Here is a 144,179-nt window from a genome sequence, read left to right as displayed (position 1 = left end):
TGAGGATTTTCATGCAAAGACAAGAACAGAACCATGTCCCAACCCTATATGCTTTCCTTACCACTATATGGTTGTCACCATTGTGGATGAGCTGTCACTTCTCTTTTTCAAGAGGTTTCTATTTTTCAAACAGAAACTTTATTAATTTTGATGGTATCCATAATTTTTCTTCTCCTGTGGAAACAAGAGCAAGACCCCTTCCCCAATGCAGCACATCTCCTGCTTCTATTGTGAGGCCAACACATCCTTGAAATAAACTGGTTGATGTAATTCAGAAGACTTTTCTATTATCCAGTGTCTCTCTGTTGCTGTTGTTCCTTTCTCATTAGTTTTAAGAAAGGTTAATAAAGCATTATGTAATCTAATTCTGGGGGCATTTTCTATCCTTTCTTTTTGTTTAACATATCATTTATTGTAGTAGGAGGACACAGGGCTCCTTTGTTCTGTCCTGGCCACCGGGCTAGCTTACGCCTGAAATACTTACACAGGAACTGTATTCATTTAAACACTGCCTAGCCATTAGCTCTAGCCTCTTATTGGCTAACTCTCACATCCTGATTTAACCCATTTCTAATAATCTGTATTTCACCACTAGGTTGTGGCTTAAAGGGAAAGATTCAGCGTGTCTCAATTTATTTTTTATAATTAATTCAGAGGCCTTTTCCACATAAGTTTTTATTTTTTTTTACTTGGTTTATGCAGTAAAGAGATCCATTCTAAGATAATATTATCCCTCTGCATTAAAATTCCTGTAGGACGCTGGGCGATGGTGGCGCACACCTTTAATCCCAGCACTCGGGAGGCAGAGGCAGGTGGATCTCTGTGAGTTCGAGACCAGCCTGGTCTGCAGAGCTAGTTCCAGGACAGGCTCCAAAGCCACAGAGAAACCCTGTCTCGAAAACAAACAAACAAACAAACAAACAAAAATTCCTGTAGGAGAAATTCTGGAGGACAATATGACTAGAATTCAACTAAGATTTTGATTCACCTTATCCACATGTGCCTCCTGTAATTTCTCCTTAACAACTATCAATTCCTCTTCTGCTTCAGCTGTTAATTCTCTAGGACTATTCAAGTCTTTATCACCACCTAAGGTTTTGTTTAAATGAATTATGAGATCAGGTGTTATCCCAATAGCTGGTTGTAGACTGGAAATGTCTCCTAACAATCTTTGAAAGTTATTAAGAGTCCCCAACTGGTCTTTCCTAATTTGTGCCTTTTGTGTTCTAATTTCTGCAAACATATTTTATATCCTAGGTAATTGCCAGAATCTCCTCTCTGTATTTATTCAGGAGTAATTTGTAATCTCTATTTTGGCAAAACTTTCTTTACTTCTTCAAACATTCTTTCTAAAGTATCTATGATTGAATCAGATAGAAAATGTCATTCATGTAATGGTAAATTATAGATTTAGGAAATTGCTTACATATTATTTCCAATGGCTGAATTACAAAGTTATGGCACAGAGTGGGGCTATTGAGCATTCCTTATAGGAAGAATGTCCATTGATATCTCCTTGTAGGCTGAGAATTATTATAAGTAGGCACTGTGATGGCAAATTTTTCTCTATCCTTTTCTTTTAAAGGTATAATGAAGAAACAATCTTTCAAATCATTATCTATAAGAGGCCATTATTTTGGTAATAGAGAAGGCAGAGGAATTGCAGATTGTAGAGGACCCATAGGTTGAATTACTTTATTTACAGCTCTTACATCTGTCACCATTCTTCATTGATGAAATTTCTTTGGTACAACAAATATAGAAAAATTCCAAGAGCTGCTTGATTCTTCAATATGGTGAGTATCTAATTGCTTTTGTACCAGCTGTTCTAAAGTCTGCAACTTATCTTCAGCAAGAGGTCACTGTTTAACCCATATAGGCTCCTCAATTAACATTTAAAGGTAGGGCTGTTAGTACTTCTAAAGGCTTGTTAGTTACTTTATGTTCTTGTACAACCAGAATGGCTGGTGACCTTTGTGAATAGTACCTTATAATATCCTTCTCAGAATTATGAGTTCCTGGGACTTCAGGAATGTTAATCTGGGTATTCCATTGCTGTAACAGGTCATGACCACATACATTTACTGCAATATTAGGCACATATGTCCTTAGCTTCCCTCTTTGACATTTTGGCACAATACAGTCAACTCACCTCATCTCGTGCTTTGTTTAACTTGAGAAATGATTCCAATTCCTAGTAATTGAACATCTGCTTCTTGAAGAGGCCAATTTTGATGCCAAGATTCTGGAGTAATGATACTCACATTCACACCTGTGTCTATCAAACCAACAATTACAATGCCATTCATATGCACAATTATCTTTGGTCTTTGATCATTTATAGAAGTCTGCCAGAATATACATTTCCTATTTGCTATTGGAATTTTTTACTTATCCTCCATGTTTATCCCATCATCTAGAACAGTATGGTCTTTTATAGAAGGCCTTTGATTTTTTAAATTTTCCTGGGGAGACATGTCCTCCACAGTGACTAGGAATGCCTGGGACACTTTTGGCTTGTGGGTCTGTGAGAGGCCCCTCAAGGAGTTTCCCAATGGTATTAGGTTGCCTTGTCTGGTTTTTGTTGATCTGCATTCATTGGTCCAATGTCAGCCTTTGCCACACATTCTACATATACCTGAAGGTCGAGTCCTCCTATTCTTGCCATTCCCTGAGGTGATATTATTCCTAGGAATTCCTTGTCTACAATCCCTTCTCAGATGTCCTATTCTAACACAATTAAAACATTTGGCATTTTGATGCCTCCTCATCCTGTTGGAAATTGCTTCTCCTACCCAAAATTCAGTATTATAGTCAAATGTCTCAATGTTCATTGTATTCAGGACTCATTCATCCATAGGTGCTGACCTAACCCTTAAAGTCCCAAGTAACATTTTGCATTCTAAGATGGCATTTTCAAAATCCAGAAATTCAATAAGTACTCATCTAACATCTGAGTCTGTTACTTCTACTTGTAAAACCTTAGTTAATCTTAGTAAAAAAAAAAGTCACCAAAGGGTTCTCTCTGGCCCTGTTTAGCCGTGGTATATGATTCAATTTATTTTCCTAGTTATTGGATCCTGTCCCAAACATTTAAAGCTGTTTTGTGGCATAGGAACAAGATTTGTTCATTGTAAAGAGATTGAACCTGTGGGTCGGCAGAATGGCCTTTACCAAGAATATGATCTTGGGAAGTCTTGAGGCCTTTTGCTTTTCCTTATTGTTTCAATTTTTTTTGTTTTGTTTTTGTCGAGACAGGGTTTCTCTGTGGTTTTGGAGCCTGTCCTGGAACTAGCTCTGTAGACCAGGCTGGTCTCGAAGTCACAGAGATTCGCCTGCCTCTGCCTCCCGAGTGCTGGGATTAAAGGCGTGCGCCACCATCGCCCGGCTTTGTTTCAATTTTTTTCCTCTTCTCTGAAATAACATCTAAACATCAATGCTGGCCCATCATCCAGAACTGCTGAAACTAACTGAATCCAGTCATGTGACATTTCTTTGATTCTAGAAGGCCATGTCTTTATTATCTCCCTAACAAATGTGGAATTCAAGCCCTAAGTTACAACAGCTTGCTTAATTTCTTTTAGATCATTCATTCCTATAGGTATCCATCTACCTTCTTTGGATCCATTTTGGGCCTTTAGAACTTGATGCTTTGTTGGAGTAGATTACACATTAGTAAGCTAAAACCCTGGGTAAGTCATATCTGACAGCTATTGGTGATGTTGAATCCTGTCCTTGTGCCTTCTTTTCCTGTTTATCAGCTCCAGTAATTGCCTCAGTTATTTCAAATCTTTTTACTATTGTCTCTTATAAAGCCTGAATCTCCTCTCCTGTATATATTTCTAGTGATTTCATTGAGACACCTAGTCTCTGGTCCTCATTCTGCACATGTGATTTCAAGGTCTGAAGTTCTTCCTTTTAAGATAACAACATTTCATCCTTGGACATTACTTGAATAGAGTGCAGACTGCCATCCTGGAGAGGTACTCTATCTACTAACTTATCATAAATTTTTAACAAATTTTGATTGTCAAAGTCAACAGTATGAATTCTTTCAGATAACTTCTTACTACTCTTCTTGAATCTTATGGATTCAATTTTGTCTGTTAAATTATGTTATCCTTTTTAATAATATTATTTTTTTCGGTAACTTTTGATTTTCAATGGTATTAATCCTGTCAGATATCTGTTCATTATTAATCTGTAAAGACTGTATAATTCCTAAAGGTGCCATATTCTTCCTTAATGATAGAATATGAAGAAAAAAACTGAGTCCCAATACCCAGTAAATTGAAGTATCACCATAACCATATAAGCCTCATATAATACAATAAATAGTATTAGCAAGAAAGTTACTAAAAGTTGCAATATTAATGAAGTCTTCCATATTAATTGATTTATTAATTACCTGTTATAAGATCTGTTAATTTTTTTAGGTATAATAATCGTTATTGTTCAGCAGATATTACGGTTGCACAGTCACAGTGATGACAGGAACTGTCTTGATTCACTTTAGTTTCCCACCTTGGTACTGGTTAAATACTGAAAAATATGCTTTGATTCCAAATTAAAAGCAATTAAATCAATTCCATACACCGAGCAAGAAACCCAGAACTCACAGGCAGGGAGCAGAAACCAGAAGCTGCACAAGTCACTATGTGGCATGGAGCTGAAATCCACATGGGTGCAAGATGAGGAAGGATGCTTAGAAGAAATCCCACACTAGGTCAGAATTGAGATATAGGATTTATTTATTTAGGGGTAGACTCATAAATCAGAATCCTCTGCTGGAATGGAGATCAGAAACCGAATCCCACAGCCAGAAAAGAGAACAGACACATGCTCTACATTGGCATAAGTAGTATAAGAGGCCACACCCCAGTAGACAGATAACTACTTGCTGTAAGACTTGACTTCCTGCATCAGATATATTATTTGTGTTTTAATAATTAAAACTTGCCTGAAGGTCAGTGCAAAGCAGACGTACTAGTCAGTCATAGAGGCCAGGCAGTGGTTGCACAAACCTTTAATTCCAGAAGCCATACTAGTTATCCATGGAGGCTGGGTAGTGGTGGCCTTTAATTCCAGAACTAGAGAGAAATATAACATGGGAGGCTACAAGTCTCACACTCAGCATCATTCTAAAGATTTGTAGAGGCAGTATTGCCATTTTTGTTTGAGGTAGAGATAAGAGCCAGTGGCAGTTTGCTTTGTTTTTCTGATCTTCAGGTTGAACCCCAATATCTGTCTCTGGGTTTTTATTATTTGTACTACATCTGGGACATTTTGAATAGTGCTACTAATCTCATTCACTAAACTTGAGCCTGCATGACTTAGGCACTTCCTCACATCCCATAGTCATTCTTAAAACATTAGATAGGATACTATGCATCAATATATGAATTTGGGTGGACACAAATATTCAAAATTAAGCTTCTTTGCCATGAAGGATACTATACTGGCTCATCTTATATCTAATTCCCTCCACCTTTATCCATGTCAATACAAAATATGAGAAAAATACCAAATAAACAACTTCTATACAGACATTCAGAGTGCTTCTCAGATATATTATGGATAGTTGCCATCTTCAGTTCAAATACCATACAAAGAAATTTCAAATACCTTAGCATTTAACATTACAAATTATGTCATGATAGATACAAACTCCTCTGTTCTTTCAAAGAATTAGTTATCAGTGAGAATGCCCTGTCCTTTACTTCTTCATCTTTGCTGTTAGAATGCAATTGTCATGCTCTAATCCTATCTAAAACTGATTCATTTTTCCTAAGTCAGCTATCAAATTCAAATAGAAACCACATTTTTAACAGGCCTTCACTGAAGTCTATTTTTTATATATGTATATATGCTTTTTGAGATTATAATTACATTAGTTTCCCCCTTCCCTTTCCTACCTCAAATCTCTCCCACAAACCTCCCTTGGTCTCATTCAAATCTGTGTCTTTCTTTCTTTGATTTTTTTACACACATATACATATAACAAGAATGTGTGTTCCTAAACATATAAATACAATATGATCAGTCTATGTAATGTTACTTATAAATATACATTTTAAAGGACTGGTCATTTGGTACTGGATAAGCAATTGGTTGGCTCATCTTTGAAGAAAACTATTTCTTGCACTCTTAGCATCATTAGTTACCTATAATTCTGTGTTTATCATTGAGGCCTTATGAGCCATAGAGAAGAGTCTAAAAATGTCACTTTACTAAATCATCATGATCCCTAACTACATTAATATTTATGCTTATACCAACAGATACATGTAGTTCTCTTTTCTCATCCAAAAATTTTTCTGTGCAACAAAGATCATTGCAGGAAACTACAACTTATAAAAATGAAGTGTTGCCTGTTATTTCTTAGTGTAGCAGTGTTTGCAAGAAGCTTTAATTTATCTTCTGTGCCAGTAAAACTGGGATGATATTAATACCACTTTATTTTCAACTCATGAGAATTGAAAAATAATGATCTCTCTAATGTATTATTACAGTGATAGACACACATTGAGACTTAACTGCTGTCATGGTTTCTGTCCTGCCCAGTTCCTGCAGTCGTTAAGTCCCCCAAAAAATACACAGAGGTCTACATTAGTTATAAACTGATTGGCCCATTAGTTCAGGCTTCTTATTAACTCTTATAACTTATATTAGCCCATTATTCTTGCCTATGTTAGCCACGTGGCTCAGTACCTCATTCAGCAAACCAGTCACATCTTGCTTCTTTTGTGGCTGGGTCACAACTGTAGACTAGGACCTCCTTCTTCACTGAATTCTCCTGTTCTTATCACCCTGCCTCTACTTCCTGCCTGGTTGTCCCACCTATACTTCCTGCCTGGCTACTGGCCAATCAGCGTTTTATTAAAATATAATTTAAAGAACAAAGACCATTGTCCCACACCACTCAACAAACTCCAATTTCCACCATTGCTGTAGCCACTATTTCTTATGTTTGTATCCTATGCCTTAAGCAGACTAAAGCCAGCTAAAATAATAGAAGTTCTTTATGAACAACACTCAATATAATGAACCACAAATACTAACCAGCCTTCAAAAGCAAGTTATGTGATGTTTTAAGGGTATACTATAGCAAAGAAAGACACATATGAGTAACAGGAAACTGCACATTAGATGAGAAGCTGAGTTAGAAATTAAAACTGTCTTCTAATTCAATAATTCATGAATGTCATATGTTTTAATAATAGGTTCTAAATAAAGGAAAGGTAATAAAAGCCATGTTGTAATGAGAAACAGGAGACTTGAATTCTTGTTTTTTTTAATTATTAAAATAGTTTCTTCTCTCATATCCTGACCAGTCACATCCTGTCCAGTTTCCCCTACTTCCTCTCCTCCAAGCTCCTCCCCCACTTCCCCTCACTCCCAGGTTCACTCACCCTGTTTCCCTTCGGAAAAGAGCAGGCCTCCAAAAGATGGCAACTAGACAGGAAAGAACAAGATACATTAAGACAAGGCTAATGCCCTCATGTGGAGGCTTGACAAGGCTAACCAACAGGAGGAATAGAGCCCCAAGAACATACAAAAGAATCAGAGATATACTAGCTCCCACTGTTAGGAATCCCACAATAATACCAAGTTATAAACTATAGCATATGCATATATGCAAAGGACCTGGTATAGATCCATGCAGTCTCTGTGCTTACTACTTCAGGTTCTGTGAGTTCATATGAGCCCTGGTTTTGTTGATTGGCTGGGCCATACATTCTTGATATAGCACCTCTCTCAAAGAAAGTTATGTGTGTTATCAAAAGATAAGCTTATTGCCTGTAAATAAGAAAAAATTGGATTGCTAGAGATTAACACTGTAGTCCATGTGTTATTGTTGACTTGGAAAGTATACTTCCTCTTCTTATTCTATATACAGGGTCATGTAAAGACATATGTGGATTTATTGGCTGCCCTAAATTTTACTTCATGTGGTATAAAACTATGCAAAAGATATATATATATATGTGTGTGTGTATATATATATATATATATATATATATATATATATATATATATATATATATATATATATATATATATAAGTGCATGTTGGGAAAGTGTAGTGATGGAGTGAGCAGGCCTCCTTTTCATCCCACCCATCTCCCACATGGCTAGCTTAGCCCCAGAAACAATAACACACAAATTGTATTCATTTAAACACTGCTTGGCCCATTAGTTTCAGCCTCTTATTGGCTAATTCTCACATCTTGCTTAACCCATTTCTAATAATCTGTGTAGCACCACAAAGTGGTGGCTTATTGGGAAAGATTCAGCATGTCTGACCTGGTGACTGTCTCCATTGTGTCTGATGAACTATGCTTTCTTTCTCCCAGCATTCTGTTCTGTCTACTCCACCTATCTAAATTCTGCCCTATCAAAAAGCCAAGACAGTTTCTATATTAACCAATGAGAGTAACATATAGACAGATGACATTCCTCCATCATTTCCCCTTATTATGTTTAAACAAAAAAGAGAGGCTTAAACTTTAACATACTAAAATCACATATAACAAAACAGTTAACAAGGAAGAATTACAGTTACATTATTTATATCTACTTTAACTTTTATCATAACTAAGGAAAACTATAACTATCTATTTATTCTTCAACTCAATCAAAGACTCCAAAAGGATATAATATTACCTAAGCAAACAAGAAATAAGCAACTTCCAAACTCTAGAAATGACAGCGACATCTTGCTACCTGGAATGTCACCCAAAGTTCTTCTGTATCATTGGGGCATTCATCTTCGGCCTTCAGGCCCATAGTATCCAGCAGACATTTCCATGAAGCAGGAAATTCCAAAGACAGTTTAGTCACTATCTGCTGTGTACTGCAGAAAGTCTCTCTGGTTCTTTCATGAGTCAGGAACCCCAAAGAATCATCTCACCTTTAGGCAAGTTCAGCAGTCCTCTCTCTAAGGGTTCTCTGTGTCCAGTTTATGCAACAGTCCAGGCAAGAGCAGTTTCTTGCCCAAATGGCTAACCAACTCCATAGGAACCTCTTCAATGCCCATCTTCCACTTGAAATAGCTGGTGCTGCCATGAGCAGACATGTCTCATTGTCATGAAAAGCCCTAAGTTATTAAAACATTTAAAATGCCATATTCTGTAGTCTTTGAAAGATATGAAGAATGCCTATTTAATTGAAATATATCTCTACATATCTAGAAAATCTAACTAACCTGACTACAAGCTTGACTATTATTGATGATTATCCATTAACAACCTATATTTCCTAATTATGCATTATATATTTAAATGAACTACACAATCACAATATCTTAATCAAGATCAGAAATACATATACATTTAACAAAATTGACCTTAAAATCCATACCAATACAAATTATTCGTATCTATATCATATCCCCCTTTAAATGTAAAAGAACATTTATAAACAATATTTGGGAATATGGGCACAGTTTTTTTCTCTCCAAACTGCTTCTTGCTGAATGGGAGATCTGTTTATCAGATCTTTCATGGTGTAACCTGTGTGCTAGATTCATCTCAGTCAGCAGTTGAGTAAAGTAATTTTTGAAGGTGTTCACAGTAACCTTCAGGAGGGCGTGGCTTGTTTTTACTCTATTACTTTTTAATATTTATTTTATTATCTTTACTCTTTTAATGTATGACTATCTGGACTCTGTCTCTTTAAAGATTTTGTTTTGTTTTTTTATTAACCATTTACTTCTTTTTATAACTTTCTATACTCTTTATCTTCCCTCTCCCAAGCCTACATACATTTTTTTTTAAAACACACTATCTCATTTAGAGGTCCTTTATATCTGAATCTGTCCTATTATGTATCTGGAATTTTTCTGGCCAGGACTACTTCTCAAAATGATAAGCGCTTTTTAAAAACTTAAACTGCAGCAGTACTAGGGTACATAAGATACTTCCTGCTTGCCCCACCCAGTCCAGCATGGTGGAGCAGCTCACACCTCCAAGAGCCATGCACACCACCCCACTTACAGGCACATAGACAGTCTATGTTGCCATCAAGCAAGCCACATGCTGCTCACAAACTCTATCCAAATGCTCGGTCTCCTGAAAGAGCCAGAGATTGAGCTGATAGCATGGCCCAGAAAGCTGGCATTTCAAAATGGCGTGGCTTTTTTTCTGCTATTACTGAGTCAGGAAAACCTCCCTTAAAGGACCTGTGGCATGCTGCCAGCAAACAGCAAAATGTTGTATTAAACTCTGTATTTTTGTGTCTAGAATTCCTTTTCAAGTTTTCTTCGGTTTTTAAGTGGATTTAGTTGGCCACATTGGGCTCTAATTGTAGTATGGAGCCATTTGTTGGTTCCTGGCCACTTAGGCCTGAAATAATCACACAGAAACTGTATTAATTAAATCACTGCTTAGCCCATTATCTCTAGCTTCTTATTAGCTAACTCTTAAATCTTAATTTAACCCATTTCCATTAATCTGTGTATCTCCACGTGGCTGTGGCTTATTGGCTAAAGTCTGTCTTTTGTGGGAGCTACATGGCTTCTCTCTGACTCTGCTCCTTTCTCCAAGCATTACATTTTATTTTCTCTGCCTAGTTCTGTTCTACCCTATCAGGACAAGCCAGTTTCTTTATTCATTAAAAAATAAAAGCAACACATAGACAGAAGGACCTCCCATACCAGATATTTATCAGGCTAAGTCATAGATTCTGGAATCAGCCATTAGGAAATTCCAACAACAGTTAATTCTATATAACTGTGAACCCATTTGTAAATTTAAGAACATAATTCCTACACTATAGGAATACTAAAAGTAATAACATAATGTGTCTAGCTCGGTGTCTGGAAAATTGCAAATATTTAATACATGTAATGATCTGCATCTCCAACTAGGTACAAAAATTCTTTTTAACTTATGGACCGTTTTTTTACTGTTTTTGAAAATAATGCTTTCATGTTACAACAATATTGACCTTTTAGAGTGATTCTAAGATTTTTTTTAAAAATTTTTTTAGACACGTATAAATTAGCCTGTGGTTTATTGTTAAATAATGAGAAGCTGAGGCCATTTCAACCATTGAAAGAGCTCACCAGTGCTTTAATTTCTACTGCTTTCAGAAACCACAAACAATCTTTTTCTGTGGGAGAAGAAAAATATGTCACTCAATCTGGTAATTTTGTTGCTTGTTTACATTGATTTCAATGTGAATTATTTCAATTTTCAAAAAAATCCAGCTATTCACATGTAACATCACAGGACTGAACAGAGTGTAGGCTGGGACTAACTACAGTTTTGTATCTGCAGCCAGAAAAATGATTGAGGCTTATTTTTGACTCTTGTGTTCTGTTTATAATAGCACCATTTTCTCCTTAATTGTCCCAACAAATACACACTCTTTTAAGACAGCTGTAGTTCCTATAAAATCCACTGGAATAAAAGACATGCTCAGGTAACCAATTTATTATTTTAGAAAAGCATTGGTAGCTCTGACAAAATAATTATACAGAGAGTTATACTGTTAAAAATTCACTGATAGACTTCGTGCACAGATAAATAACATCAGAAAGGAGAACAGTGCTAATGGTTTTATTCTATCAATTCATTTGATGGATGCCTGAATTATGCATAAAACTTGATGTTATGTGACACACAGATCAATAAAAGCATGAAAATGAAGAAAGATTTGAGATCTAGTTCTCTTTAGATCTCTGTCTCAAAAATTACCACAAACACATACTACTTATTAATTAACAATTTCTTATTCTGATATTCTATGACATCTAACATAAGCCCTTGTCTAACATTTTTAGACAGACTGAACTAGATGCTTACACTTTTTTTTACAGCCTGTTTTTTCATCCTGCCTTACGTTCTAACTAATGCTGTTCTCTCTTGCTGATTGTTGAAATTCAATTCATCTTCTAAATCTCAGTCTCCAAGGTAAATGATTTATAGATGCTGATTTCCTCTCAAAACACTGGAAAGAAATGTACTTTTTCCTTTAATTCCTTGTGTGAACACTTTTGAAGACTTCATCTACTTATCTTTATATTTTTGGCTTAAGTATTCTAGCATTTCATCTAGTTGTGGGTCATAACTCTCTAAATTTTACTCCTCACAGTAATTAACAGTTCTCTATGTAAAGTAGAGCTTCTTAAATATTACAATAAATATTTAAATGCCTTTTACAATTTTTAATATTCTTTTAATTGTTTAGAAACTTACCAATAGACAATCCTCAAAAATGTTTACATAAATGGCTAATGACCAACGAAAGTGATTAAATATAAGTAATCATTGTGGAAAGGTAAACCAAAGCAACCATGAAACAAAGCTTGATACTCAAGAGTATAGCTTTTATTAAAATGAAATTAATTGCTGGGAATAATGTGGAAAAATTAATGCAGAATATGAAAACTATATGGTAGTCACTTACGAAGTTAAAATAAAATTATCACATGTTCAAATAATTCCATTCCTAAGCATATACACAAAAAATAGAAGTAAAAGTCTTAGACATTTTAACACCAATGTTTAAAGTATCACTATTCAAAATAGTTAAAAAGTATTGTAAAATCTTATTTGTTCATCATTATGAATAACCAGAATATGACTTGTAAAAATACTGAAGTATTATTTATCCTGAAAAAGAAAGAAAGAAATTCTACAATGGCACAATGACTCGGTTGGTAAAGGGACAAAGGCACATGCCGCCAAGCCTGATGTCCTGAATTAAATATACAGGATCCAAGTGGTGGAAGGGGAGAATCGACCCCACAGGTTGTTCTCTGATCTTCACATATAGACTATGTAAAGCATGTGCACACACATATACCACACACACACACACACACACACACACACACACACACACACACAAATTTTGAAAGAACTTCCGAATAAATATATGAACCATAAAAACATCATGCTAAATGAAAGAAAAGCAGGCAGGTGAGAACAAATAAATGTCTTAATTTATTTAGATGAAGTTATGCAAATGAACACATTTAAAAAGAGAAAATTCGATGTTAACACATTTGAATTCAAGAGAAAAAGTAAAAATTTCCCAGTTGTTTGGTACAGAATTACTGCTTGGAAAAACAACAAAAACAAATGAATGGATAAAAATGCTATATTTTATATTACATTATATATATATATTTACATAATAGATTTTTTGAAACTATAATTCATTAGGAGAACTAACATTTAGAGCAGTATAAACATGATTAGCCACATATGTGCAAGAAACGAGAGAATTCTACTTTCTTCATTTCATCCTGCTAGAGAAGTATAAAAGAAGGAATAACTCCAACACAAAATATTGATGATCTGTATTGTGTAATACACAAAAAGTACTCTTGATATAGTGTTTAGTATATGCTAAGTGGTCTCTGTTAAGTGTTCAACGATGCATAAGCCTAGATTATCCCAATTTTATCTTCTTGTCAAGGTGCAAAGTACAGCCATGGTAAGGGGCTTTAAGTGCTGGAATCCAGGAGTAGCACATGATGGAAATAGGAAGTTTAAGGCTTAAAACAATTGGTGGAGAGGATAGATAAAGTAAGAATAAACTGTCATGACATTAATGTTTGCATGTAGTAACTGAGTTAGTATTTAGCAGATTATTCTAATCACTGATACTAGCCAACCTAAGAGGATTAGATAGCTAAATAAAGATGGCAGAGGATATAAAATGGCTACCAATATCGAACAGAATAACAAATTATAAATGGGCTATATCACCATTTTTCTTCATTTTGTTATGGCTGCTAAATCAACATTTACAACTACCTGCCTTTTTTCAAAACTATGTAAATGCTAAGAAAATTATTTCCTGTTCCTCATGGATAATTTGATTTTCAAATTTTTACTTTTTATGAAACATAATAAACACAAAAAGTCAATTAACAATAGTTTTAAAATAGCAAAAAGATAAAATAAGCCCAACTAGCTCAAAATAAAATGTTGTACAAATAACAAAAACCCAGAATCAGAAATTGGGGTTCAACCCGAAAACCAGAAAAGCAAAACATCCAAGCCACTAGAGAAGTATTACCTCTACCAAGGCTAGACAACCACAAACTAAAACAGCCAGCCTCTCTCTCCTCTCATTTTATGTTCCCTCAAGTGCTGGGATTAAGGGTGGATGACTCCCTCATACTGGGATTAAAGTTGTGGGCCACCACCATCTGGATTTATTTCTGCACTGATCTTGTGTATCCTAGGGTGGTCTTGAACTCACAGAGATCCATCTGCCTCTTTCTCCCAAATCCTGGAAGTAAAACAGTGTGTCACCATTGCCTGACTGACCTCTAGTGACTTTAGCTTTGCCTCTGGTCTTCAGGCAAGATTTATTTATCAAAATGCAAATAATATACCACTACAATAAAATAAAATTCTTAGCACATAGCTATTTAGGAAATGAAAGAAAAATCTGTTTGGAACATTAAATATGCTCCAAAATCACATTGAGATGAATCAAATTCATTAGTAAGTGAACTCATGGCGGCTAACATTGCGTTCACACATTTTATTTCCTGACAATTCATATAAAGCCAGAGGCAAAATTTTAAAATTTATGCAACAATGGAGATCATGCAGAGCCAGCATAACTGACTAAAAATGAATTAAACTTTTTAATTTTAAAAGCAAGTAAAGTTCTAAATATTTCACTTAAAAATGAAAAATTTCCCCTCATTTAAGGAAATTAATAATATTCTATTAGAAAAGTAATAGCATAAAATAACAGAAACACTGTAAAGTTACTTTCAGATACTTAAAAGCATGAGAGAGAGAGAGAGAGAGAGAGAGAGAGAGAGAGAGAGAGAGAGAGCTGAGCTTTTCTTGTTCTCTAAAATAAAGCTAAGCTTGGTCCCCTCCATGATTCATGATTCCCATAGGGCCTCTATTATATTGTTTGACACACCTGATCTTTTTCAATATATTATTTTACTAATATTTAATCCCCACTCCTCTCTTAATTCCTTCCAGAACTGCTTCAACTTCCCATACCTTGAATTGTCAAGTCCTATTTTTAAATAGTACATTGAGTTCAATTTGCCATACCCTATTCTATTGAACTCTTGTGTTTGTCTCACTATACTAATATACTTCACTTCATGGTCAATACTGTATTGTATCCTTAGTGTTTATGGGAACTCTGAAAAATCATAGGTCATCCAAAATATCAAATATACAGTCTTTATGATATTCTTATGACTCATTGAGATACACATGTTTCTTGCTCATTCTGGAGCATCTTCTGTTAAAAAAAAATCTGTCGATGATTCTGAATTATGAAACAAGACCATGCTGAAGAAATAGGCAGATATTTTACTTGACTTCAGTGTCCTTTGCAACTGAATGATTAGCATACATGTATTAGGCAGAGACGCTGCTCAATAGCAGAAAAGCAAATGAATATAAACCAAGTATAAAGTGTGATAAAATGTAAACTTCATTAGGCAAGCATGAGTAGATCTGCATGCACAGAGAAAACAGTCTGGTATGGGTTACACATGAAACCCAGCTATCATCAAAAAATCTTAGTGGCTAAAAAAAATCTTAGTGGCTAAGGTAAGAAGAAATTTAAAGAACAGTGAGAGCAACTTACTAAAAGCTAACACATACTGAATGCCTTTTCCTACTCTGTCATATTTCAATCTCAATAAGCCTATAATATCAATATATTTAAAATAAATAGCATATGGGACCAAGAATGTAGATGGTAGTCCTAAGGACATTCAACATGTTAAAGAAACTCTATAATATTAGCTTGGGCACTCTGCCTCCAGAATATGAAAGGCTGACCAATATAATTTGAAAAATCTATAATGCACTCAGAATTTTGAGTATATAATTATACAAGATAACTATTCCTAACCTTCTATAATGGCAAATCAGGCCGCCTAGCCTAGGAGAATTGTCCTAATGATTTTGGAGGGATTAAGTCAACAGCCTCATGAACATGCTTTAATCATGGTGTTTTCTTGGTATCACACTTCTTGGATCCACATTTGTTGCAAAAGCTAGAGGAATTCAAGTGGACTAAATATTAAACTTTCCATAAGTCCCTACCATGTCTCAGTATGCTGGCAATATACATGTATTTGATGAATCAGGATGGGTGTGGATGTTTAATTGTCATAATTCATAATTAAGGAAAGAAAGGTGCAATGTGCTAAAACATTGTGAGTGCATTTATCTCTGTGCCTTTTGCACTTTAATAAAACATTACAAACATCTTATTGCCATGATTTTCATTAAATATGTTTACAATTTCAGCAAATGTGAGAGCCCCTTATAAGACTGTCCTAATTTCTCATCTCACAATGTAAGATGAGTGGAGCCTTACCTCTGGAAGTTGTCATCATATCTTAACTAGAAATTTCTTCAAGAAATTTGTATTTTCTTTATGGTTTCATAACTTTCTACATACAATTATTTCCTATTAGTGTTTTGACTTATCTTTTCAAAAGTTTAAAAATGTCATGTGTTGAAAACATTTGTGTAATTTCTTTCCTTAATTATGAATTATGACAAATAAACATCCACACTCATCCTGATTCATCAAATACATGTATATTGCCAGCATACTGGACTGCATTTCAAAACTGGGTAATGCTATGAGGCTCGAGTATGTGTCTATGCTTTGCAGTAATACAAGCAGGGACAAACGGTACTTATCTAGAAGTGTATACTTTTACCCCATCATAACCCACTATGATAACAATGTAGAAAATAATAAAGTAAGAATTAGAATGTATGCCTCAGTGCAAAGATGATGTGGGAGTGTCATATATCAATCTGTTGATTTCATTGGCTAAGCAATAAAGGAACTGCCTCGGCCCATTTCATTGGTTAGAAGATAGGTGGGAGGAGTAGACAGAACAGAATGCCGGGAGGAAGAGGAAGTGAGGTCAGACTCCACAGCTCTCCTCTCCGGAGCAGATGCAAGAGAGACGCCATGCTACCTGCTCCAGGGAAGACGTACGTGATGAAGCTCCGATCCAGGATGGACTTAGGCTAGAATCTTCCCGGTAAGACCGGTGCTCACAGATTGTTAGAGATGGGTTGATTGGAACATCAGAATTAGCCAGTAAGGGCCAGAGCTAAGGGCCAAGCAGTGATGAAAAGAATACAGTGTCTGTGTAATTATTTCGGGGCATAAGCTAGCCGAGCCGGGCAGGCGGCTGGGGTTTTGGGGACATAGCCCCGCCGCAGCTCCTTATTACTACAAATGGCGCCCACGTGATGGACTAAACCCACTTAAAAAAACCTGAGAAGGCTTAAAAATAAGGGAGAGAGAATTTAACACAGATTTTTGCTGTTTGTTGGTGGCGTGCTGTAGAGAGATTTCCTGATTCAGCAACAGCAGCAAAAAAAAAAAAAATAGCTGTGTTATCTTAAAGCGCTGCTTCCTGGGGCTGTGCCGCCAGTGCAAACTCTGGCTTTATGTTTGTGTTCCCGCTTGGGATCGGAAGGAGAGTGCTCTGAGACCCTGACGATTATTCAGAGCTCCCCGCCTGCTCCTGGGAAGAAGGCAGAATCAGGCTTAGGCAGACCGAAGAGCATGGCGGATTCCTGCCGCCATACAGAGTGTTTTCAGACTGCACAGTGCTCTGCGTGTCAGATTTGGATGTAACTTGGATGAAAAGAATTTCTGTGCTGTGTGCTCAGTCTCAGAATTAAAGTGCTGAGTGCCGCTCCTACCTGGCGGCCCCAGAGCTAGCACAAAATTGTATGTCCTCCATTTTGAAATTTTCCTGACTCCGCTTCAGCTGCAAATCCCTGCAGCTCATTAAGAGGTTCTGCCACGAAACAATTAAACGGTGGTGACGAAAAGCTGAACGCATGCTTTTCGGTTTTCAGCCGTAGCAGGAAAAAAGCTGTGCCATTTAAAAATGCCGGCTTTCTGGGCCATCCTGCCAGGGCAAACTCTGACTGTTTGAGGCAGGAGGGCCGGCTACTGAGAGAGGACTTGAGTGTTGTCTGTTGTAGCTCACTGGCTGGCAGGGACCTTGCAGCCAGTACCTCAACCAGGAGGCTGGAAAGCTGAGGAATGGGCTACATCTAGCCTTCAAAGCCACACCTTTAGTCCTAGTGAGATTGCTTGGTAAATTAAAGACTCTTGTGGTCAGAAAAAGAGAGATATACAGTAAAGAGAGCATCAAAGACAAAGAAAAATTTTAAATGATTTACTGTGTGTTAAAAATATATGCAAGCTGAAAGTTAAAGTTCTTAAAGCAAAAAACAAAAAAAGGAAGAGAGTTGTTGTGTGTCTTAGTACACACCTTTAATCCCAACACTTGGGAGGCAGAGGGAGATAGACCTCTGTGACTTCAAGGTGTGGTAGCACACGCCTTTAATCCCAGTGCCTAAAAGGCAGAGACAAACAGATCTCTGTGAGTTCAAGGTGTAGTAGCAAACACCTTTAATCCCAATGCCTGGGAGGCAGAGACAGGCGGATCTCTGAGAGTTCAAAGACAGCCTGGTCTACAGATGTACGCTCAAAAAGCAAAAAGTTAACCTAGGAATGTCACATCTTAGATTCTTAAGCGCCTAGTGATTTAAAGGCGCAAATCAAAAGTGCTCCTAGATAGTAAAAAATTGTAGATTCACAATAGGACAGATTCAGACCGCTAAACGAGTCACACTGTTGGATGAATGTACGTAGGCTTGGGAGAGAGAAGGAAAAGAATATAGAGAATAAAGTTAATGCTTAAAAAAAAAGGTAAAGTCTTTAAAGAGACAGAGTACAGATAGTTATAGATATAAATAAAAATAAGCCGCGTAAAGATGGAAAATTCACAGAGAGTCTGGATTATGTACATTGTGTTTTCTTTAAAATTTTTGACTGTGAAGGAGCTAAGTACAGAGAGACATTTCATTACATGGGCTGCCAAGCTAAACCAGAATGGATATAAGGGTATTACGATTTCAGAATTTGGGTCTAAGGATATGATGCTTTGGAGAGAGTCTTCTTTTGTTTTCACAGAGGATGAGACTCTATGGATTTCTTCTATTCCGATTTGGTATGATGGACCACGTCCTCCTGAAGGGTTGCTGTGAACATCTTCAGAAAATTGCTTTGCTCAACTGCCAACTGAGATAAACCTGGCACACAGGTTACACCCTAAATAATCTGATTAACGACGCCCCCATTCAGCAGGAAGCAGTTTGGAGAGAAAAAACTGCGCCCATGTTCCCAAATATAGTTTATAAATGTTCTTTTACATTTAAAGGGGGAAATGATATAGGTATGAATAATTTGCATTGGTATGGATTTTAAGGTCAATTTTGTTATATGTATAAATGTTTCTGATGTAACTTTTACTTGATAACTGTTATATGTAATTTTGCTATGTTAAGGTTAAAGCCTTCGTTTTTTTTTTTTTGTTTAAACAGAAAAAGGGGAAGTGATGTGGGAGTGTCATATATCAATCTGTTGATTTCATTGGCTAAGCAATAAAGGAACTGCCTCGGCCCATTTCATTGGTTAGAAGATAGGTGGGAGGAGTAGACAGAACAGAATGCTGGGAGGAAGAGGAAGTGAGGTCAGACTCCACAGCTCTCCTCTCCGGAGCAGATGCAAGAGAGACGCCATGCTACCTGCTCCAGGGAAGACGCACGTGATGAAGCTCCGACCCAGGATGGACTTAGGCTAGAATCTTCCCGGTAAGACCGGTGCTCACAGATTGTTAGAGATGGGTTGATTGGAACATCAGAATTAGCCAGTAAGGGCCAGAGCTAAGGGCCAAGCAGTGATGAAAAGAATACAGTGTCTGTGTAATTATTTCGGGGCATAAGCTAGCCGAGCCGGGCAGGCGGCTGGGGTTTTGGGGACATAGCCCCGCCGCCGCTCCTTATTACTACACAAAGTTGATTCCTACAGTAGGGAAACACAAATATTTTTTTTCTGAAAACTGGTAAATAAGTGTTTATTCCCTAATACTGCTTTTGTGCTTCTTTTGCTCTTTCTTGGAAACATAACTAGCAGCATGCTGCTCCATCATTTAACTAAGAATGACTTCCCTAAAGAGTTAGAGTTAGAAATAATCATTTAAAAAGAGAGATCAAAAACACTAGGATATATTTGGGGTGAGGTGTGGCTTTTAATGACAGAGTGAGAGGGTAATGTGGCATACACCTTTATAAGACTGTTTTATTTGTGTTCCATTCCCCAAGTGCTAAGCATTGTTGTAACACAAAAGGGGCCTGCTTGTTGGGGTTTCTGTCCTGCCCGGTACCCCACAGCCAGCAAGCCCCAAAGAAAATCACACAGAGATCTCTATAAGTTATAAAACTGATTGGCCCATTAGCTCGGGCTACTTATTAGCTCTTGTAGCTTATATTAACCCATTATTCTGATCTATTTTTGTCACATGGCTCGATACCTTTTTCAGCTGGCAGGTCACATCCTGCTTCCTTTGTGGTCTGCGCAGTACTGGGAGGAATCAATTTCCCCCTTCCCAGAATTTTCCTGTTCTCACTGCATCATTTCTGCTTCCTGTCTGGTTTTCCGGCAATGCTTCCTGCCTGGCCAATCAGCATTTATTTAAAATATGATTGACAGAATACAGACAGTTCTCCTGCCCCACACTGTTCAAATGTATTAATGAAATTAACTGATTTCTTGAAAGAAATACTTATTATTAAATATTTAGGTTCAAGCTCATAGTTTTATCCTTTGAAGGCAAGAACTCATTTGAACCACAAGGTACTAGTAGGCTGCATTCTCCTAAGTGATCAGAGACTACTTCAAATTGATAGTGAGAGCAAACAGAGCAGCCAGACAATGGATGATGTGCAGGTTGCACTAAAGACCTTGCACTTCATCCCCAAGGCAATGAGGAGTTTCCATTATCAGAGAAATATAAGATGCTGTTTGTACAGTGAAAGTTTGTGTTATGACTGAGCTGGGATTTCAGGATTTAGACATTTTATTCTTTGATGAAATGCAACAAAATTACCTTCTAGCTGTGTCTACATACTGAAAAGTAAAAGGAGAATTTAGAATTGTTTAGTGTTGGTCACATTTAAGTCTTGCCTAGATTTAGTTCAATGAATTAAAGGCCAGCTGAAATTGTGTGACAATTGTCTTAGTAATTCATAAATAAACAGCTGTGGCTTTCTGAATTTCACACTTCCTTTCTTTTACCTTATACTCATGTATTTCATGTTACCAATGGAAAATTTCAACCATATTTAGTCATGAAAAAAAAAACCTACCATTTCCTGAAGGCCTCTTTTGTAGTTGTCATTATGCAATTGACTCTACACCTGACTTTCCCAATTCTTACATCTTGACAGGTTTTATTATCCTGCAGTTGAGAGAACTGTATTTCAAAGATTTTGCAGATCTTTCTGATGTTTTTCAGCTAGAAAGTCATTGATCTGGGTCAACATTTGGTCACAGTTTGTATTTAACCATTATTGTCAATCTCCCTATCTCTTGTATTGCACCCAGTTTGTCTGCATGTGCTCCTTCTCATTCCTGGACCTTTTTATTTCCCATTTTTTTCTGTTGGAGAGCTTTTCTGATTCTTCTAGTTTAATCTTTTAGGGGTTATCTCAGATGTCGCTTCCTTTAGGGTATCTTCTCCAAATTGTTTCCAACAAGTGTCACTTCTTTGAAAATGAACCATTAGAACAGGCAGTGAATCTGTAAAGAAATGAGATAAAGTTTTCATGACTGCCTGCATCAGAATCACTTGGTCCTGTCTGTGTGCATGAATGTAATGAAAGATATGGTACTTGTTCAAATTCACTCTCTTGGATCCCATTCTGGACATGCAGAATCATGTTCAGTCTTAAGTCACTGAAATGTGAAAGTACCCAGATCATAACAAGAATAACAACATTTGAAAATTTTAGAAAGTATTAACTCTATGTAGTCTCCCAAGTAGCAAGTTCTTGGGTATACAGGCATTATACCTTGGAGGATTTTAACAAAGTCTGTGAAATAAAATTAATATTACCTACAGGAAAATAAGGGTAGATTAAAGATATTGAAACTTCTAAGATCAATCTCAAGAAATTTTCTTTTGAAGAAACTTATTAAAATGAAATCCAAATGAATCTAAAATGAATACAAGATAATTTAAATTAAGTCTGCCAAATATACTCGCTTTTAGTGTGCTATTTTCCCTCCTAAAGTATAAGCTCTTTAGAGATGACACTTGTTTTTGTCGTTGTTTTTATTTCTCAATTCCATACTCTAATCCAGGTCAAGTATATAGTTGGGAATAAAAAGCTATACACTTTTAGTGTATAGCTATTACATTTTAATTAAAAAGAAAAACAATTAAAGACTGTATCACCAAAACAACGATTAAAATATTTAATAGGACAAAAGTTCACCAAGGAGCTTCATTTACAGCCAAGATTCAGTGGTAAGTACACTTAACTTTAGTTCAGCCCCTAAAGTTAGTCTTCCTTAGTTCACTAGGGAGTGGCAGAGTAACATATCTGCAAAGAACTGCAATACAGTGAACTATTTATTGAGAGCACCAGGGATAAGATATCAAACTGATGGTGCAAGGACTGAAGGAAATGTGATTTTTTTCTACTCTTCATTAGAGAGGTCTGCATGGAGGAAGAGACAAACATAAATTTAGAGGATCCTGTATCTTTGAGGTAGGGAAATAAATGTTTCTGTTGTTACATAATGTGAGTTATATTCAATTAAAAATGAAATAAAATAGCAATTGGAATTTGTCCTTAAAACCCATAGGCAGATATTCTGATATTGAAATCCTATAATAAAATGTCAATGATGTATTAAAACTATCAACAATGAAAACTAAGAAATAAGTATAATACATCAATTTAATTTAATGACAATAAAACTAGAACAAATCAGAGTTCTAGGGTCCACTTTTTAGCACTCTTTGAACAATTTTGTATTTGAGAACAAATACCAATACAATTTCAAAAATTTAGGAAGGACAGCATGTAAATATTATATTGTACTTTTTTTTTTATTTAAAGACTTGGCTACTTCACTTGTTATAGTTTTCCTTTTCAGAGTGTAAATTTTTGTCTGGAAGTTCCTTTGTTTTATTGTTTCTGCCACATATGCATTTGAAAACTGAGGTGCTGAATACCAATTCACAGATTCTTCTTATGTTTACATTTTTTAATTCCCCAGATAGAATTTAATTTCTTTTTGATGACTACCCAGACTTTTTTAAATAAGGCAGAATTTAAGTTGCACAGATTTAGCCCTCACTTTGGGGCATCTTAAAGTCTTCTGATATCAAATGCTTTGCACAAATTACCCACAGGTCTAATGCTTTCCACTTTTCTTTTGTTAATGAAATGTTTGCACAGCTGCTACAGTGTGTACAGGAAGATTAAAACCTGCTGTCACTTTGTTAAGAGAAACCTGGGGCAGATTTAACACATTTGGTGTGAGGACCAGGTAAAGCCGAAATTGTCCATTAGTTTACAGAAGCTTTGACCTGGGAACTGAAATCAGACAGGAATGTGCTTTAACCTTGAAATAAATTAACCTGTGTGCCTGTCAACTCCTTAAGATGTGTGCTCCAGTCACCTGTAACAGATCTATGAACTCCTACGTGAAATGGTTACTTTTTGTGTGTGTTGGTTTAAGATACAGTGGAATAATTCAGCAGTTAACCAGATGAAAGGCAAATGTAATTCCTCCTTGTTTTATTGAACTTAAGAAAAAATAAAATAAAAGCAATACGCTGCCAGCATAAATCAGAGGAGCAATTTTATGAACTAAGCCCTGGGTCTGAAGCAAAGTGGAAGAAAATGATACAGGGATGTCCAGTTAGAGCAAGAACTCATTTACAAGTTCTTTGTTTCTGTGTCTTGCAAAAGAAACTAAGAATGAATTTGAGGTACTTGTCACTCACATGAAGGCTAATGAGAGGTCTGGCTGTAAGTCTTCACACCTTCTTAACTTATAATTTTAAGAGGTCTGAGGGTGTGGAGAAAGCAACGGGCACAGCAGCCTTGAAGGATTTTTGACTCTTTGTACTTGAGTGGGCCTTTTACTGAGGAGGCACAGCATGCTTTGCAGAAGCCCACAGGACAACAGAGAAGCCCAGAAAGTTGAATGATTTAACTAGGGGTTGGCCACCTAGCTTTGAAGCTGTCAAGAATGGAGAGAAGGAGCCCTCTTTGTCCTAAACAGCAGGATAAGTTTCCCTCAACAAAGCATATTTAACTGATAGACGAGAGGAGGCAATCTGATCAAAGGAAGAACCAATGAAAATAAACAAGCAAAAGAAAAATCCAATGGGTTAATATAAGTAGTTTCTTCATTTTAAAAGGACTGCTGGTTTGTTTTTTTTTTCAGCACCCATGCAGGGACAAAGATACACTCCTTGCAAAACTGGATATTGCTGGCATCCTTCTACATGGGGACTTCCTAGACATGGCTCTCCTGTCTGCAGTTCCCTTTGATTGCTATTTGTTTCAGAAGACATAGAGAGTGGGTTTTATCATTAGCAATCAAATCTTTAGACACAGTGGTGTCTGCCAATGAAGATGATAACTGCCCTGTATTTTGACAGTTTCTGAAAGGGGAACTATTTCTCTAGAGAAAAAGCACTAATTGATCAAGCCAAGCTTCCTCCCTTGTAAGAATATCATTGTTTGATGACAGTATGCTGTAAGGTGAAGGGCAGTTGGCTTTCAGAAGTCACTGGTGAAATTCTACTGGCAGACAAGTAAGCAGACAACAGATGGACGCTGCCAGAATGTCATGCCTTTCTCTCTCACTCCTCCCTCACACCTGCTGCCAAAATCTGCTACATTTTTCTCTGCACAGTCTGGCTGATAGCTCTACCTTCCTCTCCCTTACATAGCTCTTCTCTGGCTGCTCAGCAGGCTACTACCACATTCTCCTCACAGCCCTTCCTAGTCGCATGGTCCAGTCCTACTTCACAACGACAATCTTTGGGGTACCTGATAAAGTCTGATTTTCATGTCTTAGGTTTAGACCTCTCACTTTTGATCACTCCTCAGACAGAAAGTACACCATCTTTCTATGACCTAGATACTACAGATATCACAAAATAAAGATCATGTGTTATTCGTTATGAAGAAAAAACTGAAAAATCACCATTTCACACACACTGAGAGCCAGAATCTCAGAGGCAAAGCAGGGGGTCTGAAATCTAGCTAATGCCACTTATTGGCTCTATTATCTTGAGCTGTGCTTTAAGTACTTTGTGTATAAAATAATCATTGTACTAACCTTGTAAGATTTTTTTGAAATATCAAATAGATAAATGGTGTTTAAAATGAATAAAACAGTGGCTAACAAGTGATAAATATTATATAAGGCTAAATAAAATAACTATATAGTCATTGACATAAATATGATTGCAAATACAGCAGCTGTTCACATACATGATAAGAATAGTAGTTAAAAAGGAAATGTAAAATAGCCATCATTATCTAATATATAATCATCTTTATAATAAGTGATATAAATGTTATCATTATGAACTGTATTATTAGGCAGAAATTGGTTGTAGACTATCTTTCTCTGAACACTGACATGTTTTCAAACATCATTCTGCTATTGATCCTTTGAGATGTATTGAAATACATAAGAACCAACCACAGATGAGTGTAAAAATAAATGAAACCAATCCCTACCCTGAAGCATTTCACTCTTAGAAAGAGTATGTCAATTTTCTTGTATCTTTTGAGACTTGCTTTGTGACCAAGTCTATGGTTAATTTTGGAGAAAGCTCTGTGAGTTGCTGAGAATAAGGTATATTCTTTTGAGTTTGGGTGAAATATTCTACAGATGTCTCTTGGGTCCATTTAAGTTGTGATGTCTGCTAGCTCCAAAATTTTTATGTTTAGTTTTTGTCTGAATGATCTGTCCATTGCTGAGAGTAGGCTATTGAAGTTTCCTATAATTAAAATGTGAGGACTGATGTATGGTTTAAGTTTCAGTAATTGGTCTTTTACTGTGTGGGTGCCCTTGTATTTGAAACATAGAGGTTCAGAATTGACATAACATCTTTGTAGATTTTTCCTTTGATGAGTATGAAATATCCTTCTCCATTTCTTTTTAATTTTGGTTTCAAATCTATTTTGTTAGATATTAGGATAGCTACTCCAGTTTTCTTCTTAGGTCCATTTGCTTGGGATATCTTTCTTTTGTTTGTTTTGGTTTTTGTTTTTCGAGACAAGGTTTCTTGGTGTCACTTCAGTGCCTATCCTGGAACTAGCTCTTGTAGACCAGGCTGGCCTCGAACTCACAGAGATCGGCCTGTCTCTGCCTCCTGAGTGCTGAGATTAAAATTGTGCACCACCGCCCAATGAAAAGATATCTTTTTCCAACCTTTTAGCCTGAGATAATGTTTATTCTTAATTTTGAGGTTTGTTTTTTGGATGTACCAGAAAAATAGATCCTGTTTTCCCATCCATTCTGTCAGTCTTTCTTTCTTTCTTTCTTTTTTTTTTTAGAGAACTTAGTACATGGATATTGAAAGATCTAGGCGACCAATGATTATTAATTACTGGTTTTGTTGTTGACGGTAATGGTGGTCGTGGCAATGATGATGTGTGTTTGTGTTTTGGTTTTGCTGTTGTGAGATTATTTATTTCCTGTGTTTTATTGGCATAATGACACTTGCTCAAGTATGTTCATAGTGGAATTATTTATAATAGCCAGAAACTGGAAACAACCTAGATGTCCCTCCACCAAAGAATGGATAAAGAATATATAATACTTTTATACAATAGAGTATTACTCAGCTGTTAAAAAATGACATTGTACAATTTACAGGCAAACTGAAGGAACTAGAACATCATCCTTTGGGATGACCCAGACCCAGACTCAGTAAAACAATCATGGTATATATTCAATTATAAGTGGATATTAGCTGTTAAGTTAGCACCCAACGTGATAGACTAAATCCACTTAAAAACCTTAAAAACCACAGGGCAGGGAACCCTGACTGCTCTTTGGACTGGAGAGGGAGGGGGAGAAAAGTGGGGGGAAGAGGAGAGGGGTGGGAGGAGGGGGAGAAGAATGGGAGGAGGGGGAGGGAAATGGGAGGCTTGGAGGAGGTGGAAATTTGTTTTTTTTTCTTTCTTTTCTTTATTCTCCTTTTATCAATAAAAAAAAAAAAGAAAAAACAAACAAAAAAAAACCCTTAAAAACCTAAAAGGGCTTAAAAAGGAGAGAGAGGCAGAGTTTAACACAGCTTTTTGCTGTTTGCTGGTGGTGAGGCAGAGAAAATTTCCTGACTCAGCAGCCATACCAAAAAAAGCCGCATGGTTTTAAAACGCAGCTTCTGGGCCCTGCCGCCAGTGCAAACTCCATCTATGGAGCATTTGTGGGCCTGCAAGTTTGTGTGCCCACTCAAGGTCGGGAACAAAGTACCTGAGACCATGCCTGTGGCTTGGCGCTCCCTGCCTGGGCAGGCAGCAAAGTCAGGTCTACTAGGCTTGGGCAGGTGGGAGAGCATGGCAGATTCCTGCCACCATACACAGAGATGTTTCCAGGCTCTGTGTGGCAGATTTGGCTGTAAATCAGACAGAAAGAGTTTATGTGCCACATGTTTAGTCTTAGAGTTAAAGTGCTGAGTCTGGCTCCTACCTGGCAGCCCCAGAGTGAGCAGAAATGGTATGTCCATCATTTTGAAATTGGAGAGAGGTGGAGCCAACATCCAAAGCAGCTACAACCAAGCTGCTTAACATTTTTAAAAGCTCTTCAAGTCAGTAGAGAATTAAAGACAATGTAATAGGACAGATTCAGACATAAAAGACCTCTAAATGGGTCATAGTGTTAGATAAAGTCATAGGCTTGGGAGAGAGAAGAAAAAGAGTATAGAAAGTCATAAAATGAAGTTAATGCTTTAAAAAAGGTTAAGTCTTTAAAGAGACAGAGTACAGATAATCATAGTTTAAAGGAAGAAAAAAATAAGCCACGAAAAAATGGAAAATTCACAGAGAGTCTGGATTGTGTGTATTATTGTGTTTTCTTTGAATTCTTTGACTGTGAAGGATATAAGTACAGAGAGATGTTTCATTGTATGGGCTGCTAAGCTAAACCAGCATGGATATTATAAAGGTATTATGACTTCAGAATTTGGGTCTAAAGATATGATGCTTTGGAAAAGAGGTTCTTCTTTTGTTTTTAAGGAAGATGAGACCCTGTGGATTGCTTCTAGACCAATATGGTATGATAGACCACACCCTCCTGAAAGGTTGCTGTAAACACCCTCAAAAATTACGTCATTCTGCTGCCGACTGAGATGAACCTAGCACACAAGATACATCATAAAAGACCCGATTAACGGTGCCCCCATACAGCACGAAGCAGTTTGGAGAAAAATAACTACTTCCATATTCTCAAATATTGTTTAAAATATTCTTTTACATTTAAAGGGGGATATAATATAGATATGAATAATTTACATTCATATAAATTTTGCTTTGTTGATATAAATTTAAGGTCAATTTTGTTATATGTATATGTATTTCTGCTCTTGAATAAGGTATTGTGATTGTGTAGTTCATTTAAAAATGTAATGTATAATTAGGAAATATAGATTGTTAATGGATGGTCATTGATAATAGTCAAGTTTGTAGTTATGTTAGGTAGATTTTCTAGATATATAGAGATATATTTCAGTTACATAGGCATTCTTCATATCTTTCAAAGAATACAGAATATGGCATTTTAAATGTTTTAATAACTTAGGGCTTTTCATGACAATGAGACATGTCTGCTCATGGCAGCACCAGATATTTCAAGTGGAAGATGGGCATTGAAGAGGTTCCTATGGAGTTGGTTAGCCATTTGGGCAAGAAACTGCTCTTGCCTGAACCGGTGCATAAACTGGACATAAAGAACCCTTGGAGGAAGGACCGCTAAACTTGCCTAAAGGTGAGATGATCCTTCAGGGTTCCTGTTTCATAAAAGAGTCTGCGAGACATTCTGCAGGACACAGAAGAAAGTGACTGAACTGTCTTTAAAATTTCCTGCTTCATGGAAATGTCTGCTGGATACTATAGGCCTGAAGGCCGAAGATGAATGTCCCAATGATACAGAAGAACTTTGGGTGACTGTCCAGGAAGCAAGATGTCTCTGTCATTTCTAGAGTTTTGGAAGTTGCTTATTTTCTGTTTACTTAGGTAATATATCCTTCTGGAGTCTTTGATGGAGTTGAAGAATAGATAGATATACAGTTTTTCTTAGTTATGATAAAAGATAAAGTAGATATAAATATTGTTACTGTAAATCTTCCTTCATAACTGTTTTGTTATATGTAATTTTACTGTGTTAAAGTGAAAGCCTTTCTTTTTTGTTTAAACAGAAAAAAAGGGAAATCGTGTAGGAGGTTCTTTTGTTTATGTGTTGCTTCCATTGGTTGAATAAAGAGACTGCCTCGGCCTTTTGATAGGGCAGACTTAGGTAGGCAGAGTAGACAGAACTGGATGGTGGGAATAAGAAGAGACAGGCAGATGCCATGAATCTGAGACCTGAGATGGTCGTAGGTTAGAATCTCTCCCAGTAAGCCACAACCTCGTGATGACATACAGATTATTAGAGATGGGTTTAATCAAGATGTGAGAGTTAGCCAATAAGAGGCTAGAAATAATGGGCCAGACATTAATTTAATTAATACAATGTCTGTATGGTTATTTCGGGTGTTAAGCTAGCCAGGTATCAGAACACAGCCCATCGTCCCTACAATAGTTAAGCAAATGATAATCGTGCTATAATCCACAAAGCCAGAGGTTAGGAAACAAGGAGTGCTCAAAGCAGGGGGAGGGGGACTCATGGATCTCACAGGGAAGGGGAAATAGAATAGATTTTGCAGTAGACTGGAAGCAGGTGGGAATGGGAGTAGAAGGAATTAATTGGGGAACGGAATGAAGGGAGAGAGTGTGTGGATATATGAGTGGAATTGATGGGGCATTTGTGGGGATGATGTGGCAACATAGTGCATTATAAATTTCCAGGATTCTATGAGGTCAACCCTATGAAGGACTCCTATTAATGGAGAATTTGGAATGTGAACCATTCTTTGTAAACAGGGACACCATCCCAGCCACAGAACCTTTGGCCTACAATCTATCCCTTCTGCATGATGTACTAGGGCAATGGAGATAGAGAACTTGTAGGAGTGGCCAACCAATGACTTGTCTTAATTTGAGGCCCACACCAGGAGAGGACACCCATGCCTGATGCTTTTTGGATGATCAGGAACCAGAGGTTGAATAGCCCAGAGACCTTTGATAGGAAAATAAGCAAATAAATAAAACTGATTCCTAATGATGTTCTTAAATACTCATAGATCATTGGTGTCTAGCCCAACTGTCATCTGAAAGCCTTCTGCCAGCAGCTGATGAGGAGTCTAGGACATAAGAAAAATATGATCTACAGACATCAACTAAGGAGGGCTCATAAGGATTCACAAAGATTGAAGCAACAGTCAGGAGCCTGCAAGGGCCTGCACTAATTCCTCTGGATATATCTTATGGTTGTTAGATTTGTGGGTTTTTTGTTTTACTTTTTAACTTTTTATTGATTCTTTGTGAATTTCACATCATGTACCCCCCACACTCATCTCCTGGTCCCACTCATCACCTGATCCATCGACATCTGCCCTCAGCCCTTGCAACCTAACCCCCAAAACAAAACAAAACAAAATCAAATCTTTCCATGGAAGCTGCAGTGTGGAAGTTACATTATGTCATATAATATACAGTTTGCCAACATAGCTTTACCAGCAAACATTCACTGCAGTGAATCGTTAGACTGGTTCGAGGCCTCTGCTTCTGCTGCACTATCAATACTGAATCCTCACCCAGAGCTTCTCTCCTCCTCTCTGTTATCCTGCTGTTGCCCTGTGTCATGGAAATCCCACAGCTTGTGTTCTGCAGTACCAGCCCCTTCATACACTTCAGCAGCTCACAGATGGGGAAGATTTTGGGTTGCAGCAACTCAAAGACGAGGATCTAAGCTTGGATGGTAGCTGAGTTGGTCAGCCCACCTGTTCCCCTTCAACTTCACCACCAGAACCAGCTCTCTGCCCTACCCAGGTGAGAGATGGGACTAGCTTTCCTCTCTGTGGCAGCTGGCAAGGAATAGGACAGGATTTTCTGGTGGGTCCCCTACCATCCGGGCTAGTTTTTCCTCATCCAGGACAACAGGGCCAACTCCCTAGCACTGGCCTGGAGAGGGGCAGGGACAGTTCACCCAAGTGCTGCAGCCACTAAGAAGCAGGACCATCTTTCCCACACCCACTCTACCATGCTACCGGAGCAGGACAAGTCTAACAAGTGCTGCAGCTGTGAGTGGCAGGACCAGCTCCCCTGCAACCATTTCATTAAGACTGGATATCTGTTTTGTGAATATCTTAATGGTGGGAGTAAGGGTATCTCTGACACTTTCATCTTCTCTTGGGACCCTTTTCCTCCTACTAGATTGCCTCATCCAGCCTTGATATGAGGGTTTGTGCCTAGTTTTAGTTTGAGCCATGTGTTCAGTGGATATCCTTGGGAGGCTTGTACTTTTTTGAAGGGAAATTGTAACAAAATGGAGGTATGTGGGAAGAACTGGGAGGAGTATAGAAAGGAAAATTTCAGTAGAGGTATATTAAAAACAAAAAACAAACAAAATAAGAAAAAAGGAAAGAAAGAGAGAGAAAGAAAGATAGAAAGAAAGTCCTTAGATCAGAAGGATACAGTATGCTCTATGTGATATAGATAATTTTCATATATATTTGTTATATAAATATATATATACCTTTAATATGTGTATACTTCTAAATATACATTCAAATTTACATATAATTCTTTACTACATCTCATATATCTTTGCACACACACATACATTTATTTATCTAATATATCTTTTTTAAAATATTTATTTATTTATTATGTATACAATGTTCTGTCTGTAAGCCTACAGGCCAGAAGAGGGCGCCAGACCTCATTAGAGATGGTTGTGAGCCACCATGTGGTTGCTGGGAATTGAACTCAGGACCTTTGGAAGAGCAGGCAATGCTCTTAACCACTGAGCCATCTCTCCAGCCCAGATCTAATATATCTTTGGTTTATTCATTTTCTTAATTTGCTTTGTCCTTGAATCCCTTTTTCCTGTCAGAATCCTACACTTCCACTAAGACCAGAGGTATTATCTCTGCTATCTCTGGTCTTCAAGTACTAAGGGGACTTTCTAGTTTGCTATATTACTTGAGAGTATGTCCTTGGATCAACAAATGGAGACCATTACAGACGACCACAACTGGGCAAAATACAGAGAACAATAGATCTTGTGATACCCAGCTCCAGTAAATAAATCTGGACCATAGCTACTTCATCTATGGATCAAGGAACATCCTTGAAGATGAGGATAAATGAGTGTAAAAGCCAGAATATTGGGATATCTGTTGTGAAAGTCTCTCAGTGGAATAAATTTATAATGGCAGGAGATATGACTCAGTGGTTAACAACAATGGCTGCTCTTTCAGAGGACCTGGCCTCAAATCCCAGCACCATGGAAGTTTATAACAATCAGTAACTCCAGTTCCAATGTTCTGACATGCTATTCTGCAGGGAACCAGACATGTGTTTGATATACAGACATACATGAATAGAAAATGTCCAAACCTACAAGATAAAATAATGAATAAAAAATGTACAAAAGCAAGACCAGAACAATGACAATATCATCATGCTAACACGGAATGGGAAAAAACAATTTCACAAGGTCCTATCCATAAACAGAGTGCAGCAAGTATATAATCACAAAATCAAGGATAAATAAAACAATACACAAGGCATAGAAGCAAAAATAATATAAATAATAAGATTTAAAATTAAAATAGTAAATATGTGTGTATTAAACTCAGTATTTTGAAAATAGGGGATCTGTGAGTCCAAGTCTGGTCTACAATGTGAGTTTCAGAATAGCCAGGGCTGTTACACAGACAAAACCTGTCTCCGAAAAACAAACTAACCAGAAAATAGGACTATTCGATTGTGTATGTATGTGTTTTAATAATAATTCTGCTGAATTTTATTGAAAAACATAGTTTCATGCCAGTAAGACATTGTATGATTGAAACTTCTGGGAGACAATAAGAAAATAATGAATTTTACAATCAAATACTTAGGGAGAAACCATAGTTCAATTTTTAATTTTTATGAAGAATTAAAACAGCCCAAGCAATAATGTATTGCTAATCCTTTCTTAATTTACTAATATTTTCAAAATAAATTAACAATTCTAGAAAAAAATGAAACTTTTGTCATTTCCCACAACTATGCTGTAAGACATTAACCTACTTCTTGATTAACTCAAACCAGCTATAAAAGGAATATACTTGGTACAAATAATGTGAAAGCAAAGACTTAAAAAAAGAGAAAGAAACATATACAGTATAGATGTTTGGGGAATGGTAGCACACACATAATCCCATCACTCAGAAGTCTAAGGCAGGTGAATGACAAGTTCAAGGCCAGTTTGAGCTATATAGAGAGAGTCTATTTTAGAAAACAAAAACATAAAGGGAAAGAAGGAGAGAGGGAAGAAAAGAGGGAGGAACACTAAACAAATAAAAGGTTGACTTGATTATTAAGCAAAAATCTAGTGTCTTGGATTTTGTTACACAACATATATAAAGTGTATAGGGATCTCTACAGCCTTCACAAGCCTGAAGAGATGACCGACTGGATGCGAGAAAGCAGTCCTGTTCAATTTAACTAAGTAACCAGTCTTGGTTCAAACTTCTGGAGCCTGACCCTGGGTAGGTTTTTTTTCCTTTTTTTTAAATTATTAAAAACAAATACCAACCCAAATTCTTACTCTCTCCCTTATTTCCACTCCCTCCACACACCCTCCCACCCCTCCCGCTCCAGTCCTAAAAGAGAGCAAAGCATCCTGCCCTGTGAAAAGTCCAAGGTCCTCCCCACTACATCTAGGTAGATTCAATAACATACCTATTTATCTTATTATATCTTTATTATCCTTTTATTATTTTCTAAGTAGATTCTACAATTTTATCCTATCATATCTATATCCTTCTTTTTTCTTTTCAAAACAAGAACCCTGATTCTAATCTCCTTTGTTTAGCTTTTTTTCCTCACCACTATCCATATCAACTTGTAACCAATACTCTAAACAAAGACAAACATACATAATCCATTTTTAAGGACAATGTGAGTATAGTTTCCCAGGCTACTTCCTGATAATTGGAAGCATTGATAATCTTCTGGGGACCCAAGCAAAAAGTAGGATTATAGACAAGACTGACTGGAGTATTCTGTGAGGCTGGATCTTCTCAGCCCACAGTCATGAAGCTGTTCTGAATATAGAACTCAGAGGAAACTGAAGCAGAGTTGTTCTGAAACATCGGATCATCTGGGTTATCTGTTCACATTGCAGATTTTTCAGTATGTCTTCCTTGATTAAACCTTATTTTTATTAACCCAGAAAGAATCCACAGCCTCTCATTTCCTGTGGAAATAAAAGCAAAACCACTTTTCCAGAGTAACATATACTATGACTTAAATTTTGAAGTCAAAGCATTTTCAATTTGTATATATTAGATTAATCCAGCAGCATTTATAATCAAAAGTCTTTTAGCAACTGTTGTTCCTTCCTTAGCAGTCAAATAATTCAAAAACGACACAAACCATACAGTATACAGAATATGTGTGTCTTTTCCATCTTTATGTTTCTTTTTATTTTAACTTTATTTCTTTTAGTTTTTATTTTTATTTTTGAGATAGGGTTTCTCTGTGTATCTCTATAAGTCCTGGAATGCACTTTGTAGATCAGGCTGCCCTTGAACTCACAGAGATCAGCCTTCCTCTTCCTCCCCAGTGCTGGGATTAAAGGCGTGTGTCACCACAGTTTACTACTCTATTTCTTTTTTCTTAAAGGAATTTCTCTATCCCTTTTCTCTCCTAAGCCTACGTATATTTTTAAACACTGGAAACCACATAGATTTTTTTTTTGGTCTGGCTCTGTCTTTACTCTGTATTTTTATCTTTTTCTGACTACATTAGTTTGTAATTTGCTAAGCAGTATTGCTAGGATTAAAGTTGTGGCTTTGGCAGTTGACTCCACACCATTACTTAGCTTTTTGAGAGTCTAGCTTTATGGTGGAGGTTCTGGTGGCAGCCACATTTATTGCCAAAACTCTATGGAGTTTCTAGGTCCATGCCACCACCAAGAATCCGGATGCCAGTTGCTTATAAACACCATTTAAGTGTTTGGTGTCAGAAGCTCTTAAAGGAGCTGCGAGTTTTTTGCCACTAGCACTGAGTCAGGAAGCCTCTTAAAGGAGCCGCACCTCTGCTCATCTCCAGCAAACAGAGCCTACTGGTGAAAAGATGATAACCACGAAGCTGCGCTAAACTCTGTTATAGTCTCTCTAAAAAAACTTTTTTTTCAAAGTGGTTGCACAAGTTTGCATTCCCACCAGCAATGGATGAGGGTAACCCTTCCTCCACAACCTCTCCAGCAAAGGCTATCCTTGGTGTTTTTGATTTTAGCCATTCTGACAGGTGTAAGATGATATCTCAAAGTTGTTTTGATTTGCATTTCCCTGATCGCTAAGGAGATTGAGCATGACCTTAAGTGTCTTTTGGCTATTTGCACTTCTTCTGTTGAGAATTCTTCGTTCAGTTCAGTGCCCCATTTTTTTAATTGGGTTATTCAGCATTTTAAAGTCTAGTTTCTTGAGTTCTTTATATATTTTGGGGATCAGACCTTTGTCTGTTGCGGGGTTGGTGAAGATCTTCTCCCAGTCAGTAGGTTGCCTTTTTGTCTTAGTGACAGTGTCCTTTGCTTTACAGAAGCTTCTCAGTTTCAGGATGTCCCATTTATTCAATGTTGCCCTTAATGTCTGTGCCTCTGGGGTTATACATAGGAAGCGATCTCTTGTGCCCATATGTTGGAGGGTACTTCCCACTTTCTCTTCTATCAGGTTCAGTGTGTTCAGATGATATTGAGGTCTTTGATCCATTTAGACTTGAGTTTTGTGCATAGTGATAGATACGGGTCTATTTTCATTCTTCTACAGGTTGACGTCCAGTTGTGCCAGCACCATTTGTTGAAGATGCTCTCTTTCTTCCATCAGTGTGGCAATTCCTCAGGAAATTCGGGATCAAACTACCCCTGGACCCAGCAATACCACTCTTGGGAATATACCCAAGAGATGCCCTATCATATGACAAAAGCATTTGTTCAACTATGTTCATAGCAGCATTATTTGTAATAGCCAGAAACTGGAAACAACCTAGATGTCCTTCAATGGAAGAATGGATGAAGAAAATGTGGAATATATACACATTAGAGTACTATTCTGTGGTAAAAAAACAATGACATTTTGAATTTTGCATGCAAATGGATGGAAATATAAAACACTATCCTGAGTGAGGTAACCCAGACCCAAAAAGATGAACATGGGATGTACTCGCTCATAATTGGATTCTAGCCATAAATAAAGGTCACTGAGTCTGTAATTTGTGATCCTAAAGAAGTTAAATAAGAAGGTGAACCCAAAGAGAAACATATAGTTATCCTCCGGGCTATGGGAAGTAGACAAGATAGCAGGGCAAAAAACTGGGATCTTGGGGGTGGGACGGGATGGGGGTAAATGGAGAGGGGGAGAGAAAAGTGAGAAGGGGAGGATGAGGGAACTTGGGGAAATTGGATGATTGGGGTATAGGAGGGTTGGATAGGGGAGCAGGGAAGCACATATCTTAGTTAAGGGAGCCACCTTAGGGTTGGCAAGAGTCTCGAACCTAGGGTGGCTCCCAGGTGCCCCGGGCGATGTCCCCAGTTAGTTCCTTGGGCAACTGAGGATAGGGAACCTGAAATGACCCTATCCTATAGCCATACTGATGAATATCTTGCATATCACCATAGAACCTTCATCTGGCGATGGATGGAAATAGAGAAAGAGACCCACACTGGAGCACCAGACTTGAGCTTCCAAGGTCCCAATGAGGAGCAGAAGGAGGGAGAACATCAGCAAGGAAGTCAGGACCACGAGGGGTGCACCCATCCACTGAGACAGTGGGGCTGATCTATTGGGAGCTCACCAAGGCCAGATGGTCTGTGACTGAAAAAGCATGGGATAAAACCGGACTCTCTGAACATGGCGGACAATGAGGGCTGATGAGAAGCCAAGGACAATGGCACGGGGTTTTGATCCTACTTCATGTTCTGGCTTTGTGGGAGCCCAATCAGTTTGTATGTTCACCTTCCTAGACCTGGATGGAGGGAGGAGGACCTTGGATTTTCCATGGGGCAGGGAACCCTGACTGCTCTTTGGACTGGAGAGGGAGGAGGAGAAAAGTGGGGGGAGGAGGGAGGGGCGGGAGGAGGGGGAGGGTAATGGGAGGCTGGGAGGAGGCGGAAATTTTTTTTCTTTTCAATAAATTTTTTTTTAAATTTTTATTTTTTTTTTTAAAAAAAGCCTTCTCAGGCCTCATGTGGAAATTCTTGCCAAACGTTGGGCACCAGAAGTTTTTGTCCCGCCTGACCCCACAGCTGTTCAGTCCCAAAGAAACACACAGGTGTTTATATTAATTATAAACCGTTTGGCCTATTAGTTCAGACTTATTATTAACTAGGTCCCTACAACTTAAATTAACCCATAATTCTCATCTATGTTTAGCCACACGGTTTGGTAACTTTTCTCAGTAAGGATTGTGATCTTGCTTACTCTGCATCTGGCTGGTGACCTAGTCTGGTCACCCTGCCTATACTTCCTCCCTGGCTACAGGCCAATCAGCATTTTATTAAACCAATACTAGTTGCAAATCTTTACAGTGTACAAGAGCATTATCTTGTAGAGAAGTCAGGTTCAATTTCAACAGCATCACTGTTCACAACCGTCTGTAACTATAGTACAAGGAGATCTGACACTCTCTTCTGTGGGCACAAGGCACACAAGTGTTATATATATATGTATGTATGTATGTATACACATGAATGAGTAATTTGCCTGCCCATATATATAATATATGGGAAGGCAAATCACTCATATATTACAAAAATTAAAGAAAAAGCATGTTTTAATAAAAAGAATGTGTGGTGATGTTTTGTTTGTGCTTTAACAAATAAAGCTTGACTGAAGATCACAGTGCAGAGCTAGCCACAGTCGTTAGCCAGGCAGTGGTGGCACACATCTTTCTTTAATCCCAGCACGTGGGAGACAGAGGCAGATGAATCTCTGTAGATTCTAGGCCACCATGGGCTACATGAGACTGAATGAGTCTGAAAGACAGAGGCACGCATTGATGGCTCATACCTTTAATAAGTCCAGCACTAGGGAGTCAGAAACAGGAAGGGGTATGCCTGGAAAGAGAACGGAATATAAGGCTGGAGGAGAAATGAGCTCAGAATTCTGTCTGGAGTTTTGTAGAGTTGACAATCAGTCTGAGAACTTTTAGAGACAGGATACCTCATTTGGTATGATGATTTCATAGAGGTTACAACTAGTGGCTGGCTGTTCTGCTTTTCTGACCATTCAGCTTTCACTCACTAATATTTGATTCTGATATTTTAATATTAAGACCAATTAGAATTCATGATACCAGAATGGGCAAACACCTTTACCATAATACACTAATTATCTATTGTCACATACTTAGGCTGCTATAGTGAAATACCACAGATCAGTGGTTTAATATCAGAAATTTATTTTCTTAAGGTTCTTGATACCAAAATCATAGACTGTGACCCTAGCAGACTTAGTTCTCCCTTTTTTTTTTACAGGACTGAATTCTCTCTGTGTCCTCACATTGATTGAGAAAGAGGGTATGTGTTCTTTTCCCCTCCTATAAACACATCATTTCTATATGTGCATTTCTCAGTCCTTATAATGGCTTTTAACATTAGCTATATTTAAAAAGTTGGTGTTCCCTGGTTATGAGAGCACTGTAGTTTCAGCATATGAAATCCCCCTCTGGGAGGAGTGCAATTGTGTATATATATATATATATATATATATATATATATATATATATATATATATCTTGTTGCAGTTCACCATTCCTTTTCTGAATATCAAGAAACCTTGGTATAAAAATGTATAGAGATTCAATGCAGAATCTACCATTTCAGCAGGTTACACAAAAAAGTCACATGTGCCACAGGAAGACCAAGCTCTGGCCAGTGTTCCCTACATTTTAGAATCTGCTTTTACTTTTGGTGTTTAATTATGATATCTTCTTTTCTCAAATTTCTCTAATTTCACCTGACATTCTAAAAGTTCATCCTGCTCATCAGGAATTTATTACTTACCTCCAAATTACCATTATTTGACCAATTAAAGTGTTTTCTCCTCCAATGTTTTTGCACCTTTGCTTTGCTTTTATATATATTCTCCTTATTGCAAGACATTTTCCTTTTCTCCGAGTAATATTCTCTTTTTCTTGTCCAGTCTGTAGTACCTCCTAAAAGAGGAAAATAGAGTTCTTTTATCCAAATTGTAACTACAGAGCTTGGGCCTTTACCCTCAGCTCACTTTTCTAAAGCCTGATAGGGCTGTGAATGTCACACCGTTTTCCAAAGTTCACACCTGAGAGGCTAATTGATTAGATGCCTCCTGAATGAAGTCTAAATTCAAGGTGAATGTCAGCAATGACTAGAGCTAGAAATAGGAGATGTTTATAGACTCAGCATACAAAGCATTATGTAAAATAAAAGTATTATAAAATTTCAGCAGATTTTTATAGTTCTGAATTTGCTTTCCAAAAATACACTTACATGTAATTTTATTAAACACTAAGTGACACACTGAGTATTATTTATAGATAGGTAGGTAGTACTCAGAAAATAAGATAGAAATTTATATTCATGATAAAATAGGGGTACAAATAAGAACATAATTATATGATTTTATCTCCAGTACTTATAACTATAGTTTGCATATTTGTAGATTAAAAATACAAATTTTAATTTAACACAGATTAGTTCAACAAAAATATGCTGTGTACATGACTTTTAAGTATTGTAGGATTTAGAAGAGATAAATTGTCTTTAGATTTCTGATCATAAAATTCTTTTCTTTCATTGGGGATAGACGGACATATTCTTTGAAGTCACAGTTTGGGGAAAGATCATACAGGAAAGATAAAGTACATTGCCTAATCCACAAATAAACATTGCTAAGTGAAATATAATAAATGCTGGACTTTCAAGAATATGCAATGTCTGTAGCAACTACTTTGCTCTGCTATTGCCACATAAAAAATACCATAGCTAGGGACTGAGAAGGTAGCTTAACTGACAAAATGCTTGCTGTGCAAGCATGAGGACTTCTGTTTTATCCCAAGAACCCATATTTTAAAAGCTGCTCCTTATTGGCATCCCAGTTCTGCAGAGGCAGAGGCAGGCTGCCTGCTGGTGCTTACTGGCCAGCCAGCCTAACCCATAGGACACTCTTCAAGTTCCTGAAATTGGTACAGGAGCTTTGAGGAAAACGTCAGACAACCCCAGTTTATGAAAAACAAAAACAAAAACCGAGAGATTGAAAAGCCTGAATAGACTCAGCAGGGGTTGCCACTGTTGCATTTGGGTGAGAAAATCCCTAGACTGGGAAATTTGACATATAGTTGATGCCTAGAAATTCAGCTTCATTTACCTAAGGTACACTTTATCCTTTCCACCCAGAAGATTTTTTTAAATACTTTGTCACTTTTATATATTACTTTTTTTTTACTATTATTTTTTAACATTGTATGTTCTCATCATGATTCACTGCCTTTGACAGGCCCAAAGCAGTAGAATCGATTAGTCATGAACTATAGTCTGAAAAACTGTAATTGAGAATGAAGATTTTGAATCCTGGGTAGGTGGATCACTCTGTAAAAATACAAAAGCATGAAGACCTAAGTTTAGATCACCAGAAAACAGGTTAAAAAGACAGACATGGTTGATGTGGTATGTCCTTCTGTATATGAATTGCTTTTATTGGTTGATGAATAAAATTGTTTCAGCAAATGGCTTAACAGAGCAAAGTCAGGCAGGAAATCTGAACAGAGATCTATAGAGATAGTAGGTGAAGTTACGAAACGCCATGTAGCTGCCAAAGGAGACAGATGCTGGATCCTTACCAGTAATCCAGAGTTTGGTACCGATACATAGATTAATAGAAATGAGTTAATTTAGTAAGTAAGAACTAGCTAGAAATATGCCTTACTCTTTGGTTGAACAGTGTTGAAATTAATATAGTTTCTGTGTGATTATTCGAACCAGGGCAACTGGGAAATGAAAGAACAGACTGCTTTTACAAAACATGGTGGCATGTGCCTGTAACTCCAATTTTGGAGGAGGGCAGAAACAGGTGGATCCCTGAAGCCCATTGGCCATCCAGTTTAGCCTAATCAGTATGAAAATCTACCTCAAAAAGCAAAGACAGACAATAATTTAGACAAGACATCTGTTTTAAACCCCACTCTGCCATGTGCAAACATATGTATCATATCTGCATATATGTGTGTACAATACGCATGCAGTGACAAAGGCATACACAATGAATGTTTTCTCTTGATAATTTATTACCTTCAGTATTTAGTTGCAGTGGTAAAAAAAACAAATGCAACAAAATTTATATACATTGAAATGCATACAGTCCTCAACAATCTTATTGCCAGCTCACTTTATATCAAAATTCCATAAACTCTACCTAAATATGTGATACTTTTGTTTGCTTCAGTAACTTTGGGTTATTAGCATTCCTAAAATATCCTTCCGCTCCCAGGGCTAGCTCAAGTGTCATTTTTCCCTTTGTTGATCTCTTATATCGCTTGTGGGGCTAATTGCTCCCTTGTTTTGTTCCTACATATATTTCACTTTTATAATACTTGTCATATAAAATTACAGTTGCTTTTTAAAGTGTCCACCCATCACAAAATGAATGAACTGCTCAAAGCAGATAATATGTCTTACTCATCTCAGAAGGAAGAACAATAACAGCTCGATAAAAGCTGCTGACTGAATTTTGAACAGTTCTGCATAAATGTTTTAAATAGATGATCAGTATTAAAGAGCAATGAAGACCTTTAGCACGGAGCTAAATGAATACCTTTCCTGTACACCCACACAAGGTTACATTCTTCAACTAAACTGTGTAGTTATCATCAACATAATTAAATTGGCAAAAAAATAAGTTTTACAAAAAGTAAATTCTATGATGCTGATCAAGGATTAGGAAGAATAGGCATGAAGAAGAGTGATATCACTATGAATTTAAAAGAGATAACTTGGTTCAAACTGTTCCTCATTTGTAAGGGGGAGGGCGACTTAGATGACAAGACTTCTCAGAACCTTCTTAATCACAATTGATTTGATCATATGACTTTCCACATAGACAAGAAGACACTTACTTCCATAACCCTGGGTTTTTAATTTTATAATTATGAGATGGCTAGCTGGAAACAACTTGATTGTGAAGCCCTTGTGCAGCATTTGATTATGCAGTTGCCTGTCTGGGCTGCCTCCCAGGACCCACCAAGACAGCAAATGGGATGAGTAAGTTTCAGTGAATTCATTTCTAGCATGCTTCAATATCAGATAGCCTGGCAGACTGCTGCTTCTTGAGGAGCTGGGACCATGTCAAAATGGACATCAGATTTCAAATGCAAATCCAAAGAATGGGTTTGAAAAAATAAAGTGTAAGAGCAGCAGTCTGGCTTACAGACAGCAGAAAAGTCTTGTCCATACATTTGACCCATTATAAATAAATGTACTTTTAAACTTTTATTGCATCATCAAGCTAAATTGCTAATTACTTGCATACTTAATGGTATAGAGCAAGGTCAAGTACATTTTCATATCAAAGTACCACCTGAGTTGTATTTAATCAAGTTATTAAGAACTAAATAAGGGTCAATGAGACAGCTCAACTGTAAAAGTGCTTACGGTGCAAGGCTTATGACATGAATTTGATCCCCAGAGTCCATGCAGAAATGCTATATGGGGTGTGTGCAATCCTAGCCTCAGCACTCCTAGGCCAGATGGGAGGCAGAGACAGGGGAAATCACCTGGCAGCCTGACTGTACAGTACAGCAACAGAAATAACAAGAGACCTTGCCTCAAAACACAAGGAGGAAAGACAGAAATGACTTCTGAAAATTGTCCTTTGATCTGTTCATGCATGCTTTGAAATGTGCATGCACACCACCCCTGAACAAATAAATAATTCTTCAAAAAAAAAAGAACAGAATCATAGAAGTCTACCTTGGGGAGAAGTACAGAGGTCATACGCATTTAATAGATATGAAAATTGAAATCTGGAAAAGTTTACTTGCTTCAGCATACTTCTTTCTAGTATGTAAATGTGTCATATACTGCATAAGGTTTTGTAAACAGGTTCAAGAAGTTGCAGATTTTCAAATTATATGTAATAATCTAAAGAATCACATGAATGTTCATCTGTCAACACCTTGCAAACAAGCTTAAATGTGTGTCAATAATTTCTGGCTGCCCACAGACTATCATGTATGCTTCTTAGCACAGGGGCAAGCCTGAATTGTCACCCTTAAACCTCTGTATACCATTCATGTCTACTCCTACCTGAACTAAATATGACACCAAAATAACTCACTATCTCATTTTTAGAAGTATTTTTTTTATTTATTTTTAATTTGTGTTTGTCTGTGTGGGAGTATGTCATGTGAATGCAGGAGCCTGAAGAGCACAGAGAAGGCATTAGATTCTCTGGAACCAGAACTATGGACAGTTCTGTCCTGTCTAACCTCAGTGCTAAAAATGAAATCTGGGTTCTCTGTTAGAGCAGTAAATACTCTTAAATACTGAGACATTTAACCAGCCCCATCCTTTGTTGTTTCTCATAATTGTAATTTTATTTTTTTTGTTGATGAAAAGAAAGCCAACAAAACAAAACTCAATCTCTCCATACTATTTTATTTTGTCATATAAAATGAAATGTAAATAAATATTAATAGTATTAATCTATCGCAGAGCAAAATCAGTTAACATTTTATCATGACTTCAAAAGTTATTTTCTTTATTATTATTATTTTATTACTTAAAAAATACCAATCCAGGGTGGTGGTGGCACACGCCTTTAATCCCAGCACTCAGGAGGCAGAGGCAGGCGGATCTCTGTGAGTTCGAGACCACCCTGGTCTACAGAGCTAGTTCCAGGACAGGCTCCAAAGCCACAGAGAAACCCTGTCTCAAAGAAAAAAAAACAAAAAAAACAAACAAACAAACAAAAAATACCAATCCAAATTCCCACTTCCTCCCCACATCCTCCCACCCCTCCCCCTCCAATCATAAGAGACTACAAGGTACCCTGCCCTGTGGCAAGTTCAAGCCCCCACCCCCACTACATTTAGGTTGAGCAAGGTATACATCCAAAGAGAATAGGATCACCAAAAGCCAGTATATGCAGTAGAGACAAATCCCAGTGCCACTGTTAGTGACCCCTCAGTCTGCCCCAAATGTCAACCACATTCAGAGGGACTAGTTTGATCCCATTCTCGTTCACTCCCAGTCCAGTTGTAGTTGGTGAGCTCCCATTAGCTCAGACAAACTGTCTCAGTGGGTGAACCCCTCATGGTCTTGACCTCCTTGCTCATATTCTCACTCCTTTCATTCTTCAACAGGATCTTGGGAGATCAGTCCAGTCCTACATTGTGGGTCTCTGTTTACATTTGTTGTTGGATGAGGGTTCTAAGGTGATATTTAAGATAATCATCAGTCTGACTACAGGCCAAGGTCAGTTCAGGCACCCTCTGCTCTATTGCTTAGGGTCTTAGCTGGGGTCATCCTTGAGGATTCCTGGGAATTTTTTTAGGGCCAGGTTTCTTGCTAACCACATAATGGCTCTCTCAATCAAGATATCTCTTTCCTTGCTCTCATATATGTCCTTCCTCCATCTCGACTATCCTATTCTTCAAATGGCCAAAAGATACTTAAGGACAAGTTCAACTTCCTGAGCTATCAGGGAAATGCAAATCAAAACAATTTTGAGATACCATCTTATACTTTACAGAATGGCTAAAATCAAAAATACCAGTGATAGCTTATGCTGAAGAGGATGTGGAGTAACGGGAACACTCATCCATTGCTGGTGGGAATGCAAACTTGTACAACCACTTTGGACATCAGTATGGTGGTTTCTCAGAAAATTGGGAATCAACCTACCTCAGGATCCAGCAATACCACTCTTGGGAATATACCCAAAAGATGCTCAATCATACTACAAAAGCATTTGTTCAACTATGTTCATAGCAGCAGTATTTGTAATAGCCAGAACCTGGAAACAACCTAGATGCCCCTGAACTGAAGAATGGATAAAGGAAGTGTGGCACATTTACATATTAGAGTACTACTCAGCGGTTAAAACAATGACATCTTGAATTTTGCATGCAAATGGATGGAATTAGAAAACATTATCCTGAGTGATGTAACTCAGACCCCAAAAATGAATACGGTATGTACTCACTCATAAGTGGATACTAACCAAAAACAAAAGACATTAAGCCTATAGTTCATGATCCTAGAGAAGCTAAGTAATAAGGTAACCCCAAAGAAAAACATATATAGACCCACATAGGAATTGGAAACAGACAAGATCGCCTGACAAAATTAGGAGCATGGAGGGGGTAGAAGAAAGGAGAGAAGGGTAGGGTTGAGGAGAACTTGAGGGAATGAAATAGTCAATTTTCTTTTTGTACTAGTATTCATTATATGAATGCTGCCTTTAATGAAAGTTTTGGTTAATCCTTAATTTACTTCGTATATCCAGCTAATTAATGCCACCTGCTTGAAAAGAGTTTCTGGAAAATTCATTTGAGATCCAATCTTTGCTTGCTCTCATTTGTAACACTCTGAAAAATCTTGGCCTAACCATTCCTTTCAGGTAGAGGTCATATTCTCATACGTATCTCCATTTGATTACAAGTTTGAGAACACTTTAACTGCTAATAGGGAATTTGGCATAAAGTAAATGCTTTCTAAAGAATAACTGTTTTTAAAATTCAGCATGTATTTGGGTAAGACTTCACAAAATCTTTCTGTTAAAGAAAATTAGGCAAAAATATAAATCAAGCACCATAGATTTATGCTATCTTTTGATTCTGTGTGTTATCTAACAAAGCACAATTAATAAAATCCCAAAGAGAGAGAGAGAAATTACAGTTCAACCTGCAAGTCAGAAAAGAAAAACATCCACTGGCTTTTACCTCTACCTCAGTCAGAAATGACAACCCTGCCTCCAGGAATCTCAGAATGAGACTAAGCCAGAGAGCTATCTCCTCCAGTAATATTCCTCTCTAGGGCTGGGATTAAAGGCGTACATCAATACTTCACTAGGATTAAAGGCATGTGTTACCCAGTATCTATGGTAAGCCACTGTGGCTACTGGAATTAAAGGTGTATGTCACCACTGTCTGGTCTGTAAGGCTGACCAGTGGGGTCATTTTACTCTCTGATCTTCAAACTTTATTTATTAAAATACAAATGAAATATCACTACAATCTATGTCATGTTGGAAAATCTAATTTTTCTTCATGTACTCTATCATTTCTAAAATTTCCTCTATTCCAGTTACTACTTGAAATATAGTATAAAACCCCATGTATCAATGTATATGCTCTCATTTAGGACATTTAGAATGAAATAAATTTACTCTTGTTAAGTTCTTCCATCATTGTGGGGGTAAGAAGACATCCTCTGTGGCTAGAGAGATGTCTCAGTTTGTAAGTTCTTATATTGTAATCATGGCAACATGAATCCAGATACGTGGTACCCACATGAAAAGCCAGGCGCAGTAGTAGTAGTATGCATCTCTAATTGCAGTGCTGGAGAGATGAGGACAGGTATCTCCCTGGATCTCAGTGGCCAACTAGCTTAGTTGAATCTATGAGTTCAGATTGTAGTGAAAGACTCTTCTAATGGGGGAAGAAAGTGATTGATGGAGCACTCTAAATTGATTAATCATATTATGTGTACCTGCATGCATATATGCACACACTTATATATAAACACATATAGCACACACACATACACTGAGAGAAAGACAGAGAAAGAGCCAGAGAGAGAAGAGGAGGGGAGGAGAGGGGAGGGGAGGGAAGAGGAGAGGACAATCATCTCATAAAAGCATCATAAGATAAACACAATGTAAAGAATCAGAAACCAAAATCTCCAAAGGTGAGCAATGACACCCCTTTCATTTGTAAGCATAGACTATATCAAACACACCACACCCCTAGTAAAAAAAAATTCAATCAAGTGTTTCATTTTCATTTGACAAATTAAATGAATTCCATTGCTATCTGACAGCTTATTTGGAAATACCTTTAATATGCTTATTTTAATCACTCAGCAGAGAAAGTATATTAAAATTTATTTCTCTCATTAACATAAATATGAACTTAAATATTTGAGAATATATGGGTGAGGTTATAGTCAGAGCTTAAGCATGGACCAAAAGTTGGATAACAGTACACTCCTTAACTGTGTTGTGATATGTGTTCAACTATGGTGATTCTTTGGTGACAACTATTTGGAAAAATATTTCATAATGATGGAAAATATTAATTTTCCAGGTTACTACCAATAACTAATGAATGTTGAGAGAAGGAGAAGTCCTTATCCCCAGGGAAAAGCGCATCAATGGGTTGTCTAATGTCAAGTGGTCAGCCCTGAAAATATGTATGCATGTGGCACTGATCAGACCGGGCAAGTAATACTTATGAAAATATATGTATATGCATAAACATAGGTGATTGAAACAACAGTTGGTGAATGAAAAGGCCATAAATTTTTGAGGGGCATATAGGATGGTTTGGAAAGAGGAAAGGGAATGAGAAATGAAGTAATTATATTATAATCTCAAAAGAAAAGGAAAAATAATAATAGAGGTATAGATCATAATTTAATTCACTTACTAATTGAGTAATCCTTACAAGCCATATGTGAATAAGATTGATTAAGTTTTTGCTCTTATGGTTTGTTGTCTAGCAATAAGAGAAGAGTAATACTAGATAAGTAAATAAAATGTTGCAACTTCTAGCAATTTATATGTATTATATAATACATATGTAAAGTAAGTTAAATAATAATGAGTAGTATGGAGGAAATTAAGTAAAGGAACAGGATAGTGAATGATCTTGTGGGATTGACTTGAGATTTGCTGGAGAGACAATATACAATTTCAAGCAAGGGTGATACAATGTGAGCCATGTGACAAAATTTAGAATACAGTGAGTCTTTCAAGGCAGAGGAACCAACAAGTGAATAATTTATTTAATAAGAAAGACCATAAATGTGTGTGACAGCTGTGTAGCTTGATCTACTTTGAGACTCATAGTGGTTGGAGCAAGGCCTATCTATCCCTAACACTTTGCCTGGTTTTCAGAAACCTCTTCCTCATACTGAGGCACCTTGCCCAGGCTTAAAACAAGGGGAGGAGCTTAATTTTGTTGCAACTTGACTAGCCATATATTGTTGATATCTATGGGAGACCTGACCATTTCTGAATGGAAAAAGAGGAGTGGATTGGGGGTGGAGCAGAGGAGAGGTTGTGGGAAGAAATAGGAGGATAAGAGACAGCAGAAGCTAAGGTTGGGATGTAAAATAAATAAATAAATTTGATTAAGAATGAAAATGATAATAAATGAAAAAGATTATGGACTTCTCGAAGGACATGAAGAAGGCTAATGAGGCAGGTACTGCGTAAAAAAAAGAAAAGATTATACAAAGAAGGCTGAGGGAGAGATTTATGTATCAGATCATACAATATCATACAGGTCCTGGTAAATTTATATACCACTAATTTCAGAGAGAATGGAAGTCAATTAAAGTCCTAAATATAGAAACAGAATGATCTTATTTCCACTGTAGGAATTAGTGCTATCTCCCCTATGGAGATATTTAATTTTATAATATCTGGTGGAATTACCTTAACAACATATCAAAAGGACTTTAGTACATCTAGGAAAGATGGGAACAAAATGAGTGAAGTACCGAGTACCTTAAGAATACACACATAAGTCTTCCTAGAAACCTATTATCTATCTTCTATATATGTCATCCATCTATCATCTGTCTATCTCTCTACCTATCATTTATATTAGAAGGGAGAATTAGGAAAAGAGAAATCAGGAAAGAGAGGGAAAGGAAGGAGTAATTTTTAATGAAGACTCTTTTGTGAAATAAGGCAAATCAATAATGCATTCCATCCATTCACTCTTACACATCCATGGCAAGAATCAGCAACTCATTGCATATACACAAGTATTCAAGAACCCGATGTCTCTATTTATAAAACCAGCTTACCTCGCTTTATTCCATAGCATGTTCATAATCGCAAATCCAAAGAAAGTCATAGAAAATAAAATATAAATATAATTTTGTATATACATGTCAACCTACACTTACATTAAAACACATAGGCACCTGTAAGAAACCTCAAGCTCCCTGTCTCCTCTGTCACTTAGTGAAGCATAATCAAATCCAATTTGTATTTAAAGTTTAATGTTTTGTAATAGACATTTGTTAATCAAGTTATATGTTTTCAAGATTTGCATTGAAATGTGTTTGAATTAACTGAGTTTCTGGGATTTCTCTTAAATTTTATACATGAATAAAGTAAGTCACTCTCTTATCTCCCTACAATGCTGCCCTCCCACCATAAGAAACTATAAAATGAGGTGCTCCCTGAATAAGTGTTTTTTGAAGATAATTGGTGACTTTGACAAGATTATATGCAGGGGCGAGAGACAGGCAAAATGCTGAATAAACGTGCATTCAAGATTATATTAAAATGTACCCATAGAATTTCAGTCTGTGGAGGTGAGTGAGAAATTTACATGGAGAGAATAATGATTTAGACTGTGAAAGTCCTTATAGGGAAGCACCAGAATGAGAACTGAGGGGAAAAACATGGCCCAATGCCTTTATTGTGTTTTCCAGGAGTAAGGAAACAGTTTACTGTTGGGTAGCTTTAATAACATTACTAAGTTCTGGGATACAGAAATTTTCTTAGTTGTCTAGTATCTGCTATAGGGTGATTTAAAATGGACAATGTGGGCTTGCTGTATGAGAGTTATATAATGAAGATGATAGATTCAAGGTTAAAGTATTTGTCATAAGAGTTTAATTTTTGTAAGTTTTTGATTCACATACTAAGGTGAATTTCTTTATAATGTTTTCATACACACACACAACATATATATATATATATATATATATATATATATATATATATATATATATATATATATATATATATACTTTGTATTTATTTACCTGTCACTTCCTTCCTCCTTTCCTCCCATCTTCCTCCCCTTGCTTGGTGGTCCCCTTCTGACGAATGGTCCTCTCTTGTGTTCTCATGGCCACATGAATTTCAGTATAACCTTTTTTCCTGCATCTTTATCCCTTTTGTTGTCTTTTCCTATGACATAGAACCCTTCCTACCTTTATGTCATATATGCGTGTCCACATACAAAATTTTAGAAAATGCAATATATAGTATGGTTTTCTTAGACCCATAAAATTGAATGATGGGAAAGAAATATAAACAACCTTGGCCATTATCTTAACTTTGTAATCAACAGGTGCAAAATACAGAATCTAAGAAAATACAGAATAATGATGTGCACATTGGAGAGAAACTTTCAAAGGTGAAAATAGCTCTAAGTCTTTGTTTAGACACTTCTTGTTCAGTCTGGTTGGGTTTATTTTGAGACTGTATTTAAATAGCCAATATATTTTTTACAAGCTTACTGTTAAAATACATAAATAACCACTGAATCAATCGAGATTTTGGGTGAAATGTTCAATATAATGTTTTCTCATAAGGCAAATATAAATAAAAATGTGTCCTTGAATTGAAGACAGAAATCAAATAACCGTGAGATAAAGTATTACTTGCTGTTGACATTTTGTATCACTTAATTTACCCTTAGAAATGCGAAATAGTCTTTTCTCTCTTATTTAGCATGGCTTCCCTGCTTTTACTCTAAAAGATGGTTGCAATTTCTCAGTGTAATGTAGTAGTTTGTCCAAAAAGATGAGAGAAGGTACAAGTCACTGCGCTTTCGAAAATGTTTCTCAGAATAACTGAAATTAAGGGATGTAAAACATTTTGTGTTTATAGTCATAACAGCCCCAACTACTAGAAATTCTATGAGACATAGTAATTTGTAACTCTACAGTTAATGGAGTTCGTTGGTAATTATATCTATAAAAACATAGTGTGTTGCCAGACAGTGGTGGCACATGCCTTGTATCCCAACACTTAGGAGGCAGAGACAAGCAGATCTCTGTGAGTTTGAGGTCAGCCTAGGTGAGTTCCAGGACAGGCTCAAAAAGAAAAAAAAATGTTAAAAATAGACGAGATCAAAGGTAATGTGCATGCTATTGTTTTCTGCAAACATTTTGATCTTCATCTGTGTCCTGGAGGTTCCAGCAGTAATGGTGGCCAGCATAACTGATCCAATCTCTAGTTTAATGTTTTTTTTTCATTTATAATATATAGAAAGTGGGTACACAGTGTCCAAGTAGATAAGATAAACATGTTCACCATGAATCCCTATCACCATCAGTTGACTTTAGAGTTCTGAATGTATATAATAGAAGGTATTTTTTTATCTTAATCATGTATTCCAGCCAATATAGAATGTGATAACAAAACCAGAGGTCAGATAGATTATAAACAAGTGGGATTTGTTTCTCAGATTCCTGGTGTTTGGTCAAATTGTCAACAGATTCAGTCTCTGGAGAGGCTCATTTAATCAAAGGCTGTTCTCATATGCTGAGAGGAGTAAACGTGTAACCTCAGGCCTCTTCTATAAAGGTATTAATCACCACTTAATAGTCTCATCTCTAAATACTATAACTTAAGATTGTGAAGGATACTTACATCAAATAATTTAAGATTAATTCTTGTCCTTAATACACCAGCTGATGAAAGAGACACAGGGAACACTCATGCTGGGATATAATATGACTAAAGAGTCCAGAAATGATTGAATTTTTTTATTTTCCTTAGGTTTATCTGGAAGCTACTACATCAACATTCTCATGAACTATATAACATGAATAATATGTCTTCAAAGGTCAGTCTTGTAAAGAGATGAATAATTACTGCATCCATTCATTTATAAATAATAAAAACTATCCATGGTGTTAATTGTGGAGAAATGTTTTCAAATACCAGCCTGAAGCACACACTTACCAAGGTCAATAGTTAGCACTTGGTACTATGAAAAAAAGCAAATAGATTATTAAGTATAGAAGAAATATTCAGACATATTAAACAATGAGTAATCTACACACCTACAAATAGTTTCAGTTCTCAGTCTAGCAAAGCACATGCTATTGCACAAGTTCTTTTTGTCAGTCAAGAATCTATTGCCAAATCCTTGCTGATAACTGAATTGAATATGCATTTGCTACAGACTGAATATGAATTGTAACACTATAAGAATCATTATATGTGGTGCTATTTGAGGATACTGAAGAAGCCTTAGAAGATAGTGTATAGTTAGACAAATGATGTCACTGAGAATGTCCTTTGTGGGTGTTTCTGTCCTAGGCCACTGATTCTTCTCTTTATGTGTTGCTTATATTGGCTAATGAAAAAAGAAACTGCCTTGGCCTGATAGGGCAGAGCTTAGGTAGGCGGAGAAAATGGAACTGAATTCTGGTAGGAAGAAAGCAGAGTGAGAGACACCATGGATTCTCCGCCTGAGACAGACACTGGTTAAAATATTTCCCAGTGCTGCCACGTGGCTATATACAGATTAATAGAAAGGGGTTAAATCAAGATGTGAGAGCTAGCCAATAAGAGGGTAAAGCAAATGGGCCAAGCAGTATTTTAATTAATACAATTTCTGTGTGGTTATTTCGGGGCTAAGCTAGTCGGGCAGCCAGGATGAACAAGCAGCTTCTCCCTACAACAGGCCACTCTCTGCCTATTCTCTTTGTATCCTATCTTTCATAGCCTGAGTAGCCTCTGTCATATACTCATGGCACCATGATGTTCTAGACTCACTACAGACTCAAAATTGCAAAAACCCAAGCACTACTTGTTGAAACTTTCAAAAACATGACTAAGACAAATATTTCTTCCCTTAAGGTTTAATACAAGGTATTTGTCCAATTGATAAAAGGTCAAACATATGCACCCTTCCCATGATAATCTATTTCAAAATTCATATGATATGAACACGCATGATTTGAACATAATTGTTTAATTTATTATCCTTATGAGAAAACTAAATAAACTGAACAAACTGTCTTATATATTTTGTAGTCAAATAAAGACAATGATATTTCTGTTATATTGGGATTTTTTTTCCTTTTTGTCTTTGTTTTATTTTGCTTTGTGGCAAGGCTGGCTTTGTACTCACTATGTATGCCAAGTTGGCTTTGAATTTATGGCAATCTTCCTGGCTCAGCCTCAGGATTGTTATGATTACAATCATGAGCCAATTCACAGTGTCTAGTCTGAAAATCATACTTCAGAGTAAGTTTAACTTGTACTCAATCTGCAAACAAAAGAAGACAATATATGCTAATGAAAAGCATGAGCAAAACATAAAAGAAAAACTGTAGCTTAGTGTACACACCTAACTTTATATTAGGTGGTAAAGAGGCACAGAGAAGGAAAGTGACTTGTCCAAAGTCACCCAGTAAGTTAGCACAAAGGAAAATAAAACCTCAAGCATCTGTTCACTAGCCCATGTACATCTCAGTTGTCCCTCATTTATTCTGGAAAATAGATATTTATGAGCACTCACTTTGAGCAGTTGTTTTAAACAATAACTTTATATATTAATATTTAAATTTAATGATGTCATTGGCAGAAGAAATTCAGATTCTGGGAGCTTTTCTGTAACATAGTAATAATACTGGGGAAAAATAAAAATAAAAACAAAACATGGAGGATGAAGAATGGGAGTTGGTAACATAGCTCAAAAAGCTTCTGTGATCATCTATATATAAAACAATAATGGACAAAAAATTACAATGTGAATGGAAAGCAAGAAAAATTTAAAATAAAGTTGACAGGCTTTAGCGATGACTTGCAAGTTTTTGAAAAGACTTGTAAGGAAAAAGGCATTGACACAAATAACAAATAAATATGAGACAAATAACCTTCAAAGATGCCATTGAGCTTGTTTAGTGTTGGACATCTACTGTAGGGCATGCAGGACTCCACTCCCTTAAGAGGATTAATGGATTTGTATACCCATTAAGATTTTCCTGGAGAAGACTAATTTTTATTTGTGAGCCATTATCAATTGGAGATAGCTTCTGGGTTAGAGATGGGGCTTGTGCCCACTTTTCTCAGCACTGGGATCCTTTATGTCACAGACTTGGTAGACCTTGGGCATGCTGCCACAGTTTCTGTGAGATCACTTGTACAACAACCCTGATGTGTGTAGTCCTTGTTTCCTTGGTGTCCTCCAGATAGACTCACTCTTACAATCTTCTACTTGAGCCCGAAGGGTAGGGATTAGATGAAGACATCCCATTTAGAACTGAAATTTCTAAGGTCTCTTATTCACTTTACATTGTTGTGCTGTGGACCTCTGTATTTGTTCTCATCTACTGTTTCCTTTTTTAAAACCCATTGAGTTTGCTTAGTGTTAACAGTTAATACATGGGTACAGGACCATATTTTGGAGCATGGGCAGAGTATCAGGGACCACATTCAAAGAAAACTGTTTCTTCCCCTCCCAGCAGCCATCAGTTAAGAGTAGTTCCTCAGCTAGAGATGAGACTACTTGGGCTCCTCCTGCATCCATGGTGGAGTTTTGGCTGGTTTGGTGTTATGCTGATATTGTGCTTGAAGTCATACAGACAATGAATTATATTTTTTTATTGATCTGGGCCACTTCTTGGAATCTGCAGTCCATATTAAGGGTGAATCTTTCTTTCCCATTCATTGCCTTATAGTTCAGTCGTCTCTAAAAATGCCACCCTTAGTTACAAATACAGGCATTTTTCACTAGTTCAGGACACCTCTTACTCTTATTCAGTCAAACTTTCAACCAATGCCAGCACCATGGAGATTATCTTTTGTATTTGACATTCAATACATGTTTAAGGGAAATAAGGAAAGATAATGGGATCTATAAATAGAGAACACTATTTTGAATGGTTCATCCAAAAAGTAAAAAGGACCAGTATAGTGGCATTTCATTTGTAGTTTAGTAAATAAAACTTGCCTGAGGATCAGAAAAGCAAAACAGTCACATTGGCCAGCCTAACAGACCAGACAGCAATGACACACACCTTTAATCCCAGTAGTCATACTAGTTTGCCGTAGAAACTTGGTAGTAGTGGTACATGTCCTTAATCCCAGGAACAGAAAGGCTTATAAAATGGGAGAAAATAGCTCTGAGTCTCAGTATAATTCTGAGATTTCTGGAGGCAGGATCACCATTTTAGACTAAGGTAGAAGTAGGAGCCAATAGCTGTTTTGCTTTTCTGATCTTCAAGTTGAACCCCAATATCTTTCTCTGAATTTTTATTAATCTTGCTTTAGACCAGTCTTTAAAAGAATATCTCTTCCCTATGCTGTGTGGGATAGTGAAACAATCGACACTATAACAGCTATTATATGAGTGCCATTTTCTAAAATATCTGTCCTTCCCATGTCTCATTGTCAGCAGCTATTATGCCCTTTAAATATAGTTAGTCCAAATTGAAATCTTTTATAGGCACAAGGACTATGATAGATTAAAAATAAAATATGAATATATATATAGCATATCACCTCATTTTACTATTTATTTATTATATTTATAATATGATAGCATGCAGGATAGATTGGCTTAAATAAAATATATTTTATAGACCCTACATATTACTTTTATATTTTGTAATGTGGCAATTAGAAACATTAAAATCGAACTTTATATTGTATACAGCTGTCCTATTCTATACAACTGAGAATGTTACTCATAGCTGAATCTCCAATAGTATGCACACTGCCTGGCATACAACATGGACACTGTTAAACACTACATTGTTAAATGGAGGCTATCTACACCTTAAAAGTGTGCATTGGAGAGATAGCTTAGTGGTTAAAAGCATTGGCTGCTCTTCCAGAGAACCTGAATTCAGTTCCCAGAACCCACATGGTAGTTCACAGTCCACTGTAAGACTAATTACAGGACATCCAAAACTCTCTTCTGGCCTCGAAGGATAGCCACACACACTGATCATGCATGCAGGTATATATTCATATACACAACGTAAAATAAATAAATTTAAAACAATACATCCAAAATGAACAAATCAAAGCTTATTTTTACTGTATTCTCTATGTGATCAGAACATTTAATATTTGTAAAACCTTGCATGTGACTAAACACAAATTCAGACATCTTTGGAATAACTTCATATCATTCCTTGTGTATACAGATATGGCAACAACTTTTGTGAATTATATTATTTTCAGCACGAGATGCATAGTAAGAACTGACTAAGAATCTCTCAAATTCAAGTATTTGTTTTTGTCTATTTGCATTTTGCTGAGCGTTGCCACTTAGTTTTATTGTTTTTAAAAATAACTGTTGAAAAATAGCAAAACTGAGGCTGTAGAAATGGTTTAGTGGTTAACAGCACTGCTTGATTATTCAGATGGCCAAGTCAGTTCCAAGCAAGCACATGGCAGATCCCTGGCATCTGTACCTTCATTTTCAAGAGATTTCATAGCTTCTTCTGACGTCCACAGGTGCCAGACATGCTTGTGGTATACAGACATATATGCAGGTAAAATGCCTAAACACTTAAAACAAAAATAAATACTTTTAAAAATCACTAAAATCATTGTGATTCTGAACATACACTTTTTGTTCTTAGAGTTTTTTTCCTAAAATATGTATGTTTCTATGTTACTCATAGTTATCTCTTGCCAAGGTTTTGGGTTTTTTTCATTTTATTGTTTTACTTCCCAGTTACGTAAATTAGCTCAAGGGTAAAAGATGAAATGGGTTCAATAATGGCGATACAATGCTAAATTCTTCCCACAACCTTTCTTGCAGGTAAGTAAGAGCTTGGTGGAAAATAAATAGACTTGATGATCAATACGGAGGTTTCAGGGTTTCCTAATTTCTCATTCTCTTCCTAAAACGTGAAAGAGCTACAGTTTGATTTTCACCTTTGACATATAATAATTTAAACATCAAAGAGGGTTTCAGTAACGGATTTCACAATTTTGAAGAAAGAAAGGTTTCCCATGGCATTGCTGGCAACAGATAAAAGCACTGAATCAAAATAACCCAAATCAACTTCAAGTCCAATGATTTTAAAGATTTCATTCATATCAACATATTTCTTCAGAAAACAATGATTCAATTTATTTGCACAGTTTACAAGGAAGAATCCCATAACCTATTTTTAAATATTTTCCAAAATTTAAACAATGGTAAAAGCCATATCTACTTTTTCACTGGATCACTGTGCCAAACTGATCTTTGGAAAAAAAAGAGTTAACTCTGTTCTCACCCACTGTGTTCAACTGTCAAGTGGAGACCCTATCAAGTATTTTATTGATTACCTAATTTCAGGGTAGAGACACATTCTTTCTCTTTATAACACCTATACACACAAGATGCACATACATACTACTAGTGTATCTCCATAACACACAGAGGATCTCAAAGAGCACAACTGAATAGAGTTTGAAGTAGGCATTAATTGTTGTCAGAAGTACCATCATCACTGTGAATACTTTGATTGCAGCCAATTTTACTTTCACTGAGATTACTGCAAATGACTCCTAAATAGAGTTCTTGCTTCAGTGCTTGCTTTTCAATAGTGGATTCTTCCTCAGAGTAGAAGTCAAAGTTCCCTGTCTCAACAGTTATTAGTTGCTTATAAATCTTTGCCTAAGGTTGAGATACCATAAGATTTCTCCCTACCATATTAACATGTCTATTGGTGTAGTCATTGTTCCAGTCTTGTTTATACTGCCATGTTGTTCAGGTATCATGTTTGTATCTTCCCTATCATTTCCAAAACATGCAACCTCACATCAGAATTTCTGATCCTATGGCTTTTACAGTCTTTCTGCTCCCTCTTCCAAGAAATTCCCTCTGCCTTAGATATAGGAGTTGTGTTATAGATGTACCCATTAAGGTTAAGCAACACATAGTCTCTTGATTGCTGCATTTTGACCAGTTGTGTGATATGGGATGTCCTTTTGTATATGTGTTGCTTTCATTGGTTAATGAATAAAGAAACTTATTTGGCCTGTGATAGGGCAGAGTAGAGCTAGGAAGGAAAACTAAACTTAATGCTAGGAGAAAGAAGGCAGAGTCAGTGAGAAGCCATGTAGCCCTGTGAGAGACAGACGCTGGATGGAACTTTGTCCTGTAAGCCACAGCCACATGGTGATATGCAGATTAGTAGAAATGGGTTAATAATAAGCCAGAAATACACTTAAGCTACTTGTCAAACATTATTGCAAATAATATAGCTTCTGTGTGATTATTTCAGGTCTAAGCAGACAGGAACAAACAAGCAGTCTCCCCCAACAGTTGTGGTTTGCTGGAATGGTCTCAGACTTATAAAATAGAGAAGGTATTCACCAAATATTTGTTTAATACCTGAATCCAGAATGAATGAATGAATGAATGAATGCTATTTAAAGACTCAGTTTAATGTATTATATTATTTTTAAAACACAATAAAAATGAAGATGAAAAATAGCAATAGCAGAACAAATGGCATTTAGAAAAACTCAGAGACAGGATCAAGCTTGAAGATATCTTATCTATAAAGTTCTTCTCTCAATTAATATAAGACATATTGAGAACCAGAAATCAAGATAAAATCATGGGTTAAAAAAAAAGAGAGCTGATAATCTGAGTGATAAGAAGCTATAAAAGGAAGTTACTATACAAAATACTGAAGAGGAGGCCATGAGATGCTAGATACTGAGTAAATTATTGCAAACAGTTTAGTTATTCTGAGACAAGGGGCCAGAGAGAATATCTGGATATTTTGGGGATTATGTTTCGATGGACAAACTATTGGCAAATAGGCATCCAAAATCCAATTTTTCTCATGAGATCTAAGTGAATAAACATTTATAAGCGAGTAAGTATCATAAGAATTCAATTCTTAGGCTGTTCTTTATGTATTTAAGAATGCACACACACAAAAAATGGTTAAAGGAAAAGAGGCTATGAAATAGAAAGAATGTGTGTGAGGTACATGAGAGGGTTTGGAGAGAGAGAGGGAAAAGGGGAAGAGGAAAATTATGTAATCATGCTATAATTTCAAAAATAAAAATATAAGAATAAAATAAAAGTATTTTTGTTTATTAAAAATAGATTATTTTCTCATATAATAAATTTGGATACAGTTTTCCTTCCCTCTACTCCTCTCAGTTCCTACCCACCTCCTATCTCGTCAGGATACATTCTTTCTATCTCTCTTTAGAAAAAAAATCAGACTTCTGAGAGGTGACTATATATCTTAGAAGTGGCTGTACAAATTTGCACTCTTACCTCTTGACAATGATTTCTGTCCCTTCCTGTACCACAGCCATTCAGCCCCAAAGAAACACACAGAGGTCTACGTTAATTATAAAATGGTTGGCCTATTAGTTCAGACTGCTTATTAACTCTTATATCCTAAATTAGCTCATAATTCTTCTCTGTGTTCATCACATGGCTTGATACCTTTTAACAGTGGGGCCTTTTCATCTTGCTTCCTCTGTGTCTCCCTACCTTTGTGATGACTGTAGACTCAGACTTTCATCTTCCTAGAATTCTCCTGTTCTGGTTGTCCCACCTATACTTCCTGCCTGATTGCCCTGCCTATACGTCTTGCTTGTCTGCTGAATGATCAACATTTTATTAAATCAGTACAGGAGACAAATCTTTACAGGGTACAAGACCATTGTCACACAGCACTTTCCAGCAATGGAAGACTCTTGCCTTTGTTCTGCATCATTACCAGATGTGGGATTCCCCTATGTATGCTGTGAACATCATTGGTTAATAAAGAAACTGCTTTGGGCTTATAGCAGAGTTATAGGGAAAAAGAGCTAGCAGGGAAAACTAAACAGAATGCTCGGAGAAAGAAGGTGGAGTCAAGAAGAAACTATGTAGCCCCACCAGAGACGGATGCTGGAATTTTAACCGGTAAGCGACAGCCACGTGGCAATATACAGATTAATAGAAATGGGTTACATTAATATGTAAGAGTTAGCCAATAAGAAGCTAGAGCTAATGGGCCACACAGTGATTTAAATAATACAGTTTCTGTGTGGTTATTTATGGGCTAAATAACCAGGAACTAACTAGCGGCCTACTACTACTACACATGAGCTGTCATTTGTTATTGATCTTAGCCATTCTGACAGATATAAGATAGATTCTCAAAGAAGTTTGGATTTTCATTTCTCTAATGACTAATGATGTTGAACATTTCTTTAAGTGTTTCTCAGACTTTTAATATAGAAGGAGTGGCGGGCTGCATTCCCAGTTCCTGGCCACCGCAAGGCTAGCTTTACACCCAAAATAATAACACACAAATTGTATTCTTTTAAACATTGTGTGGCCCATTAGTTCTAGTCTCTTATTGGCTAACTCTCACATCTTGATTAACCCACTTCTAATAATGTGTGTAGTACCACGAGGTGGTGGCTTACTGGGAAGGATCTTAATCTGCGTCCATCTTGGAGAGGAGAACTATAGTGTCTGCCTGAATCTGCTTCTTTCTCCCAGCATTCTGTTCTGTCTACTCTTCCCTATCTATGCTGTTGTCCTAGCAAAGGCCAAGGCAGTTTCTTGATTAACCAGTGAAAGTAACACATAGATAGAAGACCCACCTACATCAATTTGAGATTCCTCTTTGAGAACTCCCTGTTTAGACCTATATCCCATTTTTAAATGGATATTTTTGTTTTGATATAAAGTTTCTTGAGTTTTTTTAATATATATTTTGGATATTAGTCCTTTGTCAGATGTGGATTTGGTAAAAATCCTTTCCCAAAATGTTGGCTGCCACTTTGTCCAAATGACAGTGTCCTTTTCCTTATAAAAGCTTTCTAATTTCAGGAGGTCCCATTTATTAATTGTTGATTTTAATTCTTGCACTTACAGTTTTCTGTTTAGAAAGTTGTCTCCTGTGCCAATGAGTTCAAGGCTATTCCCCATTTTCTTTTCTGTAAGGTTCAGTGTATCCAGCTTTATGTTGAGGTTATTGATCCATTTGTACTTAAGTTTTATGCAGTGTGATGAATGTGGATCTATTTTTACTCTTCTACATGCAGACATCCAGTTGTGCCAGCACCATTTTGTTAAAGATGCTGTCTTTTTTTCCCCAGGGTATATTTCTGGCTTCTTTATCAAAAATCAGGTGTCTGTAGATGTGTAGATTTGTTTCTGAATTTCCAATTGACGTCTGCTGATCATCATGTCTGTTGTTATGCCAGTATCATGTTGCTCTTATTACTGTCTCTCTGCAGTGTGGATTGAAATCAGGTGGCAAGACCTCTATCAACTCTTTTTTTTTCAGGATTGTTTACCTATCCTTCTTTTTTCTTTTCTCCAGAAGATTCTGAGCGTTGTTTTTTTTTTTTTTTTGAGATTTGTGAAGAATTGTGTTTAAATTTTTATAGGGATTGCATGAAATCTGTAGATTGTTTTCTTTACTATGATAATGATGCCTATCCAAGAGCATGGGAGATCCATTCATCTTCTGATATCTTCTTCAATTTCTTTCTTCAAATGCTTGAAGTTTTATCATATAGATCTTTCACTTGCTTAGGTTAGAGTTATCCCAATATATTTTATATTACTTAAGGCTATTGTGACAGTTGTTTATCTGATTTCTTTCACAATCTGTCATTTGTATATAGGAGGGCTACTGAATTTCGTGAGTTAAATTTGTATTTAAATTCAACTGTTTTGTTGAATGTGTTTATCAGCTGTGGGAGTTCCCTGGTGGAAAATTTAGGGTCACTTATGAATACTATCAGATAATCTGCAAATAAAGATAACTTGATATCTTCCTTTTCAATTTGTATCCCCTTGGTCTATTTCTGTTGTTTTATTGATCTATCTAAAAGCTAAAATATTAAGCGTAGAAAAATATGTTTATTCTTGCTACCTGGTATATTGGAAAGCCAGAGAATATTCATTGTCTTTATGAACTTAGTTTATCTTGAGTAGGTTTAATTTTTTGCTAGAATTAAAAAGCCACAAAAACATGTTCGTAGAATTAGTAATATTTCCATGTTCTGTGCTTCTGCTACAGTGGTGCATAGATTATGCATGATAATCTCAGAAGTGACTGTCCCATAACCACTGTCTATATGCTCAGGTGTGGGGACCCAAAGAAGTGGTGCAACTCCACCTTGACTGAAGGTAAGAGAGCTTAACCAAACTCTTGTTCTTTCAAAGTTATTGACAAGAAATATGGCTTAAGGAGTGGCTACAAACAAGATATCCTGACCTAGAGTGTGGCTACTTGGTGTTTTGAATATTAAGATGGCTCATAGAGGTGGATCCATTCCACCTTGACCAAAGATCAGAGAATTCAAGACTGTTCCTGCTCCTTGGTTTGACCCAGGGAGTGAGTGCCTACAGGATAGTCAGTCTAAGGTGTATTTGCTACATGTCCTGCCTAAAACAGCAGAATGTTTAACTCAGGAAATAGTGGCTTGATGCCTTAATTATTAAAATAAGTTATTTTTCTGTTTTTTTTTTCTTTTTGTCATGTTAAAGCAGTCTTTGCTTTCTTCCCCTCTTTTAAGATTGGGGTATATAAGCATATGGAAAATAAACACGGGAGTATTCAGTGTTCAGTATTTAGTGGAGTGCCCTGTAGGTTCTATCCTATGTCTCTGTATTTCTTTCATATTTTTGTTCCTACCTAATTTTTCTAACCCACAAGCCCCTACTCTAAAACACATGAACCCCTTCGAGGCTAGACCCTGATACTCAGGTCTCACTCATTTAGTGGATAAGAATTCTATATAGTTTGTGAAACAGAAGTAAAACAATCTAATCTTAAGAACTGTCTTGCAGAAGAAAGGGAAGAGGAGTTATATGACCCATGGGAGTCATGATGGTGGAACCCACAGAGACAGATGACCTGAGCTCAGAAGATCTCATTTATTCTGTACCAACAATTAGGAAGCCTACGTGGGATACACCAGACCTAGGCCCTCTACATGTGTGTGACAATGCTGTAGCTTGGTCTCTAAGTAAGATTTCTAATAGTAGGAGTGTAATGAGCCCACTCCCTCCCCCATCTGCTGAGGCAGGCAGGTCTTCCTGTTTGCAGCCTTAGTCTCTCTCTCTTTTCGAGGTCCCTCTTGGAGAGGCAGCCTTGATCTCCTCTCTCTCTCTCTCTCTCTCTCTCTCTCTCTCTCTCTCTCTCTCTCTGCCTCTCTGTTTTCCCCTTCTCCCTTCCCTACTATAACTACTAAATAAATACCCAATCTCACTCTGCATGGCATGCCTATCCATCTATCTCTCACCTGCCACCACCACATGACTCACCGCTGGGGACCAGCCACCTTTGTAGATCTACGGCGTGGTCTCATGGGCAGTCCCTGCCTGGGACTGGCTGCTTTCAAGGCCCCCATCCTGCCACCACATGGCTTGCTGCCTGCCACCACTTGGGGACCTGCAGCGTTTCTGATTCCTGTCGCTGTCAGGTATCCTGAAGCAATTTTTATTAAACCATTACAAGGAGTAGGACTTTTCCTTGTTAGGCACTTAGCTGGCTTTTGGGAACCTGTTCCCCACGCTGAATTACCTGGCCCCACCTTAACTTAAGATGAGGAACTGGGTCCTGCCCCAACTTAATGTGCCATGCTTTGTGCAAGCCCTTGGGTGGCCTGCCCCTTTCTGAATGGAGATGAAAAAGAAGCAGATGGGGAGTTGGATATATGGGAAAGGGAAGGAGACAGGAGAGGAGAAAGGAGGTAAAACTGGTTGGCATGTAAAATAAATGAAAACAATGCTATTTAAATTAAAAAATTAAAAAGTGAAGTCTAGAACCCCAAATAAAGTGAGCACTTTATTGTAAAGAAAAAACATACAAAAGAATTGACTTTCTATCCTAAAAAGAAAAAAATACATTCTTGATACCAGTTCTCCATCTCCTGTATCTCATATTTCAATTATCTTCTTGAAATAATTATATGAAAAATATCCACAATATTATTTGTAAATGAAATAGTTAAATACACTATGTAATTCCTAAGTACGCAATGGTAGTAAAAGCATATGCAGTATACTTATTCCTAAAAAATGCTGCTTGAAATGTCCAATCATCATCTTTTATTTTTTCATTGAATGTGTTTTTTAAGAAAAATATCTTCCTTGAAATATATGTATGCTTATAGAGAAAAGTAATTATGGGACATGGCTCAGATTAGGTTTCTTAATTTCTTCATCCTGTTAACATATGGTTCCTTTGCTGTTTTCTTTTCTTTTTATTGCAAATAAATTCCTCTCTCATACAATCTATCCTAACCACAGTTTCCCCTCCTGCCATTCCTCCTAGTTCCCCTGACTTTCCCTCTTCCTCAAGAAACACCAATATGTATAAAGTTGGGTATGTAGGTAAGGATGTAGGGAGGTTCTGAGAGGAGTTGAGGGAGGAAAAATAGTATAAAATATATTATATGAAAAAATTAAATAAACAAAACAGTAAATAGTTTTAATACATTTTATCAATTAAATTTGTTCTTTGAAAATTGCATACATATGTATATGATGCATGTTAATGATCCTCACATCTGGCTGTCTCTTAGTTCTCTCATATCTCTATCAAACTCCTAAACTCTACAAATCGTGTGTGTGTGTGTGTGTATGATCCACTGAATTTAACTGTAATTGTGTTCATGCCTGTAACTTTGGAATTGTCAATAGGAGCATGGTAGGTTTACCTGTGAGCACACAACTAAAGGCAGTGACAGTCCTTACTCCAGAATTCATCAGTAGACAATAGTCTATCAGGAAGAATAAGGGCTTTGTATATGGAAAATTTCTCAGCATGATTTCAAATTTTTCAGATATATTTCAGGTAAAATGTAGGAAACTATTCTATTTTTTTCTACTTCTTTATACTTGTCTTTTTTCCTAATACATGGTAGATTTTTGGAGAAAGATCCAGGGCCTGCTGAGAAAAATGTATATTATTGACTGTCTTGTTCTGTAAGTGATGTTAGGTCCATTTTATTTATAATGTCATTTAATTTCAATGCTATTCTGTTTATTGTGTTCCCGCATTATGAGTACGATATTAAAATTGAGGTATTGAAGTCACCTGCTAACACTTTTTATGAAATGATATATATGACATTAGATCTAATAGTATTTCTTTTGTGATATCAATTTGCTGTGTATATATATGTTGATATTGCAGTATCCTCTTGACAGGTTTTCCTTTAATGAGTGAAACTTATTTTTCATTCTTATGACTAGTTTTTGTTTGAAGTCTATTTTGTTATATATGGAACAGCTATAATTGCTTGTTTCTTGGTTCCACTTACTTGGACTCTTCTCCTTCTATTTACCCTAAAGTCCTGTCTATTGTTGATAGTGATGTGTGATTCAGGAAAGGAGCAAAAAGATAGGTCATATTTTCTAATTCAATGTATTAATCCGTGTCTTTTTGTTGAAGAATTAAGACCATAAGTAATCAGAATTACTGAAAAATTGTATGATTTCCTATAGTTTTGTTAATTTTGCACTATTTTGACCAACTATTCTGATATTATTTTTGCCCTTTGACCTCTTGGGTGTGTTTATATTTTTCCTCAATCTACAATATCTCTTCCAGTAGCTTCTGTAGAACTGTATTAATGGTTATAAATTCTTATAGTCTGTGTTTATCAGTGAAATTTTTAATGCTCTTTCATTTCAATAGTTAGCGTGAAGTCTTTCAGAGATTGTGATATAATTTCTCAATACCTTCAGGTTTTCTAAGTTTTTATCAGTTATTATGATGGCCTGCTACTAAATGGGACTTGCTCTTTTTTTCTTGTAGCTTTTATTATCTTTCCTTTGTTCTGTGTTTTCAGTGTTTTGACTATACTGTATCACAAGGAATTAATTTTCTGCCCCTGTCTATTTGGTATTCTGGTATCCTTTGTACTTAGTTGGATATCTCTATATTTGGGGAATTTTCTTCCATTATTTTATTGAAAGCATTTTCTTTACACTTAAAATGGTATTATCCTTCCTATTATGTGCCAGAATATCATAAGTCTATTATTTAAGTATTCCAATGTGCTCTCATGTTTCATTTATGTGTTTTTTTTATATTCATGAATGACCTTTACTGAATGACCCTTGTCTAGCTTCCACTCACTCACAAGTACTTGTTCTTGGACTCCTGGCAGTGGGGCACTCTTCCCTCAAATACTTCCAGCTCCTTGATCAGTCCCACAGAATCAATAGAGTGTTCTGACACTCTCTCCATATTGAAGATCTTTTATTAAATGTTCATGGGTATATGCAGACTACATGTATGTATGTATAGCACATGCATGTTTTTGCCTGCAGAGAACAGAAGAAGGCATAACATACCAAGGAACTTTCTGTGGAATAATCCCTTTGTACACTGTGAAGACTGGTCACTCTTATTGGTCTAATAAAGGGATGACTAGACAATACCTAGGTGGGAAAAAGTTATGCAGGAGAGGCAAACTGAGAAGAACTTGGGAAAAGAGGGCTGGGGACATGAAGACTTAGGAACCAGACACAGAGATGGCTGAGAATTAATAATCTGTGCTGAAAAAAAAGGTACTACCATGTGGTAGAGCATAGATAAGAAATAATGGGTTGATTCACAATTTAAGAGCTAGTTAGTAACAAGTCTAACCTATCAACCAAACATTTATAATTAATAATAGGTCCCTGTGTGGTTATTTGGGAGTCATCAGATCCCATGAAAAGCTCCAACTATAGGAACTAGAACTTGTATATGGTTATGAGCCACTTACTGTTGGTTCTGGAAACTAAATCCATGTCCTCTGCAAGTGCCATCAGTATTCTTAATTTCTGAGCCATATCTCAGTCCCATATCAAATTTTAATGTAGGTGTTTAACTTCAGTATCATTGAGCTTAACCTCAAACTTTAGTGTCATACCTAATCAAATTATCGGAGATCTTTTACTGTAACTCAAAGCTCCTGGGTTTTTTTTTTTTGAGCCTTCTATATGATGGCACAAATTAACAAAGCCTATGGTAATTTCAGCCATCTACTGCCTGCTCCAGTCAATCAAACTATTTCTTCTAGGCTAAAAAGAATATTGATTTGTTAATCTGAATTAATCCACTCTGAGTAACAGTTTCCTCATTAAGAAAAAGATATTGTGATGATTAGAAATAATATATGCAAAGTTTCTAATTGCAGATCTGCCTTTTGGTATGCAATCAATAAATTATAAGTAACTAATTTTATTTTGTTTATACTCTAGATTCTGTAGTATGGTGGGATATACTATATAAAACAGACAAAGTTTATATAAGGAACAAACATCCAAATTTAAATAAGGGCATAGCTAGAAACTGATGAGCAGTAGCCCTTCAGAAAATGTTTGCAAATATGTTTTAGGATGTATGAGGAATATATTACTACACAATATCTGAAAGTATGTTACAAAAAAGGTATCAAATTTGAGTAGGATACCAAGAGAATAAATCCAAAGAGGGGCTTATATTCAGGAATTACTCTGTACTTGTACAACATTGCAAATGTAAGTTTCCTTAAATTTTCTGTCCTGGCAGCTTATTCACCTTACCCACATACAGGCCAATTCTGATAGTATTAACTTTGGTGAAAGGAGAAAGTAAAGGTAGAGAGATTTTGGTGCATGATATGAAAAGGCCTAAGAAATCAGATTGGCCTAGAAGAGAATTTGATGGTTTGTTAGTTAGTTTTCTGTTGCTGAGATAAAATACCAGGACCAAAAGCACCTTGAGGAAGAAAGAGCTTATTTTGGCATACGATTCTAGAGGTTTAGAGTCCAGCAAGGCAAGGAAAGCATGGCATGGTGGCAGGAACATGAATCTGACTGGTCACATTTTTGTTTGCACATAGGAGGCAAATAATAGGAAATAGGATGATGTTATAACCCTCAAAGGTGGTTCCAGGAATGTACTTTCACCTACAAATCTCTACCATTTACAAGTTCTTTAACCTTCTGTCGTGGTTTGTATAGCAATAGCTCCCACAGGCTCATAGTTTTGAATACTGCATCCCTAATTGGGAAGGATTAGGCACTGTGGCCTTTTGGAGGAAATGTGTCTCTGGGGTCAGGCTTCCAGGTTTCAAAAGCCAACGTCATTTACAGTTATCTCCCTCTGCCTCATGGTTGTCTCTCAAGATGTGAGTTCTCAGCTAATGATCCAGCACTATGCCTGCCTACCTGCTGCCATGCTACCTACCATGATGGTCATGGACTCTAACCCTCTGAAACTGCCAGCACAAAACTGAATACTGTATTTTATAAGTTGTTTTGGTCATGGTGTTTTCTCATGCCAACAGAAAAATAACCAAGACAAGTCCTCAAATACCAGTTAAGCACCAAGTGTTCAAATGTATGTGTCTATGAGAAACATGAATTAAGTCACCACACCTTGCTTTAGTTGTTAGTAATTTAATGGCACAAGGGACTAGGGAATGGCTCAGTCTCAGGTGTGTGTTGTGTAAGTCTGAAGATCTACATCCAGATTGCTAACACCCATGCAAAATGTCAGGCACATCTATATGCACCTGCAATCTAGGACTAGAGATGCAAATATCAGAGAATCCCCAGGGCTAGTTGGTCAGCCTGTCTAGATATATTGGTAAAGTTCAGGGTTAGTGAGAGAGCTGTCTCAAAATATAAGATGGATAGGAAACACAACCTCTGACCTCCAAATGCAGGTGCACATATATGTGCACACTTCCATAGGCACATGTGTATATACACAGACATACAAATGTATAAATCACACACACACACATAAAAGTAAGGTCACAGAAAAAGAGGAGACAGAAAAAGGTTAAGATGCAAGCTCCAATCATATTGATTCACTTCAATTCTAACCTTATTTTAGGAACACACAACAAAGTGTTCCCATATAAAAAGAATACTTGGGCCAAGGGAAGTGGACTAAGCCCTGTGTTTTAGTTGGCTCTGGCATAAAATGTATAAAAGCATTATTCTAAACAAGCTTAATAATTAAAGATATTAAAAGAAACACAATTCTCCTGAGACTAATCTGTGAAAGTCAGTTTACATTTTATAAAAACTTTCAGATCCCTCATCTATACATACCTCCCAACTCAGTAAGTGGAATCCTAGGTATTATCACTTCTACTTTGTAGAGAAAGATGCTCAAGGGACCAAGACTGGTACTCAGAGACATAACCCAACATGCCTTTATTTCCTGCTTTTTTTTTAAATCTGTGAAATCCACTATATAAAATACTTAGTCTATCAGTTTATCCTTTACACTGAGGTAAAATCAGGTTCAAAGTACCCAGAGACATATCTAGAATGTAATAAGTCATCCACAGACATTATGCCATTTCCTTTGTGGATTCAGTGTTGTACTGATTCCTGTGCTCTCTGGCCCTGATTTTATCAGGAGCATTTTCCTGGACAACTTCCTCTCTGAGTGCAGGGGTCAGACTCTCCAGCTGGAAGATGTATAACAAAGAAGGCTTGTTTGTTCATCAAACAAATCCTTTTACACAGCTAAATCTAAAGGGCTGAGAGTGGTGCAGAGTTACAAGGGGAAAAAAAAGACCGTAGGCCTTCATTTCCATTGGAAATAAGTCAATGCATAAAACTGAGCAATGCAGCTTAGGGACCAGGGTGGCAAGCATTTTTAGAACTGTCACTTTAAAAATATGTTCCCTCCTGCCTTGAGGCTCTCTCAGTGGGCAGATTTTAAAATAGAAACAAGTAACTTTAATTAGGCTCTAATTAGCCACACGAGTTTTGGTGAGCTAGGATAGTTTATTTTAGAAAAAATATATAATAACAGACGGAGAATTTTCCAAGCACCATAACCTTAATTACAATCCCAAACACCTCAAGCATGCTTACTTGGGCAATTAAATCAGTAGGGCAATGGCAAAGCTAATGTGTTACCTTAGACCTAAGCTATGATGATGCTCTCTATTTGAGTTTGCTTCTAAAGTAATTTGAAAAGCAGATAACTTACAAGGCTTACTTAAACAGAAGCAGGAGGCCTTTAAACTGTTGGTAATGCACAATTAACCAGGATCTCAAAGTTGTGAATTTTCTAGATCAGTGATGTCTACCTGCACATGAGCTTATCTTCCCCTTCTTCCTTTGCATGTGAGCTACATTTCCTATGATATAACCCCTTAGGTATTTTCTTCCCAGCAGGCCCCCATGTAACTTTAGTAGGAAACTCAAATAATTGTCCAGTCCCTGGGAACAGAATAAGAAAGACATATTGTTCTTAATAAGTCTCAGGCATTCGCTGAAGTGTCAATGGAACTACCCCATAGTGGATTTCCTGACCTTAGGGAGACAGAAAGCAGTTTAAAGAAAAGTCCATACAGATAGAAAAATCCTCTCTATTTCCTTCTCAAAAAATGCATTTTCATACACATGGGATAACTAGAACATTTGTAGCTAATGAGTGGCAGGTGGTCACTGTCCACATTCAGAGATTTTGTAAATAGCTTATGAGTAACTTAGGAAAGTATTCTGGGTCCTTTCTTTTGTTTTTCCATAGTAATATTGAAAAATAGGCACTGCAGCCAGTTAATGTTCTCACATCAAATGACTAATCTGGTGGGCATAATGTAGCAATCAGTGAGTGTGGGTGTCTCTCTATGTACCTGCCACTGAACACAAAACACATTGAATGACTCCTTTTATTTCTCATGGCATCCTTCATTGATCTAAATCTGGTACTCTATATAATTTGTCCCTTTATTTAACAGTGAATTTTAAGTGTCAAACATGTGTGACACTGAGTTAGCTTCTGAAGGTGCAAAAAAAGAATAAGGAAGTATCCCTCTATTTGAAAGAACTAGCAAGCATAAAATGGAGACAGTCGGGGAAATATAAGAAAAATCTTCCCAGTAATAATAAAAAAGACTGTCTCTTCCCACAAAATATGCAAGAGTCACCCTCCCCCACAAAAAAAAACAATAGCACTATTTAAACCATCCTGAGATAGGGTCAGTTAGAATTCCTAAAGGAAAAGTACAAAAGCAAAGGCTATTGATATAAAGTGTAGATTATGAAAAAGTCTCCATTCCTGAAGCACTTCCCTGAGCTGGATTGCAGAGAAAAGGATTCTTCCATGTGTGAGATCATAAAGAATCAGAGTTATGAGTGTTTTAGGAAACTGTGCTTAGACCAAGGCTAGTTTATTTTATGCATTAAGCAACAACTCAAACATCTTTATTCTTGCCTGGGAATGTTCAAGGCTTACTAGAGACTCAATTTTGATGAGGAAAAAGTTGAATCTGAATAAGCAATCAAGACACAATGTAATTATTGGTGTAGACACAGTAAGGGAGTGGGGAACTGGAAAATCCTACAAAGTTCTAACAATAAGCACTTCAATTTACTAAGAAAAAATTAAATCAATGTGGTAAATAGGTATTGGACATATTAGGTTACATTTTAAAGTTTCTAAATTAAACAACCAGAAAAACAAACAAAAGCAAAAAGACAAACTACTCCAACTTCCACATCAACAACTGAGTATGTCCTAAGTCTACTGATCTCTTGAACCTATTTTCTCCAAGGAGTGTATCTCAGGTCATTCCTGTCCACAGGGTAGGATAACAGTCTCAAAGACTTTCTGTTTTAGGACCATCTTTCCTTCTTTCATATGTAGTCACAAGACTCAACAGTAACAAATTTCCATTCTCCTAACAAACTTTGTTATCTCATCTCTCTTGAATATAGAAGTTTAGCTTTTGGCCTCTGGCAGCACTGAAGGGAAATTGGCAATAGGAATGAAACTACTACTACTAACAACTAACTTCAGAAAAGTATGTACCATGTGCCAAGCACTGTGCTAGTTATAAGTAAATGTAGATCTGATTTCACCTTTAAAATAACTTTCTAAACTAGGTATCATTTACCCATTCTTTTTCAGTATAACAACTGAGACTAAGAAGTAATCTCACCTGAATTAGGAAGTGGTAAAACAAATACGCTAACTCAGAAAGTATAAATCAAAAGGAAATATATTCTAACCGGGCTTCTCATTCTAAAAGTTACTGTTTTTTTTATTTATTTATTAAAGTTTTCTGCCTCCTCCCCGATACCGCCTCCCATTTCCCTCCCCCAATAAGTCCCCCTCCCTCATTAACCCAAAGAGCAATCAGGGTTCCCTGCAGTTTCTTTTTTTTTTTATTATTAAAAATTTCTACTTCTTTCCCTCCTCCCATTTTCTTCCTCTTTTCCCCACTCTCCCCCCCTCCAGTCCTAAGAGCAGTCAGGGTTCTCTGCCCTGTGGGAAGTTCAAGGTCCTCCCCTCTCCATCCAGGTCTAGGAAGGTGTGAATCCAAACAGACTAGGTTCCCACAAAGCCAGTCCATGCAGTATAATCAAAACCCAGTGCCATTGTCTTTGGCTTCTCAGTCAGCCCTCATTGTCAGCCACATTCAGAGAGTCTGGTTTGATCACATGCTCATTCATTCTCAGTCCAGCTGGCCTTGGTGAGCTTCCATTAGATCAGTCTCACTGTCTCCATGGGTGGAAGCACCCCTCCCAGTCCTGACTTCCTTGCTCATGTTCTCCCTCCTTCTGCTCTTCATTTGGACCTTGGGAGCTCAGTCCAGTGCTCCAATGTGGGTCTCTGTCTTTATCTCCATCCATCGCCAGATGAAGGTTCTATGGTGATATGCAAGATATTCATCAGTGTGGCTATGGGATAAGGCCAGTTCAGGCACCCTCTCCTCTGCTGCCCAAGGAACAAGCTGGGGACATCTCCTTGGACACCTTGGAACCCCTCTAGAGCCAAGTCTCTTGCCAACCCTAAAATGGCTCCCTTAATTAAAATATCTACTTCTCTGATCCCATATCCATCCTTCATCCATCTCAACCATCCCACTCCCCCAAGCTCTCCCCAATTCTCCCCTTCTCCCTTCTCTCTCCCCATCTCCCCTTCTCCTGGCCCCACCCCTACTCCTGTGCTCCCAACTTTTGCCTGGCAATCTTGTCTACTTTCAATGTCCAGGAGGATAACTATATATTTTTCTTTGGGTTCACCTTCTTATTTAGCTTCTCTAGGATCATGAATTATGGGCTCAAAGTCCTTTGTTTATGGCTAGAATCCACTTATGAGTGAGTACATACCATATTCCTCTTTTTCGGTCTGGGTTATCTCACTCAGTAAAGTTTTCTTCTTTACAATATCTGTATTAAACTTTGGCCCTTTTCTCACTCATTCACACAGTCTGAAAATTCCACAGAACCTGATAACCATATTTTCCTTCCTTAAGTAAAATCATTTGGCCTTGGAATGGTCTATTCATCATAAACTTACCAATGAACAATTCTCCTAAGAAGAATATTCCTCAGAAATCAGATGACAGGAGAAGTGTACAGTAGCAGGATCTTAGTGACATTTTCCCTTTTCTATAACGTTGTAGTTAGGTTAATTTATTGACAAATGACTATTCTAAAACAAAAAATAAATGAATGAATAACCACAAACTTTCCTTTCTGCCCTCAGAAGTACCACATACTTTAATTAGATGCCTACTGGAACAACATCTGTCCATATTTTCTGTTTTTACTATTTTGAGACATTCAGATACCTTCCCTTCCCTTCTCTTCTTTCTTTATTCCTGTATCTTCTTTCTTTACTTTTCTTCCTTTCTTTGTACCTTCCTTCCTTTCTCTCTTCTTTTTCCTTTCTATCTTCCACATTGACAACCTGTTATATGAGAAAAGTATTTTCATTGTTTCCACCATTCTTCCTCTACACCTCCTTCCATTTCCAACTTATTCTGCCAAATCCATGACTTTTTCTTTATCATTGTACACATATACACCCACTGGATCTATTTAGCATGGCTCAGATGTTGAGAATTCAAGTACATGATATTCAAAATAGTCCCATTTTCTCTGGAACCATTTCTTACAAAGCCATCCATTTTCTTGATTCTATCTCTACTGATTTTTTTTTTTCTGAAGGTCCACTAAAGATCTCAAAACTTAAGCTTTTAAAACTTCTTTTTAAAAGATAAGAGTCACAGTTTTTGGTGTATTTTTACTCCATCTTGATTTACCTTCTTGGTTTCATGACTTAAATTCCTATATTAGATTCCAAAGACAAATTCTGGAGAAGTGAATTTTTTTGTCATTGAATATCAGATAGCTATTTTCTACTTTCACATTTAAACCCTTAACTAGTTGGTAAAGACTACTAAATGCCTGTTATTATTTATTTTCTAATCTACCAAAATCATAAAGTATTTAATTGGTCATAGTGCATTCTAGAATACAGATATCGGTCAGGATCTCATGTAAGTATATTTTGCTGATGGAATAAAGAAACACTTGATGAGATTGCTTTTAAAAATGTCTAAAAGATGCACCTCACATAAACAGCATCCTTTTCTTTCTCTTGCCTCTTTAAGCTTGCTGCCTAAAACATGAATTTGATCATCTTACAGGATACAATCACCGTCCTACCTAGGAGAACAATGAAATAGAAAAGGCTAGGTCTCTGAATAACATAACCACTAAGGAATATGCTTTGAACTCTTAAAGTAACTGATATTTGGTGGAGTTTGATAGAATGAAGTCAAATTCAAGGTTAAACAACTTGGGTGTAGAAAATTGTGGTAAAATCACTTTCATTAAGGTCAAAAAAGCATAAATTTACTGATTACTACTATCTTGTGTATTGCATTTTTAAAGTAATTCGCATCCTTTATCTGCGACCTATTTTCTTTTTCACTGGGAGCTCCAAGGAATTTATCTAAATTCCCAAATTCAGTTTTTTCCTTCCTTTTGATTTGTCCTTTTAATTTAAGAATTCACCATTCAAATAAGCAGAGTTTAGCTCCTTTCAATAAAACAATGCTCATTTAATTTTTCTGATACTTGTCTTTTCTATATTCCTTAAAAATGTATATTTTCTACTAATTAGATGTTATAAATTTAATTTCTTACTTCTTCCCTAATTTTCATTTTCATTTTTTCTATGATCCAATCTTGCTACTCAATTCAAATATGACAATTATACTTCAATTTAAAAAATTAATCTTAATTATAGTATCCTCTTCTTCACTGTTAGTTTTCTATAAATGTGTAGTAATTCCCAAACTTGAAAACAAACATCTATTAGCCCCAGTGTTTGTGGTAAAAGCCTCCAAATGCATATTTAGTTGTAAATGGAGAGTGCACTTATAGTTCCCACCCACCCAGACCTGAATAATTACATAGAAACTATATTAATTACAACACTGTTTGGCCAACAGCTCAGGCATATTCTTAGCTTGCTCTTATATCTTAAATTAACCCATTTCTATCAATCTGTGTATTGCCACAGGGCTATGGCTTACTGGTAAGTTTCAGGCATCCTTCTCCATCAGCATCTACGTGGCATCTCTTTGACTCTGCCCCCCCCCCCCCCCCCACCGTTCAAATTTCCCGCCTGGCTTTATTCTGCCCTGCCATAGGCCAAAGCAGGTTCTTTATTAACCAATGGTATTAAAACATATTCACAACATACAGAGGGGAATCCCACATCATCTCCCCTTTTCTTTTCTTTCTAAATAAAAAGGAAGGTTTTAACTTTAACTTAGTAACATTACATATGACAAAAAGGCAACAAGCAAGAATTACACTTACAATATTTAGTCTATTTGTATCTGGCAAAATTAAAGAAAATATTCTATTATCTATTTTATCTTTGTGAATCTAAAGTTTTATGTCTAATTTATCTTTTATCATAACTTAGGAAAACTATAACTATCTGTCTTCAACTCCATCAAAAACCCCAAAAGGATATAATATTACCTATATAAATAGCAATTGCATTGCAAGCAACTTCCAAAGTTCTAGAAATGACAGAGACATACTGCTGCCTGGACAGCCACCCAAAGTTCTTCTGTAACATAGGGGCATCCATCTTCAGCCTACAGACACATAGTATCTGTCAGACATTTCCATGAAGCAGGAAATTTCAAAGACAGTTGTGCTTATATTGTCAGTTTGTCAGTCCCTTTCTTCTGTGTTCTGCAGAATGTCTGGAAGACTCGAGAAGCAGGAAATCTGAAGGACTGTCTTACCTTCAGCAGTCATTTTCCTGTCGGTCCTGCATTTCCAGTTTATACAGCATACCATCAAGTAATCCAGACATCACTTAATAGGGTGATTATGGGTCTAGGCTTCACAAAAATATTCAGTCAAGATATAGGCCAGAGCTGCAGTAATCTCAAGGTTTCCTAGAATGGATCAATTTGTAATCTCACACACATGACTACTGTATGGATTTATGGTACTTGCTTCTAAGTTCATTCATGTAACTAAGTTCATTCATGTGATTTTTGACAGACAGCCATACAGCTCCTCTCTGTATGGAACTTTTTGATGAGAACATGAATGATGGTTTTCTTTTACTTTAGAATACAAAATATTTTAGCCGGGCAGTGGTAGCACATGCCTTTAATCCCAGCTCTCGGGAGGCAGAGGCAGGCAGATCTCTGTGAGTTCGAGGCCAGTCTGCTCTACAAGAGCTAGTGTCAGGACAGGAACCAAAAGCTACAGAGAAACCCTGTCTCAAAAAATCAAAAAAAAATTATTTTGTGGACATACCTTTAAATCTACAAAATTTTTTAAAATCTTAACTTGATTTTTGTAGGTCGCTTTATGGTTCCAAAAGTACCAGTTTATTCTTGAGGCAGCCTTGTTCTCACTTTTATCTTTTTTGATCATGCATCTGGTTTTGTTTAAATGTCTAAAAATGCTTAGTTGTTTATTTAAATTTAGTAATAAGAAAATAAGAAGGTTGAGAAAGCTTGCATGTAAAAGATACCGAGAACTGAGAGATTTTATGGTGGATAATCAAGGAAAGAATTGTTTCTTAATTTGAAAGTGCAAAGTCCTTATGTTGAGACATAACTCCTAAGCTACCACACTTAGTTCCTCTCATATCACTAAATCTAACATTTGGAAATGTCTCTCCATCCAATTGGAAATAGTTATCTACATAATGTAAAAACATGAGAAATAAGAGTAAAGAGATTGATTCATCTATGTTTTCAAATTCTACTATTGTTACCTCTTCTGTAGTACTATATCCTGTATTGCAACATGCCCATTTTATGCTATTTCTCTAGAATATCTAAAATTCCTTCCTGTTTTTCTGATCAAACACAATTACCAAAAGCAATTTAAGGAGAAAATTATTTTTCATTTCATCTTAAAAATTACAGTACATCATTGATAGATAATAAGGCAAGAATTCCAAGGAGCTTGAAGCAGAACACATGGAGAAACTTAATGACTTTCCTTTTATCTCTCTCTTGCTCAGACAGTTTTCTTTTACAACTCACACCACCTGTTCAGAGGTAGCATGGCCCACAGCAGATCTCCCCCATCAATAAACAATTGGTCCTTCAGAGAAATGGTCAGAAGTCAGTCTATCCTGGAAAATCCCCCAATTGAAGCTCGCTACTCATGGACTTGGTGTTAAGTCAACCATAAAAACTAGCAGTACAATAGATTTTATAGAAAGGATTCATTACTATAAGAGTCTGGGTTATGTTGATAATGAGACATGTTTTTTTGCAAAAACTATTCCTTCATTGTTTTAACTACAAAATAAACCAAAGAAATTAAATAGAATCTAATATTTCCTAAATCAATAGCAATCCAGTTTGTCCAGGAATTTTTTTTTCATTTTCTTGTTCATATTGCTCATATATATTGAAAAACAAAGAATCTGATGTATGTTTAAAAGTTGAGCTAAAGTGTAAATGCTAGGAACAAGCTTTCAAAATGGATGATTCTGAGTTTTCCAGATGATACATATCTCAAGGATCTTATAGTTAGAATTTTTTTTGTAGTTTTTCGAGACAGGGTTTCTCTGCAGCTTTGGAGCCTGTCCTGGCACTAGCTCTTGTAGACCAGGCTGGCCTTGAACTCACAGAGTCAGCCAGCAAGCTAGGCACCTCACTCTCTCTAGACCCTTGGTACCTGGGCAAAACCCTGGTCTCCTCCCTCGCATGCCTCAGCTTCACTAGCCAGACAGCAGGCAAGTTTTCTGCACGTATGCTGTTCTAACACTCAGTACCATCTATCAGACCCTGTAAGCTACAAGGCCCACTCTACCCTCAAATCCACCCAACCCCTGCGACCTCAGAGGAAATCTGAACCACAGGCAGCAACTGCACAGAGAAAACAAAGAGAGTGGGCCAAGAAAAACCTCATTGGCTCCCTGTGACACAAACAGCCACTGCACAGAGCAGACTAAGAGCAGCATTCTAAGACACGGACAGCAACTGCAAGGATTGGACCAAGAAGCAAAGATATTGCTGGCACTAATTGGAAGAAGAGATATGTATATTCCAATGCAAAAATTCATTCAACAATCTAAAACACAACATGATAATGTCAGAACTCAGTGGTCATACCACAGGAAGACCTAATCGTCCTAACCCAGAAAAATCAGAAGAAAACTATCTTAAATATAACTTTATGAAGATGATAGAGACCCTTAAAGAAGAATTGATATTTTCCCCTAAAGAAATGGAAGATTAACAGAAATTGGAAGAAATCAATAAATCTCGAATAGAAACCAAGAAAAAACAATCAAACAGATAAAGTACACAGATCAAGACTTGAAAGCTGAAATAGAGCCAATAAAGAAAACACAAGCCAAGGGAATTCTGGAAATGCAAAGTCTGGGTAAAATAACAGGAACTACTGATATAAGCATAAGCAACAGAGTATAAGAGATGGAATAGAGAATCTCAAATGTTGAAGAAACTATAGAGGAAATAGATTCATCTGTCAAAGAAAATGATAAATCCAACAAATTATTAACACAAAGCATCCAGGAAATCTGGGACCTCCTGAAAAAAATCAAACCTAAGAATAATAGGTATACAAGGAAGAGAATAACTCCAACTCAAAGTTACAGAAATATATTCAGCAAAATAATAGAATAAAACTTCCACAACCTAAAGAAGGATATGCCTATGTCGATGAAGAAGCTTACAGAACACAAATGAGATGGGACCAAAAACAACATACCTTCATCATATAATAATGAAAGCACAATACATACAAAATTAAAAAAGAATGTTAAGAGCTGCAGTGGAAAAAGTACAAGTAGCATATAAAGACAAACCTATCAAAATTGCACCCAGCTTCTCAATGGAAAGCAGGAAAGCCAGAAGATCCAGGACAGATGTGCTGCAGACATTAAGAGATCATGGATGCAAGTCCAGGCTACTATAAAGAGCAAAGCTTTCAATCACCATTGATGAAGAAAACAAGATATTCCATGATAAAACCAAATTTAAACAATATCTACTCACAAACCCAGCCTTAAGAAAAGTACTAGAAGAAAAACTCCAACCCATCGAAGCTAAATGCACTCACAAAAACATAGGCAACAGATAACCTCACACCAGCAAACTCCAAAGAAGAGAAACATGCAAATACTACTTCCAAAAAATAAGAGAACTTTACAATCACTGGTAATTAATCTCTTGATATTAATGTACTGAATTCACCTATAAAAAGACACAGGCTAACAGAATGGACACAAAAGCAGGATACATCCTTCTGCTATATACAAGAAACACACCTCAACCTCAAAGACAAACATTACCTCAGAGTAAAGGTTTGGGAAAAAATTTTCCAATCAAATGGATCCAAGAACCAAGCTGGTGTAGCTATCCTAATATCTAACAAAATAGACATCAAACTAAAATCATTCAGAAGATATAGAGAAGGACACTTCATAATCACCACAGGAAAAATCCATGAGGATGAACTCTCAATCTTGAATATTTATGCCCCAATTACAAGAGAACCTACATATGTAAAAGAAACATTAATAAAGCTTAAATCACACATCAAACAACACACTCTAATAGTAGGAGACTTCAACACTCCACTCTCTCCAATGGACAGGTCAACCAGACAAAAACTTAACAAAGAAATAAGAGTACTAACAGATGTTATGACTCAAATGGACCTAACTGATATCAATTAACATTTCACCCAAACACAAAAGAATATATCTTCTTCTCAGCACCTCACAGAACTTCTTTAAAATTGTCCACATTCTCGGTAACAAGCAAACCTTTACAGATACAAAAAAAAATTAAATAACCTCCTGTGTCTTATTGGATCACCATGGTTTAAAAGTTAGAATACAACAACACTAATTGCAGAAAACCTACAAACTCAAGGAAATTGAATAGTGCTCAATTAAATCACCACTGTATCAAGGAAGAAATTAAAGACTTCCTAGAATTCAACAAAAATGAAGGCACAACATACTCAAACCTGTGGGACACTATGAAAGCAATGCTAAGAGGAAAGTTCATAGCACCAAGTGCCTACATAAAAAAGTGGAGAAATCTCACACTTGCAAGTTAACAGCACACCTGAAAGCTCTAGAACAACAACAAAAACAACAAAGACCCACCAAGGAGGAGTAGTCTACAGGAAATAATCAAATTGAGGGCTGAAATCAAGTATATATCTTAATTAAGGGAGCCATCTTATGGTTGGCAAGAGACTTGAACCTAGAGTGGCTCCCAGGAGCCCAAGGCAATGTCCCCAGTTAGCTCCTTGGGCAGCTGAGGATAGGGAACCTGAAATGACCCTATCCTATAGCCATACTGATGAATATCTTGCATATCACCTTAGAACCTTCATCTGGCGATGGATAGAGATAGAGACAGAGACCCAAATTAGAGCACCGGACTGAGCTCCCAAGGTCCCAATGAGGAGCAGAAGGAGGGAGAACATGAGCAAGGAAGTCAGGACCATGAGGGGTGCACCCACCCACTGAGACAGAGGGACTGATCTATTGGGAGCTCACCAAGGCCAACAGGACTGGGACTGAATAAGCATGGGATGAACCCGGACTTTCTGAACATGGCGGACAATGAGGGCTGATGAGAAGCCAAGGACAATGGCACGGGGTTTCCATCCTAATACATGAACTGACTTTGTGGGAGCCTAGCCTGTTTGGATGCTCACCTTCCTGGTCCTGGATAGAAGTGGGAGGACCTTGGACTTCCTGCAGGGCAGGGAATCTGGACTGCTCTTCATTCTAGAGAGGGAGGGGGAATGGAATGGGGGGGAGGGGGAGAGGGGTAGGGGAGTGGGGGGAGGGGGCGATGTGTGCGAGGAGGGGGAGGGAAATGGGAAACGGGGAGGAGGCAGAAATTTGTTTTTGCAACAACTAAAAAAATAAAATAAAATAAAATAAACGGAAATCCCATTCTTATAATGTAAGTTTGCCCTCTTTAACCATTAAAGTATTCCTGATATTCTTGAGCTAGCCTGGTTACTTATCATACCACCTTAACTCGCGACACAACACTATGATCCATTGAGAGGTCTTCTTCATCTGAAACTGTCTTTATTGCATATTTGTAATCATTTTCTGAGCAGGGACACTTTTCTTTTTTAAATGCTAAGTGGGGGTGACTAGGACCAACTTCATGGCCCTGCTTGTTTGCTCCACCCAGGCCAACATGGCAGAGTATTTTCACTACCTCTAAAAGCCATACTCACTGCTCCAGTTCCAGGGACACAGTGTGTCTATGTAGCCATTAAGCAATTGGTAGAACACTGCTCATAAGCCCCACTTAAGTGCAGGACTTCTCCAAAGATTCAGAGCTGTTCATGCACCTAGCATGAACCAGGAAGCCTTCTTAATGAAGTCATCTTTCTGCTTGCGGACAGCAAAGAGAACCCATCAGAGAAAATTCTGCTACCAAGAAGCCATCCATAACTCTGTTCATTTATGTCTAGAATTCCTTCCCAAGCTCTCCTGGGTTTTATGTTGATGCAGTCACCCCACATTAGCACACCATTTTGGACAAGGAGACTGCTCTTTCATTCTCAGTCATATAGGCTTGAATAATCACATAGAAACTCTATTAATTACAACACTGTTTGGCCAATGGCTCTGGCATATTCCTGGCTTATTCTTATATCTTAAATTAACCGATTCACCCATTTCTATTAATCTATGTATCACCGTGTATCTGTGGCCTACTGGTAAGGTTTTTCAGAGTCCTTCTCCATCAGCAGCTACATGGTGTTTCCTTAATTCCATCTACTCTTTTTCTATATCTCAGTTTGGATTTCCTACTCTGCTAAGCCATTGGTCAAAACAGCTTTATTTATTAACCAAAGGCAATAAGACATATTCACAGTATACAGAAGGGAATCCTACATCAAGTAGCCTATAGACCACAAGCCCAGATAAGCTAAGTAACAAGGAGAACCCTAAGAGAAACATACATAGATACCCCTGGGAGGGGAAAATAGACAATATCTCCTGAGAAAATTGGAAGTGTGGAGGTGGGAGAGGAGGGAGGGTAGAAGGGAAAGAGGGGAAGAAGATGAGCACGGAGGAGAACTAGAAGCAAAGCGATTATCAAGATTGGAGAAGGACAGGGACAGAGAACAAGGAAAGAGATATCTTGATTGAGGGAACCACTATGGGGCTTGCAAGAAACTTAACACTAGAGAAATTCCCAGGAATCCACAAGGATGATCCAGCTAAGACCCTAAGCAATAGCAGAGAGGGTACCCAAACTGGCCTTGCCCTGGAGTCTGATTGATAACTATCTTAAATGTCATCATAGAACCTACCTCCAGCAACTGATGGAAGCAGATGCAGAGAACCACAGCTGAACATTGGGCTAAGTTCCCAAAGTCCAGTTGAAGAGAGGAAAGAGTAAGAATATGAGCAAAAAGGTCAAGATCATGATGGGAATTCCCACTGAAACAGCTTATCTGAGCTAATGGAAGCCTTCCAGAGGGGCAACCAGCATAGGATCAAACCAGGCCCTCTGAATGTGAGTGATAATTATATGACTGGGGCAGACTGTGGGATCACTGACAGTGAGACTAGGAATTATCCTGACTATTTATTTTTGGCTTTTTGGGGACCCATTCTTTCTCGAGGTATACCTTGTTCAGCCTAGATTAATAGGGAGGGCCTTGGTTATGCCTCAAAGCAATGTGCTAGACTTTGTTTACTCTCCATGGGAAGCCATACCTTATCTGAGAAGTAGATGGGGGTTGGATGAAAGTTAGAAGTGGGGAAGGTGGAGGGAGTAGAAAGGGGGGAGGGAGTGGGAAGTGGATTTGGCATGTAAAATGAGATAATTTAGTTATTTAAAAATAAATTAAAATAACAAATAAAGAGAGAGTAAATATTTATTTGGGCTCACATTTTCATTATGGCAGGGAAAGCATAGTGGAGATTTTCAGGTAATGATCTCAAAAGCTGTGGTAGAAGCAGTTCATCTTACTGCACACAAGAAGAGCATGATGCTATAACTGCTCTCTAATGCAAATGATAGCTATTATTAAAGAATCATTCATAGAAAATAAATTGATTAAAGTAAAAAAAGAAGAGCATGATGCAGAAAGTAAAAATGGACATATTCTTCAATGCCTGTGGCAAATGACATACCTAGGCCCATTCTCATAAATAGCATCATTTCTTAAAATAGTTTCTGTGTTTGAAGACCAATCAGTTAAAACATGAAGCTGTGAGGCAGGTGTTTTTTAAGATTCAAACCATAATGCAATTTGAGGATTTTTAAGTAAAAGAAGACAAAAATAATACTAAATCTTGGGACATGAAACTATGTATTCTTCTCTACCAGAAACATTAGAAAATTTCTTATTTTATGAATTCACTAATTTTAAGTTCACCATCTTCTTATGGCAACTGTTTGTGAATTCCTAAATCATAACTAAATTGCTTTTTACCTCAATGAAACATATTTCTATGAAAGTTTTGTACATTGTTATCATTATTCCTCTTTCCCACATCAAAATGTTTATGTAATGCTAATATTTCCTTTGACTTTGTTGTTGCTGTCCTCTAGTATAAATAGCCCTGTCCCTTTATCTAATAATTAATGTCTTTTCTGCCACTATGGCCACCCTTCTAGCATGCTGTAGTCTCCTTCCAAAGTGAAGATACTAAGGCCGCATCAGTTTTGTGATAGTCTTGCTCCAAAGATAGAAAGTAATGGAAGACAGCACATATTTGTTATAAATATGGGATTGTGAGAGCTTTGAATATCATTTGTCAACTCTAGAATTAATATAAAGAATATACCATTCCTTTGTTCATTCTTTCAGAAGACATTTTACTGATGGCGCACACAGTGTAAACGGGACCTCAAAAATGAAATAGTTTCATAGCTGAATTCTATCATTTTATTTTCTTAACATGAAAGAGAATACATTCAAAGGTGGCAATGCCTTGTCAAACTGAAGAAACACAGAGACTAATGATCTCAATTTTTCTTATTTACAGAAGTTGGCCCTGATGTTTTAAACACATTTTCCCTAAGGAATATTATTTTTTCTGTCATTGAGGTTTAAAGGCAAAACCAAGAAAAAGGCAGCTAACCATTTAAAGCATGCTAGAGTATTAAACTTAGAATAGACAGTGAAAGGGGAATATCAAACTTCTGGGTAAGCCAACTGGCTCCTGAGGGGAATGAAAAAAGAAAACATTTACAGGTAAAACCTAGTGATATTTTTAAAAAGAGGGAATAATAAGGAATATAGTTTGAGTGAGGAGAGGACTGGGAAAGGAGGACAGATGAGATGGGGAAGAAAGGGATAACTAACACTAAGAAGGTTTGAAAATGCCATATGGAAACCTACTATTTTATAAGCTTCCTAAGCACACAGGCGCGCACGCGCGCGCACACACACACACACACGTTGCAAGGAGGGAGGCTTGCTGGTCCCTGCCTCCTGGCTAGCTTAGTCCCGAAATAACTACGCAGAAGTTGTATTCATTAAACCACTGCTTGGCCCATTAGCTACAACTTCTTATTGGCTAACTCTTGCATATTAATTTAACTCATTTCTATTAATCTGTATATCACCATGAGGTCGTGGCCTACCAGCAAAGTCTTAATATGTCTGTCTCTGGAGGTGGATCCATGACTTCTCTTCACTCTGCTTTCTTCCTCCCAGAATTCAGTTTTTCCTTCTCCGCCTACCTAAGTTCTTCTCTATCAGGCCAAAGCAGTTTCTTTATTCATTAACCAATATAACCAACACACAGAGGGGACTCCTCTCTCTCTCTCTCTCTCTCTCTCTCTCTCTCTCTCTCTCTCTCTCTCTCTCTCTCTCTCACACACACACACACACACACACTACATATGGCTTTAATTGTAGTTACTCTATTGAGGGCATAATACTCCTAGAAGCCATATAAAAATACCAGTGCCAAGTATGGTATATTTCCCCTCAAGGTGTTTGTCAGTGATGTCCTGGAGACCACAAAACAGTATAAGATATTGCTATTTCTTTTGGTTGCCAAAATGCTTGATGGTAAGACCTTATTACTGAAGCTACCTCATAACTTGTTCATAGTACATAGAGAAATCAAGTTGGGACTGACCATGGATATTATTATCTGATGGCTAACTTTCATAGCACTGAAAGTTGCTACACTAGCTATTGGGGGGAATGTTAACAAAAGACCAACTCAGCTCTGAACCTTGTGAACTATAATAACAACCAGTATGATAAAATATAACCATGGGTACAATAGTGAACAAGAAGTTGAGAGGGAGGGACGGTTTAGAGGGTGAATATGAGAGAAATCGGGGTTAGAAATTGAGGTGAATGGGATCAAAATACATTGTGTACATGTATGACATTATCAAAGGGTTAATAAAAGTTCATATTGAAAAAATAAAAGCCTTTCAGTAGAGATAACAAAAATCATCAGTGCATTTGAAAGGGTAGTTAAAATTTCCATGCAAAGTAGAGTCCCAAATTTGGATAGATAAAAGTTGAAGCAAAGAAACCAAGAATGAAATAGTCTAATTTTATACAATGTGAAATTGCTAAATAAAGCTAATAAAAAACATTCATCACCTTATTTAGTTTTCATTGTATGCTGATACACTTTAAATTTATTCTTTTAGTTATTTTAATATACACAAAAAATATTATTGAATATTGTTCACCTGTTGTACTACATATATACATATATTTTACTGTACAAACCACGAATGTATAGCTTTGGTGTATAAACTAATATTATGTTAATCAATATTTTAAAATATAAATTCCCACACCCAAACACATATACAAACACACAGATAAGGATTCGTGATAAATGCATTCTTTTCCTTTTGCATAACTTGTGAACACCCACTCAGCCCTGAAGGCCTAGCTTAAATTTGATTTCCCTACTGTGATTTTTTTCTAACTGTCCCACACAGAATTAATTACACTTCATTTGTGTCACTCAAGCATTTTTGTATATCTCCACTACAGCCCTGATCACGTGAGCTTATACTCATTTGTACATACTTTCCCTTTTCTTTCTTTCTCTAAGGTTATGTTTTTCTAAGGAAGTGTTCCATTTTAGATTGTCCCTTACAGAGATTTGTGCCTTGTAGGGACTCTTGGTTCGGGGTAACTGACTTACAGTTTCACCGTAGGTAAATTTTATATACTGATTTACAAAGTTCTAAGAACTTTCCATGACAGTGAATTTTTATTCAACTTTAGCAAGAAATGAATGTTCTTTTTGTACATGATTAGTTATAACCAAGAAGTATGTGTGTTCTTCTATAAATAGCTTCAAACTGACACCATTTACTCAGGTGCTTCACATTGATCTCTGAAAGATCAGGTACACAGAGATCAGCCCTTAGGCATTGGGAACCTCAGGATCTTCCCTATGCTGACCTTCTGAACTGAAGTAAAGCACTAACTTGATCGCTACAGAGTATTTATTCCAACAGACCATTAGTATCTTAGTTTATTTAGGTTACATAAGAAAATAGCATAAACACGTTGTTTTACATCTACTTATTTTAACCCACTTCTAGAGGCTGAGAGACACATGATTAAGTAACCAAAAGATGCTACGATGTTGAAATTATCATTCTGCTTTTCTGATGGTTAGGCGCTTGTGGTACCCTTTCATGTGAGGATAGTGTAAGGAAAAGGAAGTTATCTGGACTCCGGTGAGGATTCACTGAGGATATTGTACCAAAACTCAGAGACCTTGAATCAGACCAGTGACTTATTGCAATGGACAGTTGCCAGACAAGCTGATGGGAAAAAGCATTATACTATATGACACACCGAAACTTCCAATGCCATTAGGATGGATAAAAAAGGTGATGGAGATTTGGGAGAGAAAGAGAAGCAGAGATTTTTTGGTTTTGCATGTGGTTTTTGGTTTTGTTTTTGTGTTATTGGGTTTTCTTTTTTTGTTCTTGCTTTTTTGTGCTTGCTTACTTACTTTATTTTGTTTTGTGGGGGGATGGTACATGGATAATGGGAAATGCAGCGAGACTGGGAGGTGAACAGAATTAGGGTGCATGATGTGAAACCCCTAAAGATTCAATTAAAAAAATTAAAAATACACAAAAGAAACCACTGAAAGACCAGCCTGGGCAAGTTAGTGAGACACTGCATCAAAATATAGACTAAAAAGAGGACTGGTGAAAGAGGCCTTGCCTAACCATGCATGAAACCCTAATTTCAATGCCCAGTATGAAAAAAAAATATGTGGACTAAATGATGAGTATTCCAGCATTATAGTTTAATTGTGAGGTCTAACTACAAATGTCATGATATATTAGGAATTATTATATAATAATTGAGGATCTACAGAACATTAATATTATGATAACAGAAAATATAATTAGATAACTATTTACAAAGCCTTATCTGGCATCTTATACCATGATCAACGAACACTTCAAAGGTTGTGTAATAAGTTCATTTGTAATGAGGACTTAAAAACAGATAAAGACATTCAGAAACAGAAACTTTTCTATTTCCTGAAACCTTTGTGATTTTCTTCATGAGTCCCTACCCCTCTTCTTAGTGTCTAATTATGAAAGGTAGGTGTTATTCATTCCTCTAAGCCCAGAGTCACCATTTAATTTAATTGAGCTATTTCCTTAGGTAAATCTCTCTGTTGATGGCTTATTTTAATAGCCAGCCTTTTACAGTTTAGCCTTTTTATAAACACAGTATAATTTCAGTCCCTAAGGTTTCCCTCACAAAAATATTTTCTGCAGAGAAACTTATAAACAACAAATATTTATTTCTTATGCTTCAAGGGAGAGGATAACCAGTACCTGATGAAGGTGCTGACAAATTTGTGTTTCATTCTTTTATAAGAATTATTAATCTTTTTTTGGGAGAATCCCATATATTTACATAATGATCTATATATACACACTGTTATCAGTTCTTCCCGTAGTCCCTCAATACCACCACACTTATCTTTTATTTAAGCAACTAAGTTCAATAGTTCTGCCAATATGTTTGCTGGTGCCTGACTCGAGGAAGGAAACTTACCAGTGGCCATATTCTGAGAGAAAGGCAAGAAAGAATGCTTCTCCAAGGTCTCTGTTTTAGTTCCTGCTTTCAGCTTCCTGTCTTGAGTTTGCCATATACATGTTGTTTTACTAACAAAATTTGACTTGACATTTTATTTTCTTGTTGTAAAATTATCAATAACAATAAGAAATTTCTACAGTCAGACATTAGAGAGAGAAAGACACAGAGAGAGACAGAGACCTTGGAACACACAACTCTAAATGGGATATCTTCATCAAATTCTTCCCCTCAGAGCTCAGGGAACCCCAGAAAAAGGAGGTATAAGGAGAATAAGAACCAAAAAGGATAGAGAACACCAGGAGAGCACGTCCCTGCAAATTAACTGTACAAAACTCATATGAACTCACAGAGAAGGAAGTAACAAGCATGGGGCCTGCACTGGTCTGCACCAGGTCCTCTCTGTATATATTATAGCTATTAGCTTAGTATTTTCATGAGATTCTTGACTGTGAGAGCGAGTATGTCTATAATTTTAATGCCTACTCTTAGGACTCTTTTCCTTCTGTTGGTTTGCCTCATCCAATTTTGATGTGATGGTTTTTGTTTTATCTTATTATATTTTATTTTGTTGTGTTTGGTTGCTATCTCTTAAAAGTCTGTTCTTTTCTATGAGAGACTGCAAGGTAATGACTCCACATGGAAGGGAAGAGAGGAGGAACAGGAAGGAATAGATTGAGGAGATATTGTAATTGAGATATATTACATGAGAAAAGAATCTATTTTCAATAAAAGGGAAAATATCAAAACATCAAAAAATTAAAGAAAAACAGAAAGCTATCTGAACTTGAGCTTGAGAGAAAGAAGGTTCCTCTATGGTTTCTGTTGTAGTTCATGCTTTTAGTTTCAAGTCTTGACTTCTTGCTCTCTTTCCTCAATGATGGACAATAACATATAAGGTAGAATAAACTCTTTTTCCTCTTAAAACAATAAATAAATAAATACATAAGAATTTTTTTGACACTCCAGGGTGACTTAAAGGAATAAGTTCTTATATCTATTCAAAGATATAAGCTAGAAGACAGGAATAATCCTAGCCCTTTTCTGCAAATAACTGAAATTATAAATAGTTCAGAGGTAGATTAGTCAAGTAAATTGTAACTTAATATGTAAAAAGGGCTGAAGTACTACAAACCAATGAAAAATTACGTGCTTCTACAGGAAGTAGATTAGATGAATCCCATAAATATAGGAACAAATGTGTATGTGTTTGTTGATTCTGTTTATATAAAATTATTATTATTATTAGAATATTTATAAAATTATTATTAAACAATTTAATTCCATGTCAGACTAGTGTTTACCTCTAGCAGAACAGACTGTAGAAGATAGAGATAAGGTAGCACTTGGTTTTACCTCAAAAGAGGTACAAAAGAACTGTAGAAGTGATTATAGTGTTCTGTATCTTTATCTGGGTAGTAATAATGCACCACTTCCATTTTGTCAATATTCATTGAGGCGTTTGGGAGAGAGTTCAGTGATAGATCACTTCACTAGAATGTGCAAAGCCTTGAACATAGTCCCCATCACCTAAAATGTCACTAGGTATACATAAAAGTTAAGTGGGCATTATTGTATGCAACTTACAGAACAATAAATTTTGGAAAATAGAGTGAACCTGAATGAATCGTAAGTTAAAATAACAGAGTACTTAGAGTATCTTGACTGAAGTCAAAGTGTAGAGAGATTTCTTTATATAGCATACCAGGGTGAATTCCATAAATCCAGCTACTCCCCTTCACTGTTCAGATAAGGAAACTGACATCAAGGTAGAATATATGCATTAAAGGAAGGAAATTAAAAGTCAGAAGGAACAGGAATCCACCAAAAGTGACTACTTTAAGACCTATTAAACATAAAATTAATGAATCACTCTTGTTGTCGTTATGATCTAAATGGAAGGAAAGAAGATTAAGTCAGGATGTTTGCTTATCATATTTTCATGCCTTGACTGAGCTTCACCCTCTTTAATTCCATTTACACTATAACAAAGCCTTATTGTTTCAATCCTTACTAATTGGGAATTGATAGAAATTTAGTAGTTACTTGTAACTCAGCAAAGCCTTTCTTTAAAGGTCTGTTAAATTAGCAGTAGAAAGGCAATTAGAAATGGTACATTTGCAATTCTTAAAAGAAGCAAAACTTAAGAAATAGTAAGCACATTAGAAATGCTTTAAAATCATTTCTAATCATCCTTTAAGGGCAGGAATGTGGTTTTCACTGACATTCCAGACATAAACAACTATCCTATCTTTAGTCCTCAGAAATTGAATTATATCTCTACCAAAGCATTTTCCTTATTAATTTGTAATTATTTGTTTAAATCTTGATTTTCTAAGCTAGATTATAGTTTCTTGGAGTCCTTGCTCTGTCTAATGAATGTGGAGTAATTAGTAATGATTAGATCTGAATGCTTGCCTGGAAGCAGAGGGCATCTAGAGAGGACTTTGAGATAACAGGTGATGCTAGATTTTAAATCTGTCTCTAAAATCACAGTATTTACAGGCAGTAGGATAGACCAGAGTCAGAAAATAGTGAGCAGTTCTTTATGGCTAGAGTATGGGATGAGGAAGAACAGAGAAGGAAATATGTAAAGTTAAAGTATTCTAGGACCAGAACAGAAAGAACTCTGTAAGGACTGCTAGGACTTTATTGTTTAAAAAGCAATAGAAAATTTACTGAAGCATTTTCAAGCATAGAGGTGAGATGATTTTATTCTGCTTAAAATGTTTCCATTCACTGTAGCACTATTAATAAAAACCCAGAAACAGAAACTGGTGTTCAACCTAAAGACCTGAAAAGCAAAGTAGTCATTCGCTAGCTCTTACCTCGACTTCAGGCAGAAATGTTGATCCTGCCTTCAGGAATCTCAGAATGAGACTATGTCTGTTAACTATCACTCCTTTTTTCATATTCTTCTCTAGGGCTGGGTTAAAAGTGTGCACCACTGGGATTAAAAGATTAAGTGGGAATATGATCGGGGGGTGGGGATAATCAGTGGGTTTAACAAAAGTAAGGTTATATGAAAAAGATTTATGGAAACCCAGCAGTTAGCAAGCTCCTTTTAAAGTGCAACTTAGAAAAAAGAGTTAGTTTGAATATAATTACCATGCATGAGTGAAAAGTGTTATTGTCAGAGGTAACATGAATAAAAGTTGCAGAAGGCGTGTGATACCTCCATTCATCTTATTGATGAAGGAGACCCTAGAAGTCTCTGAGATAACACAGATTATTTCCATTGCTCTTGAATACCAACAATAACTACAAGCTATTGCTGAAATAAGCTTATACATTGAATGGAAGACATAAAAAAATTAATCTTAAACTGACCCACAAAACTTCCTCTGTGATGTCCCTGGGTCCCTGGGTCCCTGGGTCCCTGGGCCCCTGGGCCCCTGGGCCCCTGGGTCCCTGGGTCCCACCTTATTGAACTCAGCAAGCAATGCTCTTAACCACTGAGCTATCTCTCCTGCCTTTCCCTTCTGTTGTCAGTATAGGGCACAGGACCTCATTGCAGATTGTTGTGAGGCATTATGTCGTTGCCAGGAATTAAACTTGTTACCTTTGGAAGGGCAGCCAATGCTCTTAACCACTGAGCTATCTCTCCAGCTCTTCTTTCTCTAGCCAAAAGAGGTTGCCTTGGCCTTGAGGATCAGAGGATAAGGTTTTCACCTGTTGGCCCAATTGACTGTTGGGTGCTAAGCCTCCAGGGTGCTGTTGTTTAAAGGGCTTCTTACCAGTGACTAGAGGTCCATGTCTCTGTCTCTCTGTCTGTGTGTTTGTGTATTTTAACCTCTAGCCCCTTGCTCGTAGCTCACAAACTGTATGGTAGCACATAGAGTGCAGACAGGCATTGTGTGCTGCTCACCTGGTCTTGATTTAATTTGGGTATTTGGATTTTATCTAAAAACAAGTCCATCTCTTTTACATTTTCCAACTTTGTCACACATAAGCTTTTTAACAAGACCCAATGATTCTCTGAATTTCCTCAGTGTCTGTTGTTATGGCTCCGTTTTCATTTCTGATCTTGTTATTTTGTGTGTTCTCTCTCTTCCTTTTAACTAGTTTGGATAGGGGTTTGTCAATTTTGTTGATTTTACTCAAAGAACTAGCCCTGTTTCCTTCATTGATTCTTTGGATTGTTTTCCTTGTTTCTATTTTGTTGATTTCAACCCTCAACTTGATTTTTCCAGTCTTCTTCTCCTCCTTGGTGAGTCAGCTTCTTCTTCTTCTTCTTCTTCTTCTTCTTCTTCTTCTTCTTCTTCTTCTTCTTCTTCTTCTTCTTCTTCTTCTTCTTCTTCTTCCTCTTCCTCTTCCTCTTCCTCTTCCTCTTCCTCTTCCTCTTCCTCTTCTTCTTCTTCTTCTTCTTCTTCTTCTTCTTCTTCTTTAGAGCTTTTACCTGTGCTGTTAAGTTTCTAATGTGAGTTTTCTCCGTCTTTTTTTAATTTGTGAATTTAGCGCTATGAACTTTTTTATTAGCACTGCTTTCATAGTGTCCTATAAGATTGGGTATTTTGTATCTTTATTTTCATTGAAATAATAATCCAAGAAATATTACAAATGAACACACTCTGGGACTTATTTTATGTATAAAACCTAAGTCTCCGAGGATGTCGTCTTCTTTAGAGTTTTTTGCTACAGGAAGAACTGAGCGATTTTTGTGCCTTTCTAGTGGTCCAGAGGTATATAGATTTCTTCATACAAGCTGAAGCTTCTGACAAGACCTAGAAGTCAACAGTTTTCTCTGCAAGGTTGTGATGTTTCAAAAAATTGAAAGAAGCTATCCATGTCATGGTTGAATTCCAGACTGTATAGAGAGCATTGATTGGTACTGATTAGTAGTACCCAGTATTGGCTCCCTGTCAGACCCATTAATTTTTCCCATGTTTCTAAATTATTAAGATGCAAAAATGAATCCTGATCTATGGATGATACTGAACTTTATATTTTACTCTGTTTTGCCATAAAATGAAGCCTGATAAAGAAATCTTAGTGTAAGATTTGGATGAACTATAAAAAGATATGAATTATAAATAATAAGACATATTCCTAGACTATCTAGGTCAAGAGTTCATCAGAGAAACAGAACCAATAGAATAGATAGTTGAGTAATAAATAGTAAACAAATAGAAAGGTACTTAGATACATGCAAGATAGGAGAGAGAGAGAGAGAGAGAGAGAGAGAGAGAGAGAGAGAGAGAGAACATATAAACATCTGTGTGAGGGTTCAGTTAGTAGCATGCTTACCAACATGAGAACCTGAGCTCAGATTCTCAGAACCCACATAAAAAAGTCAGGTGTAGCCGGGCGGTGGTGGCGCACGCCTTTAATCCCAGCACTCGGGAGGCAGAGGCAGGCGGATCTCTGTGAGTTCGAGACCAGCCTGGTCTACAGAGCTAGTTCCAGGACAGGCTCCAAAGCCACAGAGAAACCCTGTCTCGAAAAAAACCAAAAAAAAAAAAAAAACTCAGGTGTGACAGTGTTTGCCTACAACCCTATCACAGTGGATGTGAGCAGATCCTCAGAGTTCATTGGCCATCCTGTCTAACCAATGAATGATCAAAATGTTTAGTGAAAAGACTCAGTCTCAAAAGATGAGGTAGAAAGTAAAAAATAAAAATATCTAACCAATCTCTAGCCTACACATATAGGTACGCCCTTTTCCTTGTGAATCTTCATACACATATTCACTCATGTACACACATACTGTATATCTATGTTCTGTGTATATATGCTTTATATAATTATGAAATCATAAAGGCACAGATAGATAGTAGGTAAACTGTCAAAAGAGGAAGAAATATAATTTTTAAGAATATTATGGAGTTGTCTCATATGACTATGGAGGCTGAGAAGTGCTAGAATGGGCTGTTTTCAAGCTGAAGATCCAGGAGATATCCAGCCATAGTTTCAATCTATTTCCCAAGATATGAAACACGGGAGAGCTAAAAGTGTAAGTACCACTCCTAAATATAAATCTGAAGTCTAATGTCTAATACCCTACCTCTAAGGCACTGGAGCAGAGTGAATTCTCCCTTACTCAGCCTTTTGTTCTGTTAGCCTTCAATGTATTGGTGTACTGTGGCAGTAGTGATGACTGTCTACTCAGTTTACTAATTTAAATGTTATTCTCATTTAGAATCACTCTCACATGCATGAGTGAGCACATAAGCACACATTCACACACTGCATACACACACTTATGCTGATACTTGAACAAATATGTGGACATCCCTAAGATTAACTACTACATAGAAATTCATATTCTCTCAGTTCTAACATAGCTCACTGTATTTCTAATCTCCCTCGACTAAAGATTGACTGTTATCTCATGCAACGTGATTTTAAAAGACATACAAAAATCTTAGTCAAATTCTTGCTTCAGCACATATACTGTGACTAAAAACATGTACAGGGAACACAGGACTTAATAGTAAGCTAGGAGACAACCTAGACAAGGCACCAGTTAGTAACAGTCATTATTCATTTAACACTTTAAATATGCTAAGATTATTTTAGCTAATCATCCTAATAATCTTCAAATCACATTATTTTCATCACTGTTATTAATTATCTCCATTTAATATGTGATAAATCTGATGCCCATTAAGTGACAGGAACTTTTCCTGTATTACACAACAGCTAAATAACAGAGCTGTAATTTTCTTCTTTGTCTGGGTAACCCCAGAACACTCTCATCCACTATAATTAATGTCCTAAAATAAAATTTACTAAAAAATAAATTTTAATATGATGTGGGAGTCCCCTCTGTGTGCTGTGATTACCATTAATGAATAAAGAAACTGCTTTGAACTTATAGCAAGGCAGAACTTAGGTAGGCAAGAAAGCTAGGCTGTATGCTGGGAGAAAGAAGGGCAGAGTCAGTGAGACGCGATGGAGCTGGTACCAGAGATAGACATGCTGAAACTTTGCTGATAGGCAAATCTGTATATCACCTTGTGGTGATATACAGATTAATAGAAATAGGTTAAATTAATATGTAAGGGTTAGCCAATAAGAAGCTAGAGCTAATGGGCCAAGCAGTGATTAATTAATTAATTAATTAATATGGTTTCTGTGTGTTTATTTTGGATCTAAACTAGCCAGGTGGCCTGGAACCAACAAGCAGTTTTCTCCTTCTAAATTAATCAATAAAATTTGTGAATGTATGAACAGAAGACAATTCAAATGAAGATAATAATACATGAGATGAGCCATATTATATTACCATGGTTATATAATGTTCTGTAACTGGCACAATAATGGAAAGAGGGAATAGACATTCAGAAATTTGTTAAAAAGCTAGTTTGAATTACGGCTGATGCAGTCATGTAACTGTAAGAACAAAAAACGACCAAGAAAAGATGAACACGGCAGTTGGGTGATAAAAATTGTATCCTACATAAATGTTCTCAACACCCAGCTTCCATGACTGTGACATGTGAAGCAAGTTCTTTATGTACCTGGAGTGTTTCAGTTCGGATAAGCTCCTTGCATTTTATTAATATTTTATCATAAAACTGCTCCTTTCTTAGTCAAAAAAAAAAGAAAAGAAAAATATTCATTCCTTATTTCCAGAAAGGTTAAGTCTGTTAGCAACCAGAATTCACTGGAAAATGTCTTATTCTGCTGGTCCAAATTCCTGAATTAGTATCTTTGTAGCACAAACCAATGCTTAAAAATACATGTTTAACTAGTAACAAATCTTTACAGTGCACCAGAGCATTCTTGCACAACAGCTAACTAGGAGTGGTATGGACTTTTGATCCTCAAAGTCAGTCCCTGGTGAAACACCTCTTCAAACAAAGCCACCCTTATCCTCACCAAACATTCCTACCTTCTGGGGACCAACCAGTCAATATATATATGGGTCAGTGAATACCATATTCATTCAAACCACAACACCTATCTATCCTATGGTATGTGGAATAAGCTGAGGAAATTTCTGATTGAGGAAGTACCACTCATTTTTGTTGAACAGAATGAATTTGAATCTCAAAGCAGGGATACTTGATATATATTTTGTTCATATCATTTCCTTCAGTGGTGAATTCTGATGACATCAGTACTTGAGAATACCATGCAGATAAGATAACTAGGAAGGTAAGAGTAAGACACAATATCTGTCTTTTATAAATTGTTCTTTCTGAAATAAAGAAGACAAAATTCAGGTGATAGTGTATAGCAGATTAAGCTAGTCAAAATCCCAGTATGGATAGGGGAAGACCTTATGAAGTCCCATCTTTAGTTGAGAAACTATTAGCAATGAACTGCTGCTGGAGGAGGAAGAGTTGGTTTCCTTTGGTGATATGTTATCTGAGAGGCTGCCGGTGCTCCTTTAGATAGTATTGCATCAATGAACATACAGGAATCTCTAAATGAACTCAGTGTGTTTTAAAATTTTAAAAATAAACAAATAAATAAAACATGAAATTTGGAGAAGAGTTGAGAGGATAGAAGAGGAAGTGGCCTTCATTAAAATACAACGTATGTGTGTATCAAACAATAAAAATGTTCAAAAATAAGCAAAAGTTGTGAAACATAAATAAATTTTTAAAAATGATGCTTCTAGGGGGACAATTAATTCTAGAGTCAGCTGGTCATATACCATAATAAATAATCTTATTTAGGATGACTATGTTTCGAAGCTAGTCACTAACTTGAGAACTTACAAATGTACAGTGATGCTTCCTATCCCTGGTCAGATATATTTTCCAATAGATCCTGCTTATTCATCATTTTCTTCCTTCCTTCCTTCCTTCATTCCTTCCTTCCTTCCTTCTATTATTTCTCTTTTATTTTGATTTTTCAAGATAGGGGTTTTTTGTGTAACAGTTGTACCTGTCCTGAAACTTGCTCTGTAGACTAGGTTGACCTCAAACTCACAGAAATCTGCCTGCCTCTGTCTCCCAAGTGCTGGAATTAAAGGCATGCACTACCACCGCTTGACTTTACTCACCATTTTTTAAGGTAAACTATATCTATATTTTGCTTTTATATATGGTATGCACATGCAAATTGTGCATGTGTGTGTATATACATACAATATTTTTTGTCAATGATAAAAACAGGTAGTGAACAGAGACTAGGCCACACACTACATGGTATTAATACGAGGCCTAGTTGAACTGATAGACATATAGCTTCAAAGAAATTTTGTCTTAAGTAAATAACGACAATATTGATCATAAATGAGGGCCTACATTAAAAAAAACAAACAGTAAATATATTAAGACAACTTAAAAGAAGCAAAACTGTCTTAAAATTCAGATATAGGTTTTTAATGTTAATTTTACTGTATGTATATATCTGTTTTCTTGCATATATGTCTGTGTACTGCATGTGTTTCTAATGTTCACAAAGGCCAGAAGAGGACAACAGATCCCTTGATACTGAAATTAAAGACATCTGTGCACCACCATATAAGTGCTGGGAACTGAACCTTAGTCCACAAGAAAAGCAGCCAGTACTAATACTCAATGAACTATTTATCCAGCCCCTCATATGTAAGTATAGTATCTTAGAGAAACACTTCTAAGGAAACATTAATACTGAGGCTCCGATTAATTATTGTGAAGAAAGTAGTTTTCTAGCTACTCTGTGTGGGTTTTCATCTTGACTTGGGAAAGAGACTTTAACTCTGAATTTTTTTCTCATCTTTCAGTCAAAGGAAAAAAGGTGATAATGAAAATAATAATACAGGCTAGTTTGCCTAGAGTAAGTGAAATAATAGATGTGTATTCCTCATAATGTTTAGTAAGAATCTCACTTAGAATTAAGCATCATGAAGATAGTAATGGCTCTGTTCAAAGCTAAACTGAAAGTACAAAAATTCCTTTGCAGGTAAATCTTCAATAACACTGGTAGGCTGATAGGCACTTTCAACACACCATCAAAGACGGCAACAAGAATACACTTATTTAAAACCTCGTTCATAATTTTATTTATATTTTTATGTGAAGTGTAATTCATAATTTAGTCATCTTCACACTAATTTTATTTTCTTTTTAAATTTATTTTAGTGCTCTGAAGGATCTTGTACTTTAGGCCTTGTATCATTCAGAGAAGTCCATACAGTGGAAAGAACTGAACACAATCAAAGAGTTCAAGGCTGTCTTTATGGTCACCTGGCATATGTAGTAAATAACCTCAAACAAGTGTCTACTTCCTCATTTGGCATGATAAAATTGAAAAGTAAAATAGAAAATGTATTGAAAACTGGAAAACTTCATATTTATAATGGAACTATGGTAAACACCAAGAACTTCCACCTCAGAATCACTTGCAGAGACCAGAGGTAGTAACATTACCCCATTAAACTCAGTTTCATAATTTTCAGCTCAAATACTAATAGACTTTCTTACTTGTCTGAATTCTTACTTCTACTCCTTCACCAATAATTTTAGTCTAAAGAAATATGTGTGCTGAATTGGCTTAGTTGAAAATGCAATCAACTAGTTAAGCCCTATGTAAGTTAAAGAATTAAGATTGGATCAGGAAAGAAAATTTAGTGATTTTTTTTTTCTGAAGTGAAAATGGATGAAAGGAAAATGCTATGTATTAGAGTGCTCCAGCTTGCAAAGGTAGAGACATGAATAAAGAAGGGCTTCCCCAAACGTGTTTGCATCCTAATCTCTATACCTTGTAACTCTCTTACTTTTATGACATAGGTCACTGTGCAGACAAGATTAAGTTAAAGGTCAGAGTCCTTGAGGTAGAAAACTGAAGTGTAATTTCAGTGAAATAAAAAATAGTTACTGGATGTGAAAAACAGAGGAATAAGATGAAATTAGAGTAAGGGAAAGAAAGAAAACATGGACTCAATTGTTAATTTTGAAGATATCTCAAAGGGCCATAATTCAGGAAATACATGTAACCTATAGAAGCTATTTGGATGCTAGGTGGAAGCTCCTATTTTAGAATTTTCAGAGAGACTATGGAACCTGCCAACACCTTTATTTTAATTCAATGAATCTGTAAAATAGTAAGTTTACATTTTCATGCTACTGGTAATCTGTCTTAGCATTAATTAGAAACTAAAACACCAACCTATATATTTTTTTATATTACAGTGAAAATTCTGGTAGTAACCTATAAAGCAGGGATATCTTAAAGGTTAGATGAATATGTTCAGTGTTAAGCCACCACTGATGAATGCCATTGCAAACTTTCAGAGTTCAACTGAGGCCGGAATATAGCATATAGTCTACAATATGCCCAGACACCAAGAAGATAATTTGATTCTTCAATAAGCTTTACATTTCCTGAGTACCTTTGCTTTCATGAAGGTAAGAGGATGTTTTGAAGATTTTGAAGCTAAGGCATTTTTGGTGAGAGTGATTCTCAGCTAGCCTATGATAAACTGAGGAGAGAGGTTTCTATGCTCCACAGGAGCAGGATAATAAGACAGGTTCAATGACCAGAAAGCTGTGCATTTCTGTGGCTCCCATGGGAATGGTTCAGCTAAGCTCTGCACATTTCTACACCAGTGACAGATAAAAAGATGTGTGGAATCAAAAAAACTTTACTTGGAATAATATTAAAGAAAACGTCAATATAGAAAATGCACCTAAAAAGAAATTATACCAATGAATTGAAACAAACAAAAGCAGGATTTAACAAGCCAACTTAAGATCTACTAAACATTCATTTATACCCCTATGGGATTTGGAGGCTTTAATCATGAAAATATCCCTAAACTTTGTTGGATATGAAATTTCCAAAATAATTAGGCTTACATTGACATAAATCTTTTTTTCTTTGGTAGATATTTCTACAACCTAAAAAAATTATTTATCCGGGAGAAAAAAAACAACTTAGTCTGAGGATGATTGGAAAGAGGACTACATGGTTCAATGCACTAAACCTTTCCAGAGAGATGGGACCTGAGCCTTGCTTTCTGACTATGCCAGCTGAGCAAGTGGCAGAATGACACGCTTAATTTCCACAGGGAAAGCAAAAACTGACATTTCCTTCCTTGTCAGCTGTAGGTGAGAATCATCCAACAGCACATCTAGGAGTGCCTTGTGATATCATAGAACGAGTTCAGTTTTTGAGCAGGAAATTTATTTATTTTTTGTTGATATCAACAATTTATTTATTTATTTTAGATGTTTCTAGTCTAAGTCATTTTTTCCTTTTTTTATTACTTAAAAAATACCAATCCAAATTCCCACTCCCTCCCCTCCTCCCAGTTCCCTCCCACTCCCTCCACAGACCCTCCCCCCACCCCTCCAACACTAAGGGAGTGACATGCACCCAGCCCCATGGAAAGTCCAAGGCCCTCCCTACTACATCTAGGTTAAGCAAGGTTTATATCCAAAGAGAATAGGATCCCATGAAGCCGGTATATATACAAGTAGAGACACATCCCAGTGTCACTATCAGTGGCCCCTCAGTCTGCCTCAGCTGTCAACCCCCTTCAGGGGGGCTTGGTTATTCCCATGCTCATTCGCTCCCAGTCCAGTTGGAGTTGGTGAGCTCCCATTAGCTCAAGCAAACTGTCTCAGTGGATGACTCCCTCATGGTCTTGAATTCCTTGTTGAGCAGGAAATTTAAACAGAGCATAACACCCATATTAGGACATCTGGGACCTTAACAATGCAAAAAGTTGTTGGTATTTTAGGTCAGTTATCCACTCCCATATCTAGGGCTGTCCCACTTGAGCAACACCACTGATTTCAGTGTCCATATGTAAGAGAATTGAAACATACCTGAGACAAAAGTTTAAGTGATAGCAACTGTAGTGTTATCTAGAAAGACCTCACTGTCATGAGAAAGAGGAAAAAGAATAGAGTCAAGCATTTTGGTATTTGTTGCACTAATGATCTTAAAGTTGAATGTGAAGTGATCTAGCCCCTGAAAACATGGTTGCTAAATCACCAGTGTTATGACCACATGAGAGGCCCATAGAATTCTATACCCCAGAGGCTTCCTCAGAGTTTTTGAATCTACATATTAACAAGATACTTAGATAATTTTCATGTGAATAAAAGCTGGAGCTGTAAGTGTCTATTTTTCCGGTATAGACAGGTAAACTGAGAATCAGAAAAGGATCTCATAATTATACAAGGGTATCCTTTTAAACCCAGCAACAAAACTTAGATTTCATGACTTCTAGATTGGCAATGTTCTTTTTTTATTACTCTTGTTTTTCTCTATATTTTTCTTTCATATGACATAATTGTTATTATTCTAAGGCATATTGACACAGATTACCATAGTAAGTGAAAAATTTTGTAACAGTACATTTTCTAATAATTCAGCAATTTATCACCATTCACCTGTGCACTGTGTATAAGCATCTGTTTCCTTATAAGAACCAGCTTCATTTTGTGTATCATTCTGCCAATTCTAAGCCATGCTACTTTCATAAATCACTTATCCTCTCTGTTTCAAGCCTTCTTAACCTATAGGTCTAAGAAAATTCCACACACCTGAGGTAAGGAGTCTGCAATAATAGATGTTCAAAAGCGAAGTGTTTATACTGAAGTGAGCAAACTTGCTCTCATGATTAATGCAAGAGAAGTAGGCTTCCTTCTGATGTCCAGACAAGAGCATATCCTGGGAAAGCAATTCTCCTTAATGCTACTCAAGGTTAAGAATACTTTTTTTTACCTTTATAAACTCTAACTTTGTTCTGGATTAAGGAGGTCAGCACATTAGTACTTGAACCATAGTTTCCTTAATCCTCACAGTGTGAGCCTTGATATAAACAAAGCAAGAGGAGCTTTATTTGGAGATCAGATCTACTTCCCAGATACCCAAATCTTTCCTTAACTACAAAGACTAATATCCACCCATTTTTTTTCTTAAAGGGAATTGTGACAAAACAAAAATCAGAGCTATGAAGACACAACACGTCTTTAAACACTAGAATCTTAGAATAATAAACAAAAGAAGGCCTTTTAAGAATCATATATTTCTGTCGGGGTCCAACCCCAACATAAATTATCTCTCTGGGCCAGCGTGGAGGCACGGGAATAATTGAGACACAATTTACACAGCAATATTGGAAAGGAGTCTCAGGGTTCATTCCAGTCCTGAAGATCACCCATGTTTATCCTCAAAACAGCTTTTATATCCAAAGGTAAACTGAGGGGGAAACTCATTAGCATTCTGTTTCCCCAGTAGCAGGACTAAAGCCATGTCTGCAGCTATAGCTGCTCTGTCACTAGGTTGGATAACACCTCTTTCCAGGTGATCTCCATAATTACAAAGAAGGGAGCAGAACAACATTAGCATATCCTGACCCAGGTGACAGTCTGTCTGTAAGTGCTAGGTGACCACCTCAGGTGCGAACTGTGGTGTTACTGGAGGTCCTCGACTTCACTGTGGCTTGAGAGCCTGGCCAGCTCTACAATGTACAAATATGTGGCCTGTATAATATTGCTCCACAATTGTTATTTTGTCTATGAGGAAACAGAAACCAAGAAAATTAATGTAGACTAGAGAAGATCAAAAGTATAAGTGGCAGGGGAAGATAACAGTAAAAGTATCAATACATAATTGCAATACATGTAGCAAATTGGTAGACAATGAAACTCTTACTCTCAGGGTTGAGAATCCATGTCCCACACTGGGTGCCAGATATAGCATGAATAATAAAACCCAGAGACAGATATTGGGGTTCAAGTTCAAAGATCAAAGAAACAAAGAGGCCAACCACTAGAAAGCTCTTTACCTCTTTGCAATCTTCAGACTGAAAGAGAGCAAGTTTCTGTCTCAAACATATTTAGTGCCTTCTTGTTCACTAAACGCCTTATAAATAACTTCACAATTTTTGAGACATACATTATCATTTTTCCAAGTTTGTAGATAAAGAATTTAACACAGAGAGAGATAAAATAATTAACTTAAGGCAGCACTACTAGGAAATTTCATGGTTAGTACTGAAATACATGCCCGACAACCTGAAGTCTACGATCTTTGCTCCAGACTCCCATTCCCTGTCTACAAACTTTGCTAGAGAATCATGTTGTGGAAAGACAGAAATTAGAGTTAGTGAAGGCTTTTTCTGCAAAACTTCACTAATTAGTCTTTTATTTTCACTTATCTGCAATTTTTAGCTGCTGAGTTTTCTGAAAACTGAATGCATCTACTAAGACTCAAGTATAGAGCATTGTTTCTTAGTTGCTTGTGGTAATACTTGGTCAAGTCTAATAGTGGCCGGTTACTAGCATACTGCTTGAATTACAAGTATTCACCCCTTGGTGGGCTCCCAATAGATCAGCCCCACTGTCTCAATGGGTGGGTGCACCCCTCGTGGTCCTGACTTCCTTGCTCATGTTCTCCCTCCTTCTGCTCCTCATTGGGACCTTGGGAGCTCAGTCCAGTGCTTCAGTGTGGGTCTCTGTCTCTATCTCCATCCCTCACCAGATGAAGGTTCTATGATGATATGCAAGATATTCGTTAGTATTGCTATAGAATAGGGTCATTTCAGGTTATCCTCAGCTGCCCAAGGAACTAACTGGGGACATCGCCTTGGGCTCCTGGGAGCCACTCTAGGTTCAAGTCTCTTGCCAACCCTAAGGTGGCTCCCTTAACTACGATTTGTGCTTCCCTGCTCTCCTATCCAACCTTCCTTTATCCCAAACATCCTGTTTCCCCAAGTTCCCCCAATCCTCCCCTAGGCATATTTTGTCTTTAGAACACAGTGTCTGTCTATTTTTATGCTTTTTGATTATTATTGCTTTTTTTCTTTACATCTATATAAATGCTAGAAAAAAATTCTGTCAATATACAAAACACAATGTTTTTCTTTTGTCTCTGCCCTGGAGTGCCCTTGATAAAAGGAAGTCTAAGCCAGCCTATGATCTCCTTTCAGGTCAGTGCCAGGGAGCTTCATCCAGACAGGTTCTTTGAATTCCAGCAGTCATGTTGGCCTCCAGCCAGCTCCACACCTACGGTGTGGTAGCATTAGGGACTGTGACCAGCTGCAGTATTTTAGTGACTATTTACAGAAGTTGTCAATAGTCATGAATCCCAAGACCATTTCTCATCCTCACTTTCATTACAAAAACATGAAATAAAAACCAACCAAACAATGCTAAAAAAAACAAAAAAACAAAAAAAACAAGTATTCACCCCTAAGGCATCTAAGTGCCAAAAGTTCTGTAGTTATGATAAGCTTATTTGAATATTATAATTCCCAGTTATAGTGCCCAGTCTACCACAAAAGAGCTACAAAATCACACTCTGCAGCTTTCTTCGATAATGCAGAGAATCAATGTAAACCCTAGAATGGATGTCAAATGAATTAGCACTCTACAACCATGTGAACTCACATAAATTATTTTCTTTTTTGAGCCTCAATTGTTTGACCTTCTGAACTCTCTTGCCCAGTCCAGGGTTTACAACAAGCCTTTCATCTGGATCACAGTTGATTCTGTGATAGCCTGTAGCACCCTATGTTGTCAATGTTCATTAATGTTTACTCTCTTCCTATCACTGTATAAATGTCCTCACCTCATAGACTATTTTATATTCATTCATGCATCCCTGGACCTACCATGGTTCTCAGCATACAACAAATTTTCCCTTATGCTTTGTAAAGTTTCAGATAGTATTTTCCACCAAATAAACAGGAGAGAACAATTGACAGGGCCAAATGTGTTGTGATTATTTTTTTAAATCATTTTCCTTTTTATTTCTTTTTTATTACTTTATAAATAATACCAATCAAGATTTCCACTTCCTCCCCTCTTCCCACTTCCCTCCTGCTCCCCCACCTCCTTTCTCCACCCCCTCCAGTCCTACTTTTGTATTTTTTTATTTATTAAATATTTCCACCTCCTCCCCTCCTCCAATTCCCTCCCTCTTCCCCCTCTCCAGTCCTAAGAGAATGCAGGGTACCCTGCCCTGTGGGAAGTCCAAGGCCCTCCCCTTCCATCCAGGCCTATGAAGCTGTGCATCCAAACAGACTAGGATCCCCAAAAGCCAGTACATGCCATAAAGACAAATCCCAGTTCAGAATTTGAAGGGCCAAGTGATCATAATGAAATTATGAGGATTCAGCTAGACTCTCATGAACCTTAAAATTAAATATTCTACATGTTGCTTTTCATTTAGTCAGCTACTTAGGCACATTGAAAATTCTACTATTTTCTTTATCTCTATGCTAAGGTACATGGAATCCAAAGATAAACAAGATAAGATTTGTACTTCTGATGGGTTCAGTCAGTGGGAGGCAGAACAATTCTGATATAAAAAATAAATAATTATTATACACAGTTACTGCCTGTTATAGAATGAGAACAGACTGTTCTGTGGGATGAGAGGTAGTGATTAGCCTCACCTTCATGGGTGGAGCTTCAAGGGGCAATCAGAGAAAAAAGAAGAAAGAAGAAATAGAACAAAGACTTAAAAGTAGAGATGAGACTTGAGAAATGTCTGAAATCATTACCATCAAATTCTTAAGTGAAGGAAATAAATACCAATATTTCTTGCAGAGGAGGCACCCATCATGGAAGGATGAGAAAACAGAGCATGCAGGTAATAAGAAACAACTTTGATATAATTAAAGAAACTCAAGAGGTTGGGAAAAGTGAGGTAGTCCATAGACAAAGGTTACTATCAAACCAAACCTTCAATGTGAACAAGAGTACAGAGATGAAGGAGATATGGGAAAATAAACCATAAAGGCAAGAGAGGCTAAATAAAGTTGTCAGAAACTGTGGCAGAGAGTAGAGGAAAAGGAACAGTTGCTTGTAATTCTTGAAATGAAAATATAAGAACTTTCTGGAATATCTAGGGAATTAATATAGAACAAAAGTTGAGTTTCTCCTATAAACAAGCTAATACCAATCAAATTTCAGCCACAAACTAGCCACTGTACAGGGCAACTGAGTAGGTATTTTTATTGACCTAGAAATAAAACAGTACATTAAAAAGTTCTATGTACAGTGTATGTCCTATGCAGTAATTGACAAATACCTAAGTCTTTTGTGCAAATTTACTCAATCCTGATTTTTTTCTACTATAATACAAAGCACATTCCTAGATGGAGTACGTAGGAAAGCTGTATATACTCTCTTGAAGTTTAGTGTTTTGGCTTTCTGTTGTTGAAAGAAAAATAACCATAATCCAGTGGTTTTATTTCAATTTATGTAAATTAAAAGACATATTGGTACAATATAGATAGATGAACTGCTTTTGGGTTTGATCAGTTTGCAATCAAGTTAGTAACAATGGGTGTAATCTCATTAGAAGTTCAATTTGGGTATGGTATGCTATTGACAGAATTCTTTCTCCAAGGTCAGTCCTAGAAGGAGTTTCTCTGACTCGGGGAAAGCTCAAATACTTTTTTTAAAGGGCTTTGTCTAAGTCTGTTTAATTCCTAATGATCTGGATTAAACTTCCCTTTTATTAAGTCTAAACTAATTATCGGCCATAATTTTATGTATAAAAATATCTTCATCCTGTCATAAACTACAAGTTAGATGTTAGCCACTGGTTCTGCCCACACTTGAGGGACATGATTATGTTGATATAAAAAGTGGAGAGAATATTATTGTTTATATTTGATAATTTCCAAAGTAAACATATCGTAGATTTGAACAAGTCTAATCATATATTAAATGCATAAATATGTATTGATTCTACTCTCAAAATTATCTTGCTGAATTGCTACTTATGCAAATACCCAAATCTCTAGACATAATACTCTATTCCCTAGTTAATTATAAAGTAAGGGCAACCATTTATATTTATCCAAACAAATATGCTTCAACCTCAATCACCTTTTCCATTATTACTTCATAAACCTGCTTTTTCACAGGGCCAAGTTTCTTCTAAAATATTAAATAAACTTAGTTAGGTTGAAACTGAACAAACACATATTTACATTAAAGGTCTCCATCCCTCTATTTTCAATTACATATTACTGATTCTCCATCTCTAACAATTACAAAAACACTTTCAACAACAAAATTATATGGAAGTTATTTTATGATCAAGTGGATTGCAAATTTTTGAAGTTTGCAAAAGAGAGAAAAGAGACTTTAAAAATGTTTCTTCTTCCTTCTCCTCTTCTCCCTCTTCCTTTATTTCTATAGCCTTCTTTTATTTTTTATTTTTTGTTCTTTTGAGAAGAAAGCAAACTTGCCTTGTGCCTCTGAAGAAAAAAGAGCAATAACTATTTTTTCTTTTTGCACATTCCAATTTTATAAGGAGCATGGGAAAGAAGAATATCTATCAGTGATCACTTACATTTTCTGAAAAATGTTTATCAAGCATATATATGCTCATAGAGATTTAATTTTATTCCTGTCAGAATGTCTATGCTCCAGAAATCAAAGTAAAAACAAATGCTGATGAGGATTTGTAGAAAGGAGAACCTTAATTTCTGTTGTTGAATTACAAACTAGTACAGCCATTATATAAATGGGCATGGAAAAATACCCAAAAAGATAAAAATAAATCAACATTTGACCTAGTTATACAGCTTCGTGTTGTATGCCCTAAAGACTGTATATCTACTCTACAGGTATGTGTTCAACCATGTTCTTTGTTATTCCAGCCACAATAGCTAGGAAATGTAAACTTCTTAAATGTCTTTCAATTGATTAATTGATAATAAAAATATGGTAAATATATACTATGGAATACTATTTAGCCATAAAGAATGAAATCACAAAATTTGCATGCAGGTATCTGAATGGAACAAGAAAATATTATGCCGAATTAAGATAATCCAGACCTAGAAAGACAACTGCAGCATGTTTTGTCTTATTTGTGGATCCCAGCTTCAAAACTTTAGATAAGTGTATATAACCCAGAGTTACTATAGATACCATAAAATTGTAAAGGGCCCATAGCAAGGAAGTGGAAAAATAGGAGTTTTGGAAATGGAAGTAGAAGGACACAGATGCTTAAGAAGGCAGAAATGGGGAAAAATAGTGGGGGGAAACAACAGGGAAGGGAAGAAGGAACACAACACCAAGGAAGAGACGTTCATCTGAAATAGAAAGTATACACTGTGCCTAGAATAGGGCCTAGCATATTCCAGACAACTAGCATATTCTAGGTACCGTATAAATATATTTGATTTTGTAAATGAAGCAATGATGAAAGAAGAGTGTTCAGAATTAAATTCCAGTTCTATCCTGGTCCTTATAAATTAGATGATATTAATAATTCTTGAGATAGAATATTACTTTTCATATTAGTACTTCCCTCACAAAAAGCAGGATAGAGCATTTGTGAGTGTCAACTATCAAACCAGACCTCTAAAGTGTATACATAGATTCCACAGCCACCGCATTTTTGGCTACTGGGGCCTCAACAGATTATTGTGAAAATGATTAAAAATACTACTTAAAAGGTTTTAAGGCAGAATGTAGTGATGTTCAGGAAACATTAGTTTTTGTTGTGTTTCCTTTTTATAACCTACTAATAATAATAGCAGGCAGTTATTGAGACTTCCAATATATTTTATTTATTACATTTAGTGCAGGCAGCATTATATTTTTTGTGTCCTTTAAAAAAGATGGAGTTTCTCATTTTCTCTTTTCCCATATACCTTCTTACATGAAACAGTAAGTGGTGAATGGTTTGATGAGACACAAAATTAATAGTTTGCAAATTACATTCCCTCAAACTAAGTCTCTTGAATCATTTACCTCTTCTTTTTCCTGATCTTGATCTACACACACACACACACACACACACACAGAGGGAGAGTTTTATAATTCTTTATATATGAATTTGAATGTTTCCCCTGCCACAGCTCCTCATTTTACCCTTGATATTTTCATTAGTTCATTGAAAATTTTATATAATGTATTCCATATATTTACTCTTCTCCTTCCAGATTTGCTTCTTCATTCCTTATCACTCATTTTTTTTTCAGATTTCTTTAGTTTTGTAGTTGCTTTTGTTTTTAAACCCATCAAGTACAGTTGCTATCCTCTTCTATGTGTGGTTTTCTACTGGATCACGGTCAACCTGTCAAGGACCACAGCCTTAAATAAAACTGATTTTCTCTCTCCAAAGATCAAATTGTCAGTAGCTCTTCCATGCACAACTCCTCCTTCCATGTTGTGATTTTATCTAGCTGGAGCTTACATATGTCTTGTGCATGTTGTCTCAACTACTGTATTTTTACATATGAAACTGTCCTACTGTGTCCAGAAAACAGTTTAATTTTAGTTATATAGATCTTTTGGCTCTTAGAATACCTCTACCCTCTCCTTCACAGTAATCTTTGAGCCTTGGAGGCGATAGAATTTGATATAGGCTTCCTATTTAGGCCTGAACATTCCAGTCTCTTATTTTCTGCGACTTGGCCAGTTGTAAGTCTCTGTATTAATAACCATTTACTGCAGAAGTGAACTTCCTAATGAGATCTGAGAGGGGCACTAATCTATGAGTAGAATAATAATTCTTTAGGAATCAGTTTAATACTCTATCCATTTAGCAGAATAACGGTAGGAGGCTTTCCCATGTGACTCACAAACTATCTAGTTACATGGTCTTGGTCCTGATATCAGTTCCGTGACATTCATACAGATGTTGCACCAATGGGCATCTCTTTCCAAGTTGGCCATTCTTGCAGCTCGCAGGTTTCTCAGTTAGCTAAGATTGATTTCCTCCTCAGGTATCACCTTCCAGAAATATGAAAGTTGTCCAGTAGAAATGAAGTTTCTAGTTGGCTTCCAGCTAGATTTCTCTATGCTTTATCATTGAACCAACTTTATCATTGGTCTCTTTAATTATAGAGTTTAAACCATCACATACTGGCAATAACCAGGAGCAATGTCAGTAATTTACAATGTTTGGGAGTCTATGGGACCCCATTGGACAACAGTTGCAAAATAAGTAACTCATTCCTGGCACTGGACTTTTTGTTTGTTACCCTATGATGTCTAAAAGAATCATTGCCTTCTTGTTACAGGGTAATTCTATTTTAACTTTTTATGTGTGTTTATGTATATATTTTATGAAGCTTCAGTTGTGGCAGGTTTTTATATGACTTTAAAAAATAATTTTAGTGTTAATTTTGTCTCCCCATATTCTTTCCTCTTTGCTGATCTCTCACCTCCAATCCTATTTGAATCTTCCTGTTCCATTATTTCCCTTTACCCTTTTATACTTTTTGAATCTTCAGATTTGTTTATTCTAGTTAGAATATCCATAGAGGCCAGAAAATTAGTAAATAGCTTATGTTTTGAATGCTTGTTCTTTAGATAGTGGTGGTGTTTGGAAAAACTATGGAACTTTTAGATGGTAGGACTGTAGTCTGAGGTTTTTGTCCTGCCCAGTTCCCTCAACTGTTAAGTCCCAAAGAAATCACACAGAGGTCTACATTAGTTATAAACTGATTGTCCTAGTATCTCAGACTTATTATTAACGCTTACAATTTATATTAACCCATTATTCTTTCTATGTTAGTCACGTGGCTTGGTACCTTATTCAGCGAGGCAGTTACATCGTGCTTCTTCTGTGGCTGTGTCATAGATGGCAGAGAGATGGACTTCCTTCTTCCCAGAATTCTCCTGTTCTCTTTGACCCACCTCTACTTCTTGTCTGGTTGTCCCATCTATACTTCCTGCCTGGCTACTGGCCAATCAGCCTTTATTTAAAATATAATTGACAGAATACAGACCATTGTCCCATACCAGTAGGGCCTGGCTGGCAGAAGTTGAAAACTAGGGGTAGGGCTTTGAAGATTATAACCTAGCTCCTAGTTTTTACTGTTATTTTTTCTTTCTGGTCACTATGTGAGCAGACACTGCCATTTTTCGCACCTCAATACTGTCATGCCTTTTCCATCAGGATGGACAGAAATTATTCAAATTCAAGAGCAACATATGTCTTTCTTTCATAAGTTGATTCTGTCATAGAAATACAAAAGGACTACATATAAATTACTAGTTCCTTCCAAATCAAACAGAAAATTAAAATTAAGCATAGACACCTGGAACCTGCAATAGTGATGTCTCCCATGATGATGTACAGCCCCAAAGGAACACTATGACCCATTCTCTTTGTTAGCAATTAGATTAGGATTGAGAGTGTGAGGTAATTCTGGTGATGAGAAGTTTGCCATGGGATTTCCTATATAGATTCTTCTAACAATAAAATAAATACTAAGAAAAATATTCTTCCTCTTTTGACTTTGCCTGAGTATGATGTCTACAAAGTGCCAGACAGCTTATAGCTATGAGACGAATAAAATGAATGGAAAACCACTGCACAACCAATGCCTAAATGAGAGATGGAATGGAATGTATCTGTCCCTACAAGGACACAGCTGAAACAAAATTATCAGGAGCCTTCTTGTACTTGAGATATCTATCTTGTTTTGTGTGATAATTATTATTGTTTCTCCAAAAGAGATATTGTTAGAAATGTGAATTCTTGAGCTCCACCCCTAACCACTGAATTTAAACCTCAAAGTGTTAGAGTGTGGTAGTGAGGCCCTAGGATGTGGGTGACATCTGTGACACCTCGATCAGTGACATCTGTGACACTGTTACTTGAGGGCCACTAGTTGCTTTCTCCTGTCAGGTGCAGATTGGCTGTGAGCTATGAAGGGCCTTGTGAACTCTGGAGAACTCTGAGGGTTTGCTTTCTTTTTTTGAGGCAGGGTGTCACTGCTTAGTCCTGACTGGCCTCAAAACATGGTCTTCTAGCTTCCTGAGCTCCAGGGTCACAGGAATGAGCTGCCATATCAGGCTGGAACTCATTCATTGAAGATGATGATTAAAACGTGAAGCAAGCTTTCCCAAGCAAGTATGCCCTCCGTGATAGTGAAGGGAAAGCTTTGGATAGAGGCTAGTTGTGCAGATGGCTGTCTTCCAGAGCCTGTTTGCATTATTTTATGTTTAATCTTGAAAAACAAACAAACAAGCAAAAAATGAAGCCAGGTGTCCTAATCCAGTTTTAGGTAAATGTATTTAGTTCATTTGAAGAGTTAAAAATAGCTGAGCTGTGGTGGCATACCTTTAATCCATCCTGCTCTACAGAGTGAGTTCCAGTACAGCAAGAACTACATAGAGAAACGTGTCTACTTAAAGCTTGGTTTTAAAATGTTAAAGAATAGTTAATATTTACTATGTATCTGCTGCATATATTGGTTCATTTAATCTTGAGATGAGACAACGCTGATGCCAATCACTGCAGTTCTTCAAATTGCATGTGTTCGTATTGATACCTACCTCCACCATCTCGTCCACTAAAACTGGCCGCTCCTCTTACTGCCGTGCCTTCACTGGTTTCCAGGGCAGCTCACTCCTTGTGTTCCTCTTCAGCCTCATTTTTATCTCCTCTTACTCTTAACAGTCTACTAATGGTAAAGGATTCTTGAGTTGTGTGATTGCTTGTTTTAATTTTATGACTTTAAGAACTCCAAAGATCTTTGCCTTCCAAGTCTTAAATATTTACTCTTATTATTTTAAATTATGTGTACTTGTGAGTACCTGCACATATGTGCAGGTGCCTGTGGAGGCCAGAGGTATCAGATCCTTCCAAGGCAGCATGGCATGGCTGCTAGGAATTGACCTCTGGTCCTCTGGAAGAACAGAACAAGCTCATAATCACTGAACCATCTCAATCCCCAGCCTCCCACGTGCATTCATCTAACACAGACCTTGATTCAGCAGTCTCCTTAGGACAGTTATCTATAGGTAAAGTGCATGTCTAAATATGGTGCAGGGTGTGATCAGAAGTACATTTATTTTTAACCAGCAGAATATCATTTAAAGGTTTATTTACACATGTATTTTATTTATATGAGTGCTTTGTCTACATGTCTACATGCTGGGAATTATACTTCAAACCTTTAGAAGAGCAGGCAGTGCTCCTAACTGCTGAACCAACTCTCCAGTCCACAGCTAGTATCATTTTATTTGTGACATAAGCTTAATTGTTAGCTCTATACTGTATTGTATGTTGTTTTCTTTTCTTTCTTGGTTTCTCAGAACAGGATTTCTCTGTCCTAGAACTTGCTCTATGGACCCACCTGTTTCTGCCTCCCAAGTGTTGGGATTAGAGGTAGCACCTTGCCCAGTCTAAGTGTTTTTTCAGTTGTTGTCCTTCCCCTTTCCTCCTTTTAGATCTTAGGTATGATGTGCAGGGAATTTGGGTGACAGAAGACAGATCATTTTGAAAGTAACAACTCAATTCTTTCCCCATCTGTATTCTTCAGCGTATTAAATCAGTTCTGATTTTTTAAGTGTCATCTTTATCAGAAAGTGAGGAGTCTCTGTACTCATCTGACAGCATAGACTTCTCACAGAAAGCTCATGGGATCCTGGTCTGGCGACCATCTTACAGGTTGGTACTTTGTTTTCAAATGTGTTCAGATAGTTCTGTGAAAATCTAAAGAGGGCAAGCATGGTTAAGCAAGGTCACAGATCTTAAGAGAAGTAGGTTGGAGCTGGGCGTGGTGGCACACATGTTTAATCCCAGCACTCAGGAGGCAGAGACAGGTGGATCTCTGTGAGTTTGAGGCCAGCCTGGTCTACAAAACTAGTTCCAGGACACTTAGGACTGTTTCACATAGAAATCCTGTCCGGGGGGGGGGGGTAGATTGGAAGCACATTCAGCAGAAGAATTTATATTTGAAAATAGCTTGCTGTTTTTGAGATGGGGTCTTTCTATGTAGATTAGGCTGCCCTTGAACTCACAGAGATTCCCCCCTCCAAGTGCTGGTATTAAAAGCATGTGTCACTGCCCTGCTGGTAGTTTTTAACTCTAATAGCCATCTAAAAGCAGGACTGCCAAGTGCAGGATTGGACTGAATTGTATGCTCTTTCTTCTCTGTCTGCCTTTGTTCAGGCCTCTACAGCATGTCTGAAAAGCTTGCATTCCGCACAATTTCTGTATGTGCTTACCAGAGCCTCTGCTTACCTCTTCCTGACTGCCCTGAGACGATAAGCTTTCTTCTCTAGTCCCTTTTAGTGCTTGTTAGTGTATGTGCTTTTAGATTCATTTATGTTCATGATGTTTGCCTGTGTGAGTCTGTGTGTGGCATACATATTAAGGAGGGTAGAAGAGCCTCTCTGTAACCTCATAGAATTCCATCTGAAAGGGATGGCCATGTTTTTTTCCGTGATGCCAGGTTCTAGCAGAGTAACTACACTTCCCTTAGTAATTACTTGCTGAGTGAATGGGATCTGTAAGTAGTACAACTAGCTGACAGAAAGCCTCTGGAGTTAGATGTCTATAGTTTTATATGGATAGGAGTAGGGATATATTTCGAGTAAGTGAATTTATTACAAGTTCAAGGTTGAATTGACCAACAATAGAGGCTGTGTGGTAGGAGGACTCAGAGACAGTATGACAAATTGTGTAAACAGTGTAGTAAGATTTTAGATGGTATGAGAGAAGTATGTATAGGGTCAGTCTGCCTATAGAATAAATAGGCAAGAATTACTAGGTATGAATCAAGGCAACACTAACTTGATCTTTATATGAGAATGGGGCAGGCAGAGTTTTGTAAGGCAGAAAAACCTAGCAGAAGGGCCCCTTCAGCTAAGGACAACATAATCCAAGATAAACCAACAGAGGGAGAACAGGGCTCCTAACTGTTGAGCTGTCTCTCCAGCTGCAACAATAACTGCCTTTTTGGTTTGTTTATTTGTTTGTTTAAGACAGGGTTTCTCTGTAGTTTTGGAACCTGTCTTGGAACTCACTCTGTAGACCAGGATGACTTCAAACTTACAGAGATCCACCTGCCTCTGTCTCCTCCTCTCTAGTGCTGAGATTAAAGGAAAGTACCACCACTACCCAGCTATAACTGGCTTTTTATTTTTATTTTATCTATCTATCTATCTATCTATCTATCTATCTATCTATCTATCTATTTTGTTTTTTTTTTACATTCTTAACAATTTTTCCTACCACCCAATTTGACACTTTGTTTTGGGGAGGTGTCCTCTGTAGTATCATGTGTTAAAAGTTTGATGATGAATTTGTGCTCGAATAGGGTGCTGGGACGCATCCGCCTTTGCTGCCTATGCACTATCAAGTTCTTATCTACCACGTGCTTCTAACAGTGATAGGCTCCAAAACAATGGAGCCAATCTTGAGTCAAAACCAGTATAACTGAGCCAAACCAATCTTTTTCTATTTAAGGAAATTAAATTTAAAGAAATTAATTTAAGGGATTAATAAAGCTGGTTATCTCAGTTAGGCATGGCGCTTCAGATATACAGTTTTAGAGACAGGGAAAGTAGGCCAATTGTCAGGAGCTTAAGTCTAGCCTGGGCTATAGATCCTGTCTCAAAAAAACAAAACTAAAACTAAAGTTTAAAGAGCCAGTTATAGACAGACAGGCAGTTGTGGCGCACACCTTTAAGCCCAGCGGGGGCAGAAGCAGGCAGATCTCTGTGAGTTCAAGGCCACCATGATCTACAAGAGCTACTTACAGGACAGGCTCCAAAGCTACAGAGAAACACCTTTAGTCCCAGCACTAGGAAGACAGAGGCAGGCAGATCTCTGTGAGTTTGAGGCCAGCCTGGTCTCCAGAGTGAGGTCCAGGATAGCCAGGACTGTTAAACAGAGAAACTCTGTCTTGAAAAAAGAGAGAGGGGGGAGTGAAACCAGATGGAGGATAGATGCAAACATGAAGAGCAAATCCAGAGTGCTTGACTGCCCTATGCGTGGTAGGAAGCTGGGTTTTGTTCACTAAGCTGAGACCTGAAGGAAGCTAGAATCTGAGAAGCTTCCCAAGGTAAAACTTCTGGGTGTCTGTAGATTACTCAAAGATGAATACAACTGAGAATTCTAAAATATACATGGAGGTGAACTACCTGAAAAATCAGAAAAGGAACTTGTGACGGTTGTCATCCAACCTTGCACTCACACACATATACACTCACACACACACAATAATCAGTAAATAACAAAGAATCCACAGAAAAAATACTTGGCAGAAAAACTCTTTATGACATTCAACACCTATTATTACCATTTTAGCAAATGAAAGCTAGAAATGGCTTCATAAGCACATGTGAACTTTTGAGAACTGAAGAATGTACAGGAGAAGCTGTGGCTCAGATTGTAGCCTGCTGTCCTAGGAATAGATCCAATCAGTACTGCAGAAGCTCTGAGAATTAAATTGATACTGAAACCACACTAGACAGATGGCTGATCAGAACTTGTACCTTAGATATTTGATAATAACCTAAAATAGTAAGAAATTCTCTTTAAGGATTTAAACAAGACTCAGAAGTTGATAAAAGAATACTGAAAATGTTAAAATCACTTAGCAATAACCTGAAAAAGTCCCTTCATGGGTTTGCGGGGCAGGGCTGTCAGCAGATTCTAATACCTAGATAGAGATGATGGAATTATGTGGTAGAAACTTAGAAGAATTGTTAACAAAAATGTTCTAGCAAGTAAAGAGTTAGTCCTCCATAAAAACAAAATGGAGATAGAAACTCTGGGCAGACTTAGAGAAATGTAACAGAAGTAGAACTCATGTGTTCAATAGAATAATGGGGTGAAAAGAAAAAAATCCACCAATTTTGGAGAATAGTGAAAAGAGTCAGGAAGGTTCTCTGGCACCCATGAGATAAGGCTACTTAGCACTGGGGACAGAACAAGGGTGTGTGACATTGAGAAGGGAGCATACACCCTAAAGTTGAAGTGTAGTGACGGCTGCACACCCCTGAGGATAGACTAAAAGCTGAAGTCACACTGCAAATGAACTAACTACAAGATGGTTGAATTGTCTTCAAATCTTTTATTTTAAAAGGCAGAGATGATTAGAACAGATTAATAAGAGACTCACTTCATATATAATGCTGTAACTTGGCTAAAGTAAGGATAGCTAAAGACAAAGGCAAACTCTTTCTCTCTCTCTCTCTCTCTCTCTCTCTCTCTCTCTCTCTCTCTCTCTCTCTCTCTCTCTCTCCCCCCCCCCCGCCCGAGACAAGGGACAAGGTTTCTCTGTCATGGAAACTAGCTCTTGTGGACCAGGCTGGCCTTGGACTCACAGAGATCTGCCTGCCTCTCTTAATTCTACCATGTGGGTGCTTGAAATTGAATCTGGGTCTTCTGGAAGAGCAGTCAGTGCTCTTAACCATAGAACCATCTATCCTGTCACTAAACAATGCTATTTCAAAGGATACAGTAATACTGAACTCTGGGTGATAGGCTGTTTAGTACAGAGACTTACAAATGAGCTCACTGATTCACTGGGAATGAACTATATATAACCCACCATATGGTTAAAATACAGCTGAGCCACCGGGCAGTGGCATGCATGTACACACAGGAACACACATGGAAATGTCATAAAACAGCAAACTTTTGTACAACATCCAGGACAAATATCTTAGTTGTCTTGAGATCTGAAGGGAGAATGTACACAGAGGAGCCTCCCACAATTCCTGTCCACTCCTGATTTCCCCACAGGGAGGCAGATGCTTGAGTTCAGTGTATAGTCACTACATATATTCATAGGTAAGGCAGTAATCCCAGTATTCAGGCTGAGACGTGAGTTCCATGGGTTCAATAATAGCAAGGTCCTGTCTGGAAAACACACAAAAGGTTGAGAATAAAGCCAGATGGTGGTGACTTACACCTTTAATCACAACCTGGTCTACAAAGTGAGTTCCAGGACAGCCAAGGCTGTTAGAAAACCCAGTCTTGGTGGGGGGAGGCTGAAAATGAAGCTCAGCTATGCTTGCCTAGTAGGTACAGTGCTCAAGGATCAGTTGCCAGCACCAAATGAGCCAAAATGGTGGCTTTAGTCTATAAGCCCAGCACTGTCAAGGCAGAAGATTGAGAATTTGAAGCCAGCCTCACTTGCCCAGCATGCACAAGGCCTAGGGTGCGATCCACAGCACTAAAAATAAAGCAGTGCAATTCATGTTTTGAACTAAAACTGAACATCAGGCTTGCAAACGATTCAGTGGGCAGAAGTACTTGACCCAAGAACCAGTTCCCACACATCCTCCTGATGCATACCCATGCTCCCCTGCACTTACATCATGCACAAGTGATTGTTTTTAAATTAATAATCAAACTGGAGAGCTGGCTCAGAAGTTGACAACATTTGCACTTGCAAAGGACCCTTCTTCGGTTCTAGGCACCCATGTGGCAGTACATAACCATCCCCAGAACTCTAAACTCCATGACCAACAGGCCTAGGTGTGCTGCACAGACATAAACAGGAGAACCAGGTGGAGTAGCACACACCATTAATCCCAGTGCTTGGGAGGCAGAGACAGACAGACCTCTGTGACTTTGAACCTACATATATTCATTGTTGCTCTTATTGTCTGTGATACTGGGGTTATACATAGGAAGTGGTCTCCTGTGACCATGTGTTGCAGGCTACTTCCTACTTTCTCATTGATCAGGTTCAGTGTAGTCAGATTTATATTGAGGTCTTTAATCCATTTGAACTTGGGTTTTGTGCATGGTGATAGATATGGATCTATTTTCATTCTTCTACAAGTTGACATCCAGTTATGTCAACACCATTTGTTGAAGATGCTTTCTTTCTTCCATTGTGTAATTTTAGCTCCTTTGTCAAAAATCAGATATTCAAAGGTTTGTGGGTTAATATCCGGGTCCTCGATTCGATTCCATTGGTCAACATCTCTGTTTTTATGACAATACCAAGCTGTTTTCATTACTGTAGCTCTGTAATAGAGTTTGCAGTCAGGGATGGTAATGCCTCCAGAAGTTCCTTTATTGTATAGGATTGTTTTGGCTATCCTGGGTTTTTTATTTTTTAATATAAAGTTGATTATTGTTCTCTCAAGGTCTGTGGAGAATTTTGTTGGGATTTTGATGGGGATTGCATTGAATTTATAGATTCCCTTTGGTAGAATTGTCATTTTTACTATATTGATCCTACCAATCCAAGAGCATGGGAGGTCCTTCCATTTTCTGGTGTCCTCTTCAATTTCTTTCTTCAAAGCCTTAAAGTTCTTGTCAAATAGATCTTTCACTTCCTTGGTTAGTGTTTCCCCAAAATACCTTATGCTATATGTGGCTATTGTGAAAGTTGAAGTTTCTCTGATTTCCCTGTCAGCTACTTTATCCTTTGTGTATAGGAGAAATACTGATATTTTTGGGTTGATCTTGTGTCCTGTCACATCACTGAAGGTATTTATCAGCTGTAGGAGATTTTTGGTAGAGTTTTTGTGGTCATTTATATACACTATCCTATCATCTGCAAATAATGAAAGTTTGACTTCTTCGTTTCCAATTCGAATACTCTTGATCTCCTTGTGTTGTCTTATTGCTATTGCTACAACTTCCAGCACTATGTTGAAGAGGTATGGAGAGAGTGGACAGCCTTGTTTTGTTCCTGATTTTAGAGGAATGGCTTTAAGTTTCTCTCCATTTAATTTGATGTTATCTGTTGGCTTTCTGTATATTGTTTTTATTATATTTAGGAATGATCCTTGTATCCATAATCTCTCCAAGATCATTATCATAAAGGGGTGTTGAATTTTGTCGAATGCTTTTTCAGCATCTAATGAAATGATCATGTTTTTTTTCTTTCAGTTTATTTATATGATGGACTACATTGGCAGATTTTCATATGTTGAACCAGCCCTCCATTTCTGGGATGAAGCCTACTTGATAATAATGGATAAATTTTTTGATGTGTTCTTGGTTTCGGTTTGCCAGTATTTTATCGAGAATTTTTGCAACGGTGTTCATAAGCGAGATTGGTCTGTAATTCTCTTTCTTGCTTGGGTCTTTCTGTGGTTTTGGTATCAGGGTAACTATAGCTTCATACAAAGAGTTTGTCAATGACTCTTCTCTCTTCTGCTTCTATTATGTGAAACACATTAAGGAGTATAGGTATTAGCTCTTCTTGGAAGATCTGGTAGAATTCTGCATTAAAACCATCTGGTCCTGAGCTTTTTTTTTTTTTTTTTGGTTGGAAGGTTTTTTTTTTTATGATAGCTTCTATTTACTTGTGACTTGTAGGTCTATTTAAATTGTTAACCTAGTCTTGATTTAATTTTCTTTTATTATTATTTTTAGATCATTTAATTTATCTAAAAAATGCCCATTTCTTTTACATTTTCCAACTTTGTAGCACACAGGTCTTTGTAGTAAGACCTAATGATTCTCCGAATTTCCTCAGTGTCTGTTGTTATGTCCCCCTTTTCATTCTGACCTTGTTAATTTGTGTGTTCTCTCTCTCTGCCTTTTGAATATTTTGGATAGGGGTTTGTCAATCTTGTTGATTTTCTCAAAGAACCAGCTCTTTGTTTCATTGATTCTTTGGATTGTTTTCTGTGTTTCTATTTTGTTGATTTCAGCCCTCATGTTATTTCCAGTCTTCTACTCCTCCTGTGTGAGTCTGCTTTTTTTTCTAGAGCTTTCAGCTGTGCTGTTAAGTCTCTAATGTGAGCTTTCTCCATTTTTTTTAATGTGGACACTTAGTGCTATGAACCTTCCTCTTGGCACTGGTTTGGGTATGTTGTGTCTTTATTTTCATTGAATTCAAGGAAGACTTTAATTTCTTTCTTTATTTCTTCCTAGACCCAGGGATGATTCAGTTGTTGACTGTTAAGTTTCCATGAGTTTGTAGGTTTTGTGAGGGTAGAATTGTTGTTAAATTCTAACTTTATTCCATGGTGATCTGAGAAAACACAGGTGGTTACTAAAATGTTTTGTATCTGTGAATGTTAGCTTTGTTACCAAGTATGTGATCAATTTTTGAGAAGGTTCCATGAGATGCTGAGAAGAAGATATATTCTGTCCTATTTGAGTGGAATGTTCTATAGATGTCTGTTAAGTCTTTTGATTGATTACCTCTGTTAGTTCTCTTATTTATGTTAAGTTTTTGTCTGGATGACCTGTCCATTGGTGAGAGAGGAGTGTTGAAATCTTCTACTATTAGTGTGTGATGTTTGATGTGTGCTTTGAGTTCTAGTAATGTTTCTTTTACATATGTGGGTGCTTTTATATTAGGGGCATAGATATTCAGGATTGAAACTTCATCATGATGAATTTTCCTGTATTACTATAAAGTGTCCTTCTCCATCTCTTCTGATTGATTTTAGTTTGAAGTCAATTTTGTTAGATATTAGTATAGCCACATCCACTTGTTTCTTAGGTCTGTTTGATTGGAAAACCTTTTACCAACCCTTTACTCTCAGTAGATGTCTGTCTTTGTGGTTGAGGTGTGTTTCTTGTAAACAGCAGAATGTTGGGTCCTGTTTTTGTATCTGTTCTCTTAGCCTGTGCCTTTTTATAGGTGATTTGAGTCCATTGAAATTAAGTGATATTAATGACCAGTGGTTGTTAACTCTGGTTATTATATATTTTTTGTTGGTTTTAGTGATTGTGTGTTTGAGTTGTGCTGGATTAGGGTTGTCAGATGTCTGAGTTATTGTGGGCGTTGTTGGACTCCTTGGGTTGTGGTTTTCCTTCTATTACTATCTGTAAGGCTGGGATTGTGGCTACGTATTGTTTAAATTTGTTTTTATCCTGGAAAATTTTGTTTTCTCCATTTATAGTGAATGAAAGCTTGGCTGGTTATAGTAGTCTGGGCTTGCATCCATAGTCTCTTAGTTTCTACAGCACATCTATCCAAGACCGTCTGGCTTGCATGGTTTCCATAGAGAAGTCAGGTGTAATTCTGATAGGTTTACCTTTATAAGTAACTTGACCTTTTTCCTTTACAGCTCTTAATATTCTTTCTTTATTCTGTATGTTTTGTGTTTTGATTATTATATGGTGAGGGGATTTTTTTTAATCCAGTCTATTCAGTGTTCTGTATGCTTCTTGATCCTTCATACGTATATCTTTCTTTAGGTTGGGAAAGTTTTCTTCTATAATTTTATTAAATATATTTTCTAGACTGTTGAGCTGTACTTCTTCTCCTTCTTCTACCCCTATTATTCTTAGTTTGGGTCTTTTCATTGTGTCCCAGATTTCCTGAATGTTTTGTGATGAGAGTTTGTTGGATTTTCTGTTTTCTTTGATCAGTGCGTTTATTTTCTCTTTGGTATCTTCAGAATCTGAGATTCTTTCTTCTATCTCTTGTATTCTGTTGGTTATGCTTATTTCTGTAGACTCTATTCGTTTACCTAGATATTCCATATCCAGCCGGCCCTCAGTTTGTGTTTTCTTCCTTGCTTCCACTTCAGTTTTCAAATCTTGAACTGTTTCTATTATCTGTTTGATTGTTTTTCCTTGGTTTCCTAGGTTATCATTCACAGATTTACTCAATTCTTCAAACTTTTTGTTATTTTTCTCATCCATTTCTTTAATGGAGTTTTTCTCCCCCTGTTTAAGGGCCTCTATCACTTTCATAAAGTCAATTTTTTCTACTTATTGATTAAGGTGTTCATGTCCTCCTACTGTAAGTTCGCTGGGTTCTGGTGGTTTCATGTTATTTTTCAGATTGTTGGGTGAATTCTTGCATTGGTGCCTGCCCATCTCTTCCTCCAAATGCTCACCTATCGATCTTCTTTTACAGGATCAGATCTCCTTGCCCACTGATTGAGCTTCTGGTGCCGAGATCTGGTCTCCTTGCTGGGCAAGTAGCTCACAAACAAAAGGCCTACCTTGTTTGCTACAGGCAGGCTATTGAGATAAAGGGACTCCTCCCCTCCCATTTGCACTCACGACTAGGTCCCAGCGCTTATTTCTTATTTTATCTGTTATTTCCTCCCCATATCTCCCTCGTCCTCCCTCTTCCCTATACTTTCCTCCTCCCTAGTCCCTCATCTTCCCACTTCATTATCCTCTACTTCTTCCACCACATCTTTTACCATTTCTCAAATTCCCTCTTTCCTAGTCTTCCCTTCCTTTTCCTCCCCCCTCCTCTTTCCTCTTGCATCCTTCCACTTATCGCCCTTTCTATACTTCCTTCCTCCCTCCACTTCTCTCTTCCCTCCTATTCCCTCTTTTTCCCACCAATCTTTTCCACATCCCTCTTCAGACCTTCTCCTTCCTCTTCACTAATCCTTTCTAGTTCTCCCCCCTTCCTCTTTCCTCTTCCCTCCTCTTCCCTACTTCTTCCTCTTCCCTCTTCTCTCATCCCTCCTGTTCCCTCTTCTCTCCTGTTATTTCAATTTTTCGTCCCAAATTAGCTACCCTGACAGCAGGACAGTTTTAGGGTGGAATAGACAGAGGCTTATGTTGACTGCTAACTCAAAGCAATTCTGTTTGTGCTCATCAAGACTGAAATTAATTAACCAATTGACTATTTCCTGTATTAGACCAGCTGATGGTAGTGATGAACATGTGTGGTAGTTCATGCCTATAATGCTAGCAACTAAACAAAGGCAGACTGGTCTTTGTATGTTTGAGGCCAACTTGATATACCTAGAGAGTTCCAGACCAGACAGGACTGTAGAGTGAGACAAAAAAACTTTTGATGAGTAATAGGTGGCTGATTATTTTCCTGGCTTGTTGCTTGCCCATCGCTAGGGATCAATACCACTATGTTCACTTTTTTATGTTCTGTTATAAACTGATTTCTGCTTACAGGCCTGCCTAAACATTAAAAAATATCATATCTAGTCTATGAGCAGATTTTTCAGGTTGTCCCAAGGCTTGCAAGAGAAATCCTAAGCCAGGAGGAAGTTTGGGTGGGCAATGATAAGGAATGATCCCCTCCCAACACACAGGTGGCAAGCGAGGAGGTTCTTAGATGAGCAGGTGAACAGCAGTGTATAGACTGTGGGTTTAAGAACTGAACTGTTGTTGGATATGTATCAGCAGTTACAGTGACACAAATACCAGCAAGAACTTTAGTCGGTTTTGTTTCTCAGAACACTGTTTCTCTACATATCTGCATTGTACATTTTAATTGTAATGTAAGATATTCAGAATATATAGTCCTGAGTCCTCTGGCCCCTGGCAGCAAGCCCCAGTATTAGTTATCTTTGGTAGCTGTAACCAAAATAATTGATGAAAGTAACAGGTTGTGAAGGCTCGGGGCTTCAGAAGGCTCGGGCTGCCTGCAGTTTCTTGGGCAGAATACTCTGGCGGCAGGAGATGTGCTGTTGGAGGTTCTATCTCATTGCAGACAGAAGCACGAAGGTTCAGGACATGGCTAGGTCCAGGAGGATTGCCCCCATTCATGTACTTCTTCCAGGGAGGCTCCACCTGCCAAAGTTTCTACCAAATCCCCAAATTGTACAAGCACAATGGGGTTTGAGTCAATCATGAGCCTGTGGCAGTTTCCATTCCAATGACAGCAGACCTTTGTCGCCATTCATTGATGGTGCTATGCTTAAACTCAGGGCCTTATGCATACTAAGCATGTTCATGTTCATGATTCCATATTCCTATTCCAGGCAGTTATTACAGAGGGTAAAAGAGTGAAGGATGCCAGTGTCCCTAGAGATATTCTTCCCATTCCATGTTGCTGTAAAGGCTAATAGGTGTTGTGTTGTTGTGTAGTATATTACAGTGAAGCCCAGCCAGAACCAAGTGCTCAGAGGCATGTCCGTGCCATCCTGTTCAGGCTGTAGCACTTCACAGATTGAGCAGGCTCTGGGCATCGTGGAAGCTGTCATCATGTTACACAACATGTACCTGCATTCCGCCTTACTCAAGGTGAGCAATGCCCTTCCATATCCTTTAAGTACAAAGGACTCAAGCTTAGTTTCTGACTGCTAGAGCTCTGTGGGAGCTGTGCTCCGCAGGAGCGCAGTATTCCTAAGGCTGGAGGGTCTGTGTTTATCACCAAATTGACCAGGAAAAGTGATCCTCAAATTTTGGGCTAGTGTTCTTCATAAAAGGTCTGGAAGTTTTGAGGTCCAGAGATAAAGAGGGCTTTCCCAGTAAGTCAGGCTTTGCTTGCCTGAGATAGGTCAGACACTTGACAACTAGTCCACTACACTTAGAACTGAGATAGTCTCTGGGAGCTCAGCCTGGGTGCTGGCTGCCCCATTTGGGGGTTGTGCACTGTTGTCAAAGGTGTGGAGTTCTTTGTAGCTTAGTGAGCTAAGATCTGTTTCATCTAGCCAGTTGTTTGCCCTCTTAATCTTTCAGCTGACTCCAAAGTTCTGAGTTGTTACAAATAAACTTTCTGCAACTAATGGAAAAATGACTGCTGCCTTTATCTCTCTAGTCTAGACAGGTAAACTGGGTTAATAAGTGGGAAGTCCGGGAAGCCAACAAGTACTTTTTTCATTGAGTCCTGCATCGCGCTCTTTGTTTCCTTCATCATCAATGTCTTTGTCGTCTCTGTCTTTGCTGAAGCATTTTTTTGGGAAAACCAACAAGCAGGTGGTGAGTAAGCCAGGGTTGTGGGTGGTGAACGCCAGGTGAACTGCATGCCTGAATGGGGACAGTAAAGAGCTATGACTTGGAACCCAAGGAAACTTATCTGAGGTCTAGGTGCCCCTCCAGTCTACACACCAGACACTCTATGGTGTAGGGCTAGGAAGCCTGTTCCCACCCATTCCAGGGGTGAGTTGGAAGAGCTGGCCTTGGACTCACAGTGGCCTCCTGATAACATAGAGGTGTAGCATCTTAGCTGTTTGGCCATTGTTATTTCTGTTTCCTTTTTATTAACTGCTGCCTGTGTGTCTGCTAGTCTTGATGGTTGTGCTGAAGAAAGGTCAGGAGGAGTCAGCAGAAAGGAAGCATGCTCTGGCAGGGTGGGCCTTGGCTGACAGGGCGGAGCTTAGCTCATTTTGAATTCTCTCCCATCCATTTTATTTGTTTGGTTTTTTTCATTAAGGTTTTTTGTTTATTGTGGAGTGTTTTAAGATGCCAGGGTTGAACTCAGGACCTTGTACATGATGCTAAGCAAGTGTTCCATCACACAGCCGCTCGCACTCATTGCTATCTAGTTTTGGTCATCTTTTATGTCTACAGGACCTCTTGACCCTGGTTCTTTGACCAAGGTCCTCTAGGTGCTGATGTCCTCCCATGATGTGGGAGTGTCATATATCAATCTGTTGCTTTCATTGGATATTTAATAAAGACACTGCTTGGCCTGATAGGTTAGAACATAGGTGGGTGGAGTAAACAGAACAGAATGCTGGGAGGGAGAGGAAGTGAGGCAGATGCCAAGCCTCTCCTCTCCAGGGCAGACGCGAAGAAGCAAGCCACCAGGTCAGACATGCTGAATCTTTCCCGGTAAGACTGGTGCTACACAGATTACTAAATATGGGTTAGGCAAGATATGAGAGTTAGCCAAGAAGAGGCTAGATATAATGGGACCAGGCAGTATTTAAATGAATACAATTTGTGTGTTGTTATTTCGGGGCATAAGCTAGCCAGGTGGCCAGGACCCAGGCAGTAGGAACGCAGCCCACAGCTCCTTCTGCACTCTCACATTTGAAGTCTTCTGATTTGTTTTCTTTTTTTTTTTCGTTTTTTTTTTTTTTTGGTTTGTCTTAATTTGGGAGGGTAGCCCGAAGCCCCTGGCCTGGGAGTTGCTTTGCTCTGGACTCCAAATCCCAGCATGTCAGGACCACTCCCACAGGGTATTTAAATGAGCTCCCAGAGGGGAAACACATGGTCTCACGTCGTCTTGGGGTCTGCATGGGCTCCCTGCTGTCTTGTCTCCCCTCCATGTGCTCGGCCACCCTAGAGCATCGTTCTTAATAAAACAAGAGGCATTTTGATTTGATTTGACTTGACCTAATTGCATTTCTTGCACTGGCAGAGCTGCCCTTTTTTTTTGTATTAATTTTTACTTATCAGTTTTGGTTTTGGCTTTTGACAAAAGGGCTTCATTGTGTAGTCTTGGGTGGAGGCATGAAACTCACTCTGTAGACTAGGCACCTGCCTGCCTCTGCCTCCTAAGTACTGTGATTAAAGGCTTGCATCACCATGCTCTTCATTGAATCTAGTATTTTTTTTTTGGATAAGTTCTACTTGTGCAGCCCAGTCTGGCCTCAAGTTTGGGATTCTTCTAGCTCAGCTCCCTGAAGGCTGCCCTCTAAGAAGGAAGCCCTCTTAAGAGTTTCTCTTTCCTTACTTGCATTTATAGTGTTCCAGCATTTGCACATTGCCCTGCAGACTGTCTCAGTAAACACATTGGTGCTGGAGGAAATAAAAGGCCTGGGGGAGTGCATCAAGGAGCAGGCTTTGGGAAATACAGGGTTCTGAAGTATTTAGGGTTAGAGAAGAAGGAGTTTATGGAGGAGGGATGAAGGGATGCCCAGCAGTCGGGTGAAGCCTCTGGGTCACACCAGCACCTAGTGTCACTGCCTAGCAGTGCCCAGTGCAGCACTTGATGTGCTGGTGTTTCATGAGGAGAGGAAGGTGCTGCAAAGGTCCGCTGTTCTGGGTGTCATCTAAGCACTCACACGCTCCTATCTCTCTCCCTGTCCCAGGGTGTTGTGCTTAGATGTTATTTTGGGCCTGCGGCACTCAACATCTGGGCAGTGGGGATCTTGGCTACAGGACAGAGCTCCACCATGACAGGAACCTATTCCGGCCTATTTGTTATGGAGGTGTGTTAGGGTTGAATACAGGGGAATGGCACAGCGCTTGAGTGTCTAACTCCATGGTTTACAGGTTTCCTTGACTTCCCCAAGCATTTCTCTCTCCTGTCACATGTGGTCACCAGCCCTCATGCTTTCTTCTGGGGATTCCTGAACCTAAGATGTTCACGTTTTGCCCCAGTGATTCTGACACACTTTATTGCCATTAACCCCACACTCTTTATTGCTGTCTTCCATGATGTAGAGCATCTAACAGGGATAAATGACTTCCTGAATGTTCTGCAGAGCTTACAGGTAAGCAGGCAGCTGGGGAAGCTCATTCTGGAGGCTGGGTACTAGGGGTGAGTGAGAGGAAGAAAAAGGCATGGAAGTTCATTAAATGGAAATAATGAGCTCTACTTAATATATAAAACGCAAATTTGAGGCCACCAAGATGGCTCAGTGGATAAATGCTAGCTTGTACTAGTTGTACAAGTGTAAAGTCCTAAATTTGATTCCCTGAAGACTCAGTAAAAGGAAAGAATTGTCTCCAAAAGTTGTCCTCTGATCTCCATATTCACCCACAACATGGGCATGTCTGTCTGTCAGTCCTCTCTCTCCCCACTCAGTCTCTGTCTGTCTTTCTCACACACAAATAAATAAGTAACTTAGTAATACATAAAAATCCACAGCACTGTAGCTCATTAATGCAGCAAGGGTAAATCATTAAATAATTTTAAGGGCACCACTACCTCCTGTGGAGTTTACAAGACAAGTCACATCCAATATGTTATTTATTTATTTAAGATTATGTGTTTTTATTTACATGTATCAATGTTTTACCTTTGTGTGTATATGAGCACTGTGTATGTGCCTGGAACCTGCAGAGTTTGGAAGAGGGCATCAGATCTCTCAGCACTGGAGTTGTAGACAGTTGTGAGCTGCCATGTGTCTGCTGGGAATTGAACCCTGGTCCTCTGCAAGAGCAGCAAACAAAGTGTTCTTAACCATGGAGCCATCTCTCCAGCCCCCAATGAGTTGTCTTTTGTGTTTAAACAAAGGCACTTAGGATCATGATTAGTGCTGGGTTAAAAATAATGTTTGGCAAAGGCAAGGTGATAGGAGCAGCTATTACCATGGCATAGATGAGATAGGGTTTATGACTCCTGTCTGTGAGCAGTGCTGGTGTCTGTGTGGTACAGTAACCAAGATTGATGTGGAGGGAGAGAGCACACCAGAGCCAGGCCAGTGCCAGTAAGCAGCATTCCTCCGAAGTGTCTGCTCAGGTCCTGCCCTGACTCTCTTGGTGATTGACTGTGACCTGGAAGTATAAGCCAGATAACCCCCAACACCCTCCCCACATTGCTTCTCATCAATGTTTAATCACAGTATTAGAGATGAAACTAAAGCACCCACGTAATTCCACCTGGTTTTTCCGGCTTCCCTTTGCTCTCATACCCATCCTCGCCTTTACCAGCCTGCGGCCAGTGATGAATGATTTCTCCAATGGAATGTGAGTACACTTGTCACCCTCCCCAGGAGGACACGGGAGGTGAATTTTTACCTAGCAGGCCAGTCAGAAATGTCTTCTCTAGGAAAGCTATGTTTCCAGAGCAGTTTCTAGCTGCTTCCTCTCGGGGCATGAAGATACTGGCGAGGGTGAGCTACAGTAAGGAGGAGAGCTGCTTCACACTTTCCTGTTCTAGCTCTTCACTCTCTGCTACTGAGATTTGAATTCTGTGCACTTCAGTAATATGTTCTGTGCACACCTTGAAGGGATACGTGGGGTGTGTTCTAGTTTCATTTCTGTAGCTTCGACAGATATCATACCAACAAGCAGCACAGGGTTGGAAATGTTTATTTGGTTTACAATTCAAAATTACTGTCTATCGTTCTGGAAGTAGTCAAGGCAGAATTCAGATAGTCCTATCACAGGCACTGTCAGGAACAAGGGATAAACACATCCTTGCCTGCATGTTTGCCCTAAGCTTGCTTCTTTCTTATACTGTTGAGGATGCACTGGCTGGGTAGTGGTGCCACCCTGAGTGGGCTGGTTGTTCTGCATCATCCCTACTGATATGCCCACAAGCCAGCCTGGTATAGATAATTTCCCTTTGAGACTACCTTCCCATGTGGTTCTTGGCTGTGTCCTGTTGGCAGTTAAAACCAATCAGTGCAGGTGCTCATGTGACCTGTTAGGGTCCCAGGGTCTCTAACTGTCACCACTCTAGAGATGGTGGGACCTGGGAGAGTGGAGCTGGTAAAAGAGGCGGACTGACGTCTCATGCAATAGCCAACTTTATTCAGAGCCTCAGACAGTTCATACTCTGAGGGCTAAGATAGTCATGCATGTGAAGTTCTCTGAGTTCAAGCTGTGTACACAGGACTGGCAGCATGCGGCAAGAACTTGTTTTCCTATAGAGGCCTGTACAGGAGAGCTTAAACATTTAATTGAATAACAACAGCAAACAATAACGATTAACTCACTCCTGTCCACTGCACCTGGGTGGCAAGCGAGATGACACAAAACATTAAAAGAACAGTGCCATGGTTTTGGAGAAATTGAGGTCACAAGACTCTAGTCTTGACTCCATTCCTGGACCATGTTCTGATATCTAATGAAATGGCTCTGTGTTTTTTCCTTTTTTTTTTTTTTTGAGTGTGCTTTTTCGAAACAGAATTTCTCTGTAGCTTTAGAGCCTGTTCTGGAACTTGTTCTGACCAGGCTGGCCTTGAACTCACAGAGATCTGCCTGCCTCTGCCTCCCGAGTGCTGGGATTAGAGGCGTGCACCACCACCGCCTGGCAGGACCTGTTGTTGATTTCTAGGGTCTTAAATGCTAAATTTTTGTGCCAGAGAGATGATAGGTTAGTCAGTGGGTAAATATGCTTGCCCCACAAGCCTGAAAACCTGAGTCTGATCCCTGGGACTCATATGAAGAATGAAGGAGAAAAATAACTAAGTCTACAGATGTGATCTTCTGACCTTCACATGCACGTTATAGCATGTGTGCCCACACATGTATTCGTCATTCATGTGCATACGTTAATAATAGATAGTTAAATGCTAGGTTCAAATTACTCCAGCCCTTCCCCCGTATGCTCTATCACTAATTTTGACATTCTTAAGTTATTCTTAACCTGTGTTCCATTTACCACATGAGACATAGGTTTCTTTTCTGTCTGTGGCTTGGTCGAACTATTGCACACTCATGTGCCCCTTGTTTCACAGAGTCTGGAGGATCGCTGGTGGAATTTTGGCCCTTATCGTCTGCTCCATCAACATGTACTTTGTAGTGGTTAATGTCCAGGACCTAGGGCACTTGGCAGTGTATGTAGTGGCTGCAGTGACCAGCGTGGCTTATCTGAGCTTTGTGTTCTACCTGGTGAGTCCATTGTGAAGGGAGCAGGGGCAGTGGTATCAGGGGTGTATAGGTGGGGCTAGCTGCCTTTTAGAGACGAATGATCCTACCTGGTGAGTCCACTGGGAAGGGTGTCTGGGGTGTATAGGTGGGGCTAACTGCCTTTTAGAAATGAATGATCTCCAATGCAGTTTACTGAGGCAGTTCATATGGCATTGTTAAATCAGCTGTTTCTGAAATTCAATTTCTTTTCTGTTTTTGGTATTGGAGATTAAACACAAGGCTGTGCCATGACAAGCAGATATCTAATGTTGCACTCTGTTCTCAACAAGATGTTTGTATTTTGAATCATTAATTTAAGGTTTTTTTTGGAGGAGGGGATGTTTCTTGAGACAGAGTTTCTCTGTGTAACATCCCTAGTTCCCCTGAACCTCACTTTGTAGACCAGCATGACCTCAAACTAATAATAATTTTCAATTATTTCATCCCATATAAAACTTTAAATTACAGAGATCTGCCTACCTCTGCCTCTCAAGTGCTGGGATTAAGGTGTGTGCCACCATGCCTGGCTTATTTTAGTCTTTAATACCTAGAATTTTTCTATTTCTGTTGATTTTATAAGGATCCAATATTTAATTCCTAAAAAAATTATGTATGGTATGTTTGAAAAACAAAATGTCTCATTGGTTGCACAGCAAGCATAAGGACCTGAGTTCAAATCCTCAGGACCCATGTTAAAAGATGGGCATGGTGGGCATGGGGTTGTGTGAGCCTGTAACCCCAGCACTGGAGGAAGGGGGCAGCAATGGAAGAGTCATCAACGCCTGCCAACCTAGCTACAGATTCAGCAAGAGACCTTGTCACAAAGGAATAACTGACAGAAGAGGAAACAGAAAAGGTGACCTCCAATGGCCTCTGCAAGCACGTGACCCGTGCGCACGCGCGCACGCGCGCGCGCGCACACACACACACACACACACACACACACACACACAGAGGTCAAATATAAATGTATTCTCCATTTCCCGATCATTCTCACTGCTTTTTTGTTTGATTGATTGGTTTTTGTTTGTTTGTTTGATTTTGAGACAGGGTTTCTCTGTAGCTTTGGAGCCTGTCCTGGAACTAGCTCTTGTAGACCAGGCTGGCCTCAAACTCACAGAGATCTGCCTGCTTCTGCCTCCCAAGTGCTGGGATTAGAGGCATGTGCCACCACTGCCTGGCTTCTCACTACTTTTACTAGTGAAAAATCCATAGCAATAAGAACAGATTGGATTATCTGTTTAACACAGAGTTCATACTGAGGTTGGGGATAAGAAGTAGCAGTGTTGAAGATGGAGGCTAGAGCCCTGCTGTTCTCTCTCATGCATTTCACTCCATGCGTGCCATTTCTTCCACAGGTTAGAGTCTTTTAGAGAAAAACTTCAAAACTTCGGTGCATAGTTTAATATGTGCCCTGGATCAGTGAATCTTTTCCTTTTCCAGTAAACCTTGGGCATCCAAGGTTACACTCACCATAGGACTTTGGAAACCAGATAACTGAATGTTTTGAAGTCCTATTAGAAGGTCAACTAGAGGTACGTTTATGCAAATTGACTGTGTTGACTCAGTACACTAAGACTAAGGAGCTTATCTGAGCCCCAAATTTGGAGGTAGGGCAGATTTTACATCTTGATTACTGCAGCTTCGCTAAAAACCAGGAGCTTCACAGAGGAGATGTATCCCTACTAGTCTATAGACTCTCCATGTCCCTGTCACAGAAGGGCAGGTCTCACTGCTAGTCTGGAGCCTGTCTCCATGTCCCTGACACAGAGGATTAGGTCTCACAGCTGGTCTGTAGCCAGTCTCCTCGTCCCTATCATAGAGGAGCTGTGTCACTGCTAGTCATTAGCCAGTTTCCATGTCCTGTCTCAAAGCAGCTCTTTCACTGCTAGTCTGGAGCCTCTCCATGGGCCTGTCACAGAGGAGCGGTTCTCACTGCTAGTCTCTGTGTCCCTGTCCCAGAGGAGCAGGTCTCACTGCTGGTCGGTAGCAGGTCTCCATGTCGCTGTCACTGAGCAGCAGGTCTTACTGCTAGTCTGTAGCCTGGCTCCGTGTCCCTGTCACAGAATAAAGGGTTTCAGTGCTAGTCTGTAGCAGGTGTCCATGTCGCTGTCACAGAAGAGCTGTTTCACTGCTATTCTGTAGACAGTCTCGGTGTCCCTGTCACAGAGGAGCTGGTCTCACTGCTAGTCTGTAGCCTGTCTCTGTATCCCTGCCATAAAGGTGCTGTCTCACTGCTAGTATGTGTCTGGTCTCCAAGTCCCTTTAACAAATGAGCAAGTCTCATTGCTATTCTGTAGCCGGTCTCCATGTCCCTGTCACAGAGGAGCTGTCTAACTGCTAGTCTGTAGCCTCTCTGTGTCCCTGTTGCTGGGGAGCAGGTCTTACTGCTAGTCTGTAGCCTGTCTCCGTGTCCCTGTCACAGAGGAGAAGGTCTTACTGCTAGTCAGTAGCGGGTCTCCGTGTCCCTATCACAGGAGAGCTATGTCAATGTTATTCTGTTGCTTCTCTGTGTCCCTGTCACTGAGGAACAGGTTTCACTGCTGTCTGTAGCCTATCTCCGTGTCCCTGTCACAAAGGAGCAGGTCTCACTGCTAGTAAGTAACCGGTATCTGTGTCGCTGTCACCAAGGAGAAGGTCACACTGCTCATCTGTAGCCAGTCTCGGTGTCCCGGTCACAGAGGAGCAGGTCTCACTGCCAGGAAGTAGCCAGTATGTGTGTCCCTGTCACAGACATGCAGGTCACACTGCTAGTCTGTAGCCAGTCTCGGTGTCCCTGTCACAAAGGAGGAGGTCTCACTGCTGATCTGTAGCCAGTCTCTGTGTCCCTGTCACAGAGGAGCAAGTCCCATCGATAGTCTCTGGTTGGGCTCTGTGTCCCTGTCACAGAGAAGCAAGTCCCATTGATAGTCTCTGGTTGGGCTCTGTGTCCCTGTCACAGAGAAGCAAGTCTCATTCCTAGTCTCTGTCCGGGCACAGTGTCCGTCACAGAGGGGAAGGTCCCACTCCTGGTCTGTAGCCCGCCTCTATGACCCTCTCCCAGAGGAGTTGTCACACTGCTAGTCTGTAGCCAGTCTCTGTGTCCCTGTCACAGAATAGCAGGTCTCACTACTAGTCTATAGTCGGTCTCCAAGTCCGTTTAACAGATAAGCAAGTCTCACTGCTAGTGTAGCCAGTCTCCACGTCCCTGTCACAGACGAGCTGTCTCACTGATGGTCTGTAACCTCTCCATGTCCCTGTCACTGAGGAGCATGTCTACTGCTAGTCTGTAGCCTGTCTCCGTGTCCCTGTCACAGAGGTGCAAATCTCAGTGATGCTCTGTAGCTGGTCTCCATGTCCCTGTGACAGAGGCACAGGTCTCACTGCTAGTCTGTAGCCTAATTTTGTCCCTGTCACAGAATAGCAGTTGTAACTGCAAGTCTTCAATAGGTCTCTGTGTCCCTTTCACTGCTGTCTGTAGCCTATTTGTGTCCCTGTCACAGAGGAACAGGTTTCACTGCTGTCTGTAGCCGCTCCATTTCCCTGTCACATAGGAGCTGTCTCACTGCTAGTAAGTAGCCGGTATCCGTGTCCCTGTCACAGAGAAGGTCAAACTGCTAGTCTGTAGCCAGTCTCGGTGTTTCTGTCACAGAGAAGCAGGTCTCACTACTGGTCTCTTGCCAGTCTCTGTGTCCCTGTCACAGAATAGCAGGTCTCACTGCTAGTGTGCAGTGGGTCTCAGTGTTCCTTTCAAAGATGAGCAAGTACACTGCTAGTCTGGAGCCTCTCTGTATCCCTGTCACAGAGGAGCAGGTCTCAATGCTAATCAGTAGCCGGTCTCCATGTCCCTGTCAGAGAAGTGTTGTCTCTCTGCTAGTCTATAGCCTTTCCATGTCCCTGTCACTGAGGAGCAGGTTTTACTGCTAGTCTGGAGTCTGTCTCCATGTCCCTGTTACAGAGGACCTCTCACACTGCTAGTCTGTATCCAGTCTCTGTGTCCCTGTCACAGAGGAGCAGGTCTCACTGCTAGTGTACAGTGGGTCTCAGTGTTCCTTTCACAGATGTGCAAGTCTCACAGCTAGTCTGTAGCCAGTCTCTGTGTCCCTGTCACAGAGGAGCAGGTCTCACTGGTAGTCTGTGGCGGGGCTCTGTTTTCCTGTCACAGAGGAGCTGTCTCCCTGCTAGTCTGTAGCCGGTCTCCATGTCCCTGTCACAGGGGAGCTGCCTTTCTGTGTCCCTGTCACTGAGAAGAAGGTCTTACTGCTAGTCTTTAGCCTGTCTCCGTGTCCCTCTCACAGAGGATCAGGTCTCACTGCTAGTCAGTCCCTGTCCCAGAAGAGGTGTCTCACTGCTAATCTGTAGCCAGCCTCCATGTCCTTGTCACAGAGGAGCTGTCTCACAGTTTGTAGCAGGTCTTCATGTCCCTGGCACAGAAGAGCTGGTCTCAGTGCTCGTCTCTATATGGTCTCTGTGTCCCTATCACATAGGTGCTGGTCTCACTGGCAGTCTGTAGCCAGTCTCCTCGTCCCTGTCACAGAAGATCAGTTCTCACTGCTAGTGTAGCCTGTTTCCGTGTCCCTGTCACATAGGAGCTGTCTCACTGCTAGTCTGGAGCCGGTCTTTGTGTCCCTGTCACAGAGGAGCAGGTCCTACTGCTGGTCTGTACCTGGTCTCTGTGTCCCTTTCACAGAGGAGCAGGTCTCACTACTTGTCTGTAACACGTCTCCGTTTTCCTGTCACAGAGGATCAGGTCTCACTGGCAGTCTGTAGCAGGTCTCTGTTTCCTCTCACAGAGGAAGAGGTCTTACTGTTATTCTTTAGGAAAGCTAGCAAAAGAAAAGCACTGCTAGAAAAAGGAAAGCCACTGTCAGGTCAGACTTGCTCTGCAGGCTATACTTTGCTTAAGATTAGCAGTATGGTATTAGAGAAATGTCCAAGTAGTACAGAAAATGCTTTGACTGTTAAGCAAATGATATGAATTTCAAATTCTATCTTTGTTCCATATTAGTGAAGGGAATGGAGTTTTAGGGGGGAAAGCCAGAAACAGGAATTCAAGCCCATGATTAATCAATCTTTTTGTTAAATAACACTTGAATTCACATCATTTTGAAAAGAAACGTATATACACCATTTTATATATACAGCACAGACACTTCAAGCTAAGATGCCTATTCCAAAGTAATCCTTTGATTCCCAAAGGGACTTAACTTAAAATGATACCTGACAAGGTTTTGGATGCAACTTAAAGATATATGGGTTGTCTAGCATATGGAAAGCCCAGAACACCATCTTCAAAACTGAAGAGATAAAGGAAAGAAATGATACTTTCTTCCCGTAGAGTTAATTTTAACACTCTGTTCTTTAACTGGCAAACTACTAAAATGACCCAGGAGGCATTTGTTCCATATTTATTAAGTGTTCAATACTAACCTCTAATTTCAAACTTTTTTATTGGCAATATGCAAGAAATAACAGCAAAACCAAAGAAAAAAATATTATTCACAAGTTTCTAATACAGATAGTAGGAGGAATTTGATTCTAAATACAATGATAAACTACTGTTCCAAATGTATGCCTTCTATTCTGCTCAAAATGCATCTCTGGAACACTTACCATGTGTAAGGCATTGTAGGAGATCTTATCTGGTTTACTGCCAGAGATACAGGCCCCATACCTCTAAGGAGAATGAGTCTAGGACGAGTCAGATATATCAAAGGTAAGCTCAATATTACAGAAAATGCGGACAATGCAATGGGAAGTAGGCTCAATATGCATCAGCAAGGTTGAAAACAAGTGATTACTTCTAGGTGAGGCCAAGAGAGAAGGAGTAAATGAGACACTGTCTGGAATAAGAATGCTCAAACATGTTTTGAAGAATAATATAATAGCTACTATTTCTATAAAGTGATTATTATGTGTTTGGTATTAGTTCATATTATTTCATCTAATCCTACTTAAAAGTCACTTCTTTCCCTAGAAATTAAAACTGGAATTCTGGGAAACCCATTAGCGTTTGCTACTAATCTAAAGACACATAATAAATTCAGAAATCATGAATCAGCCAGACTGGACGGGGCATACAAAAACCCTTAAACAGGCTGGTAAAGATTTTCAGATGTGCAGACAGATGGAAATTGAGAATGCCATAAATTATATGCAAAAAGAAGCAAAGATAAAGAGATAGCCTGACCAAGATAGAGAAAAGAAGGCTTGACTATTCAAATAGGCATTATCAAGTTTTTCTTCCAAATTTGTATTGTTTCAGTTCAAACATTCTTACAGACTATGCTAAGGTCCATATCTGATGTCATCCATCCTAATCAGCTTTTTGGATGAAGATAGTCATGTGCTCCAATTTAAATTAGCAGAATTCAGCTTTGTGTGTGTGTTTTCAAGCACGCGCATGTGTGTGTGTGTGTGTGTGTGTGTGTGTGTGTGTGTGTGTATAAGTGTGCGTCTGCTCAGAGGCTGGCCAGAGCATGGGGGCATGTGTCCTGTGCTCTAGCACTCTCCACATTATTACCCTAAGAAAGGTTTTCTCATGCGCCTGAAACTCAGCTGGCACCCAGTAAACCCTATTCATTTTTATCTGTCCCCATTACACTGGGGTTACTGGCTCATCAGCTTTTACATGGACAGTAGGATTTAAACTTAGTCTCTTATGTTAGAATAGCAAGCTTCCTTATCCTCTCAACCGTTTCTTTGGTCTCAGTTTTCTTATCTTTGGTATGAAGACTCTTTATTTAACATTATAGATGCCAAGGCAGTGAAAGATAGCTTAAAAACAGTGGGTTGGGAAAAGAGGCTAGAGAGAGAGAGAAGAAAACAGGAGGAGGGGGAGAAGAACGCCTAGGAGGCAGCAGCAAAAGAAAAGTGACAATGGCGAACTGAAAGCAGATCTCCCAAGGCCTTTCTAGTGTCTTAATAGTTTGGGCTTTGTTTTATATTAAGTGGACAATGTAGTTAGAGTTATCTCCAAATAAAAAGAATTTTTCTTGCAATCAAAAGAAGAATGTGGACAATGACTTTACAGACACATATCTTCAATGCACTAGCCTAACCTTGATTTTATACTTAGTTTCATTTACAGCAGCAAATTCTGGTCTTGATAAACTGTAAGAAAAATGAAATTTAATTCACAGAACATTAAAATATTAAATAATAAGACTTTAAGCACTTTGGACATTTTTTTCTATCTGTACTGTATACTGCATGTTTAGATCTTTATTTAGTGTTCAGAAGTTTAATGAGCATGAGAAGTTAAGACAATTAAGATTCAGCCATGTTTTAAAGGCTACATTTTATAAAATTCAACTGAATAGGTTGAATTCAACCAGGTAATTATTCCTCTTCCCCATGCTATTCCCCTGTAGTGAAACAAGACCCAATTACTACTTGGTGAGCACTTCCCTAGATACAAGAGGGATATTTTGTATGTGGTGTTTTTTTCTAAAAGGCTGTCATTCACTCATACTGATAAAATGAAGAAAAATGACAGAAAAAGTTTTGATCTGAAAGGTTTGATCTAAAACTCATGTTCAGTCATATGAAAATATAATGAAACCTGTTGAAACTTGTGGCCCTTTGTTCATTTCTGTTCTGCTTCCATTGAAAACAATTTTAAGTATTAGATGATCTTGGATATGAAAGTACTTTGTGTTCTCAGCATTATAAAAATAAGAGCAATTAGAGAAATGAGAGGAATTGACATTTATTGACTAGTTTTCTACCTCATGTATTCTATAAAATAATATCAGTTAAGGATTACTTTCAACTGTCAACTTAAAGATGTTGAAATGAAGGCTTGTGGGGGCCTTAAATTGTATAAGACATTTTAAAATTCTGTGTTGTAATACCATCAGTTTATTCTATGTCTCAGTATTCAGATTAATTTATCATCTTCTTTGAAACTTGTTACAAGACTCCTCAAGTACAAGGATTCAATGAGTTGTATATATTCTCCATGATGAAATAAACTGAAGATTCAGGCTACTTCCCTATACTAATTATCGTATTCCTTGTGATTTCAGTTTGATTTTTGACTTAGCTCAGTTAAGAACGAGTTTACTTCACTGAAAGACAATAATTTTGGTTCTTAAAAGAGAAGTTAAGGAAAACAGTGTCATGTGACAGTACATGAATGTCCAGATAGCCAACAACTGTAGTGAACTGAATTATGACAAGGGGCCCAGAAAGAAGTAGCAAGTATGGACAGAAATCCAGCCAATAGAATGTTCTGCACAATAGAATCACCGTGTTACATCTCTTACAGAAAATATTTCTCTGCCATTATGTTCAAGGACACTCAAAAAGTACTGTTTCCCTTGGGCTGCATAAACACAGGGGGCGGCTTTTATTGAGTCATTAAAGACTCTATTAACTAGTAGATACCCACTTCTTCCAAAGGTACATATTAATGTTAGGGGAAAAAGTAATTCTTGAATGGGTGAATATTGCCTTTATGTCCCTAAAAGGTGTCTCAAAATTAAAATGCTCCTTTGAGAGGCACAGAATTGCATATTTGTAAGTAGATTACAATTTGTTCAGCCAGCCAAAATCTCTGGAAAACTGACAGCAGGGTCAAAGTATTTACCTGACCACTTATTCAGAAGATAATCAGCATGTGCCTGAATCAGAGGTCACAATATAGAAATAATAGCATAGACCCCCCTCCCTTTGTGAAGTTCTACACAAATATCTCAATCCTAACTGTAGAGCCTCTTGTTGGGATTTTGAGGAAATAGAGGTATTATTTAAGACTCAGTTCTCAATGTGATGCTAGATTTTTACTGGCTTAAAGAAAAACAGACAGACAAAAAGAAAAGAATAAATAAAATAAAGAGTAAAAGAAAGAAGATATATTGGTTTTCACCAATATTCTACCCCTACTAGCTAATAGCTAGAGACAGAGCTTATATTTTCCAAGGGCTTCTATTAAATTCTTAGAAGAATGGTGATTCATTGTGCACAGTGTTTTGCAGACAGTATTATTCATGCTGAATACTTATTCTTTCTGGACTTTTGAAATTGTAGAAGATTTGACAGAGAATGTTGAAGTGTCCGAACCTAACAGAAATCTTGAACTCTGAATCAATAATTAATTTCTCTACTAGAATAGATAATGTTTATATGTTCTTACAGTTCTATTTTGGAGGAATTGAATGCCTCTTTTTGTCACCACTGGGAGAGCACTTTTGAAATATTTCGTTGAGTTCAGAATCTCTCCCCATGTACACTTTTCCTTTGTTGTTTTTACAATTTTTGTAATCATAGCAGCAGAGAGAAATCAACAGAAAAGGCTTTTATCTGATGACTTAAACAATCAGCAGCTCAAACTGACCCTTCACCATACAAAACACTTTGTATTTTACTTTTCTCATCAAATATTTTGAGACAGTTTACTAAAATAATATACTTCAAATATAAATATATATAAAAGTATAGTTATGGAAATGGGGTAAAAGAAGGAAAATAATGCAACAAAACATTAAGGGTTGATTTTCCAGATGAAGAGATAGAATGTTATCATCTAATTTTTCTTCTCTTTGTTTTTGAACTGTATTTCCCATACTTTCTAAAATAAGTACATACTACTTTTGTAATGGATACTTTTTAAAGGCTATATGAAACTGAGTGCTCAAACATAATTTACAATAGGAAAAATCAGGCAAAGTATGTAAAAAATATAGGAACACATTCTGAGATACACATTAAAATTACATATAAAGACTGCAAAGACCTTTAGAATAGTTAACATTCGTGCTGAAAATTAGACTCTAAATTTCCTGATAGTAAAGACAAGATGCTTATCGTTATAATAGTCAAGGATCAAGGAGGTACTGTGTCTGTATCTCAGTACAACAAATTGATACAACCTTAGCCACACACACACAAAAAAAAAACAACAAAGAACAAAACACTAATTCATCCACCCACGACCACCACCACCACCAACAAAATACCAGTGATGTGCATCAGAAATATTGCTGTCAGGGCTGAGTTTTATTTGTAGTTTCTGAGTTAAAGTCTGATTCTCCTTCCATTTTCCTTGGTTGAATTTAGTTCTTCACTGTTGTTAGACTGAGAAAGACACACACAGGATTCTATTAGGACCAAATACATAATCTCCTTCTATAAAAATGAGACAAAATAGAGCTGGAGAAATGCCTCAGTGGTTAGCAGTATTAGTTGCTTTCTCAGATAACGCAGATTTGGTTCACAACACCCACATAGTGACACAAAAATATCTGAATCTGTAGTTATGGGACTCTTGGGACCTGATGTCCTCTTTTGACCTCCTTGCATACTAGGCATGCACACGGTACACATGCAGACAAAACAATTATACACATAAAGTGAAATTTTCAAAGTAACCAAAGATTGATAATGGAATCTATCACACAGGCAGTCCATGAAATGTATTTATAGCAATATTACTCGTGATAGCAAAGGCAGAAGGCCCATAGAGTTCATTAATGGATAGATGAATGGATGAAAAAATGATAATATTGACATTGTTGTAAAATATAACTATTCAACATACAAAAATATATTAATAATGCAATGAAATGGATAAACCTTGAAAATATTCTAAGACAACGAAGCCATAAACAAAAGGCAGCATTTTGGGTAATCTGAAATGTGTAAAACAAGCAATATAATACAGATAGAGTGTTAAATAAACTCACCCAGATGTGTAATTTGACTGTTGAATAGCACAAGCCCTATGTATTAAAGGAATGGTCCTTTGGATAGGACTAATGTGAGATGGTAAATGTTTAGGAGATAGGAAATTGCCAAAGGCCCTTAGGTCTCCTAAATGAATTGTGGGACCTTACACATCCTCTCTCTGCTCTAGATCAATATGTGAGCATTTTGCTTATTCATGTGTTCTTGCCAAGATACGTCACCATTTTCCATTGTTGTCTACAAAAATGTATGCTAAGTTGCCATTTTCCCTGAATCTGTTTGTTGTCTTTGATATTTTGTGTTAATAACTGACTAATACACTAGTTAACAGATAAAAAGAAAATTTACACTGTTAATTATGGTCATTATATAGCATAACAAATGTACTGAATTGCAACAAATTATATACATTAAAATGGTGCACTAAATGGTTCATAAATCATATATCAGCAGTAAAGGAATGGCTTTTTTTAAGCTTCAGGAAAGAAGTTTCAGAAAAGATATTCTCTTTGGCACATAACACTAAAGGTACAGGAAAAAAATATTGAAAACTGCAAGGACAAAAACACCAAGTAACATATAAAGGTAGATCTGTTAGAATAACAACTGACTTCTCAATGGAAACACTAAATGCTGAGACTGCCAGGGTCTGGACAGATGTCTTGAAGATTCTAAGAGATCACAGATGCCAGGCCAGACTACTATACCCACTAAAATTTTCAATCACAATAGATGGAGAAAATAAGGCATTCTATAATAAAACCAAATTTAACCAGTACCTTTCCTCAAACACAGCCCTACAGAAGTTGCTAGAGAGAAAACTCTAACCTAAAGAGGTTTTTATGACACCCAGGAAAACATAAAAGTTAAATAATCTAAGACCAGCTAATCAAAAGAGCAGAAACACACACACACACACACACACACACACACGCATGCACACACATGCACGCACACGCATACACCTGACAGCAACAAGACAATAGGAGTTAACAATCATTGGTCATTGATATCTCTCAATATCAATGTTTTCAATTCCTCAATAAAAAAACCACACACTAACACAATGGATCTTGAACTTGTGTGAGTAACCAACTAATATCTGATATAATGAGTACATTCCACAAGATGGAAACTGTACCTGATACTGCTTGGCTGGCCAAGAACCTGCAACTAGGTAGCCCATAAACCTATGACAAAACCAAATACAACTTTTCAAAAACAAGCGATAAGTAAGCAAATAAATAAATAAAAAAGAATGTAGCAATACAACAACTCTTTATGACATTCTGCTACACTCCTATATCATTGCTTTGCTCAGCCATCATCAGAGAAGCTTCCTCCTGCCACAGATAGGAACAAATACTGAGACCCATAGTCAGAAAATATGCAGAGAGTGAGAGACCTTGGAACATTCAGGTGTGAACAAGACGTCTCTATCAAATTCTTCCCCCAGGGCTCAGGGAACCCTGTTGAAGGGAAGGTGGAAAGAGTATCCATTGCATATGTATTATGGCTTTAAGTTTAGTGATTTTTATGGGATTACTTAGTAGGCAAAGGAGTGGATCTCTGTTTCTTGTGCCTTCTCTCGGGCTCATTTCCTTCTGTTTTATCCAATTTTAATATTGGTTTTATTTTATCTTATTTTATTATATTATTATTAGAAGAAAATCCAATTATGTAACATATGTATATATGTAATATAAGCTTATTACATATATACATATTACATATACATATGTATGTTATATATATATGTAATGTAGTATGTTATAAATCCCCACACAAATAAATACCTACATATGATTAATAGAACCTAAATAGTATTATGCTGTATAAAGCTGTATATGCTGTATAAAACATGTAAGTTATTATGTAGTTTATAAACTATCTATTATAATATAGTATAATATTTATATATGAACTCTTGCCCTTGGAATCACATTCAAATTATATCTAACATGTTTGCTAAAGAATTTTGCCTCTTTAATTATCTTTGTCCACTTTTCCACATTCTTTCATTATGCTTTTATGATATGAGAGAAAATATCCTAAGCAATTTACATGATTTGCCTGTAAAGCTTTCCATGAAATTAGTCATTAAAACAGTGTTCTGTCTAAAAGAATAGAAACTTCAGAATTTCCTACCAGATTCAAGTTCTTTGACCTTAGGCAGCAGAGAGCAATCTAAAACCTGACTGCTAT

At 37.7% G+C, this 144,179-nt stretch overlaps 1 protein-coding gene across 1 annotated transcript; it reads left to right on the top strand.

The window, feature by feature from the left end:
- Nucleotides 1-63,476: 63,476 nt before the first annotated feature.
- Nucleotides 63,477-133,963, top strand: LOC142841542 (natural resistance-associated macrophage protein 2-like). Its single transcript, XM_075958493.1, has 8 exons — nucleotides 63,477-63,643; nucleotides 124,814-124,829; nucleotides 124,920-125,075; nucleotides 127,814-127,935; nucleotides 128,050-128,217; nucleotides 129,342-129,416; nucleotides 131,135-131,288; nucleotides 133,784-133,963. Exons 1-8 carry the CDS (start codon nucleotides 63,477-63,479, stop codon nucleotides 133,961-133,963), a joined length of 1,038 nt encoding a protein of 345 aa, XP_075814608.1.
- The last annotated feature ends 10,216 nt before the right edge of the window (nucleotides 133,964-144,179 follow it).

This window comes from Microtus pennsylvanicus, chromosome X, assembly GCF_037038515.1.
Source record: "Microtus pennsylvanicus isolate mMicPen1 chromosome X, mMicPen1.hap1, whole genome shotgun sequence".
NCBI lineage: Eukaryota > Metazoa > Chordata > Mammalia > Rodentia > Cricetidae > Microtus > Microtus pennsylvanicus.
The sequence above is the reverse complement of the archived record's forward strand: the minus strand, read 5'-3'. Positions and strand labels throughout refer to the sequence as shown.

What these genes read in the sequence shown, in the direction of transcription:
- LOC142841542 (XM_075958493.1), top strand. Translation starts at nt 63,477, where the DNA reads ATGACTCACCGCTGGGGACCAGCCACCTTTGTAGATCTACGGCGTGGT. An exon ending in TGCATTCCGCCTTACTCAAG is followed by an intron (nt 125,076 to 127,813) that starts GTGAGCAATGCC and finishes TCCCTGTCCCAG; the next exon opens with GGTGTTGTGCTTAGATGTTA. An exon ending in AATGATTTCTCCAATGGAAT is followed by an intron (nt 129,417 to 131,134) that starts GTGAGTACACTT and finishes CTTGTTTCACAG; the next exon opens with AGTCTGGAGGATCGCTGGTG.